Here is a 114,200-nt window from a genome sequence, read left to right as displayed (position 1 = left end):
ATGGGTTTTGCACAAGGGATCTAAAAAATGTTGAGGAAAAGGGAGTCCTTTACCCCAAACACAGTGCATTGGTGCAAAGTGGTTAAGGGATGACTCCTCTGCAACTTCCTGACCCATATGCTCTAGTAACAGCTAAGATTCTTGTGTACTTCCTACACGGATGTTTAGAGTCTAAACTTTAGACCTGTGTACGCATGTTGAAAGAGCTCTACTGGCTCTACTGTCTTGCCCCCACCGTGCCATCATTTATGGCAGTATGTGTCTTTGGCCTGGTCTATATACAGATTTTGCACTGGCATAACTATTTTTGTTAGAGGTGTTATTTTTTACTGATATAGTTATATCAGTACAACCCATAACATTGATGAACCAGTATAGCTAATTCCTCTTCCTGTACAGGAATAATGCCATGTCTACACTACAAACTTTGGTATACACAAGTTATGTTAGTCTGAAGTAAGACGGAATATGATCCTCCCCCAACCCCACTGCCTCCTATTAAACAAAGGTTTCTCCCCCCAACCTGCAAAAATTGTGATGTTTACATTTTTGAGGGCCAAAATGCCAAACATTGGAAGGGACAAACTGCAGAGGGTTGTTTGTTATCAGAAATCTCCCACAAGGAACACAGCAGCAGTATAACAAATACAGAACTGAAACCTACTAATATCACTGAGCTTTATACCTTTATATGTGCTGGTGATTGCTTCCAGCTGTCCTCCTTGCTATTTTAGCATTTTTCCAGTTTGTCTTTTTGTTTTAAAGAATAAAATACTTCATCAGGATTCATTGTTTTTCTCTCTCTAGCCTCCTTCTGAGTTTTCAAACAATAGTGCTGGTTCTTGTATATGACTATATGTCCCAGAGTCTGCTCTGGCTTTTAGTTCATTCCCAGGTATAAATCAAGGGCTGGGTTTTGATCCATTAAGCTTTGATGGTTTCAGCCCTACCAAATTGGATATGCACACTCTCTTCATGTTTTAACACAGCAGCGACATCTGTTGGGACACTTAAATTGACAGTTTCCAGATATATCAGTTAGGGCAGTGGCCCCCAAACTGTGGGGAGCACCCCCATTGGGGGTGCACAGGAACATTCAGAGGTGTGCGGTGGGACCCAGGCCAGCCTCCAGAGGAGTTGGGGAAGGAGCGTTACCCAGCCCCACTCTTCCCTCAGCTCTGCTCCAGCCCCATCTCCAGGTCCCAGTTGCGACTCCACTCTTGGCTCCGGCCCTGCCCCTAACTGTGGCTCTGCCCAAGCCGCGGCCCCGACCATGGCCCTGCTTCCGGCCCCAGCTTCCAACCACGGCTTCAGGAGGGGTGGACAGTGGAAAGGGGGGATGTGAAGTAAAAAGTCTGGGGACCACTGAGTTAGGGCCTGGGCTAGGAGGCAGGGCTTTCTCAGTGGATGGTCTCTAATTGGTCCAACAGAGCCTGGGTTTGCTAAACTTTTACTCAGGGTATCTCTATGCTAAAAAACGCTGCACCATTGTAATGCTTCAGGGTAGACACTACCTATGCAGATGGAAGAGGTTCTCCTGTTGCTATAGGTAATCCACCTCCCCAAGAGGCAGTATCTAGGTTGACAGACGAATTCTTCCATTGACCTATTGCTGTCTATGCCAGGGGTAAAGACAGTATAGCTACGTCTCTCAGAGGAGTGGATTTTTCACACCCCACAAGACGTGGCTATTCCAAAGCAAATTCTTAGCATAGACCAAGCCTCAGGCTTTTTTTGGGTGGAATGTGCCTGGTTGTTTGATGGAGAAGGTCTCCCTATTTGGCGTTTTAAAGATTATTTATGCACTTAGACCCCAATCCAGCAAAACACTTAAGTATGTGCATACCTTTTAGGACATGAAGAGTCCCACTGAGATCAGTTTGACTACTCATGTGTATAATGACATATGTGCCTAAGAGCTTTGCTGGACGAGGCCTTAAAGTCTAGGAAATCTTTTCTTTATTTCTCTCTACTTCCAGATTAGTTTTCCTGTGTCGAAAACGTTGCTGCCTTTTATTTCTTACTCAGAAATGGATCATCTGAGATCTTGGTGTACAGTGTCCTGAGGGGGCATGGAAGAGAAGTGAAGGGGGTTGCTGGAGGCATAGAGAGGAACAGGGTGAGATGGAGTGGTATATCATTGTTAAAACTTTAAACATCAACAATTTCTAGATATAAATAATTTAGCACTTCAGGTTTGCTATGTGGATAAAAGCCTTTCTCCATCAACATGTTCATTCCTTTCGTTGTCCACTTCCCCTCATATATCACCCTATACACCTCCTATAGACTTGCTGAAAGCTGTAGGACGGGAACCCTGATTGATCTATGCCAGATCTTTTGGAACAGGCTCCCACCATTGATATTATGCACCAGCTGAATTTAAATTTCTGGCAAGTGTTAAAAAATGGGATTTTTAAAAAGCTATTAAAAATATTAAGTTTGCAAGTGTGTAGTAATGGAACCTGGTTACCTCTCAAAAGAAGTTACATTTTCTTTACAGTTCTATAACTAAACTTTAAAAAGTCTGAAAATAAACAGTGACGTAAAAACACAACATAAGAATGGCTATACTGGGTCAGACAAAAGGTCCATCTAGCTTAGTATCCTTGTGATGGGTTGGGTCACAGAAACCCCCTTGGGACTGCCACCTGATGTGCTCGGACTACCCCAAGCCCATTTTCCCTAGCAGCTTGGGACTTCAGTACCTTGCCTTGTTTGAGCCAGACACGCTTGCCTGCTGCAAACACAGATCCAAGTCTGAACCACGTCCCCCACAAGCTGCAGGCTTAACTGAAAACAGCTTAAGAAGTGCTCCTGTCTCCAGCACTCAGATACCCAGCTCCCAATGGGGTCCAAACCCCAAATAAATCTGTTTTACCCTGTATAAAGCTGGTAAACTCGTAAATTATTTGCCCTCTATAACACTGAGAGAGAGAGATGCACAGATGCACCCCCCACCACCCGGTATTAATACTTACTCTGGGTTAATTAATAAGTAAAAAGTGATGTTATTAAATACAAAATGTGAGATTTTAGTGGTTCCAAGTAATAACAGACAGAACAAAGTAAATTACCAAACAAAACAAAATAAAACACGCATGTCTAAGCCTAATACAGTAGGAAACTAAATGCAGGTAAATCTCACCCACAGAGATGTTCCAATAAGCTTCTTTGACAGACTAGCCTCCTTCTAGTCTGGGCCCAATCCTTTCCTCTGGTACAGTCCTTGTTCCAGCTCAGGTGGTAGCTAAGGGATTTTTCATGACTACAGCCCCCTTTATTCTGTTCCACCCACTTATATATCTTTTTCACAAGGCGGGAATCCTTTGTCTCTCTCTGGGTTCCCACCCCCTCCTTCTAAATGGAAAAGCACCAGGTTAAAGATGGATTCCTGTTCAGGTGACATGATCACATGTCACTGTAAGACTTCATTACCCACTTGCCAGCACACAGGTATACAGGAAAACTTACAAGTAAACAGAGCCATTTACAACCAATTGTCCTGGTTAATGGGAGCCGTCAAGATTCCAAGCCACCATTAATGGCCAACTCTTTGCATAATTACAATAGGACCTCAGAGTTATATTTCATATTTCTAGTTTCAGATACAAGAATGATACATTTATACAAGTAGGATGAACACACTCAGTAGATTATAAGATTTGTAATGATACCTTACAAGAGACCTTTTGCATGAAGCATATTCCAGTTACATTATAGTCACACTCATTAGCATATTTTCATAACATCATATGGAGTGCACTGTCACAATCCTGTCTTCCAACAGTGGCCAATGCCAGGTGCCCCAGAGGGAATGAACAGAACAGGTAATCATCAAGTGATCCATCCCCTGTTGCCCATTCCCAGCTTCTGGCAAACAGAGGTTAGGGACACCATCCCTGCCCATCCTGACTAATAGCCATTGATGGACCGATCCTCCATTAATTTATCTAATTCTTTTTTGAACCTTGTTATAGTCTTGGCCTTCACAACATCCTCTGGCAAGGAGTTCCACAGGTTGACTGTGTGTTGTGTGAAAAAATACTTCCTTTTTTTTGTTTTAAACCTCATGCCTATTAATTTAATTTGGTGGCCCCTAGTTCTTGTGTTATGAGAAGGAGTAAATAACACTTCCTTATTTACTTTCTCCACACCAGTCATTATTTTATAGACCTCTATCATATCACCCCGTAGTTATCTCTTTTCCAAGATGAAAAGTCCCAGTCTTCTTAATCTCTCCTCATACGGCAGACGTTCCATACTGTGACGTTCCCCTGGTGTTATCTGGACCAGTGATCTACTAGGTCACTCCAATCCTCAACTCTGGGATCCAGCCTTACCCTGCTCCCACTCCTGGGCTGTTCACGGACAGCCTCTGGCATATAATCTGCCCCCAGCTACATGAGTGAGCATTCTTGGCCAGCCACTGCTTGGATTGTGCAACCAAATGACATTAGCCAAATCTCTGGTCCCAGACACAACCCTAGGAACCTCCGTCTTACAGTGTCCGGTTATGCCCACTGGACGCTGCAAGCTTATATGAGTTTCTCAATTTAACAAAGAAATTGATATGTACCAGGCTTGTTATCCCAAGGGAAGACTCTGACAGGCTTCAAACCAAATACACTGCTTCAGGTAGAATAAACAAACAAATTTATTAACTACAAAAGATAGATTTTAACTGATTATAAGTCAAAGCACAACAAGTCAGATTTGGTCAAATGAAATAAAAGCAAAATGTATTCTAAACTGGGAATGTCTATGGCTCAGATTTTGGAGACTGCCAACAGGGCTTATGCCCTTAGAGAGGGAGAGAAGGAAAAAAGGCAAGTGAAGATGATGTTAGCGGTGGTGCAGGCCGGCGGCAGAGGAAAGTCACAGAAAGGTGAAAGGGGCCGGGGAATGAGAGGTCGTGGACATGGGCGCCCCGGTCCCCAGGAAAGGCGTTTGGGTCGCAACCAGTGTGCCATATGCCGGAAGGAGGGACATTGGAAAAATGAGTGCCCTGAAAGGGAAGATACCCCCATGATGGCAGCAGAGGATCAAGATTAGGGGTGTCAGGGGAGACGGACCATCCTGCCCCCGGAACCCCGAGTAAAAATGAGGGTGGGAAATTCAGAAATAGACTTTTTAGTAGACTCTGGAGCAGCACGAACTGCCGTAAATCAACCCCTTCAGCTGCCAGTAGCAGACTCCCTTACAGTGGTTGGTGCCACGGGGAAGGGAACCAGGTGCCCAGTATATGCCCCAGCGGAATGTGCCTTGGGAAACACAACTGTATCTCACAAGCTGGTTTACCTCCCTGACTGTCCAACACCCCTTTTAGGACGGGACCTGCTTTGTCGTTTGGGTGCCACTCTGCATTTCACTCAAGATGATATAACCCTTACCTTACCCCCTGAGAATGCCTGGATAATGGCCCTTGCAGTTGAACCCTCAGCCATGCAAGCCCCAGAGTGGAGCCAGTGGGAGGACCAGGTGTATCCCCTTGCTTGGGCATCAGGGGTCCCCGGAAAGGCAACCCATCACACCCCTGTTAAGGTTCAACTCCTCCCAGGAAAAAGCCCAGTGCGGATCAAACAGTATCCAATTAAAAGGGAAGCCAGAGAGGGACTGCAAAAGACTATAGATCGATTCCTAGAGCATGGGGTACTACGAGAATGCCAATCAGCTTGGAACACCCCCATCCTGCCCGTGCAAAAGCCCGATGGGACGTATCGGCTGGTACAGGACTTGAGGGCAGTCAATGAGCGGGTTAAGACTTTGCACCCCCTTGTTCCAAATCCGTATACACTGTTAGCTTCTATAGGGGGGCAGTATACCCATTTTTCAGTCCTAGATTTAAAGGATGCTTTCTTCACAATTCCGGTTGATACCCAATCTCAGGAGATTTTCTCCTTCGAGTGGGAAGACATAAAAAGGGTTAAGAAGCCGCTCTGCTGGACTGTGTTGGCACAGGGATTTAAAAACTCCCCTACGCTTTTCGGCCAGGCGCTGGCCAAAGACCTGGAGGAGTGGAATACTCCGGATGGGATCCTCCTCCTGCAGTATGTAGACGACTTGTTAATTGCGGCGGTGGGATTAACCCCTTGCCTCCAAGCCACTGTGAGCCTCCTGAACTTTGTTGGGCTCCGAGGATACCGGGTGGCTCGGAACAAGGCTCAAATTGCCCTCTCAGAAGTACAGTACTTAGGGTTTCACATAAGACAGGGGGAACGGCAGCTCTCTAACGAAAGAAAGGAGGCTATTTGCCAAGTTCCTATCCCAAGCAACCGGAAAAGGCTCAGGGCATTCCTGGGCATGGCAGGCTTTTGCAGAATGTGGATCCCAGAGTTTGGACTGTGGGCAAAACCTCTGTATGAATGTGTTAAGGGATCGGATCATGACCCTTTTAACTGGTCCCCAGAAGCGGACAGGGCATTTAAAATCTTAAAGAGGAAGTTAATGGAGGCTCCAGCCCTGGGTTTACCAGATCTCTCTAAGCCGTTCCAACTGTATGTACATGAGAGAAAAGGGGTAGCCCTGGGAATGCTTACTCATCTGTTAGGTGCTTGGAAACGTCCTGTAGCCTACTTTTCCAAACAACTGGATCAAGTTGCCAAGGGGTGGCCAGCATGCTTGCGGGCGGTCGCAGCCACAGCCCTGGTGCTTGGGGAAGCTGAAAAACTGACACTGGGAGGAGCTGTGCACGTGTACACTCCCCACATGGTCCAAACCCTGCTGGACACTAAGGGTGGTCTCTGGCTCACCCAGGCTCGGGTGGCTCGGTACCAGGCAAAATTATTAGAGAACTCTGAAGTTACTTTGCAAACCTGTCCCACCCTTAACCCAGCTACCCTGCTACCAGAAACAGAAAAGCAGGAACATGACTATCTGGATGTCATAGATGCCCAATACTCCAGCCGCCCAGATTTAAAAGATCAACCGCTCTCAAATGCAGACTGTGAGTGGTATACTGATGGGAGCAGTGCTGTCATAGATGGGCAAAGGAGGGCGGGCTATGCTGTTGTGACCCTCTACGATACAGTGGAAGCAGAGAGTTTACCTGCTGGAACATCTGCCCAGCTTGCTGAAGTAGTGGCCTTAACCCATGCACTTGAACTGGCAAAAGACAAACGGGTTAATATTTTTACTGACTCAAAATATGCTTTTGGGGTATTGCATGCTCACGCTGGTCTGTGGAAACAAAGGGGAATGTTAACTGCTCAGGGTTCTCCGGTCAAGCATGGGTCTCAAATTCTCCGGCTTTTAGAAGCAGTACAGCTCCCCTCAGCAGTAGCAGTGATGCATTGCAAAGCTCACCAGAAGGAGGACCAGGATGTACCCAAGGGCAACGCTAGAGCAGACAGGGAAGCCAAGCATGCTGCTACCCTGAAATCACCAACAGAGGAGAATGCCCAAATGCATGCCCTCATTCCATCAGTAGGTGAGCTTGCAGCCCCTAAGTACTCCTCTGAGGACAGAAACCTGGCTGACAGGCTTGGTCTCCAGGAAAAGGAGGGATGGTTTTACTCCACAGAGGGAAAAGTCCTCTTGCCCAAGGGCTTAATCCGACCAGTGCTGCAAAAACTGCATCAAACCACCCACGCAGGCAGAGAGGCTCTTACTCAGCTCATGAGCAAGTATTTTCTAACCTCTGGACTTAGACCCCTAGCATCCCAGGTACAGGCTGAATGCATACTCTGCCAAAAGAATAACCCTCGACCAGGAGTGCCAGTGCTGCCAGCTACCTTGGAACCTACCCCAGGCCTAGGATTGGTGTGGCAAATAGACTTTACTGAGTTTCCTAGAACCCAAGGGTACAGGTATCTCCTCATCATGGTGGATCGATTTAGTGGATGGCCCGAAGCCTTCCCATGTCGTAACAACACTGCCAAAACAGTGGCTCTTAAGTTTGTCAAGGAGATCATTCCCCGCTTTGGGCTCCCCCAGTGGATGGAATCCGACAATGGAACACACTTCACATCTCAAATTGTTCAAAGGATTTCAGATGTCTTGCAAATCTCCTGGAAGCTCCACACACCATGGCGACCACAGGCCAGTGGGGTAGTGGAACGTACTAATCAGACACTTAAGCGACACCTTTCTAAAATTTGCCAGGAAGCCTCCCTTAAGTGGCCTGATGCTTTGCCCCTTGTGTTACTCCGCATTCGTGCTCTCCCCAAGGGCAGGTTAGGGCTTAGTCCCTTCGAGATTATGTTTGGAAGGGCATGGCCTCTGGATGGTACACCGGTTCTGTTAGGGGAGTGGGAGGTAGGCTGCGGGTTTTTGTCTCAGTACATGTGCTCTCTGTCTGCTGTTCTTTCTTCTCTTCACAGGTATACCAAAGATTCACAGCCTCCTCTACTGGATACCCCGGTCCACTCCTTGCAGCCAGGCGATTCTGTACTCGTTCGGACTTGGAAGGACGAGCCTCTCCAAGAGAAGTGGAAGGGACCCCACACCGTCCTGCTTGTTTCTCACACGGCGGCGAAGGTCGAAGGACACAAGAACTGGATTCATCACTCTCGCCTGAAAGCAGTGCCTGCTCCTGAACAGTGGACTGTGCAGCCTGCTAAAGAAGCAGCTTCTAGCGACGATTTGGGACTTAAGCTGCTATTCAAAAGACAATAAGGGTCACTGGGAATGCCCTGTGATCTCTCTGAACAGCCACAGCGCACTTCCCACAGGCACCCTGAACATTGGTTTTATCTATTCACAGAAGGCCGACCTAATTTCTGGTCCTGGTCCTTTTATTTTCTGATTTGTTTGGTGGCTTTCATTCTTATCCATTGGGCATTTGGGTTGCTATAATTACCAATATGGGTTCAGGTTTAGGGTCTCTCACAACCTTCTTTTTTGTCACAGAGGTATTCCTTCTGTTCCCTTCTGTTACACCCACAGCACATGCAGAATGGGGACCTCTCCCTACAGATATGGCTACCAATACATATGAAGCCCTGAAAATTGCTTTTGCCCGTGAGTTTAATCTCTCCAACTGTTGGATATGTGCCCAGATTCCCCATCATTCAGCAGGACTGCCCTGGCGTGCCGTTCCCCAAAACTGGTCTGATATTTGCCAGGAAATATTGGTAACTTCTTATAATATGCGGCAGCCATTTATGTCAGGCAGAGTTGGAGGAAGCCTAAGCCATAATTGTTCTCAGGAGCGCTTTTATAGTTTGACCAACTGCTCCTGGCAACCCTTTGGCAACCTCTTACAAAAACCTACCCCCATCAGACTTCGGGTTGTACCCCAAGGTCTGCTTTGTTTTAGGGAACCTTCTTCACCTAAGGCCCTCTGGTTTGCAGGCAATAGTTCCTGTCACTATTACTTGTCTCCAACAACTAATATTACAATCCCCTTTCTCAACAGCACTGGCCAGGATACTGGGGAAGGGCTCCAATACTGGCCCCCTCATATTGCCACCCAGCGCCAGCAGGGGATTAATGGACTGGTTGCTAATGGACAGGCATTTTTTATATGTGGCCGTAATGCCTACAAGTGGCTCCCACATGGGTGGCATGGAAGTTGCTATAAAGGATTCCTTGGCCCTCCCCTCCGTGTTGTGGCCCACGCTCCCTCAGGTCGCCCCAGGTACTACCGGTCCCTGAGCGCTACCCTTGAACCCATCGGTGAGGGAGACAGGTTTGGAATGATATTCCTCCCTTCCTATGGGGTAGGATGAATGGCCCAACTGTATAAGAGACTTTCTATATTCCTCACTCAGTTTGCCAATGATACCTTGGCCATAGAAAAAGGCATAAGTTCTGAGCTCTACCAACTCCGGTTATTATCTCTGCAAAATCGCCAGGCCCTAGATTATATTTTGGCCTCACGGGGCGGGGTCTGTGCCCTTATTGGGGAAGAATGTTGTACCTATGTCCCAGAATCTTCTCAGGATATTAACAAGCACATCCTGTCAGCTGAACGGGCCTTTAACCTGTGGAAGGCCCAGGAAGCAGAACCTACTATTTTTGATTCCCTCTGGGGTTGGTTACCTAATCTAGGGGGACTAGGGGGAGGTATTGTTCGCCTCCTGCTCACAGGTGTTGTAATCTGTTTTGTTCTCTTTCTTTTGCTCGCTTGCTGTAAAGCACTCATACATAAGCTTTGTACCCCCCATTCCCCAGATGTTCCCTTGTACCCCTTAATTGATGACCCTGATTGTATGGAACTTAATCGCTTTTTGTCTTCAGAGTATGAGAAAACTCTGCCAAAGGTTTGTTGAGTGTTCTCAAAGGAGGGAATTGTTGGTGTCACTGGGCGTAGCTACCAGGTAACTCGGGGGGTGGTGGTGGAAGGCCACGAGTGTCGATGAAGCCCCCCTGCTCTGGGTCTAAGTGAGCCACAATAACTCCATCTTGTGAACTTTAACCAACCTGCATGCTAACAGCCTAAAAGCAGAATCTGTGAGAGTCAGCTTTTTAGCAGACAGCTGCAGTCCCGCTTAAACTAGCAAAAGTAGTGAGGAGGCGGGGGAGGAAAGGGGGAGAAGGCTTCATGTGCCTGAGCTAACAAGGCCAACAGATAAACATGCGGATAAGAACTTTTCTAACAAGCTATAAGGTAATGCCTAATGTAGCTGCAGTTGAAAAGGGAGGGGTAGGGGGGAATGAAACAAAAGGCTTTCACAGACAGCTTGACATATAAAAAGGGGAAATTGCTTGTTTTTGTTGTGCTGGATTTGAGATACTGTGTCTCCTAGTGCCTGCTTTGAGATCTCAAATAAACTTGGTTTTGCTTCTCCACCCTGGTGTGTTAATTAGTGCTACGCACACCGGGCAACGAACCCCTGCTGCCACCTCGGGCCCTTTGGGCCGGCAACAGTTCCATCTGTTCAGGTATCTAGCATACCAAGCACAGTTAACTAGTTTGCCATCCAAGGGGGGAAGTGGTGGCTTCATTTATTTTCATCTTTCATTGTTTTTCCATTCTAAAGTACAACACTTTGGACTGCACAGGGAATTAAAAAAAAACAGCACTATTACTGACAACCAGCAGCTCTCTCATTCTCAGTTGCTGGCTGCCCACTGCTTCTCTAGTTTGGTTTCCATGAAAAATGGAAGTCAAACAGATAAAAATGCAGTGGGGGGAAATGTTTGAAATAGAACTGCAAGTGCCAGTTTCAAGAACCAGTTACGAGATCAGGCTGTAATAGTATAAATGTGAAGAGAATAGTTCCAATTTTTAAATGATTGGCCTCAGCATCCATTCTTACAGGAGGGCACCTGAGGGGAGGAAAACAGCATGAGGATTTCCCAAAATCATTCCAAGAGGAGGCAGGGGTGAATGAACGGCACTTCCATGCCTTTAACACTATGGAACTTGAAGGATCTTCAGGAGGCAAGAACCATCCACAGAGAGACTGGCTACCTCCACAATGGCTCAGGAAGGGCTGGCCTTACCATGACATGAACTGAGGTGGCTGCCTCAAGTGCCAGACTGTGTGTGTGTCAGAGGGGAGATGCCACTAGGACCCAGAGTGTAGAAAATTGTGTCTGCTGCTGGTGCATATGTATTCTCTCTGCTCTAGATGCACAGAGATGGTGGAGTCTGTGCTGGAGGAAAGAGGGCACAAGAGACATAACAGGCAGGCAGGAGAAAAGGTGAGAGGGAATAACAGAAAGCAGCAGGAGCTGCAGGGAGAGAGAGGAGGAAGAGCCTCTTATGTACCTCTCTGGCACCCCCAGGAGCCTGGACTGATTAACATCAGCTTCTCAGGGAGCTTCCTGTTTCCTGCTGCTTTCCTGAACCTACTTGAGGAGAACAAGCAGTCAACTGAAGTAGGAGCCAGTTAGGTTCTTAAGATGCTGATATCTTCCCTCACTCAGGCCCTGCTACCAGCCTGCTTATTTGTCCCCTTCAATTGAGTGTTGAGAGCCACTACAGCTGGTACAGAACAGCAGTCATGAGTGAAAGAAGAAAATGCCCCTCTGGGGCAGCATTCAGAAAAAGAAAGAAAGCAAAGAAGGATTTTCTATCTAAGCAGGAAGGAGCTCTCCTGAGATACATAGACACAAATGTTCACGGTGAGCCTTCCGGCCCCAGTGAGGATGTGAGTGGTGAGCAGATGCCTGATCTTCCAGTTAGTCAGAGTGCAGGTGACCTGGCAGCTACTGCAGCATCCATATCTCCATCTCAAATGGATGTAACCATGCACATTCCTGAAAAAAAGTGTAGATCAGAGAAGAGTGTGTTGGAGGCACAAGAAACAGCTGCTGCTGAGTTTAGTTCCTTAAGTCTAGATGATCCAGGACTGTGGACCCACTTGAGCAATAGCCTGAGGGAATTCCTTGTACTGCATAGGCCACAGCAAGTGAAAAATTTCATATTCCCCAAAGACAATTGTCATGGGATCTCACCCCCACTTTGAGCTTGTGGGTTCAAAGATGGGGACCCGCATGTCTTCTGCCACCATGTCCTATGGGATCTCACCCCCACTTTGAGCTTGTGGGTTCAAAGATGGGGACCCACAGGTATTCTGCCACCACCCTAACCCTTAGGGTGGGGTTCCTTCTCGCTGCCACCACTCAATCAAGAAATGTGGATTGAGACACAGTCCTTCCCCAAAATCCTAGGGGATTCCAAGAGCCCCAAATCCATGGAGTTCTCACACCCAGGAGAAACAAACCATTCCCCCTGCTTCCTCCCCACCCCTCCCTTTTCCTAGGAGAGATACCGGGATCCAACTACAGAGGGATACCTCCCCCTCCCCTTTCCCTGAGAATCCACCCAAGGAAAGACCAACAAGTCCTTAATAGAAAAGAATTTATTAAGAGAACAAAAAGAAAGTACAGAATCTCTATGAGCCCAAGCTGGACACTCATAGGGTATAACCTTATCAATCTCTGGAGAGAATTCCCCCTCCCCCCTTTCTCAGTCAAAGCAAAATCAGCAAACAGGAATAAAGCATTTCCTTTAGCAAACACACAATTGCAAATGTAGAAATCAAATCATAAGACTAATTCGCCTTTCTAATTAATACTCACTATTAATTAGTAGAAACTACTCCAGGAGAACTTGGAGACATGACTGTCCTCTGTTAGATCCAAAAACAGTTCTCACACAGACAAAGGCTTCCCTCCACAGAGATTTGAAAAAATCTTATCTCTGATTGGTCCTCTGGTCAGGTGGTCACCAGGTACTACATGTTAACCCTTTACAGGTAAAACAGACCTTAACCCTTAACTATCTGTTTATGACAACAATGAAAACAGAAGTTTCCATCTGGCGTGAAATACCCAATGGTGACAAAGTGGAGAGGCCATCGCTTATGTACTCAAAAACCCAGAATGCTGCATACTGTTTTTGTTGCAAACTCTTCCAGTCTAATGTTCCAGCCACATTGGGTTCTACAGGAAAAAAGGACTGGAACAATCTGGCGAGAAATCTGGCATGCCAGGAGAAGGCAGCAAATCACCAGAGAGCATTCCATAGGTGGAAAGAGCTTGAGATGAGACTAAGGTTAAAGGCCATCACAGATGATCAGCATCAAGAGAAGATTGCATCAGTCTCTTTACTGGCAAAATGTTCTGAAAAGGCTCATTGCCCTTGTGAGAATGCTTGCTACCCAAAACCTAGCACTGCATGGCACTTCAGATCAGCTGTATGTGTCAAACAATGGAAACTTCCTTAAAACTGTGGAGCTGATGGTTGAGTTTGATGCTGTACTCCTAGAGCATCTGAGAAGAGTCACCACCCAAGAGAAGTTTTTCCAAGGTAGTGGTGTGTGTACAATTCAAAATGAGATCATACAGTTACTGGCAACAAAAGTCAAACAGAAGATTGTGGCAGTTCTGAAGTCAGCAAGATATTACTCTGTTATTCTGGACTGCACACCTGACATCAGCCATACGGAACAAATGACTTTAATGGTGCATTTTGTAACAACAGAACCTAGTGAAAATGTCCCTGCAATGGTGACTGTCAGAGAGCATTTTCTAGAATTTATTGACACTTATGATACTACAGGAGCTGGTATGACAAATGTGCTTCTTAAAAAGCTGGATGATATGGAAATTGCAATAGCTGACATGAGAGGTCAGGGCTACGATAATGGTGCCAACACGAGAGGAAAGAACAAAGGAGTGCAGACACGGATCCGAGAGTTAAACCCTCGAGCTTTTCTTGTCCCATGCAGTTCTCATTCATTGAACTTGGTGGTCAGTAATGCAGCATCAGCTTCTAGTGAGGCTGCTGAATTTTTTAATGTAATTCAAAGCATCTATGTATTTTTCTCTGCATCAACGCATCGATGGCAAATTTTGAATCAACATCTAGAACATCCTCTCTAACACTGAAACCACTGAGTGTCACACGATGGGAAAGTCAAGTGGAGGTGATAAAGCCTATCAAACACCAAATTGGGAAGAAAGATGATGCCATAGTTTCCATTCTGGAGGATAATGCTATGATGGGAACTGTTCGTGGGAGAACAGTGGCAGAGGGAAATGGAATCACCAGAAACATACATAACTTCAGATTTCTGTGTGGCTTAGTGTTGTGGCATGACATACTGTTTGAAATAAATGTTGTAAGTAAGAGACTCCAAGGTGTTGACCTTGATATAGCTGGAGCAATGGAACAACTGGACAAAGCAAAGTCATACCTACAGTCTTACCGGTCAGATGAGGGATTTCAAAGTGTTCTGAAGAGTGCACAGAAGTTGGCAGAGGAACTTCACACTGAAGCTATTTTCCCACCCATTCAAGAATACAAGAGTCACCGAAGAAGAAGACATTTTGATTACAAGGCACGGCATAATCCCATAAGAGATCCCAAACAACAGTTCAAAGTTGAATTCTTTAACCAGGTGCTAGATTGTGCAATACAGTCAGTTGAAGAACGTTTCATGCAGCTCAAGGAACACAGCAGTATATTTGGGATGTTGTATGATATTCCAAAACTCCTCAATATACCTGAAGAAGACCTACACCAGCAATGCAGGGCACTAGAGACAGTGTTGACAAATGATGACATGCACAATATTGATGTGAGTGATTTAGGACAAGTGATGAACTGAAAGCCCTTTCAAGATACATTTCAGCAGGATCAACTCCAAATACTGTTCTGGAATATATGTGCACAAACAAGAAGACCACCCTCTTTCCAAATGCTTTTGTTGCTCTGCGCATACTTCTAACGCTTCTTGTAACAGTTGCCAGTGGAGAACACAGCTTCTCCAAGCTGAAGTTAATAAAACACATCTACACACACAATGACACAGGAGAGGCCAGTCAGCCTTGCAACCATTTAGAGCATGAACTGGCCCAGACTATGGACCTTCAGGAAACAGTTTAAATCTTTGCAACCAAGAAGGCAGGGAAAGCACCACTTTGATTATTCAAACAGATAAAAATGCCAGTGTTTACTATGCAGACAAGAAAAGTTACATTTGCTGTTCAGGCATTTGAAAGTTAAGCATTACTTAACATTTTTGAACAAGGCATTTTAAGTTGTTAGTTCTCCTTTATTGGGGTAGGTAGCAGAGCAGTACCATGAGAGGAGTAGAACTGGAAGAAGGCAGAATTGAGACCTTTCAAAGTTTTGGCCCAAGCGAGGGGGCATAGGGGCGTCATTTGAGCTCCCCGCCTCAGGTGCCAAAATGTTGTGGGCCAGCCCTGGGCTCAGGGTTGCCCCTCCCCTGATTTGCAGCCAGCACAGCTCCATCCAATGGAGCCATACCATCAGCTCCTTCTCTGGCCCCAGCTATCTGAAGGCCCACTTAAAGGATGATTCCGCTGTGTCGAGAGGTTCAACAGAAGAGGTAACAGAGCTTAGTAGAAGAGCCTGGAGCTGTATGACCTCTCCCTAGTAAATGGTGCTGAACTGTTGAGGAGATAATGCGGACCCTCCCAATGCCTAGCCTAAACCTGCCCACTTCCCATTTCTCCTCTATGCAAATCTTAACTCATGGAGAGCCTTTTGCAGGGTCCCAGAAAAAGGCTGGTGGTGCTGCGGAGACAGCAGGGGAGAACCACACACAGAAGGCCCCCTTCATGAGTATATTTTGGAGGCACAATCTGGCCCATCGTATCCTTTGGAAGGATCTTTTTTAAAGGGACCAAGTGTCTTTACATATAATAATCCCTTTAAAAATTAATTTTGTATATGTAACATTTTCCATAATACACATTGTTCATTCTGTGATTATGAAGGGCCATTACAGGATCACAATCACACACATTTTTAGTAGTAGTAGTAAACATTTATAATATGAGAGGGCCCAAAGTCTTAGCCCCCTCCATTGTGCTAGGGGCTGTACAAACACTGAAAAAAAGATTAATATGTAAATATAGCAACACACAGCAGGAAAACACCTTCCCTCCATTTTCACTGAAAAAATAACTTCACAAATAATATTTATTGTATTTATTTAACAATAGTTAAAACTCTATTTTAATTAAAGCAATAAAAAAAACTTTCAAGATAAGCATTTATACTAGGACTTCTCCTGTCTTTAGCCTTGAACCTTGTGTTTCAGCACATACCTGAGGTGTACAGATAGCCAGTGTAACAGCAAACCTTGTCATCCTTGATACTTACTCGGATACCAGTCCTGTGCCACTGAAATCAGTATGAATTTCCAATGGAGTGCTTAATTACTAGAATGCACGGAAATGGAATGATTAGTTAAAATGTGCCTGAGCGTTTTTTTAAATTTAATATACGAAAACATAATATATTAATCTTAAAACAACTTAAAAACAATTCTTCATCCGGTGGCCACATACATATTAATACCACCTTCTAATACGGCAAGAGGAATCCTTATTTTTTAAATTTATATTTGCAAACAGAGATCTACAAGACATATGTAATTTAGGCACAAACTCGGCAAAGAAGCTTCAGCACTAATGACAGCTCCTGGACATGATTATTATTAATAATTATTTATTATTAAGCTGCTGGGAGAAGGGGTGCTGGCCATGCCGGAGGTAGGCACAAAATAAGACGAGACCATCCTTCAGCTCACCCCCGGACCTCACAGAAACCAGTTGAATGTTATCTTGCTTGTTTACTCCACACCAGTTGCTTGCAGGAGAGCAGGATTTGGGCCCGGGGTATTTAACATGGCTTTTCCGGTCTCATTAATCACTAGATGGTAGAAGGCGTGAGATCGAAAGCCGTGACCGCTCCCTCGGGAGATCCAGGGCTGATGCGGCTAGGATTTTAGCAGTGCACTGATTATATACCCGCGCTGCCTACTTAACCAAACTGCACCCGAGGGCTAAATTAACCGACCTAAATAATTCAGATATCCCACACAGATTGAAAGGTGAGAGCCCCTGCATTGGTCTGGAAATATGCAATTTAATGCAGATAGCCACAGAACACCTTAGTCAATTTCAAATCCCGCCTCCCCGCTTTCACTTGCTCTGCTTGAAAACCAGCCTGTGAGAAAAACCCTTGTCTGTGTGACATTGTTGCTTGCACGGTAAGGACCCCTCTGACACCTAAACAGGTGCTGCTGCTGTGCCTCCAGATGCCATGTCCCAGAACCTTGTGTTTCAGGAGGGAAGGTAGCTGCAGGCTCCCGGTGATCCAAGAGAGAAATCGCTGGGCAGCCGCTGTTGCGGCTGCTGCAGCATCTGGATGGGTGTGCAGCAAAGATTTGCTGATGCCTCTCACGTAGTATTTTGCAGGAAGTTTCCATACTTCTTCAATTCAGTCGGTAGAAGAGGGGTTGGAGGGAAACGGGGCTGAATCATCCGAAAGGGTTTTTTCTTTTTCGTTCGTTTTTTTTTTTTTGAACCCAGTTCGAGAATTTCCAACCGCATCTTCACCAAGTGTTTGGAGAGAAGTCCCCGAGCGATGCGTCCATCCGTCTGAAGAAACACCCACCGATGACCCCTAGAGCCTCCGGAGGGGGTTGCTGGGGATGTGTAGCTTGGGGAGCCTCACTGGGTTTGTGGCCACAAGGGAGAATCCCAGCAGCCATAGGCTCAATCCTGAGGTTTCAACAGCTTGAGAACCTACGCTGTGAGCCACTGCAACTTCTGCAGTTCATCAGCATGGGGAGAGGGGACAAGGAAGAACAGGGTTTGTATTGTTAGGTTTTCATTCGATAAGGATGCTTCTCTATCTAGTTAGAAAACAAGAAGAGGGTGGCTGTGCACATCTTGGCTGGAGAATTGCACTGGTTTTGTCTGTTTAAATTCTGCAGGATATCTTGAGTTTGCTATGCTGTTGTGTTATGATTTCCTAGCTATGCTGTAGATTTGCTTTTAATAATGCATATAATGACTGTATTATGGCCAGGTAAGGGATATTCTCAGAGAAAGCCTTTCTTAGGGTAAGACAAAGCAGATAGTTTTTACAGAAATTAAATGGTTTTTTTTTCAATACTGCTCCTTGAAATTTGCCGTAAATGATTATAGACTGAATTCTATGTTTTTGTAAATACATAAGTGTCCTGGTGCAAAAGGATGCCAAAGAGAAGTGAAAGCTATAGATATAACTGTATATCAACAGTTGCCTTGCAGATACTCCATATTTTATGGTACAATTATACTACATGCTCATAGCCAGTGTACTGCATTATTTTATGTTCACAAGTCCAAGGATGATGACACTGAATCTTTTTTTTTTCTATTCTGTTTCTCACTTATCCAGACATCCCTAGCTCATAAGAATAAAAAGTGCATTACAGAGCACAGGATCTACCAGCAAATGGATACTCTAGGTATTGTGCATTTACTAGGAGTAAAATCTTATCTTTACAATACTTTGTATATTTGAGGGGTGGAGGTGGCTATCCCTTGCTGGCTCAGATTTGCAGGGGAATGCACAGTGGAATGGAATTTACTGCTGCTCCAAAAAGGTGCAGTATGTTCTGTGCTTACGTACTGCAGGCCACACCCGGTCCTACTACACTCTCAGAATGGCTAATTACACCCGTCTGATACCAAACAGTGCTGGGCAGCATGGCACTGGGCTCCCTGCATAAGACTCCCTTGAATGCCAGATTTGGGATCATGACCTGCTGGCTGTATAGGGTGGGAAGAAGAGGCTGTCTTTCCTGCAATGATTTAGGGATGCAATATGCATATTAACTGAAGTGAGGTTGGCTCTGCAGTCACAGAGCTGTTCTTGTCACATTTCCAGACCAGTGTTGTCATCTCAGATGGTCCAGATGGTTTGGACAAACTTCCAAATTCATGGAAACTGGAGAGAACTTTTTGAGGTGTACCCATCACTAATCCTCTCCCTTCATTACCTCCTTCAAATTCCTGCTACAGCAATTGTAATGCCTGAAGTGCCACTCCTCCAGAGTCAGGTTTTTAAAGATTCTTAGAAGCATTAATCTAGAATCCAGGCCATTTGAAGCATCATCAGAATGACAGGGTCACTGCACCACTGCTTCAGCCATGCAGCCTCCAGTACTTCCTGAACGATAACTATCTGAGCACCATGGCAGCAGGAATGACTTTTTATTACTATTAGGTGAAACTTGTGATTTACAGGAGTTACCTGAAACTCATTAAGCACAATTAGTTTTTTAACCTGGGTTGTAATATGTAATGTGAATTCTCAGTCAACCTGGGCTTGATCATCAAGGATCTGAGTCTTCTCAACTCCTGATGACTTCAGTGGGACTTAAGTGTACTCAGCACCTCCCCAGATTGGGCCCTTACACGGTGATCTTTACAACAAAACCTGTTTGTTTTTGAGGGTAAGGCTAATATCCAGCATGCGAGGAAGACTCTTGAGGAAGTCTTGTAATCAGCAACCTTTGGAGGCTGTGGTCAGACTTCTCAGACCCTTTCCCGAGAATGTCTGGAATTACTGTTAACACTTTCTTTTTCTAAAGTCTGGAAATGTGAGGGTGGGTAACTAGGGTTGCACAAAAAGTTCATATTGAAACCCTCAAACCACCCATAATCAGGGTTGGATTCTAATGGAACTTTAAACATCAGCCCAGGTCCACAAACATTTGGCAGATATGGGTAAATGCTGTTACAATAACCTTAGGCACTCCAATTTATCTACCTATTTATCTAGGCTTCTATACGGTGCTCACTACCATCTTTTGACCTCCTTAGCACCATTTATCCAGCAACACCCAGCTGCTTCCCACCCTCTACTTACCTTTGTCATCCATGGGAGTGAGGCATTTGTACCACTCCTGCTTCCTGGTGGCTCCCTTTCTGCTCTTGAAGGGGCATCAGATGGCCTTTTCCACCACAGCAGGCTATTCAGGGATCCTTGCTTCTCCCAATCCAGAGGGATTTTGAGGGGCAGTCAAGTGAAACTACATGGAAGCAAACTGTAGAAACTGTACCAATAGGGATAGGTTTGGTGGCACCTCCCAACAAATGGACCCTGCAAGTTCTAGTTCCTATAATGCATGCCCCTGATCTCTGACCTAGTGGTTACCTACATACTTTGTTGGATTAGAGTCCTCTAGCATTCATGGTCTTTTTGCTCATGATTTCAGACATACTCTAGAGCAGATGCCATTATGTATGCATAACTGCTGGCTGCGGCCCTCAGTCGCCAGTCTGTAAACAGATTTACAATGTAAACATATCCCATTCCCCCAAACAAGTTTAATCTTACCTTTATATGGTACATATTTAGGACAAAATTCTCCACTCCAATCTGTGAGTATGCAAGGCCTGAAATGCAGTGGAAATACTACATCTCTGCTGCTCAGGATGGGGAGAAGGAGAGCTCAGGGCTCAACAGAGAGACACAGTATGGATTGACAGGCCCAAGGCCCCTGCACAAGAAATATACACTATTACTCCATATAGCCAATGGCACCCACAGAGCCGTTCCACCCCACTACCGCAGGTTGGGGCCAAGAATTCTGTTCCTCAGCCCTGTATGCATTTCCTTGTACTCCCTGCCAATTTACTGAGGCTTTGCATGCTGAAGATTTGACCCGTAATTGCCAGTGATGATGAAATGAATAATAAATAAATAAAATAATATCAGTGTGGGCTAATAGCAAGCGTTTAGTAGAGCAAGCATGCAAGGGCCAATAGCAATGGCTGTTTCCTAGTCCATGTGAGAAATCAGCCCAAATATTGGTCTAACCCTATTAATTAAGCCACAGGTTCCAGGGCATAATACTCCTGTTGGTGCTTTAACACAGGGTCTTATGTGTCTCTTCTTCATTCCTGAATTATGTTATCATCCTACCTCATTAAAATAAATGGTATTACTTCCAGGTTTGGTTTGATTTGGTTTGTAAACTCTATCTTATCTTGGAACCTGCTTCTGCACTCGTTTCTCAGGCAAAACTCCCATTGACTCCAATGGGAGAGAATTTTGCTTGAGTAAGACTGCAAGATTGGGAGTTTATGCTCCTCTGGGAGTTGGGGGCACAGACCTCTGCACCCAAACAGAGCCCCACTGATTTCTGTGGGTTTCACATAGGCACAAACGTCCCGCTCCTGCAGACCAAGTGCAGAGCCTGGGCTATAGTTTGTCTCAGCGACTTCTGTGTCTTTTATGGGTGTACTTTATTTTCTGGCACTATGTCTTCTTGCTTTAGTGTACAAATCATTTCCCAGTATAAACCTTTCATTTTTTAATTTCCCAGTGTCCCAGACTCCTGGAAGGGGAACTTTCTTCTTGGCTGGATCCTGTTACATATAACTGATTTGGGCAACAATTTGAGAATTCTGTGATTTTACTCTCCAATCTCTGCAGCTGTTAAACCTCCTGGAAAAACTGGAAACGTGCCTTACATGAAAACGTGTGAACCAGGTGGTTTCATCTATTTCATTTGTTTTCTTCATATAGATATCAATTATTGTGATTCAATTGCTGTTGGTATTATTTTTGGTTACTATGGGCCATATACTGGCACCTTGTCTCTCACTCAGTAGCATCACATGCCTCAAGTTGTACCATTTGGTTCAATGGCACAACTCACAGAACAAGACATTACTCAACAGGAGTAAAGATCTCATGACTCTGATGGACAAGCCTCTAAGTAAGAGGAATGAATTTTGCTAATGAACAACGTGCAGAGGTTTGGACTGGGAGTCAGAGAGAGGAAAGAGAGGGTGGTGGGGAGCTGCTTAAACCAACATTTTCCAAACCTTAAAACAGGCGCAGGTTGTAGGGCCAAATCCAATGGGTATAAACCAGTGTAACTCCAATGAAGTCAATAGTTCTACGCTGACTCACATCAGCTAAAGATCTGGCCCACAGTTTTTAACTGCATCCTTCCTTCCTTCCTTCCGTTTTATCCTTACTCCTTATTATGGACTAAGTTAAATGGAAGCTGCAAAAGAAAAAAATAGGTTTGGTTTCTGCCCTTTTCTCTTCTCCCCTATCTGTTTTTGGCTGTTTTTTAATTTTGGTTCTTTATGATCTATATAAAGAAAAATGGAGGTTATCAGGAGGGAAAGAGAGGATCCAAACAAAAATCTTTTTACTGGCTGCTGTTTGTTTTTCAGCTAGAAGATTTCTGGAATGACGTTGAAATTTGTAATGGGAGCTTCCTTGAAGGAAGGGTGGGTTGAACACAAGGAATGTTTTCCCCAAGTGTTTTAGTTAAATAGGTGTTAACAACAGCCAACAAAAACAAACAATTAGCCTAAAAATGATTTTTCCCCCTTGGTACTTGGTATGTTATAATCCTACCAGTTCTCTAGTTGTCTATAGAGTCGTCAGGGTAGGCCGAATATCCGTTTCTAACAGGAAACCAAGCAGACAAAAATTATGAAGAAAAGAAAAACCTCTTTGGCCTTCTTTATCATTATAAAGAAGCCAATAAAAAGTGGTGGAGGGGGAGTCCAATTTCTTTCCCCTTTGCAGATCACCTATCATGCTCTAACACCTTGAGGTCTGCTGAGTTGTGGTGGTGGTGATGAGGCCGGTGTGGCACCTGAGTGGAAGTGGCTGGAACATAATGCCCATCTAAGGGCTAGTCTACACTTACCTGCCGGGTCGACGCGGTGAGTTCGACTTCTCGGAGTTCGAACTATCGCGTCTAATCTAGACGCGATAGTTCGAACTCCCCGCGCTCTCCGGTCGACTCCGGTACTCCACCACTGCAAACGGCGGTGGCGGAGTCGACCTTGGAGCCGCGGACTTCGATCCCGCGGCGTCTGGACGGGTAAGTAGTTCGAACTAGGGTACTTCGAGTTCAGCTACGCTATTCACGTAGCTGAACTTGCGTACCCTAGTTCGACCCCCGCCCTTAGTGTAGACCTGCCCTAAGGCTCAGGCAGGCGTATTGCTCCCAAGAGCACAGGAGAAAGCATGTTCAGAAATGTCACTTGGACACCTCTAAAAATTGTGGAATGTGTGCTCAGTCCAGCAGCAGTCTCAAGGCATCAGCTGGGGTGTATGGGTGGGGCCTTGGCCATGTTCCCTAGCCCACTTGGCCACACCCTCTTTGCAGCCTCTACTGCCACTACATGGGCTAGTGAGCCCCTCCTCACTCCTCCCACCCACACTAAGGCCTGGTCTACACTGGGGGGAGGGAGGTCGTTGTAAGATACGCAACTTCAGCTATGGGAATAGCATAGCTGAAGTCGATGTATCTTTTTTTGACTTACCTCCCGTCCTCATGGCGCGGGATTGACGGCCGCAGGTCCCCCGTCGACTCCGCTTCCGCCTCTTGCCCTGGTGGAGTTCCAGAGTTGACGGGAGCACTTTTGGGGATCGATTTATCGCGTCTAGCCCAACAATATATAAAAATGACGTTTTCATTCTGTACGTTTGGTTTATTGCAGTTAGAGTTCTAGGCCAAAATACATGGGCCCAATCCATCAGTCTGACTCAGGTGAAATGCTCATTGAAGTCAATGGGTGTTTCACCAGATTAAGGACTCAGATATTGATAGTGCAAGCTCTCCAGCATAACTTTCCCATTTAACTCTGCACATGGAGGCCTTCCCAACTCTGACCTGATGAAGATTGGCAGGATTTTGCCCAATCTGATAAAATGCCATTTAAAGCAGCCAGTACTTTTCTATTTTGGGTGGGAGGGACAAGCAAGTAAATGATCGGTTTTTCATTGTCAGGATTAGCAACTCCAACTAGCTTTTGTTCAAGGACTACCAATTTCTAATGACAGTGTTGCCAGGCTGATTTGAGTGTACAAAAATGTACTTTCACTATTAATGCCCATGCAGTTTTTGTTTTCAAATTTTTTTTTATGCTGATAATAGCTCAGAGGTCTATGTTACATTTGGCCATAACCAAACGGACTCCACTTTTGTGTACAGACAAAGAAGGAATATGAGTGAAAATCCCGAAGACTCACCAGTATGTGACGCCCAATGATGAGCAGTAGCTACTGCAGCAATGCTTCAGCCAGCATGAGTGTCAATGAAGTGTCCGCCTTCTCACTGACCTTGGAGCAAAAAACTGGCTTTGCCTTCGTAGGGATTCTGTGCGTTTTCTTGGGACTACTCATTATTAGATGCTTCAAAATCTTACTGGACCCCTATAGTAGCATGCCATCTTCCACTTGGGAAGATGAAGTCGAGGGTCTTGATAAAGGAACGTTTGAATATGCTCTTGCATGAAAACTCAAAAGAGTATCCTGCCTTACTTTTGATGTTGATTTCATTTTGAAAACCTAGTGCTGATACATTTGTACTATATACCTATGTTTTGAAGATATGATGGTGGCATCCATTTTGTTAAATAAATATTCGTTGCAGACTCATAAAAGCATTTAATGCTGTTTTTATTTTGGGAATTCACCTTTTGTGGAGCTGTGGGTAAGAAACAGCTAATGTCAAAGAAAGACTTTAGGGAGATGATTCACTAAACATTCAGTGAGGAAGAGGGGCAGAGAAATCTCTTGAGAATCAGACCTCTCACCTGTCTCTTCATAGGCAGAATTCATGCCACAACATCACATCAGTGAAAAAGAGGAAAGGGTGTGAAATATTTTTGGATAGTAAACATAATAGTAACTCCCAACTCATCCAACATGATTTCTTTAAGTCCAGAAACTGACCTTGGAAATCTCATATGCAAAAACTAATCAGCCCAATGTACTGGACCAGCTTAGTTTGCAAGATTAAACAGCACAACAGGATCACAGCACAAGGGGAGAAGCCTGCAAGTACTCATGTGTCTGCATGTGGAAACTCTTGTTTTCAGTTACTAAGAGAACAGAAAAACCAATGTAAGAGCTAATGGTTATTGCAGTCACTAATGAAAGTCCCACCCTTAAACACCTGGAGGTGCTGTCACATTGGCTAAATCCATGTGAGAGGAGCATGGTGCTGCTGCTACTATATCCAGTGTTTCCACAGTCTTTTCAGAACAATGTGTAGGGCTGTTTCTTGCTCCCAGTCTGAGAAAACTGTTTACACTTGCTGAAACAAAGCTTCCCTTCTCCTGCTCTAATCAAATTCTTAGCTGGCCAAGCAAGAGTTATTGGGATGGGGGTGGGGGGTAAATGTAATTAAAGATGAGTTGGTTGCTATACGTAAGATATATAGTACACTCAGCATTGCAAGACACATGCCAGCTCAAAAATCCAACCAGAGCCTCTAATTCCATCCCCGCAGCCTCAGACCGCTGAAAATTGGTTAGTGGCTCGCATGAGAAAGCAGTCATTCTGAGCCTGATAAAGAGAGATTCACAGAGATGAGGGGAGGGGAAGAGAAAAAAGCAAATATTAGTTAAGGACCCATTCTTCCCGTCTAGTTGAGCTGTGCTCAGAGCAGGACCTAAAGGGGTGTATAGCTGTCTTTGCAGCACCTTTGTGCTCCCCTGGGGACTGGTTCAGCTCTTGGCAGAAGTTGGAACGGCCTTTGCTGCTCTAACTTGTGTTGGATGGTAACAGCTCGCAATGGCCATAATACCAGCTGGGGATTGCCAGAGTACAGAGGCAATCTGCAAGTCTCTCTATATCAGTGGATCAAAAGAGGATGGAACCTAGACCTGTTTATGCCAGCTGTGCACCATCCAGTGATTCCCCCCATGCTAGAAAAGCCCCAACAGGCAGGGCAGGACAGTTTTTCAGTCTCTTTGCACTACCAGAGTGGTGCAAAAGGGCAAATCAGGGGCCAGGATCTGGCCCTACCATTGGATTGGATTTGGAGTGTCATTCTGAGGAATTCTGTGGCAGAGGGTCCTAGTAAGACAGAAGAGGTAACACAGAGAAAAAAACAGAAGCTGAATAGTAACACCTCAAGGTCACCTCTTAGCACAAACAGCTGCTGTGTGAGAGTGTCAGAACTTGACAGTAATTCAATTCCACTTTTGAGAAACTTGGAATCAGACTTTTGTTTAGGCACTGTCACTCTCACTATACAGCGATGTGTGCTAAGAGATGCAAAGACAAGAAGATGAGTTGTAGTGATTGTTTGTTTTACAGTAATTCAGCAAAATCCATATTGTGCCACATGCTATATCTGCTAGATAAGTGGCAGTGAAGGGAACTTGGCTAAGCAAAATGCCATTCACGAGGAAAGACACTCAATTATATGGGAAAAGCCATGAACATCATGCCTGAGGCTAATAGCAAGAAAGAGAACAGTACTGGTGGTACTGACTCTTTTTGGTGGTCTTCTCCATCCACTTCTCCAAAGTGTACAATGTAAAAAGCTGTGACCTGGAACATGTAGCATTTAAATGGCTTGGGTTCCAGTGTGAGAAACCTTTGAGGCCACATAGCTTGAATATACTCTATTTATTTTTGTTTTAATTCAAATATAAATCAAGTATCTACCGTGCAAAATTATCCAGTGCAGAGATTTAGCACACTGTACACATGCTCATAATTATCCTTTTCATCTTGGTAACAAGAAATAATGTACTAGTTCATTTTTACTCTGGTCCATGAACTGTACTTAGTTCTTTGACTTTACAATATTTTGTTATAGCCATATACAAATTCCATTTTGATTACAGAGCAACATTAGTTGTTTCTTCCTCAAAAGGAAAGACTCAAGCCTACAAGAAGGAGTGCACAAGCTGGAACTTTTCAAAAGGTTTTCCTCAAAAATACAGGGCAAGATTTTTAACAGAGATAGACTCAAAAAAGTTCACACACAGCCTGATTTTCCTCTCATGTATTCTTATCCCCAATTTACTGATGGGGAAACCAAGGCACGGAAACAGGTAGGTAAAATGACCTCATCAAGGTCACAAGGAGAGTCAGTGGTCTCATCCATGCTGGGGATCTAAATGAATTCAAGATTATGCATAAACATGCTTCCAGCTAAACCAGTTTTAAACAGTGTTGATAGGGGATGTTGATGGGGCTAACCAGTGTTCTAAAATGTGTTATAGCCGAAGCAAGGAGCTGAGCAAAGCCATGATTTTAAACATAGTGCCAGCAAAGTGTGACCCCATCAAACTTTGGTTTTTTAAACACAATTCCCAATTTCTTTTCAAAGACCTGTCCAAAGCTAGGCTTAGAGCACCTGACACCCCGACCTATACTCTGACCGCTAGGCTATGCTTTCTTCAAGCAATGCAATAATTGGAGACATACCAATCTCCTAGAGCTGGAAGGGACCTTGAAAGGTCATTGAGTCCAGCCCCCTGCCTTCACTAGCAGGGCCAATTTTTGCCCCAAATGGCCCCCTTAAGGATTGAACTCACAACCCTGGGTTTAACAGGCCAATGCTCAAACCACTGAGCTATCCCTCCCATGAAGCTTTATATTAACTCCCTGAATAGTGCCACTGTCCAAGTCTCAGCTGTGGTGATAGGCACATCACTCACACAGGCTGAAGTTCACCCCGTCTGGAGGCTCAAGCTCAAGCACTATGCCCAATAGGCATGAGTTTCAATCCCAAGAGGAGAGTTTACTGATAATGATGTAGCTGGCAGATCCTACAAACACACCATTGCAAAGTCAGAGTAGTCTGTGAACAAATAAACACGCTCCTTTCAAATGATACAACTACTTGGCCTGATGCTGCTACATGCACTGTCGAGATGGACGGACTTGTGGTTAAGTCACTGGATGAGGCTTCAGGAGATTCAATTCCCAGCTGTGCCACATTCCCAATGAGACCCTGGGCAAGTCACTAACTCTCTGTGTGCTTCTATTCCCATCTTTAAAATAGAGATCATAATACTGCTTTTCTCTCACTCGGTGTCTATACAGACTCCAGTCCTGCAAAGGTGTCACCGATATTTAACTTTATGCACATGAGCAGTCCCAATCAAGCCAATGGTGTCACTCATGTGCTCAAAGCTAAACACATTTAAACTGTGAGTAGGCCCTCTAGGAACTACCATAATACAAAAAAATAAATAATCACAGTAATAATGAGTAGTATCTTATTCCATGAGTCTTTCCCATTGACTTTAATGGGACTACTTGCTGGACTCACTGTTCAACTTCCAAATGCGATCTGCTAAAATCAGATTTCCAGTCGTGGAGTTTTAGAAATTTCAATGTAAATTCAGCCACCTCTTACTGTACCTCTTCCCCAATCCCTAAGGTATCAAAGAAAAAAAATCTAAAATGAAATGATCCACGATCTTAAAGAAAATAAACAGGAAGGACATATGTACATGCAAGTGCACATAAGCAGATCCATAGTTATGGGACAGTAACTGATACAGCTGCCTAGAAGCCTGTAGCTATATTTTATAAATTCTAAAGAAAAACAAACCAACCTATTTTTCTCCTATGACACACAGGCACAGTTTTATTCCTTCCTTCCAAGAATTAACAGGTTCATTTACTAGTTGATATTTAACAAGCTAGAATGTCCCTCTAAATCAGTCATTTAGGAGAGTTTTAGAGCATGTGTCAAAGACGGGTTGGGTGAGTCACTTGATATTTTACACAGAAGAAAGAATTAGCCAATGAGGTAAAATCCATGCTGCATAAGTGAGAAGGACAGTCTATATACAGAAGTAAATAAGAGGCTGATTGCCCTTCACTACAGCACGGGACCGAGAGGTAAGTTAAACTATCGTGAACAGAGTAAGCTTGTTAACTTATGCATAATACAATAATACTACTAATAATACATTTAATGGCAAATAACAGCATCTAACAGACCTCTGGAAATCTACTGCAAAAAATAAATCATTATTTGCAAAGGCAGCAGAAAGGTAAGAGACTTTTATTTTCCTGGTGGCAGAAACACTTACCTTAGAAGTAAACTTGGAAGGTGAAATTATGGGTCTACTGAAGCCAATGGCAAAATTCCCATTGACTTCAAAGGGCCAGGATTTCACCCAGAGTCTACAAGCACAGAGTTAGGACCAAATCTGGTTTTTACTGAAGTCAGCAGCAACACTGTTAGTGACTTTAGTAGGATCAGGATTTGGCCCTTATGTAAGAAAATATTTCATTTCTGTGCACACTTTTTATAAGATTTTTATGCTAAGGGGAAAAGCATACAATCTATGCTCAGAGATTACCAATCAATAACATAACAAATGTAATATGGCTCAGAGGTGACCAAGAAAAAATAATACCAAACAAAGAAGCTGAAAGAAGGAACTTCTTCTTTCTGGTGGAGTGCACAAAACATTAAGCAGAAAAGAAGAGCTTGCTTTGAAAAACCAATATCGAGAGGGTTATAAAGAAATTTTGTTGTGATGAGAGTTTACAGCAGGATATTCTATATACAGAGACAGAGAGTAGATGGGAGTCACGGAATCTGCATCTGATTTGCATTCAAGTGCTATAGCTAAGTCTCATAATGAGGTTTCAGTATATTTGGTTAAGGGGCTCTTCAAGTTATAATTCCCCTGTGTGATTATTCGATATTTTATATAGGTAGGCATATATAGATCTATCAATAGATATGGTTAATTTGTCTTTCAATTCCCAGTTCATTCTTCTAATGGGTTTATTTATTTACCCGACGTTCAGTTGGTATAACCCTTTTATAATATTGCATATTTTTTCTCCAAAATTTCCTGCTATCAGATATATTTTCAAAAGGGCCCAAGACCCAGCATGAGCTCAACAGGGACAGGCTTGGACTTTTACTGAATTGTTCTACACAGGGTTGTAAAATCACATTTCTTTCGGTACTGAAAGTAGTTATCAATATATGAATTATTTCAAGCCTCATATTGATCTGGCACAGGATTTAGTACAGCTCACAAATAATTTGTAATACATGCCATTTCAGAGTCAGCTAACCTGACAGCTTGTTCTCCTTGGACCCAATCCTGAAAGCTTAACCATTTGCCTTATATATATACCCTTTTTTCCTTTTTTGGAGGGCGGGGGCCCTTCTGCATCCCTCACACATTTAGTCCTAACCATCTGCCACTATTTATTTCAAATGGTCTTAAATGGGTATTTGGGGACACAAGGAATGCAAGATCAGGTCTGTAAAATTATTCTTTGAATCTTGTATTGCCTAAAACTATTGCTAATATATATTTCAATAATAAATAACTGTCATTTTGCTATAGTTATTTGGGCACATTCATTTATTGCATTCATTACAATTTAGTAAAAACATGTTTTTATATACTATAGTTTTCTAACATTTATTCCTTTATGTGACATTACTCCTAGATACATCTAAAATGTATAGTTTTCAGTGCTTCAGTCACCTACTCATAAATCATCTCACATTTTGGAATTACTGAAAATTGTAAAGACTTTGTTTTATTTTTAATAGTCTAATATATTACAGTTAACTTAAAAAAACATTGGATTTTTTGAAGAGTCATGACAATTTACTTCTGCACTATGGGTGAAATCAACCAATGTGCAGTGATAGATACCATGTGCATGATCTCTGGTGAATTCCATCCTTCTTGGCTAGATGTTGCATTCCTTTCATCTACAATGAACCATTGGGCTGTACATTAGTCAAAGAAGTAATATGTTTAGTCCCTGAAAAGATAATATACTCAGGAAAGTTACTTTTAAGTATAGTGTTAGCCTATTTAGGGCCTGATTGCAGCCCACTGAGATAAATAGCAAGACTCCTATTGATTACATTGACTCAGACTTTGGATCAGGCCCTGTTTGTAAAAAGTTATAAGGTTGCTGTCTCACAGGGTTTTTAAGAAATCATGGAAGAGTTACATTACTGTGTAAGTTAATTAAATATAGAAAAGTTTTACTTATGCTTTTGATGACAGAGTCATGCAGGACAACCTTAAGAAGAATACTTACAAGTGAACACTTCAAGAAAGTCTCCATTCAACGTTGCTAGATTAAGAACCAAGATCTTTCAGATGCAACAGCATTATTGTCTTATTGCAGATAAAGCAACACAACCTCCGACTACAGAAGAATAGAAAGATTGGTGACCTAAGCACATAACATCACTGAAAATGTCAATGAATAATTCTCCAAATGTATTCTTGGAACCAAGTCCAAATAGATTTCAAGTTAATGTAATTAACGAAAGCCATGACAATAATGCAACACCCCAAGAGGATGCCGATCCTCCACATTATGAAGAAACATCATTTACTGAAGAAGCACATGGCAGACACAGGATCAGTCACAGGCCTGGAAATAGAGCATTATATGAAAATTTTCTTCAAAATGGGGATACTGTTAAATCAGATGGAAATTTACATCTCTATGATACTCATAGTAACACATACTACCTAAAAACCTTTGGCCATAACACATTGGATGCAGTTCCTAACATTGATTATTATCGAAACACTGGCAGCATCAGTGGAGTCAAAATGAACAGACCAAGCTTGTTAGAAATTCATGAACAACTGGCAAAGGTAAGTTGAAAGGAATGATACAAACATTTTCCTTTACATTTCCAGGCTAATTTTGTTTATTAATATATCCAGCCCCTTATCTTGTGAACCCTGTGCAAGAGAAAAAACTATAACTAAATACTTCCCTTATTTAGATGTGTACCTGCAGGATGTTCTCTGTTCTGTATTCTGCTAGGAGCAAAGATCTTTGTTAAACAGGTTTGTATCTGGTTGAAAATAATGAATGTACTCAATCAGTAGAAAAATATGCCTATTTCTTGTCTACAGCTATAAAACCACAGGATTTATTTTATGTTTGACTTGCAGTTAAATGTATAGAAGTAGCAATTTAAGCCATAATTTAACCTAAATCAAATATGAAAGTGTCTCTTCTAACCTTTAATCTAATACCTGATCATAACTAGAGTTCTACTGATTAGTTTGTTGTGTTCATTCAATAATCCGGTAATAACTGTTGTATTAAAGTTTTATAATTGTATAATAAATACCATTATCAGCTAGTCAGAAATACAAAGCTTTACCCAATTGTGCTATGAACAAAAGCTACCAAATTGTAAGAAAAGGTGACAATGAAAATTAAGATGAGTTTCAAACACATAAAAGAATGTGTGTTGGTTCTGAAAGTATTTGCTTTCAAGAGGTTTATGTTAACAGACAATTCTTGGGGACAAATTCATCCCTAGGGCACTGATATCAATGGCTTCACACTAGGGATGACTTTGGCCCTCATTATTTATTGTAACAATGATTTTTGGGAGGGTCTGAGAGGCACCACTTGAGTGATCGTCTATCAACCATTTATTCAGAAATCATTTGGCTAAATCCTTTTTTACTGCCCAGGGCAAAAGAGTTGTTTAGAATTCACTCATATACTATGGTGATGTGACCATGGAAGTATAGAGGCAAGACAGACTTACAGAAAACTAGTTAGAACCACAGAGAACAGCTGCTCTTGACAAATGAGATACCTAAACCGCTTTAAATGATCTTCTAGCGTTGGGGTTATTTCCCCTCTCCTTTCTAGGGGGATTGTGGCCTTAGTTTTGATTAACTGAATGAATAGGAGAGTTTACCACTGACCCACAAGATTGATGGGTCTAATGAACAGAACTTCCCCTCCAGCAGTCACTCGATGCATGCTCCATTTTATCTGCAGAGCCACCTCTGGTAAATTGATCATTAATTAACAAGAAACAGGCTCTTTGTCATCATAATCTTCATTTCTGTTGCCCTCTGCACCTACTTTTCCCACAACGATTCACCAGAAATGCATTGTCTAGGTCTGATTCCCCTGCACTCTCAAAATTCCCCTTAAATATATTTGAAAAATTTATAACAGCAAGTCTCAGACTGAATCACACTGTAATGGTCAAGACCAACCTTCTGAATAGCAGGGTTTCACAAACGTCTGTGCTACTTCATGTGCACCAGTGTAATTCATTTCTATTAAAAAAAAACCCTTAATGAAATGTTGGGGGCCTGATTCTGCGATGCTTGCTCCGTAATCACACACATATAAAGTGAGCGAAGAATAGGTGTAAAACACAACTGCACGGAGAGTTTTGGGTGGACAAAGACTACTAGATCAAGCCCTCTATATAGTTTTTCTTTGCAACAGTTAAACAAAGTAATTGAAAACCTACTGGAAGAAATTATTAGGGATGGTTCAACTGATTTGGATAAAATGAGAATCCCTTTTACCCCCAAACCATGGTGACAAGTTCTCTATAAAAAGCATTGCTGAGATGTAACCTTCACCCCTTTTTTAGAGTGGAAATCAAACCATTTTTTCCCCCTGAGATTCTAAACTGTTCAGATGTATCTTAGGGAAGAGGTGGGAGAAGGGGATTCATGTCTAGCTTCCAGCTGGGACTAGATGTGCCAAAATACAGTAAGAAAAAAACCAGTTCCTTTTCTATTTCTGGCCAAATGTGGAAGCAGAAGTCTCCAGAGAAAGCCTGCTCTCATTACATTTACAACTCAGTTTTGCATATTTGTGAGGTCTGAATAATTTGGATAAGCATTAGACTTTTGGATGCTGATTCAAATGCAGTTCAAACTTCAAACCTCTTGAGGTTCACCCATCCTAGGCAGGATCAATCAGAAGTACTGAAATCAAGCCTAAAGTTAACCATTTGGAAAATCAGGGCCTGACTCCACCCCCCGTCTCCCACATTGGGACTCCCATTTACAATAAGGCCCCTGCCTGAGCTGTGTAAAGTGGCCTTAATGTAAATGAGAATCAGGTCCCTTGTGTGGTCACTTACAGCTACGCAACATGAATGCCAAGTGGGTATAAAACACTATCCCTGGTGTAAGTGAGTGGAGAATTCCAATTTAGTAGCTCCACTCACTTTGCAGATGTACAAGTGAAAACTCCAAAGGACAAGGCAATGAGGAATCTGGCCCTCCATGTTCAGATAAGCTTCTTGTATTATATAAATGAATGACACTGATGCATGTGCAGTAGCACAATGAAAACCTGGTGTCCAGGGATTTAAGTCTTGACCTTTATAACCTAATTCAGTCTGAGGTTTGCTACTGGACAGCTTTTCAGTTTGGGTATCTGTTTTTGTTTACAGAATGTAGCTGAACTTTAGCTGTTTCATTTTTTGTCCTTTGCGGGTTTTTTTAGTGAACGAAGGTCAAAGCAAGAATTGTCTGGCTCATTTCAGAAGCTTCATAACATTACTTTTTTAACATAAGGTTTTGCAGGTCATGACTATTCTAGCTGTTGACACACAGCACTAGCAGTCAGGATTTTTGGGCTGTAATCCTGGCTCTTCCACTGATTCATTGTATGATGTAGGCAAGCCACAAGTTCCCTGGGTCTTAATTACCCCATCCATAAAATGGGGATATTAATATTTAACTGGACCTGAAGCAAGTGCTGTGAGGTCTAAGTTATCAATGTTTGTAAAGTGTTTTGAGATCTTAACCTGAAACACTGGAGAACACAGGATAAGAACATAGAGAAGGCAATTTTGGTATTTAGAAAATAAATAAATTAGATGTAATTGCACGATAGGTCAGGATAGCAAGCACTATGCAAGCACAGTAATTTTAATTGTCACACTGTTTTTAGTGGACATGGGAGATTATGGAATTGTTATAGTAACTGATTATTAGTGAAATAATCACATTTCATTCCCTTTATGTGGAACAACTCCATGTAAGCTCTAGACCAGTGGTGGACAGCCTGCGGCCCGTACACATCCCATCAGGATAATTCGCTGGTGGGCCACAAGAAAGTGTTTACATTGACCGTTCGCAGGCATGGCCTCCCACAGCTTCCAGTGGCCGCGGTTCACCATTCCCGGCCAATGGGAGCTGCGGGAAGCGGTGCGGGCCTCAGGGACCTGCTGGCCACTGCTTCCTGCAGCTTCCATTGGCCAGAAACGGCAAACCGCAGCCACTGGGAGCTGCGAGAGGCCGTGGCTGTGGACAGTCAACGTAAACACTGTCTCATGGCCCGCCAGTGGATTACCCTGATGGGCCGCAGGTTACCCACCACTGCTTTAGACTACAGTTGACACTAGCAGAATGATTATGAAAAGTAGTTCCTGTGCAGAGGAACTTAGGCCAAGAATTGCAAAAATTACTAGTGATTGGGGGCAGGGGAGTCTCAGTTTTGCAGTGTCTATCTTGAGACCTCTTAAAGGTGTGTGATTTTCAGAGGGTGGAATTTTCAGAGCACTTACTGAATAGCAGCCAACTTAATGGGGTCTCACTTTGGGCTCCCCAAAACTGGGGCAATCCAAAATCACTAGTCACTTTTGAAAATTAGAAATTAGTGCTGGAGAAGACCTATCAGGATATCAAGCTTCTCCCTCTGCCAGGGCTAGATTGTTCCCTGGGGTACATTGGTTAGTGCTTTGTGTTAGCATATGCACCAACTGCTTCTATGATGGAAATAACTCAACCATTCCCCATGCAGTTTGTGAAAACAAGCAAGGGCTTGATTTCAGTGGGACTTTTTCAGTTAGCATTATAATGACTCTAAATTACACAATGGGCCTGCTCTAACTCCCAGTTAAATCAATCGGAGTTTTGCTATTGACTTTGGTTCTGCCCTCTGCCCCCTAAACATGTTGCTGTTACACTGTGTGAGAGGGAAGTAGGACTTAAAGAGCTTGCACAAGGTATGCCCATCCATCCTTGCAAGCAGTGGAGCCCAGCCCTGTGGTAGCTCCCTGTAAACCACCGTGTAGCAGGAACTTGTTATGTGAGTCAACCTGTTGCTTAAAAACACCTAATGGGGGTTTTGAAGGATGAAGCAGCAGCCATGGCAAACTAGTTTCCATGGGTGATCATCCACAGGTGGGAGGAAGAATTCTGCATTATGCACAGCCTGGTGTTGCTCCTGCTAGACACGGCTGTAGTAGGCTCATCAACCTCTATATGTGACCTAGCCTACACTAGAGGGGAACAGAGCATCACACTGAGTGGTGTGGGTTCCACTAGCAGTCCTAGCTGTGCATGTGACGGTTTGAGGAAGGGTGGTGGCCTTTAAATACAGGTTTATGGGCTTGTGATTCGTATGACCATTTATGCAAACTCCACACAATGTACCATATAAAGCCCCGTAATCCTGCACCATTGCTAGTGTTTGATGCAGTGTATACCATACCTGGCTGGTGCATTAAATACTATCCCCGTCTTTTCTCAGTGCAGTTCACATGGAGGTAGGCACATCTCACTACGAGAAAACTAGATTCAAACAACAAAACCAGACAAAGTTGTCAAACATAACTAGCCTGTCTGAGCCCATTGGTGGTAGCTAGAAGCGATATATTTTGTGACTCCAACTGTCTGAGTCCCACATAAGCCTTTCCATTGTGCTTTGATGCTAGTTTAACATCAGAAGATAAAACATTCATCTTTAATACATTTTTTTAAATGTATAGTTTTTCTGATGCCAGAATTTAAGCAGACTGAAAAGAACATCTGAGCTCCAGCTCCTTCACTACTGAAGTCAAACGTGTGTAATCTTTTAACAAGATGTGTCATTTTTAGCTCGTATTAAGCTCCAAAATGCCAATTATAGCTAAAGATATATTTTGTAAGAACTATTTCACAGCTGGTAGTGGGTGAGAATTGCTTGGGTCTAACAGTTATCCCACCATAAAAAATAATTTAACCTTCCTTCATCTCCTTGGCTGTTCTCCACACTTATTATGTAGATTGGATGAGCTCATCGTTACTAGCCACACAAGATACTAAAGCTGAAACGTTCTGAAATGAAGAAAGGAAACTGTTTAAAACAGCAATAACTTTTGATTTGGGTGACTTCTTGAAATGTTCTGTCACCTTTACTCCTTATCCTTAATGCATGAATTGCCCAGGTAAAGCCATTTGGTAAATAAATAATCATTCCCTAAAGCACTCCAATTTAAAATGCAACATGGAAGGTTTAGGACCATAATTTACGGTAATGGAATGTGAAAGCACAAATTAATTTGAAGTATGTAAGAAACAGCTAGTTTCAAGTGGCAATGACTGAACCTTTTATTTTTTGTCTTTGATGACTTGATCCCATGAATGTGCAATCAACAAAAATTCATGTGACAATATTATGGCTGCTAATCCTCCTGGCCTCTACTTAATAATTGACTGTATTTTGAGTGAATGTAGCCGCTATCATCTTGGGTGAGATTTTCGAAGGCACAATGAGATTTGTGCTCCTAAATCACATGGGTTATTGTGAAAATCCCACCCACAGATGCACTTAAAGAGATAAATTCTCTCCAAAGAAGTTCAGCATTGTTCTTCTTCATCAGATAAGATGGTAGGTAGCACTAGTAGGAGAATTTAGACCATCAGGTCTGATATGTAGGTGTGTATGCAGCAAAGCTATCTACTGTTTGTGTATCTGAGGGCAGAACTAAGCCCTCAGATTTTCTACACAACGAGCATACTTAATTCACATTGACTTGCTGTTATGGGTGCTCAGCACCTTTGAAAATAAGGTGCCATAGCTCTCAAGCTGGACTCTTAAAAACTGAAGTGGCCAAAATTAGAGGCCACTTTTGGAAATTTTGGCTTTGCTCAATATCACACTCTGAGTGAATGGCAGATCCAGAAATAGAATTGAGTTCTCCTATGTCCCAGACAGGTAGCCTATCCCCTGGAATACATTGCCTTTCATAAGAAGAGATGCTTCTGCTTTATGGTACACTTAATGTTGTATGACGGTCATTGTAAGTATATGTTCCTGATTTTGTAAGATGTGTGATAATGTGTTGCTGTTACTGTTATAATGATTGTAATGAATTATGTTCCTGTGGTGTTATCACATTAAAGCAGGTTCTTCACAGCTTTAATTACACATACAGTAAAATCTTATACATTATATATTTTTACATTAATACATATATGTGTACACTACAGGTCAAGTCCTGTTTGGGCATGCACATGCCAGCTGACAATATGCAACATAACTAGGCAAGTATTGGCGGGCACCTACCCAATAGAGTGGCAGCACAAAGCCCCATTCTCTGTCACCTCTCCCTACTTTTCTCCTTCCTAGCAAGGGACCATGATTTCTTCACCCCGATGGCCTTAAGAACATAAGAACGGCCCTATTGGGGCAGACCAAAGGTCCATCTAGCCCAGTATCCTGTCTTCTGACAGTGGCCAATGCCAGGTGCCCCAGAGGAAATGAACAGAACAGGTAATCATCAAGTGATCCATCCCCTGTTGCCCATTCCCAGGTTCTGGCAAACAGAGGCTAGGGACACCTGACTAATAGCCATTGATGGACCTATCCTCCATGAATTTATCTTTTTTGAATCCCGTTATAATCTTGGCCTTCACAATATCCTCTGGCAAGGAGTTCCACAGGTTGACTGTGCATTGTGTGAAAACATACTTCCTTTTGTTTGTTTTAAACCTCATGCCTATTAATTTAATTTGGTGGCCCCTAGTTCTTGTGTTCTGAGAAAGAGTAAATAACACTTTATCTCCTCATACAGCAGCCGTTTCAAACCCCTAACCATTTTTGTTGCCCTTTTCTGAACCTTTTCCAAGGCCAATATATCTTTTTTGAGATGGGGCAACCACATCTGCATGCAGTATTCAAGATGTGCGTGTATCATGGATTTATATAGAGCAATATGATATTTTCTGTCTTATTATCTATCCCTTTCTTAATGATTCCCAACATTCTGTTCACTTTTTTGACTGCCGCTGCACATTGAGTGGATGTTTTCAGAGAACTATCCACAATGACTCCAAGATCTCTGTCTTGAGTGGTAACAGCTAATTTAGACCCCATCATTTTATATGTATACTTGGGATTATGTTTTCCAATGTGCATTAATTTGCATTTATCAACATTGAATTTCATCTGCCATTTTGTTGCCCAGTCACCCAGTTTTGAAAGATCCTTTTGTAGCTCTTCGCAGTCTGCCTGGGACTTAACTATCTTGAGTAGTTTTGTGCCATCTGTAAATTTTGCCACCTCACTGTTCACCCCTTTTTCCAGCTCATTTATGAATACATTGAATAGGACTGGGCCAAGTACAGACCCCTAGAGGACACCACTATTTACCTCTCTCCATTCTGAAAACTGACCATTTATTCCTACCTTTTGTTTCCTATCTTTTAACCAATTACCAATCCACGAGAGGACCTTCCCTCTTATCCCAGGACTGCTTACTTTGCTTAAGAGCCTTTGGTGAAGGACCTTGTCAAAGGCTTTCTGAAAATCTAAATACACTATATCCACTGGATTTCCTTTGTCCACATGCTTGTTGACCCCCTCAAAGAATTCTAGTGGATTGGTGAGGCATGATTTCCCTTCACAAAAACCATGTTGACTATTCCCCAACAAATTATGTTCATATATGTGTCTGACAATTTTGTTCTTTAGTGTCAACCAGTTTTCCCAGTACTGAAGTCAGGCTTACCAGCCTGTAACTGCTGGGGTCACCTCTGGTGCCCTTGTTAAAAATTGGCGTCACATTAGCTATCCTCCAGTCATTTGGTACAGAAGCTGATTTACAGCCGACAGTTAGTAGTCCTGCAATTTCACATTTGAGTTCCTTCAGAACTCTTGGGTTAATACCATCTGGTCCTTGTGACTTATTACTGTTTAGTTTATCAATTTGTTCCAAAACCTCCTCTAATGACACCTCAATCTGGGATAGTGCCTCAGATTTATCAGCTAAAAAAAATGGCTCAGGTTTGGGAATCTCCTTCACATCCTCAACCGTGAAGACCAATGCAAAGAACTAATTTGGTTTGTCCCCAATGACTTTATCACCCTTGAGTGCTCCTTTAGCATCTTGATCATCCAGTGGCCTCACTGGTTGTTTAGAAGGCTTCCAGCTTCTGCTGTACTTAAAAAAATATTGCTATTACTTTTTGAGTCTTTGGCTAGCTATTCTTCAAAAAAAATTTTGGCCTTCTTAATTATATTTTTACACTTCATTTGCCAGAGTTTATGCTCCTTTTTATTTTCCGCATTAGGATTTAACTTCCACTTTTTAAAAGATGCTTTTTTGCCTCTCACTGCTTTTTTTACTTTGTTGTTTAGCCACTGTGGCTTTTTTTTGGTTCTCTCCCTATATTTTTTAATTTGGGGTATACATTTAAGTTGAGCCTCTATTATGGTGTCTTTAAAAAGTTTCCATGCAGCTTGCAGGGATTTTATTTTTGGCACTGTACCTTTTAATTTCTGTTTAACTAACCACATTTTTGTGTAGTTCCCCTTTCAGAAATTAAGTGCTACAGTGTTGGGCCGTGGTGGTGTTTTCCCTGCCACAGGGATGTTAAATTTAATTATATTATGCTCAAGCGGTCCAGCTATATTCACCTCTTGGCCCTGATCCTGTGCTCCACTTAGGACTAAATAAAGAATTGCCTCTCCTCTTGTGGGTTCCAGGACTAGCTGCTCCAAGAAACAGTAATTTAAGGTGTCAAGAAACTTTATCTCAGCATCCCTTCCTGAGGTGATATGTACCCAGTCAATATGGGGATAGTTGAAACACCCCATTATTATTATTGAGTTTTTTATTTTAATAGCCTCTCTAATCTCCCTGAGCATTTCAGAGTCACTAACACTATCCTGGTCAGGTGATCGGTAATATATCCCTACTGCTATATTCTTATTATTCAAGCATGGAATTATTATCCATAGGGATTCTATGGTACAGTTTGGTTCATTTAAGATTTTTACTTCATTTGATTCTACGTGTTCTTTCACATATAGTGCCACTCCCCCACCAGCATGACCTGTTCTGTCCTTCTGATATATTTTCTGCCATGGTATTACTGTGTCCCATTGATTATCCTCATTCCACCAAGTTTCTGTGATGCTTATTCTATCAATATCCTCATTTAATAAAAGGCACTCTAGTTTGCCCATCTTATTATTTAGACTTCTAGCATTGGTATACAAGCACTTTAAAAACTTGTCACTTTCTAGCTGTCTGCCAGTACATGATGTAATTGAATGGGACTTTTTTTCTTTTCACTGTTTCTCATCATATCCTACCTGTATTTTATCATCTTCCATCCTCTCCTCCTTATTAAGACATAGAAGGATGTAGAAGAAATAAATGGAGATTCCCTATCACCTACATGCACACAACTTGACACATTAATTGGGAACCCAGCTATGGCTATGCGCTAGTATGTTACCCCTCTCCCTCCACCCTTTGCATAGTTACCCTCTCTGGAAATGTCCTCACACCCCACCAAATCCTGGAAAGCACTGAGTTCCCTGAACTACCAGCTTCCTCCATCACCCTGACCCTCTCACTCACCCCAATGGGATATGTATCTTTCTTCACACAGGGCCTAGCCTGCACCTGGATGTTGTCTGCCCTTATGCTGATTCTCCCAGAAACTTCATATGATGAAACGCAGAACCAGAAGGGAGCAATGAAGCATAATTTAGAGGTCAGGGACATGGTCTCTGTGTTAGTCCACAGGTACTCCCTGACCCACCAATGGCTGTAAGGTGCAATCCTCTGAAACAACTTATTCCTATCCAAACTGCAAGCTGCAGTCCTGGAGCTGAACTTTCTCAAAAGCTGAGGCAGGACACTGGGATTTTTGATTGTCCCATTAGAGGGACAGAGACAGATCTAAGTCTGTATCCGGATCTGAACTTTCCCAAAACTTTGGGATGTTGGTTCAGCCATTCCTCTGTGTGTAGGGAGAAGGCTTTTCAAAGCCAGGATGTGAGCACAGACAAACTCTGCATTTGGCATGTGGTTATGGCACCAGCATGCCAGTACTTGACCCTGTATGCTTATATTTCTATTAGAGCTAGTTTAACAGTAGAACAGATTATTCATTTAGTGTATTATTTGATGCATTTTTGCTGCTGTTCATCAAATAACATTCTCACTAAAGAGAACTTAAGCTACAGAGTTGGTCCAATTCTGCAAAGGACTGTATTACCGATATCTGATGAAAAATGGTGCAATTCATAAAATAATGTATTTGCCAAGTAGTAGTCAGCAAATTCTAGTTTATTTAGCCAGCACTACTACTTATGTTATATATTTTATTTTTATTATTAATAACAATAATTTACATTGCAGTAGCATTTAGAGGACCAGGTCAGGACCTCAGTGTGCTATACAAACATATAAGTATGGTATATATGCTGTATACTGTTAACGCTTACCCATACACACACATAGACAGTATTTAAGTCCAGACTATGATACACTTACTCATTCTGATTATACCTTGAGTAGTTCAGCTACTATTTAGTGTAAGAGCATAACATTCTCTTCCAAAAAAAAGAAATGCAAAATACACTTTTATTTTCGATCCCTATTTTTCATGTGTTCCTTATGTAGCTAGTTGTCATCCTCTTGTTATATTGTTTATCAACTGTACAGAATATATTTGTTTTTTGTGTGATCTTTTAGAACATAGCAGTGAACCCCGGTTCAATCGAGAGAGTTACTAATGGAGAGGGCTCTCCAGGAGAGGAAACAACAGCCAACAAGGAAGAAGAAAGCAAAGGGGGATTTGTGAAGTTTGGATGGGTGAAAGGTGTGCTGGTGAGAGAAACCTAAACCTTCCTACCAGAAAATTATCTGTATCTTACAAAAATTAATATATTAGCAATTATTAATTCCCTTAAAAAAGGGAGGATTGTTTGCTGCTTTTAAAAAGCCTACTCGTTTTCTGCAATGCACCTTATTAAGTTTCATAATACTGTTTGTAATTTTATAGTGATGCAAGATCGTTTGTTTAAAACTTAGGTGAGATGCATGTTGAATATCTGGGGTGTGATGCTTTTCATTCGACTGTCCTGGATTGTAGGTCAAGCTGGAATTGGTATGTATTTTTTCATTATAATTTTCAACAGCATAAAGAATAAAGGGTAGAAACTACACATGATCACAATTAATATTTAATCTGAAATGTGAGTTTGCATGTTACACTAACTTCCAAGTGTTTGCTAGGGTGTAAGAGCTACTGGAATTTTCCAGACTCCTAGCCAAATTACTCCTTAGAGGGATGTGCTGTCAACTATATACACAAACATATAACCACCCCCATCTTTGGTGAAATTTGTATTTAGAACCAGTTACAGCTCTCGACTTCATGACTGAAGCCAATTTATAATGTATAGTCATGCACAGTTGACCTTTCTACTTCACACTTTTCGAATCCATGAACCCAAACTGTCATTCACACACTATTTTTAACTACAACACAGAACCAGATACTAGTGGCACCAGGAAATATCTTATTAAAACTCAACGAAGCTTTTCAGATAAATTAACAAAGTACATTTGGTGGTGCAGGACCTTTTCTTTTTCATTATGTCTGCATCCTAGCCAACTCCCACTGAATTTAATGTAATGACTCACCAACCTCAGTGGGGCTTGGACCCTGAGGGCTCAGTCATGCATGGTAACGAGTGCTCTAACTCCCACTGAAGTCAATGGGAGATGAGTGTGCTCACCACCTCACAGAGTCTTCAGCATCTTGCAGTATCAGGCTTTTATTCAGGAATGTAAAATCATAGCATCACAGAGTTTAAGGCATCATCAGATGATTTAGTCTGATCTCCTGTACATCGCAGGCCACCAACACCACTCAGCAACAGCACACTAAACCCAACAACTGAACAACCAAAATGAGACCAAAGTATTACAGCTCACGGGAGACTAGACTATTATGTGCACAGACAAGAGAATAGCAGGGACCCAGGTGCACCAGTGCCTGAGACCCCTGCAGTGTCAGGAAAATGATTGAGATATACCCAGCTAATCCTGGCAAGTGACCTGCACCCACATGCTGCAGAGGAAGGCAAATTCCTTCCCAACTCCACATATAGCAACCGTTAGACCCTGAGCATGTGAACAAGAACCAGCCAGCCAAGTGCCTGAGAGAGAGAAGGCTTGATGCCACCTCAGAGACCAGGCCCACACCATCCTATGTCTCATCTCCAGCCCTGGCCATCCCTGATGCTTCAGAGGAAGGAGGTAAAAAAAGCCCTCCCAGAATACATTGGCGTTGGAGAAGAAATCCTTTCCTGACCCCTGCTGGCAGCCAGCTGGCACCCCGAAGAAAGACCCTTCAGAACATAAGATATAAACCAGAAGTGAGCCCCAGGGCTGTTGAGCCCTGCCCCCCACCATCATAAGCAGTCCTGTCATACAACTGCACTCACATTTGTCCAACTCTCTCAAACTCATTAAGTTGTTTACCCCCCAGAGCTCCTATTGGGCGGCTGTACCAGAACACCATCCCCTTCCTCTAATTTGCAGCCTGCGCTGGCTCATGGCCAATTTATAGTCATATGTTCTTGTGCCTTTTTAGCTTAAACAACTCGTCACCCTCCCCGGTATTTACTTCCTAATGTATTTATAGAGAACAATCGTAATCTCTCAGCCTTCTCTTTGCTAGGTTAAACAAGCCAAGCACTTCCAGTCTCCTCTCAGACGACAGGCCCTCCATTCCCCTGATTGTCCTAGTAGCTCTTCTCTGTTCCTGTTCCAATTTAAATTAATCTTTCTTGAACATGAGTGACCCGATGTGGAATATTACCAGTGCCTTGTACAATGGCATTAATACTTCTCTAGCTCTATTGGAAATGCTTCTCCTAATACACCCTAGGATCGCATTTGCCTTTTTCATAGCCACATCACACTGGTGGCTCATAGTCATCCTGTGATGAACCCACACAGCCAAGTCTCTCTCCTCCTCTGTCACTTTCAGTTTCTGATGCAGACCATGCACAGATTTACTTGATATAAGTAAACTCTTCAGGACAGGTCTCTCTTTTTGTTCCATGTTTGTACAGTGCTTAGAACAATGGGGCCTTGATCGAGGCCCGTAGGCACTAATAGAATACAAATAATGACAGCAATAAGCCGTAGTCTCCATAACATCAATAGCAGGTATTTTCAATTGTTGTTCTACTGGTTTTCTCTCAATATAAATTGGTATTAAAGAGGAACTTGAACCAAAACTTTGGATCTGGGATCTGACCATGCCTGATCTCTGGGGTGATTCAGAATCCAAACGTGGATGGATCTCTGGGCTGAAACAAAACCTCAGCTCCACGCACCCCCTCAAGACTTTTCAAGGGCTTAAATCTCATCTCAGGCAAAACTCCCATTGGCATCACGGAAGTTTTGCTTGAGTGAGGATTTCTAGATTGAGCCCTGAATTTGCAATTAGGAAACCTCTGTGTAACAGGTCTTCTGAAAAAAGAAAAAATAACATAAACTTACTCTGATGTAAGGTTGAAAAGGCAAGAAAGTTCCTGAAAGAAAATGGAAGGACTGTGCATATTTTTACAATGTTCCATATTTGGCTCCAGTAATGTGCCTGGCCCTGACAAAAGGGTGCTTGCTGATTTTATGATGCATACCAAATGAGGGTTTGCAGCCACAGGGTACACATAAACGTATGCCTTGCCATGAAAACTCTGCATCTTAACATTGCCAAGACTTTGCTCCAGGGTTTCATGCAAAATTAGTTTTTTAAGGGCAGTTTAGTAACTTATTGAGATCATCAAGAAGCATTACTTTGTTTTGAGGTGTGAGAATAGCCATAGGCAAGAGTAATTTATTTTAATGCAATTTACTTAACATCCGTATGTCTGGGTTTCAATATAAACTTTAATCAGATCTTATCATTACTCTGCACAACAGCAGTTACAATGGCCCTGGTTTCACATTTAATTTTACAGTTGTAATTCACTAATAATCAAACCCTCCCTTCTTGCTGTTTATTGGTTTGTTGTTGTTTTATTTAAATTACATCTTGTACCTAAAGCAAGGCAGTTTCATTTTTAAAATGGGACACTGAATTCTGTTTGAATAATCTCCCAATGCATTTTCTGAAATCCTATAAGCAGTGAGCATTATGTCCCAAGACAAGTTATTTAAGGGGTGTAGAGATGAAGCTCATCACCACCATGGCTCGGGGATTTCACTGGCCACTGCTGCTAACATGGAAGTTAAATGAGTCAGTGAAGCTACCATCTGGGCCCCATTTATATCCCAATCATTAGAAGGGAGTAGAGAGCAAACCCTTTTCTTGCTAAGTTGTCTTGGGTACAAGCTGTTAAAGAGGAAAAAACAGGTTGAGGCAAAGTTCTCTAATCATAAGAATTTATCATCTATGAAAAGAGTAGTAAAATCTGCTACTGAGAGGGTTACATTTCCAAAACCATCCTGTTATTTTGCACTTGCCATTTTGCAGCTCCCCCAAACCTTGTAGTTAGGCAGAGATGTGAAGAGGGGCAAGTTTAGGCCATTAGAAAATTTTGCCCCAGATGTTACCATATAATAATGAAATGAATAATATTCGTAGTATTTTGTTTTGCCTAGCTCATTTATCTCTTGCACTGTGCCTGTTGAATGTTTCCTTTTTTTCTGGATTGGTAACAAATTCTGTCCAAACAGACACATCAATTGTCTAATGAGCAGAATATATAGCCCTATTTAGCACATTTGTTTTGATAAAGTATGTTATCAAAATGTAATTGAAAAGCTCTGGAAGGTACTTTATACAAATTACAGGGAAAATGTTCAATCTATTTTGAGAGTGACGTGTCTGAATTATTCAATTTAATGAATTAACAGTTTATTAAAAAGTCAGATCGTGGCCTGCCATTCACCAGGGTGAAAAACACCCATTGGATTCAGTTGGATTTTTGTGTGCAGATTGTGATAGGATATGTCCCAAGGAACTGACTTTGTATACAGAAGTGTATACCAAATAGGTACATCCTTGGTTAAAATTAAAGCTCACAAGTCAATAGTATAAGTGTGATTTATCATTTAAAATATCTGACTTCATGCTATATATCACTTATATCTCGGGCACGATGTTGCTCTGCCTTAAAGTGCTGTGATAACATGCCTATCATTTTAGAAACAAAGAACATTTGTTTGGGGATTAGATACCTATAATAATCCAATATGAAATGAAGTCAGCTATCTGCTCTGAAATGAAGCCAGCAGGTAGAACTAGGGCAGATAAGTCCATACATTGTAGTACCTCTAACGGTTTGCTAGTTACAGTATCCATGTTTCAGTTCTGACAAACCATGGCCAATATTTACTGCTACAGGCTAAGTTTAGCCTTCCAGTTTAAAGTGAAAATGCACATACCTAATGGGAGCAATAGAGTTACTGAGGCAGGAAATGCTGAAGTAGGGAAGCGTGAAGAAGTTCAGATACAATTAAGATTTCACACAGAGAAATTAGATGAAAACAGAAATACACTTGCTGGAAGGTTGCAACTTAATATTACCTTATTTCTTAAAATTCTGAATGATAGCACACAAGAACCCAAGACAGAGAGAAAATAGGCTGCTCCCTAAGGCAGCAAGGCACAGCTCACTCCACACAGCTTTAAGTTGGCTCCTTCCAGCCTGGCTGTCGGCTACTCTCAGATAATCCAGATCACATGGCTTCCTTCAGAGCCTCCAAGCAGGAGCAGGGAATCTCTGACACTTAAAGTGAAAGTTTGTAATTTTTAATCAGTTTCCAATACGCCACAGGAAGTAAAAGCAACAAAATAAGAGAAAAGCTGTTATAATATTTCTTGCCTGACTAGAAGCAGGAAAGTAGTTTGGAAGGAAAACCTCAGAAGAAGCCCTATTCTCATGAGCTTTCTAGTCCAGTTTTGCAGAGTTAAGAGAACTGCATTGTATGGATTAGGTCCAGTAAAACACGCAAACTATCTGAACTGTAAAGAACCTCGGAACCTTTCAAGGTTCACCTTTTACTAAAATAAACCTCCAGGTATTTGATTAGTTACATGTAATTCCACAGTATGTTGAATTTTAGTTAAACAAATGGATCTCAAAGTTACCTTTTCTGGTCCTCTTGTTAAAATGAAGATTCTCTCAGAGCCACATCCCCTCTTAATCCCAACCCAACTCTTCCCAAAGGCTTCAGCCCCAGACAGGGGGGCCTGTAACCTGAGCCCCGCTGCCCGGGGCTGAAGTCCTTGGGCTCTGGCCTCGGGAGATGGGGCTCAGGCTTCAGCCCCGAGCCCCAGCAAGTCTAAGCCAGCCAGCCTTGGTGACCCCATTAAAACGGGGCTGTGACCCACTCTGGGGTCCTGACCCACAGTTTGAGAACAGCTGATCAAGGCTAAATGTATAGCAGACACATGACAAAGGTGCATATTTGTGTACTATTGTTATGACCAATCAGTTGGTGATAGGCGCAGTATGAGAACCAAAGCAGAATAAAATGGAAACCAAATTATAACTTTTTTTTTGTTTTTCCCTATACAAGAACTTGTTCAAGAGCCATGTTTTAACCACATGACTGAAATATGGTTCTCTAAAATGCTTATAGCTTGTTTATTCCAACCATCTACACAAGAAAAAAAGACATTATAACATTGCTTGGTTGCTTAATTTTTGTAGTATCAAGGGGGTGGGTCAAAGAAAGACATGAGGCACCCATGCAGAGAATTGCTTTTTTATTAATATTTTTATTAGTTTCAAGAAAGTCTCTGGAAATTATAAGAGAGTCCATGACTGGGCTACTTCTGTCAGAAAACATCACTGCTTGAAGACTGATGGATGCTTTGCTATTGTGATAGAAGTAGCTACATGGATTTGCTGGAATTGCTCCACAGACCACTATCATTTCAGTTCAGAGCTCCGATTCTAGTTTGAAAGTTTAATTTAAAGACAGAATGATTTAGAGGAATATGGATCACAAATAAAATATTTTATCTTTTCATTACTGACAGGTCTTGGAGTTGTCATAATTCTTCTTGCCACCACAGTAACCTCAATTACTGGGTTGTCAACTTCTGCAATAGCAACTAATGGGTTTGTCCGTGGAGGTAAAATCTTTAGGGTTTCTTATGTTCTCAAGACTCAAAAAGGTTTAATTATATTCTTATGAGAGAAACCAGAGGTCGTATTCCCTAAAATACCACCACCTCTAAGGATAAACCAAACTGGACACCTAGAACCCAGATGAATCAGCAGGTAATACATTTAGCCAACACTATCCACAATTTTAGAATGTTTGAATTGTCATTTTAATAAATCCCAGTTTCACTTCAGTTTGTAAAGTACATTTCAGATGTTCCTGTCTGAGACTGGAGGAGGAATGGATTCCACTTTGTCCTGGAGCTCTTTGGTTCTTACTCTTTTAATAGATCGTTCTTATTCAGAGCATTTCAGGTTGCATTTCCTTGGAGAGAGTGAATATTATGAGTCTCATTCCTTTAGCTTAAAGGCTGATGCAGATTGATGGATACATTAACTTTTATCACTTCCTGTACATTTCCTTATAAAATATTTTTACATTTCAGGTGCTTCTTGGAACATAAGTGATTACTCTTGGTGCAATTCCAAAGTCTAGTACATTTCAGGTACTTCACGAAACTTGTATCTAAAAGTTTAGTGCATTTCAGGTCTTGAAGGTTCACCAGGTATTTTCCCCACAGTGGATGATGGTGATTTCTACTACAGGATTCAAGTGCTGAGCAGGTATTTAGGTTGAATATATTCTTTTTGGGATTTTTCAGGTCTTGGAATCGTGGTTATTATGCTGAGTGTGGTAGTAACAACATTAACAGGTATCTCAATGTCTGCCATTTGCACTAATGGAGTAGTAAGAGGAGGTACGTAAATATAACTATATGGAAAATATGGAAATCTGCAGGGATGATTTAGAATAAAATGGAGAGATTGTAATGGTGTTAGCCCAGTATGGTAAAGCAAAGAGAAATCAAAATATAAAAGTTTTGGGTGATCTCTTTTACTGAGCTAAATCCAAATAACAACATGTCTCTTCAGGAGAGCTGATTTTAAACATTCTGACATTAAACATTATGGTTCATTATGATAGAAGGAACTATTTAATTGATTGACTAAGGTTCCACCTATGTAGAAATGCAAAAACTTTAAAGACTTTATGGCTTAACTCTGTGGACTATTTAAGGACTGTATTGTGCATGTTTTTATCTTGGCGAATGAATTTTTACACTGACAACAGAAGGACCCAGGTAAGGAAAAATCCTTTCAGCGGTGTTGTTTTCTTTCTAGCATCTGTGTTTTAATTATATACCATTAGTGGCTGGTTTGCATACCAAATAATACATGCTAAAAAGATATTAATGATTCCAATAGCTAATCATTTTCAATATTTAATATTTGAAATACTACAGTAAGTTCCGAAAGCTGAATTTTTGCAAACACTTTTCTGGGCCCATCCACATGCAAATTTTCTCCTTCTATTAATAGGGCAAATCCTCAAGCAAAAAACAAAACTCCCAGTGGTATTACTCACATGAATAAGGTAAGATCTGTCAATAGCTGAATTATGTTAAAGCAACAGTCTCTTCTGTTGGCAGGTGGTGCTTACTATCTTATCTCAAGAAGTTTAGGACCTGAATTTGGAGGATCAATTGGACTAATCTTTGCCTTTGCCAATGCTGTAGCAGTAGCCATGTATGTAGTTGGATTTGCTGAAACTGTTGTAGAGCTTCTAAAGGTAAATATGAAAGTATATTTGTTGCATGTGGTTAAACCACGGAATTCTGTCAACTTTTCTAACTGCTTCAGTCTTTGGCTCTGATTTAGATCTCTCTAAATGGACCACGAATCCTACTTAATAAGATTTTCCATCACTTCTAACTTATATCAGAAGCATTTTATACAGTGCTACAAGAGCTCCAAAATTACTAGAGGGAATAGGTTCCTAATTAGTCAACCAGTAATCTCAACTACTAAGGCCCAACTAGCACAGGAAATCATTAACCTCTGAAACTGTTTAAGCTAATTTACTCATTCCATTCTATTTTACCTGGTTGTCTGATCTATCCATCTGATCATATAAACTGTGTTCTTACCCTTTCCAGAGCAGTGGTGCATTGATGGTGGATGAATCCAATGACATCAGAATAATAGGCTCCATTACTGTAGTTGTTCTTTTAGGCATTTCTGTGGCTGGTATGGAATGGGAAGCAAAGGTAAGCTTTAAAAATTATGTATAAATAAGTATTATTACACTGCAGAATATATGACAGGGGAAGGGATAGCTCAGTGGTTTGAGTATTGGCCTGTTAAACCCAGGGTTGTGAGTTCAATCCTTGAGGGGGCCAATTAGGGATCTGGGGCAAAATCAATACTTGGTCCTGCTAATGAAGGCAGGGGGCTGGACTCCATGACCTTTCAGGGTCCTTTCCCACTCTATGAGATAGATATATCTCAAATTATAAAATGATATAAGCATAAAACAAGGACTTGGGGGTAGAGATCTACATATGACAGGTGGGAATTTCAAAAGTACTCAATAGCTTCCCAGCTCCCTTTGAAGTCAATGGGAGTTAGTTATTGATGTCAGTGGAAGCAGAGTTAGGCTACAGGCTCCCTCTTTTCCTCACACTGAAATTTGTGGGTGAAGAGGAATTTTGTGTTCTGCAGTCAGTTTAATTTTATTTGTTTTTGTAATTTATGGCAGGATCATCTATAGCCTTAGGTAGATGCCCCTTCTATTTTTTTTATAGCTCTATAGAAATAATAATAATAAAAATAATACACAGTCTAGCCATGCTGCTCTGTGTAGAATTGTGGCCCCAAAGTGGGTTGTTATATTGCTATCCATTCGTTATCCTCTAAGGATGCATGCCTTCCTGTCTACTGTTCAAATGTTAAAAATCTTAGTCACGTTTATTAATAGGAAAACACCCATAAAATAAAGGAAATGTTACAGCAAAAAGACTCGAATGTACCTGTCAAAATCAGATCCAGAATAGCAACCTTATCTTTATGTTCTGCTGTGAGGGGAATTTAGAACTACTTGTAAGAGTGGTCAGTTAGACATATAATACCCATGATGTAACAACAGCCTGAAACTAAACAAACAATATAAAATGTTTTAATCTAAATATTTATCCATCAGCTGTTTCATTTTTCCTTTTCTTGTAAAGGAAGCAAACTACAATATAAAGCGGTAGTCATAAATTTTTATATTTCATATTGATTCCTTGTTACAAAATATTCATTATTGTCATAGAGCTTAAGGCAGTTTGTCTATTTAGTCATCTTGATTATTGAATCATCTGCCCAAGCAGTGGTTGAGTGTGTTCTAATATTGCAGAAATTTGAAATACATCATAAGTAATACATAAATGCCACTACCTACATAATTACCACCATATTCAAAACAAAAAAGAGTCCACTAGTAAAATGCCTTTGTCTCTGTTAACAGGCTCAAGTAATTCTTCTAGTCATTCTTCTTATTGCCATTGCAAATTTCTTCATTGGGACAGTCATTCCGACCAGCAATGAAAAGAAGGCCAGAGGCTTTTTTAATTACCAAGGCAAGTGTTGCTATGACCAAATAATATAAAATAAATGAATATTTTTGGCCCAGTCCTGCAGCCTTTAGTTCTGCAAAATTCCCATTGATAAATGCTACAAGATCAGGCTCTTTTATCCAAATATAAATGAGCATGTAAACTAAGGGAACCCAGGTTTTTTTTTTTAAATATATTTTTGGGTGACTGGATTAAGTCCATTTTTATTTTTGAACCTATGAATGCCTCTGAAGCTGACACACTGGCAGTAGCGGTTTGAGCCATTTATATGTGGGCACACGGTTTTGTCTATTTTAATCTGGACCTGGAACACGCCTGTTATTTCAATACTGAGCTGTAGTTCTGTGATCTGGAGAAATGTGGACTGTAGCGAACTAGAGGGAGATGATCAAATTCACCTCACTTATGAGCTAAAACAGATTGGAACCCAGTCTTCCAGAAGTGAAGGGCTAGTTCATTTACCTACTTCATCATGTCACTTCAGAACCAAGTCTTGGTGGTAGGCTTAATTTTCATTTGTATTTGCAGCGTCAATATTTGCAGAAAATTTTGGACCAGATTTCAGAGGTGAAGGATTTTTCTCGGTCTTTGCCATTTTTTTCCCAGCAGCTACTGGCATTCTCGCAGGGGCCAATATCTCAGGAGATCTAGAGGTATGGATTTTATTTACTTCATAATAGTGGTTAGGCGATGGAAGGGCAAGGATGAATAAGATACAAAATTATTAATCAACACTATATTCAGTTTCAACACACAAATAATTCCATGAGGCAAAATTTTCATTTTAAAATGTGTTTTATTATCTAAGCACATCAGTTCCCGTTTTCCTTTTAATGTAATACAGCTATGTATTAAAAATTACTTAATTTAAATTAGGTGTTTCAATAACCCAAAATAACATAACATTAACAGATCCATTATGGAAATTAGCTGTATAATTCCATTACAATTGCTTCGCTAATTCCCCTTATATCATACTGAAAAGTATACCATAAAACTCAAGTTTTACACCCATAAAAACAAGGAAATGGAAAGCTCATGTGCAAAAAAAGAGCTTTTTGGTAAAACCAATAGGAGAGCAGACCCTTAAGTGTTTCCTCTTTACCCTTGCAACCAATATAAATTATTTTAGGTCACTAATTTTTCAGTCACTAAATTTTCAATTAAATGTTTCCAATATTTAAACAAACTGGTAAATTAAGGATTTGGTTTTAGCTTTAACTATGAGGGCCATCTAGTTTTTATGGCTTTATATTAGCTATTTAGTGATACCTAATATTATAGCGGATTGAATCGTACTTGCGAAATACAAAAAATTGGGGCTTTTCTGGCTTTGTGAAGTACTTGATGAAACAGTCACAATACTTGTGAAGCTATTCAGTACTCAGTAATATTCAAAGAATATCACAAACAAACCAACGGCCGTCTGTGGAGTATTTGAGACGCATTGGTGGTTTGGACTTAGAATTTGAGTTATAAAATGGTCTCCCAAATATTCTAGTGGGTGGAACACCCATAAATTAAATGTTAAATAAAGTTCTTGAGCCTTATCATGCAGTCTGGTTTTGCGGATGTATGCCTGTTAAAGTGCTCAACTCCAGTCAAATTGATTTGATACGCAAGTATTTGAAAAACATCCACAAACTGCTCCAGTTCAATCTAAGGGCCAGTTGTGTTATCCTTACTCACACTGAGCAGTGTCATAAACTCATCATCTTTAAGGCCTGAAGAGACCATCAAGATCATCTTGTCTGTCCTCCGGCACATTGGAGGCCATGGAAGCTCACCTGCCCACTCCTCCAATAGGCCCATACCCTCTGACTGAATTACTGATGGCCTCAAATCTTGAGCTAAAGATTTCAAGTTATAGAGAATCCACCATTTACTCTAGTTTAAACCAACAAATGACCTGTGCCCCATGCTTCAGAGGAAGGCGAACCTCCCCTCCCCGCTAGGATCTCTGCTCCAAAAGCTTGGGTTGCCTTTGTTTTACTAGGGCTGCTTTTGAAGCCAGGTGCTACTCAATAGGAGTAAGCATGATAGCATCCAGCCAATAGCATTTGTAATGGATTTCTTTTTTTTCATGATTTTTAGAAATGATTTTTCATGATTTTTCAAGCATTCTGTTGAGACTGAACCAGGCTCTTCTCATTCCAGCTGAGAGAATCCCCATTATTTCATCAAACCTAGCGTCCACAAGAAAAGCAGCTGCTTTGATTTAGGCCTTTGCCTAGCAGGCCACTGATGTGAAAGGAATCACACATATCTCAGTAGAGCTTCCACTGCAGCATCTCTTCCTTCCCAGACAACGTGGAGTTCTCTCCACAGATCTCAGGAACCACTCAAGAACTAGGACAGGGTGGGGAGTGAATGGATTGGTGGGACACATAACATTCCCACTACACATCAGCCCTACAGAGCTGTATTGCCTGCTGTATGGATGTTTCCACAGCCCCCATCCACAATGAGAATCCCCCACTGTCCATGCTTAGATGCATCAAGAGCGATCTAATGAAATTAATCAGCCTAAAGAGAAACCTGAAACACAACATAAGCTGTAGTTTAAAATTTAGAAGTAGACAAACTAAACTGCCTCTAAAGTTTGTAGCAAACCATTATAAGGCCATGTCTCTGAAACAGGCAGTCATTCATTCATTCATGAAGGGCCTGATCCAAAATTCATTGATGTCCATGAGTGTCTGCTTTGACTTCAAGGGCTTTAGCTCAGACTCTGAAAGGGTGATGGCATATTGAGAAAATGTCCTTCTAGTTAGTGTTTTAAGATTGCAGCATAAGATCCTACCTATACAATGGCTACTTGACACATGAACACTGGGATGGCATGTGTTAAAAGCCATAATGACTGAAGGTTAAGGATTCATATGCAACTGAAGTGATTTGTTCGGGGATTTTTAGCCCAGTGAAACTTTACTACATTAATTCTTGTTTGATAATGTTAAGAGTTAACATAATTAAGTCATTCATCCACATTACACACAATGACTTGCTAAATTTCATTTGGAAAAACAAATCTTTTAAGTAAATAAAAAAAAATCCTCACTAAACCAATTTAAAAAGAAAATTAACAACAAATTGCTTTCTAGGCTGAACACGTATATACCAAGTTATTGCCTGCAAGAATTTTTTATGGTATTAAAATCTCCTAAAAATCATAATTAATAATGGAATGTCTTAGAGCCCTTTATCCACAGAAGCATGAACAGTGCTGATATAGTCTTCAGTTACAGTTTATAAAAGAAATGCTGACCCAACCCACTTGCCTCTCCCTGCAATAACTTTTTTCCCAGCAGACTTTTCCTGAATAATCTAATGTAAAAGTAAAAGCAACCTGAAAGGTAGGAGCTCACTTTGGACATAACTCGGGATTATGAGTTTCCAACAGTAATAGTAGTGTCTTTCTTTCAAAATGACTGTTTGCCCTAATCTTACTGGCTAATTGAATTGTACAATGAGATGGGTAGTTTGAGTGAGTGCTTAAAGCAGGACATTAAGGGCCACTGCTGTGCTGGTGCAAAGGGGACTTAAAGTTACACTAAATGTACAGCATGGGAGTTTCACAGTGTGGCACTGCCCTAAATGGAGTTCTGGATCTGCAGTGCCTCCTTTGCAGCACTCAGGGGACAGGGATGGTGCCACTCCACCCTGACTCCACCCGCATGCTGGAGAGTGAGTTCCTTGTACAGATCTAACTGGTAACAATTTCTCCCTCCCCAAAATATTTTCATATCACAAAGTGGCAGCACCAAAACTTGCTAACTTGTAAATAATCACAGTACAAACTCTTAATTTACAAATATATAAAGGACTCACAGCAATTTTTGCAATTACAATTTTTAAGGACCCACAAGCTGCTATACCCAAAGGAACAATGTTGGCCATTCTGATTACAACTGTTGCCTACATAGGAGTTGCAATATGTGTAGGTAAGTAGTGAACATCTGTTTTGTGTCACAATTAATATAGTTAAGTAGGTTTAGAGCTCTATACACATATGAATGGTCAACCTCATCATTACTTTTGATCTGGAGGATTTGCTATGTAGTAAGACAGCTGTTTTGGCTTTATAGAATTTAAAAAACAAAACAAACCATTCAACAAAAGCAAAAATCTCCATGTGGCATCTGGGTGGAATTTGAGCAAATGTGTGCTTACATATGGGTAGAGAGATTCTTTTTATATTATAAAGAAACTCCATAATGCCAAATGATTCAGCAACAAAGACCATCCATGTACAGTACAGAAGAACAAACTGGTTTGGTAGTAAAGGGTAGGAGAAGTATCACAAATCAATCTGCTCACGATTTTGCTCCTCTGTCACATGAAAGGTCTCCAAGTGGCCTCCAGCTGCTCTCCTGCTGGCATTACTGCACACACAAGTGACAGAGTTACATGCAAACTCTGAATCTTCACATCTCAAGACAGGAAAAATCAATTAATTCCCTAAAGGAGAAATGTTAGGCCACAAGGTGCCCTGTGACACCGGAGTTTGGAAATGACAGTTCAACAAAACAGACACAGGACAGAACACAGGCTTGTACTGCAGGCGTCATCTGTGTAAGACAAACATTCAATGATATTCTCATTACAAAGGGTTCAATTAATCTTTGATCAAGAAATAAAAGGTTTCTTTCCACTTTAACAGTGCTGCAAGAAACAATTTAGGAAGTGGCACTCTTCCCCTTTGACTATGTGCCCTTGGTGGGAAACTTCCTTTCAAAGGAGAGAGAAGAGAAAAGTCTTCCAACATTTTGGGTGTTGGTACTTCATGCAAAAGTAGATGTGCTGTACCTCTTGCCCTAGCCATATTCAAACTCTGTAACTGCATTCTGTGTACCTGCATTCCCCCTGCAATTTCAGTTTCAGAATTCAGAAAGTGAATTCAGCTTCAAACCTGTGTAATGTGGCTCTGTTCTGTTAAGCAGCTGCTGCACTTCAACCCCAGAGGGGGCTACATTTCAGTGGTGGATGTGGTCATTTCTGTTCGGTTTGTAGATCGGCTTCTACATATAGAATGGTATTTGGGGATCCTTAAACCATTTTTGTTTGGACATGTTTGAAAAAACTATATAAAGTTACACATTAGCAGCTAAAGCTGTTGAGATCAGAACTCCGTAAGTTCACTTCATGTGTTTCTTCCTTCTTCTGGGGGGAACAAACAAAAAGAGAGTGAACATAAATATCATTAGTAACAAAGAGACTTTGGACCAAATTCTCAGCCCAGGTAAATCAGTACAACGCTATTGACTTCAATGGAGCTACAATGTTTTAAACAGCAGCCGATGATTTGGACCTATGAAGCCAGTGGGAACCTTGGTTAGACAAGAAATGTATGCTCAGACCCTAAACTGTTTGGCAACATGATTGTCTTTGAATATTGGTAGTTTTAGAAGGGCCATAGATGGGCCTTTTACTTCACTACATCAATTCCGAGTTAATTCAGATAATTTTCTGCTGATTGCCAAAGTACTTAGTGTTCCACTCCCATGAGTAAGGCAGTCCCTCTCTCCCACACTGGCCCAAGTTCACAAGCCAGAGAAGTGAACTTATCCTACTGAAAAGTAATACCCTGTGGGATAAAACTGAAGCACCCATTTGTACACAGTCCATGCAGGCTAAGCTCCAAAGTATGGGGGGGGGGGGACATTCTTCTGTTGTCACAAGAAAGGGAAATAATCACATGCTGTTTTTTTCCCCAGCTGCGTGTGTTGTACGTGATGCTACTGGGAACACCAATGACACAGTTGTATCTGGAATGAACTGTAATGGATCCTCTGCCTGTACCCTTGGCTATGACTTTTCCAGCTGTAAAGCCCAAGAATGTCGTTATGGGCTGATGAACAATTTCCAGGTTTTAACGTGTTTTATTTATATAATATGCAAAATCATAAACAATACAAGCACACACACACACAACGATACACACACATATATAAACACACACTTTGTTTACTGACAGTTAAGGCTGCATCAAGACACATGCCCCTAACTGAAAACCTGAAAACCATAGAAATAAGCTACAAAGAGATGAGTCCTGCCTTGCTTGCCACTTTCACATTGCCTACAACACTCAAGAGTTCTTTCCAACACTCCATAAGGCTTTTTAGCTTTACCTCCAAAAGATACTACAAAGCAGTCCATGCCCCTGCATCATGAAACTGACACTCTAGGGAAAAGCCTTAAGTGATCTTAGCTGCTTCTATATCAAGAGATCAGCACACCTGACTGCCACACATTCCATACATTTGAGGAGTTATTTTGCCTTAAAGTTGCTGAGGTCACTGTTAAGGTTTTATGCTGATTGTAATGGGAGTTAGGCACCTAAATACTTTTAAAGATTTGGCTCTTAGTCTTTCTGTGCCTCAGTTTCCAAACTGTAAACTGAGGTAATGTTATTTCCTTACCTCACAGGGGGTTTTGCTGAGGTACTCTGGTAACTGGAACCATATAAATAGTGACAATGGATAGGTGTATCCTATTCATGAGCCTGACAGTTCTTTACTTTTGTTGCTTCTAAAGGTTATGAGCATGGTTTCCGGCTTTGGTCCTCTAATCATTGCAGGAATCTTTTCTGCGACCCTCTCGTCAGCTCTAGCCTCACTTGTCAGTGCACCCAAGGTTTTCCAGGTACAATAAAGAGCACCAATTTCCTTCTACCCTACTTTGCTCCCAAGATATGTAATTTGCTGAACTATATCTTCTTCCCAGCAGTGATATAAAATATTTTAGAAAAGTCTTATTATTCATATAGAAAGAGGCATGGCATATTGATCTGAGCATGGGATTGAGAGGCAAGAGCTGTGAGGTTCCTGCGTTTAAATCCCAGCTCTGCTACAGACTTGCTGTGTGATTTAGACAGGTCACTAATTTGTGCCTCAGTTTCCCCCATTTAGCTACCTCTCGTAGGTCTTGTGAGATTTATCTGGTAAGTGTCTGTAACACACTGAGTGAGTGTTAAGCATCACTGATTTTATTTAGCTACTATACTCTAGGGGGTTGATTATCACCTTATTTCAGTGCTTAGATATCATGACGATAAACATCTTTGAAAGAGGTAGATACAATTATTTCTTACTAGAGCATGTGTCGTTTTGGGTCAGCTTTCCCTAGTATGAAATAACTTTTTCTAATGCAAAAAGTACTATTAAATTCTGATTTATCTCCCAGGCTCTTTGCAAGGATAACATCTACAAAGCACTCCACTTCTTTGCTAAAGGACATGGGAAGAACAACGAACCTCTCAGAGGATATGTTCTGACTTTCGTTATTGCTATGGCATTCATTCTGATTGGTTTGTATATTTGTTCCAATTGCCTGCTATAATTTAGAAACAAATAGCTGAGAATTTAAATTCATTTTCATAAAAATATCTACTATTAAATCCCTCTTCATCTTGGCATTTAATTTAATGTGTTTTTAATTCATTTCATTTTGCAAGAAAGTAAAAAGTGCAACAAGTGCAGAACGCATTTTACGTTGCCACTGGTTATTAATGCATCCTATTCTTAAATAATTAAACAAACACTCATCACAGATACCAACCAATGGTTGAGCTAGTTCTGCCCACACATTACTCTTGACCCACCTAACTGTGGCTCAAGGCAAGAACATTTGTTATTTTGGCCATTGACCTCCTTCTATCAAATCCTCAAAGCAAACACTCAGGGCAAAAGAATCTTAACTGAATCCACTGATGAAATGTTTGCTGTACAAGGAATAGGTGAGACATTAACATCCACTTTAGAGGTGCCAGTATTAAGTTATAGTGAGAAACAAAAGTAATACTGAAATTATATATAAATCAGATATTTTAATATTTAGCTCCAGGCCAGAGAAATCTATAAACTGGTTAAGAAATTGTATGGGGCTTGATTATACTCCCACTGAAAGCAATGGCAAAAATTCTTTTATCCTTAGATGCAGTAGGATCAGGCCCATAATGTGAACAGGAAACATAAGTGAACTATGGCAATTTGTTATTACTGCCATTATGGTGTTATTTTAAAAGGTGCTAAACACCCACAGCTCCAGTTGATTTCAATGGGAGAAGTACATGCTCATCACCTTAGGAAATCTGGCACAGACACTAAGACACTTCATACACTTTCCATTTGGCATTAATTTCAAATCTCTTTTAAGTACTATACAAACCAAACTGATTTTGCAAACCTTCCACACAGAAAATTCCCACTGACTTCTGCACAAGCTCACAGCACTGGTCCTTGGAGTTTCCCGCTATTGCTTTCCAGTATTTATTTGATCATTATGAGCAGCAGTTTGGGATGTCTGGATTTTTTAAAGTTATTTTTTCATAATTCTTCAAATTCAAGCTGTGTGACGTGTTGTTTTAGAATGTCTCTTAAAAAGCAAAGAAAATGAATTCACCATCACCCTTTTGCTTTTAGGAAGTGCATCATCTGCTCAATTACATTTTTTAAAATACTTAAACCAAAATTAAAGGCCAGATTGTGATGCCTTTCCATTGAATAGTCTCTTACATCACAAGTAGCGTCATTAAAGTCAATTATATCATTTGTGGGGTCAGGTAGTACCCAATATGAGTAAGGGTTTCACAGTCTGGCCCTAAATTAGCTCCCTCCCCACCCCCAGAAAGATACCCAGGTTTTGCAGGTGTAACTTGAACTTCTCCAATATGCAAGTATTAGTGCTTTGTGAGGAAACAGCTGTCTAACCCCAGTGCCATCAGAAACACATGCACATGAAATCTAACTTATGCTTCTTTCTTGCAGCTGAACTGAACACCATTGCTCCCATCATCTCCAACTTCTTCCTGGCTTCATATGCACTTATTAACTTCTCCTGCTTTCATGCATCATATGCAAAATCTCCAGGTTAGTTTTAGGGCCCACTATGAACTGAATGTAGGCATCACAGTCTGTGATATCAAAATAGCATAAAAAGGTAACTTAACATTTAGCTGCTGTCCAGCGAAAGTTCCAGCATCTTTAAAATGACTAAGCTACATGATAGAGACAAGTAGGGTGAGGTCATTATCTTTTATTAACGTCTGTTGATGAAAGAGAGAAGCGTTCGAGCTCCACAAAGCTCTTCTTTCCCAGACCTGAAGAGAAATAATAAATAAAAGATAAAATAAAATGTCTCACAAAAGATATTAGCTCACCCACCTTGTCTCTCTCATATCCTGGGACCAACGTGGCTATGACAACACTGCAAACAAATAAAATATACAATGTGCAGCCTGACCATGCTCCCACTGAAGACTGTGACTTATCTCTACAAGTTAAGATTAATGGTTCTCTCTCAAACTGTAATTTGGCTCTGGAAATATATACCTTTATGCTCTCTGCAGCTGCACAGTATGGAAGGGAGCAAAACAATGGGAAACGCTGTGGTGGAATCCAGTGGAGGGTAAAAGCTACTACATGAGATGCTTTCCCGGCTACATAATCACTTCCACCTCCCCCATTGCAAAACTCCATGTGGTCCATCAATCACCGGGGGAAAGTGGGTAGGCCAGGAATGCGGGGAAGGGGAAAAGCCACATCAAGTAGCATGATCTTCTCCTCAATAAATGCTGAAGCTCTGCAGGGCATTTTGTAGTACGTTATTAATAATAGTAAGATTATTATTTGAAATGGCAGCCCCTATAGTGGGTTACATAGAGCAACAATGAACCAACAAAACAGTGGCAGCATAGCTGGTGGGCCTGCCATAGCTAGTAGCAGGGTTGTAGAGAAATTCCAGAGAGTCCCTCCACACGGATGACTGGGATCCATGAGGCCTCTGCTTAATGTTTTGGTCCGAGCTCTGACCTCTGACTAGTCTGTACCACTGGAAGTCCTGGACGGGAGAGGAGAGAGAAGAGAATGAAGGACCTCTCTCCAGTTCTATGCAACGGGAGCATCCAGGTGTATTTGTAGCACCACGGGCAGAGTAATCCTCTTTATTTTCATGAATGAAAGGTTGACAGCCAGAAATAAGGAGAATCATCTGAACGTTGCCCTTTTTGACCAGCAGTAAAGGCAATTTTCCGCTGCTGCAAATCAATTATTCATTTCAAACAGTAGAGCAATACACTCTTTATTTCCAGTGTGAAAGAAGCCACAGTGGCAGCATAAACATACATATCAAGTCCCTTCCCACAAGTCTGCATGTTGCCAGTTGTGCAGAGGGCAGAAAAAATAAGCACTTCTGCTAATTATCTGCCGAGTTGAACAAATGCAGATCTGCTCTGTGCTGCCATAGAGCTCAGTACAAATTACCTCTGTGCTCTTCATGTGTGCATCAGTCATGATTCTGAAACTACTTAACATTTCATATAAAACCATAGCAATTTTTTCCCCTTATTTTCCTTGCTTCCTTTGGCTAATTTCTTTGGCTCCTGTCAATTCACAGTGATAGATGTTCCTAATTGCAAGGCTGCAGGACAGTAAATTTCTTCACAGTGGTGCCTTCTCATTCCATCATTATTATGGTGATCCATGTTAGGGTACTGGGGACCTCTTTATATCTTTAGTGTTTTTCCCTCGCCAAAGAATCTGTTCTGAAGAACACCTGGTAGAGACCCACAAACCGTGGAGGTTCACCCTTTGACTCATCATTTTAATTGCTAGCAAGGGAAGTATTCAATATCACAGCTCAAGAACAGCAGGAATAATACCTTTCTAAAGTCAATTGCAATTTTTTTTCAGTGATCCCAAATGATTTCTAAGTTTAAAAGGCAGGAGCACTTATAATATTGGGATATATTCTCCTCTTGGAGCTTGTGTAACTCCCATTAACATTAATGAGAGTTATATAAATGCATCAAAAAGGAGACAATAACCTATTACCTGCAGTTATAGAAAAATTCATTTTCAGTTCTGAATCAATGATCTGTGATTTGACAAAAGCATGTAAATGCACTGGCTGTTTAAAACCAAACTGAAGAAAGCCATCAAAGAGGTACTGTAGGGAACAATCCTGCAGTAGCCAGGGGGAGGGACTTCAGAGACCCCAATGGTCTGAATATCCAAGAGGTCTCAACACAATCTTCATCCTTTTGCATACAAAACGATATCAAATACTTACAAGCGCCCTTTTACAGCACACTCATTTCCATCTGCAGGCAGTGCAAATATACCTTCCACCTTTTCCATCTCTGATTTTTCTGATTCTAATTTAAATAGGCTGGAGACCCGCGTTCAAGTATTACAACATGTGGGTGTCACTTTTTGGAGCCATGCTGTGCTGTGGTGTCATGTTTGTCATCAACTGGTGGGCAGCTCTCATCACTTATGCCATTGAGCTCTTCCTCTATATTTATGTGACATACAAGAAGCCAGGTGAGACCAGAAAAGTTGTTTATTGTTTTTTGTTCATGATATGCAGTTAATTGTGGTTGTCGTAGTCATTCCTAAGGCTACTGCCTAGGCCCTGTGGTCATTCCTTTTTCAACATAACTTCTGCCATAAGGAGGACTGGAGGCCCCAGGCACTATGGACAGCACACAATTAAAAACAGAGAAATCCCATTCTACAGCTTGCTGAAGGCAAAACCTCATTGTATTGTGGATATTGCAAGCAGCCCAAGGCCTGGTTTATACACAAAGCTCATGTCACCAGTTTAACTTAAGATACAATTTAGAACCAATTCAGTTAAGCAGATGTACATTCGTGTGTGGATGCTCTGAAATCAATTTGAACCTGGCTTATATACAGGTGCAATCTAACTGATATAAATTTAGCATAAACAAGTATTAGAGCAGTGGTCCCCGACCTTTTTCGTCTGGCACCCGCCAGACGAAGGACCATGGCAGCGGTCTAGCATCCGCCGAAATGCTGCCGAAATTCGGCGGCATTTTGGCGGCGACGCCTCTGGATGACGTCGCTTGTCGGCGTCGATGCTCGACTGCCGGCCAGGATGTGGGCGCATTTAGATGCCCCCAGCGGGTGCCATGGCGCCTGCGGGCACCGCCTTGGGGACCCCTGTATTAGAGTATTCACACAGAGGTTTGCATGGGTTTCATTAAACCATTTTTTTAATCTGATTCAAGTTAAACCAATGTAACTTCTCTGTGCAGAAAAGGCCCAAGAGTGGTAGATAATTTGGGATAAGTGAGTATAAAAATATATAACTAAGAAATCACAAGAATACTACTTTAAAATTTCCAAACCATGGCGCCCTAATAAAGGTCCTTTCCCTGTGGCACATTTAATCCAGCCCTTTTGGAAGCAGAAAGGAGATACCCTAATCACAAATTCCAGCTCTTGTTAGGAGGTATAAACTCTGTTACTCATTCCTAGATCAGAAGTCTAATCTTTACTTTCAGGCTGCAGCTGTCATCTGGTCCTCTCAGCCAGCCCCTTCTGCTGCTAGAACCACCTCTGGGGAGAAACTTCTGAGGGAGCTTTTTAAGAAACAGCTCCTCTCTGCCCCCAAACACACACCTCCTTATCAGGCTTTTGCAACCAACAGTCTAGCTCAGCTGGTCTTAGCAGACTCACCTGCGCAAAGGAACCAAGCTGTTCTTTCAGCTTTTTAATCCAGAAATGACTAATCTGCTACACCCCTCTTTGGAGTCTTAAATCAGAATGGTCACTACTTTCAGGGTATTTCTTCACAGCAGAGTTAACTGGGCCACTTACCTTAGTGTCGTCCTTACCCCCCCTTGCTGTCACACACACGACCCTCTCACCAGAGTTTGTGGTGCTTTCAACCTGGGTGTGGGTTACAGCCTGGGTTCCTCTTTCACTCAGATTGGTTACCCACTCACTTTCCAATGAGGATGTAGGCTATATCACCGGAGTGCTGATAGTCCTCCAGTGCCTAGAAGGATGAACAAGTACCAGGAAAGAATCCTAGACCAGCTCAGCTTACTGCAGTACAAAGAACCACAGACTATACCTCCCAGACGTCCTAGTGACACGCAGAGGGAAATGCAGAACCAAAGAGAACAGAGTAACTCACACAGGGCTTTGCTCTGTGGCTGTTCACATCCAGGCAAGACCAAGCAGGTGCTCAGACCTGGATTCCAATTACCAGGGCTAACTCTGCAGTGAAGACATACTCTCACCCCTGAGAAAAAGCAACAAGCTTCCCAGCTCATACATTTGCACATAAAGTCTCTCTCCCTCCCACCAGGCGAGGAGCACTTCTACTAACTACCCATATGAGATGTTACGTTCTTTACTGACAGCTGAGTGATGCTCAGAAAGGTGTGACATTCTTTCCTACCTTGGAAAAGAAAAAGAAAATCAAAAAGGCCATATTCAGAATCCAAAAAGTTGCATATAATGCTGGTTCTACCCTGGCGTAACTGCTGTTGCTTCCCATTTACACAGGCATGACAACAGAATTTAGAAATAATTTACTGTATTTCCAATCTGATTCCTTCAGCCAAACATCAGTATAAGTGAGAAACAAGGATAGTAGCAGCAAAAAGATGTGGCTTTTGGAAAGTAATTACATACAGCTGAATGATCACATTCTGCCAGACCAACAGTCTTGAGTATCTGAGCAAACAGCTGGGAAATTGAGCTAGATTTTTATAGCATGCCCATAACTATGGTACCTGATTTAGACCACTTGCAGGACTGTGTAATCCCTGCACGGTTTGGTTCATGAACTGAGCCCGGGGCATTCAGTTTGCAGGGGTTACAATGAACCGACCCTTAGGTTTGGACTGTGAAGGTAACATTCCATGCCCTCTCCCTCGCCACAAGCCAAGGACTGACCCCCATTTTATTTCAGAAGTTTTGACTTTCTGCTCTGAGAATCAGTCTTAGGTAACATTGATGGGCTGCCTTGCCAGCAGGCCCTTTAGGAGGCACAGTGTACACAGTTTCTGCTCTCTCCAAATCCTGAGGGTCCCCTTGCAACTATGTTTAGGATCTTGGGACTCTACTGTTTCCTTTCTTTTCTTCTACTGGGTGAACAGGTACTTCTTGTCCCCTTGCATCCCTCAAGACCCTATATGAATTAGGAGTTCAGCAGCTGTGCCAAGAAGCCCAAGGAGTGTTGGATGCAGAACTGCCACTTGGATCCTTACTGAAGCCTAGTCCCAGAATGGAGCGGGATTATTGTCATGCCCAGTGCACACCCGTGAAGGGTGAGGGGATCCAAAGGGTTGGCTGTTAGGAGTAGGGAGAAAGGGCAATGGCATGTTATATTGTTATACAGGTATTCCTTTACCATGACAGTATTCTTTGTCTCTCAGACACCGTGCACTATAAAGAGGTTGCAACAGTATGCGTTCAATAGCAAGGCAAACTAGCTTGTGGGTGGCTGGCTGGCATGTCTCAGTAAGTGAGGCACCGTACCTTCAATTTTCTTCTTTGAAAGCATGTGGTTTTTAGCTCATTGGGGCTAGTAATGTGCCTTCCTAACGGCTTCATTTCCTCTGCTGAAATATCACATCAAATAACTGCATTACTCAGAGGTGTCCATTTTATATGTGGGAGAAGGGAAGAGAGTTAATGGAACAGAGAGCAAAACATCTCTTAAGCAGAGGAAGACCGTTCCCTATGCTTTTCACACAAAGAACAAAGCAGGATTTGTTTGTATGTTTGTATTTGCATCACGCCCCCCTACCCCAACATTTATGTGGCTGAGAGCATGATAGAATTTAGTGTGCTATGGCTTATCGAGAAGACGATGCTGACATCTGTTAAACCACTTATTAAAAAAACATGGTTTAATATGCAACGTTTTTCTTTGTCATACACAGAGGTAAATTGGGGCTCATCTGCACAGGCCCTTTACTATGTTAATGCATTGGACAGTGCACTGGAATTAACTGCTGTAGAAGATCATGTGAAAAACTTCAGGTAAGGTTTGCAGGGAAGTAGTGAATAGCTCAGTCTGGAGTTAGATAGATAGATTCCCAGTTAAATGTAACCTTTTATTCCTTCCTCCAGACCCCAGTGCATAGTATTAACAGGAGGACCCATGACAAGACCTGCTCTGTTAGACATCACACATTCGTTCACAAAGAACAATGGTCTCTGCATCTGCTGCCAAGTATATACGGTAGGGTCTATGTATGTGAACCTAAAAATTAAGAGCAAAATTCTCCAGTGTGCACTGCAAAGCTCCATTCTCCACTCATTGGGCACACAATGCTCCCATTGATGCTGGTGGGTAGATGAATTTTGTCATGAGTCTTGACAAGAAGGCTGTCAGCTGATTTGGAGCCTGCTGGCTAATGCCTTATTGAGATGTGTCTCAGAGTTCAGAGTAGACCAACCAAAAATGAGAGAAGGTTTGGAAAAATTAGAGTTTCAAGGAAAGATTTAAAAAATTGGATAAGCCAAGGTTAGAGAAAGTGCGGGGACAAGAAGTCAGCATGATTTTGGGACTAGAGCACAAGAGTCAAAATACCCAAGTTCTAGTCCCAGCTCTGCCACTGATTTGCTGTGCTGACCTCAGTTTCCCCATCTATAATACTATAATAGCAATACTCTTCCAGCTTTTGGGGGAAAGGGATTCTGCTCCAAAATCTTATGAAGAAAGGAGCTACCTAAGTACACCTTTTTGTTATTATATGATAAGTAGCTACAACTATGTGCAGGGAAACGATGCAGTAAAGATTATAGGGATCATTTAATAATGAGCTTATATTGCAGCAGTGAAAAGTGTAGTTTAAATGTTAGGACAAACTTTTTAACTGTAATAAAAACTGAATACTGGAACAAGCTACAAAAGGGGTTATGGAATTACCCTTGTTAGAGCTAGTCAAGTCCAGCTAATGCACCCTTTTCCTAGTGTTACTGTAGTGATTATTAAATCAATGCCACCAAAATGCAGAAGGGTGGACTAGAAGACCTAGATAAGCTCCCTTCCAACCCAAACAAGTCTTTGGGCTTCTCTGCATGGTGCCTTAGTCTGCACTAGAGGGGTGTAAATTCTAGTGCGCGCTAGTGTGTTGTGCAACAATTGGCCCACATGGACCCTGCCACCGCACACCAAGAGTTCCCCAGTGCATGTTAACGTGGTCCCATTTCAAACAGTATTACACCAGGGAACTTACAGTTCATGGCAGCAGGTGCCACATGGGCCAGTGAGCATGCAACATGTAGTGAGCATGAGACTTTACACCTCTCTACAAATGGGAGTTTGCCATTAATGGCCGTGGGTGCAGACTAGACAACTTCATAACATGCCTTCAGCAAGTTTTCTTATTAGGCGTTTTCCTGTATTATTACTGGTTAGGAGATTTCACGTCTGCCTATAAAACACAAGTTGGTTGTGCTAGTGCAGGCATTTTTGTTGTTTTTTCTTCTCTAACAATTTAAGCTAAATTTAGTTTAGTGGGTAATAAAAGTGTGACACAATGAACCACTGTGATTTGTATAACTGTAGAAATAACCTAGTGATAAAAACAGCTATGTGTTGTGAGTAGGAATCCCAGAATGCCTACAAATATTGTAACGGTTGGATTTTACCCAATTAAGCTATCAGATGATCACTGTAAAGACACAATAACAAAGGAGCTTGTGTGTCCAGTTGGGTAAGGTCTAGTTTGCCCTTACTGTCAGAAGATAGACATTTAATGACTGCCTAAGATCAGCTGAGCCTTCCTGTAGGGTTACTTATGCAGTCAAGTCAGGTAGGGAGTTTATTCACTCAGAGATACTTCATCACAATATTGTTCTAAGATGTTACAATTCAGAGTAGTCTTTCCTTCTGTCAGAATCACTATATTTAAGTAGCATTAACAGCCTCCGTCCTCTTGAACAGAATGTGAATTATGTTACCAGCACAGTTCTTTTACAAGCATTGAATCTCCATGGACTCTTTTTGGAAATTTATTTTTCTGACTCCCTCCATTTCCCCATACAGCAGACTAGGTAACTCCTTCAAAATCACAGTGCGATGTATAAAACAAAGTCTTCTTACTAATATTTTATTGTATCCTACAGGGACCGCGCAAGCTGTGTGTTAAAGAGATGAACAGTGGCATGGCAAAAAAGCAGGCCTGGCTTACAAAGAACAAAAGAAAAGCATTTTATGCTGCGGTGGCAGCTGACAGCTTTAGAGATGGAGTCAAAAGTCTCCTTCAAGTAAGCTTTTTATTTACAAAATGCGTACAAGAGTATTACATCAAAGTTTCCCTGTACGTCAAGCATTACTGTTTACTTGTTAAAAGGTCTTGTATATAAGGGATAATATGTTATAAATGTAGAGAGTGTCCTGAGGATACCTCTTTTTGTAGTATAGTCACTCTACCTCATGAACAGATTTGGTTCCAGGCTATGGAACTGAGAAACAAGGCTGGCTGATTCTATCCTAAATGAATGAGGCCCTATTATGAAAATAGAGGTGCCTTTAGGGCACCATACAAATGTCTGTGCCTGCACTTAGTGCACTGCAAATGAGTTCTGCTTGTTGGTGATATGCAGTATGTTAGACATTTGAGAATGTTTTTGTATTTCATATCACAGAAAATATTTTATCATTTTATATATATATATCAATTTTGCAAACACAGTGAAGCCCATCTCGATTAATAAAAACTCACTGCCTGAAACATTTTCATATCACTCCAAACATATTCCAGATTGCTTATAAACAGTCCATTAAAATTAACCTACCTTCACTGAAGATAGCATTGTCAGAGGCTAAACTGGTACCACTTTTAGATTCCCCATTTTCTTCGCTTTCACATGTACGTGTGCAAACATGTACGTCTGGAGGCAAAACATGGGGAAAGAATCTCACTATTCTCATGTGCAAAACACCCTGTGAACCTCACTACAAGAGCATGGCCACCCAAAAGACTTTTTTTAGTTCTTTGGTAACAGCCACCCACTGGTAGCATATTATGGGTTTTATCATGTTTGCTGAATGGACAGCAGAGGTGAGTAAGATGATGTATTAATGTAGCAATGTGTTAATACATCTTTCTGTTTATTAAAGCTCAATGAAGAGACTTTATCCTGAGTTTGTGTACAAAACAGCTTGCCAAGCAGCAGTTCTTTTTTGTTGTTTCTAAGAACTATTATTCCTGATGATCTTTTCTTCTTCCATCTCTTTTAAAATGCCATGATCAAAATCAAATACATGAGTGCAAATAAACACTTCCCTTTCAGCAGTTTGGGAAGGTGGCACAACACCAGTACATTATCCTGGAGAAATCAGTATGAAATTGTTTTGCAGACAAGCTATTCATTTAAATGTGTACAATCTGAATGTGTCAGTACAACTCACAAAAACAATTTCCCATAGCTCCACGTCCCTTTTGTTAGCAATAAAAATATGCAAATACAATACCTCAAGAGCTAATATATTTGTGTATCCTAAGAAAGTATTCCTAACATATTGCATTTTTTAGTCTACACTCATGCTTAATCAAACTAGATTAACTGGAACCATGGGGAAGCTTGAAGCTAGATCTGGTCCCCTCTTAAATTTGGATCCAACTTTTAGCACTCAGACCCATCTCTACCTAAAACCTGCTGTGAACATCTTGTTGGAAGAAGCCTGGTCTGATGTTACATCTTGCCAAATCTCCTATTCTTCCTGCGCATTTCCAAATTATTATTTACATATAAGGTGTACTCAGCTACTTTTGGATCATCTCCTCCGGGGGATGGCGAGAACCCCTAAACTAAAGCAAAGAATTTGTTTTTAACAAAGGACTGCCACTCCTCCTCCCTCTGAGTGCTTAAAGTCCTTAAAGGGACTTCAAGACCTAGTTGATTTACTTTATGTTACAAGCCAGACAGAAGCTTGATGCACACAAACAGTAGCATGAACTGGCTCTTGGTTTTAAGTTACTGAACCATTTTCATGAGAGCATGTCAGAAGAAATGCAAATGAATGCTAAATTAGCAAAACTACATTTCTTTAATCTAAAAACCATTTATGACCGGAATAATGTAGACCTAATCTTTCTACTTTCTGCTTGGGTACAGGCATGAAGGACATTCACAAAATGCAATCAAATCTTAAGAATCTCCAGAACATTACTTCAGTTATCTTTTGCCATTATTTCTCATTTACAGCAACAGCCTGTGTGTATGCACCTTTTCATGCAGTATTTTGATATCACTAGGCCTCAGGTTTGGGTAGGATGAGACCAAATACCTTGGTGCTGGGATTTAAAACAGACTGGCGGGATGCGTCTGCTGTGCAAATTGAAAACTACATGGGTGTTATACAGTAAGTTATGGTTCAGTTTCATCATAATATTTTCTGTGGACTCAAATTATTTTGCATTTCTAAAAAGAAAAGATAATGTAAATATTTCTAGTAAGTAAAATTAAAAGTATGAAAAGGTAGCTGGGCTGGTGCTCTAGCTTTTCACCTCTGGAGATCTGAGCTCATCAATGAAAATATGCTCAACCTAGTTCCTAAAGGATGTATGTTCAGAAGACAAAATCATCCCCACTGTGACACATCAGGCAATGCCTGGCCCATCACTGCCACAGCAGAGGTGGTTTGACAAAGCTGCATAGGAAGCTGCACAGTTCTCAGTTTTGTAGGACTACATTTTCTTCTTTTCTGTGGACTGGTATGGGGGAAAAATTAACCCCAAATACATGCATGATGGATAACAGAGAATAATGGCATTCTCCTTGTAGGCCCAAAGCACTATGGAAGCCCTTTCCCTCAAGAATCATGTGGTTGAAGCACAGCGGCTTTGTGGGTTGGGTTATGGCCAGGGTGTAGCCACTCTGAAGCGTGCTGCTCCCAACACCGTCTGAATTTCCAGCTGCAAATCTGCCCACGAGCGACTGCTGGTTCAGCCAGCAGTAAAACCCACTCCACGTCTTCTGTTGCTCAGCAGGCATGGAATGGGGCACTATCATGGAGGAGCCACTCAAGGGTGGCACAACTCCTAAAGAAGCTGCCAAGCGGGAGTTTAGAGGCAAATGTGAGAGGAAGGTCCATTGCAGGGACAATCTCTCGGTTTCTCACCAACACCAACTCCTCTGTCTTGAGAGGGGGAGGTCACTGGAACCCTGCAAATTCACATTTGCTTAGTTTTGGCCACATTTCACCTCTGGTGGATTTAGCCATTGCAGGGCAGGGTGTGGCCCACATTAACATTTCTCTGAATGTCTTTAAGTTAGGCAGCTCTAAGTGACATCTCTGGGTTAGGCAGTAGTGTAGGTAAGGATAAATGCGGGTAAATGGAGTTTAGGTGAATACTGAGTTTAGTTTGGGTTAGCGTACCCACTTTTTTTTAAACCACACCACCACTGGTGAGGAAGTGCCCATAATCATTTTATTTTTGTTTTCAGCGATGCATTTGATTTTGAGCTTGGCGTGGTTATTGTCAGAATTAGCCAAGGCTTTGATATATCTCAAGTCCTCCAGGTTCAAGGTATGTAGTGATGGAATAATGGAATTGTACTTATCTTGTATTATTAAGGTATGCTTCTTTTTTAAACTATCATTTTCCCACTGGTTTCCAAACATATCAATCTCTGAAGTTCCGCTCAATGACTTGTTAACCTACAGCTTAATGTAAGATATCTGGAAGCTTAGAATCAATAAAATATGTGTAACTGCTGGAGCATCACACCATTTTCTCCATGTTAGTGAAAAAAAATTAAAGGTCCACTGTCAGCTTGAAATCTAGTCATTCCCAAATAAAGAACTAAAAACAGTTTCAGACAACTGTCCAAAGGTTGTCTGACACAGATTACTTCTCGAATCCCCCTGGTCCAAGGGATGAGACTGAGACTCTCAGAATCACAGTCTGGTTCCTGTCCTTCTCCTGGGGCAACACAGCTACCTACTGCCTCTTACTTGTAAGCATGTAGCCCTTGCCAATATCCTTACTGTGGCTGAGCTCCCAGAGAAGTCAATGCAAGTACAGTAACTCCTTGCTTAACGTTGTAGTTATGTTCCTGAAAAATGCGACTTTAAGTGAAATGATGTTAAGCAAATCCAATTTCCCCATAAAAATTATGTAAATGGGGGGGGTTAGGTTCCAGGGAATTTTTTTTCACCAGACAAAAAACTATATTGTATATAAATATTTACACACACAGTATAAGTTTTAAACAAACAATTTAATTCTGTACACAGCAATGATGATTCTGAAGCTTGGTTGAAGTTGTGGAGTCAGAGGGTGGGATATTTCCCAGGGAATGCCTTACTGCTAAATGATGAACTAGCACTCAGCTGAGCCCTCAAGGGTTAACATATTTTTGTTAATGTAGCCTCACACTCTACAAAGCAGCACAAATGGAGGGATGGGAGACAGCATGGCAGACAGAGACAGACACACACATCATGTGTGAGAGAGAGACACACACATTGCCCCTTTAAGTACGCTGACCCCACTCTAAGTACATTATCTTTTTAAGTAAATCAGCAAGTTGAGACAGAAGGTGCTGCCAGCAAGCTCCCTCTGTCCTGAGCCCTGTCGTGTGTGTCTCCCCACCCCTCGCTCTATGGAGATGGGATAAGTGGGGGGCAGGAGCAGGGGGAGGGGGACACCCTGACATTAGCCTCCCTCTCCCCCACTGCACAGCAAGCAGGAGGCTCCCGGGAGCAGCTCCAAGGCAGAGGGCAGGAGCAGCATACAGCAGTGGGGGGAGGGACAGTTGAACTGCCGGCAGTTGATAGCTGCTGGGCAGCTGATGCATAGGGAACTTAGGGGAGCAGGGAGCTGATGGAGGGGGGGGTTTACTGGTCCCCCCCTGGTTCCAAACTCCCACCAGCTAGTTCCAACGGACTGCTCTTTCTGCAAGCCGTGGACAAAGCAGGCGACTGCCAAACAATGTTATAAGGGAGCATTGTGCAACTTTAAACAAGCATGTTCTCTAGTTGATCAGCAACGTAACAACAAAACAACGTTAACCTGGACGACTATAAGTGAGGAGTTACTGTATTGCCCTGAGAAAGGCCTTCAAGGGTGGGCCTTAGAACTGGTCAGAGGTCCTGCACACTGCTTCACAGAACTGGGGTCCCAAGACAACCCCTCCTCAGCATGGACTGAAGTAGTAAAATCAGGCACAACTAGGGGACTGGTGGCTCCAACGTATGTTCCTTCACTGCTCTTGGAGACTCTATAGGGCAGGTCCCCAAATGACATTGCCGGGACTTGTGGGAGTTACCACTCTCTAAATCCTGTCTGTGCTACTGTGTGTCACCGTAGATTTCAGCTGCAAAATCCACACAAAGTTAGTGCAGCTATATGGAGCACCAACTCCCTATTGCAGCTGCAATTCTCCTTTCCAAAGGGGACAGCGCACAGTTCTAGTGGACATGGGGTGGCAGGGTTCTTCTAGTATAGGGGTTTCCTGGATCTGCACAGTTGCCATCACTTTCTCTTTTCATCCTTGGGATGTGGAGGGTTTGTAGGCATCTCACTGCCTCCCAAGGACACTCAGAGAGGAGAATACCAGATGAAACCCCACCAGAACCCCCCCTCAGGATTTCAATAGAATTATTCTCCCACTGAGAGTTAGTCCACTGAAGGAGAAACATCTGTCCAAGCTATAGTGATTAAGCCACGGTTCAGAAAATGAAGTATTTTTCTTTTTCTACTGTACATGAAGTGGAATAAATCTCATACGAAAATAGGTATATGAGTTAATCATAAAACAGACTGACGACTCTTTGCTGCCACCTGCTGGAAGTTTGCCTCTCTCATTTCTCCCTGCAGTATCCTGTTGGTACACATACCAAAATGCAGTCATTATATCTAAGGGAGACGTGGAATAGCAGAATCTTCTATGCAGAAACCACAAAACTAAAGCCTGTCTTCCTTAGTTGGCAAGCTAATTTTGTAATGCCCAACAGCAAGTCACCTTAATCATTAAGGATTAAGAGATTCCAGAACTTCCTTTTAAAAAACTAGAGCAGATGAGCACTCCACTTCCAAACACACTGTTAAATTCTGAATCAGCTTCTGCGGTCTTCCCTGTTGATATCCCTAACACTTCGATTACTTGACTGGAAAAGAGTCAAGAATTGACTCCTATTTTAAACCTCTCTGGGAAAGCACATTTTATAAGACTCCAATGTAATAGTGATGAATGCCAACTCTGAACATTTACTTTAGTTTATCAGGGTGCAAATTGACAAAGAAATATAAATACAACTAGAAATTACAACTGACCCTAAAAAAGCCAACAATGAGAACTCTTTTGAAGCAGATGATACTTACCATACAAACATATTAGGCTAGGAAGTGGGAAAAGAAACAGTGTGTTCTATTACATTCACTACCAGGGCCGGCTCCAGGCACCAGCGCAGGAAGCAGGTGCTTAGAGTGGCCAATGGAAAAGGGCGGCACATCCGGGTCTTCGGCGGCGAGTTCGTCAGTCCCTCTCTTTTTTTTTCTTTGCCACTTGGGGGGGGGCAAAAAAGCTGGAGCTGGCCCTGTTCACTACAGCATTATGTTTAAAAGAATAACTGAATCTTTAGTTTTGAGTAAGTGTATGTCACTGGTTATCATCATGTCCTAATAAACACAGGCATTATGCTATCATACTGGAGTCTAATTTAAAGAAAATTTTAGCAATTCAGAGCACCAATAGAGCTAATAAACTCTAGTGGCCGCAGATGATTTTTTATATATATACACACAGATAATTTACCAGCCAAGGAAGATTACTTTTGTACCATGTCTCACTCCAATGAAAACACCTTTCCTTATTAAAAAAAGCATACTACGGACCAGTGCTTACATGATATTAACTAGTGCCTCATCATAATAAATTCAATAGCAGTGGATGCCACTTTTCCTTGGAGAAAAGCTCATTTTCTCCAAGACAGAAGGGATTTTTTTATATTATTATATATACAGAATAGTTTAGCTGACTCTTCTGTCTCTGCAGCAAGCATTTCAAAATGCATCAACACAAGATAAAGTACTGTAATATTTTCAATATATACAGTGCTCACATATTCAGTGTAAGTACTCAAATATTTATGAGCATCTCAAAATAGTTGGCAGTCTGCTCTTGTGATTACTGAAGGGGACTGAGAATTAGGCAACTGGATCCTGTTCACAATTTAGAGTCTGATCCACAGTCTACTGAAGTTAATGAGAAGACTCCATTCACTTCAGAGGACTGTGCACTGGGACCTTGGTTAGTGACCTCAGTCAGCCCCTCCTATTCTCTGCCTCTGGCACGTAATAGTCTAGTCACCTGTGGGCTGTAATACTTCCGTCTAATTTCGGTTGTTGGGTTTAGTGTGCAGGTGCTGGGTGGTGGTGGTGGTGTGTGATATACAGGAGGTAAAACTAGATGATTGGGTCGTCCCTTCTGGCCTTAAACTCTATAACTCACCTGGGGCAAATCACTACTTCTGTGCCTTGGTTTCCCAATCTGGACAAAATCAGCTTTTATAAAGTGCTTTGATATCCCTGAAAGAAAAAACCCCCAAAGTATTATCTTACTATAAAGTACAGTGATACTGCTATTTCTGATCTGGTAGACTAGCAAACTAAAGATAGAGAGCAATGGAGTAACACTTGATAGCAATGCAATCTCTATGGATGAGTATGGTGCACCCTGAACTAGAGCTTTCACAGATTCATTGAGTTTCCTGCCACCTACTAGGAAAATCATTTCAAAATTTGTCCATATCCCAATATTTTTACAGTGTATACTAATAATCATAACAGATAATTATAACTCTCAATGTTATTGCCCATCAACTGTTTAATTTAAACTGCAAATTATTGTGTTACTAGTTTCCAGTGTTGCTTTCCATTAACAGAGGAATTAGAGAAGTTAGAGCAGGAGAGGATGGCACTAGAAGCTACCATTAAAGACAATAACTTTGAAGAAGAAAGTCATGGTATCCGTGGATTGTTTGGCAAAGCCAGAAAGCTCAATATTACCAAGCATGTAACCAAAAAAGGTAAGCTTGTAAATGACATAAAACACTTTCACTGATACTCAGCTATACCTTCATTCTAGAGAAAAGTTTCTAAGGTACAACGGCGTCCTTTGACTTTAGCTAGCAGAGCTGCCATTTAATTCAGACAACACATTAGGGAAATGTGCCAGTGGAGTAGGAGAATGCTGTGGACTTGGGTTCTGCTACTACATTTCGCCCCCTGAACATAAATATATTAGTTGAGATAATTATGTAATGAGGTATATAGTGATGTCTGCTGGTATAAGATGTTACCTGATATGACAGAACTAATTTCTTCTGTCATTTTTCAGAGGAAATGCATGGCTTTGGTTTTTTACTTTTAATCTAATTGAGAATATTGGGTATGGCTACTAAATGTTTGAACACAGATCAATAAGTTATTTTCTTATATTGGGGTCATTTTTCTGAAATTTTATAAAAATGTTGAACTGTGCACAGAATTCAGGGAACAATTATTTATTATACACAAAAACCACAATGTGTAGATGAAAAATATGTAATAAAAATGGCCATCGTTCTATGTTGTGGGTACACTATCATTCTAAAGGAGTGAACCGATGTATGCATAAACACTGAAAGCAAACATACAACATGTTATGAAACAAATAAAATGGACTGTAAGTAGTATAGTGTGGTAGGATCTAGACTATTGAAATTTATATGGGATGTAAACAAACCATATGAGAAATATAGTAAATCTACAGCAAAAGATTTACTGAATGAAAATTCTCATTTCACAATTGTTAGGGAATGATAATGACCCATCCAAAACCATTTTTGCATTCATAAAAATATTTTTTTGAATTTTCTACTACAGAGACTATGATCTATCTATACACTCAACTCCCAGAGATATCAAGAAATCACAGACTAATAGCAGAAAATGTCATCAATTCTTTACTTGGCAGTGCTCAGTTAATTTTGCATGTTAGAATAGAATTCCCTCTCATAACAAATGCTACAAAATATAATATGCTTCAACTACTCTTTTCTGGTCAGTTCAGAAAGAAAATAGAGCTGGTTGGGAATTTTGCACTGGGAAATCATTTTGACAGAAACTGCCCTTTTAAGAAAATTGAAATTTTCTGCAGGAAGGGATTTCTATTTTCTGGTCAGCTCTGATAGGAAATACATATTGCACGCTTTTGCTCTGCACACTTTTCAAACAGAAATATGAAAATACATTATATTAGTAAATATCTCTGTCTTCCCATTTTGTTTATAAATATATTCTCCCTGGAGTTGTTAGAACTCCCAACATAGATGCCATACTACACAGAAAAGCTGATAATTGTTTTAGAATTATCTTGTCAAAACTCTAGGAACACTCGAAGACTGCACAAAGCATCTTCTGAACCTAATACATCAGAGCAAAACCTATAAAGAAGCCTGTCTGCTCCACTTTAAATATTGCTCTGGCACTGTCTCTTTGAAATCATTGGAAGATAACTGTAATAAAGTCACTGGCTTCAAAGAATGATGGAATGGGAAAAAATATTGTTAGTATATAGACAAAAATGTACATTTTTAGACAGAACCAACATTGCAACAAGAAGCAAATCATATTTTTAAATTAACACAAAGACCTTTCAGGGCATTATATATGTCCCATGCTTACATTTTCCTCCTACCCTTAGGGTTTGTCTACATGGGGAAATTGCCCAGAAGGTCTTTAGGTCTTTGCCCGACCTCAACCTTCTCTGTATCTAGTTAGTTGTCCATGTCTCCCTTTTGCAAGCCCTATAATGTATTATATGGAAGATTCTATATTTTGCAACACTATGTCTATGATATAAAAGGTCTATGATATAAAAGGTAAAAATAATTGTTATTCCTTACATTTTCAAAACAGTTCCTATCTGCCTATGCTTCAATGATAACCTATTCTAAAATGGGTATCTCATCCACAGAAACCTGCTCCCTTTTACAGCTGTTATAATTTGATGCAGTAAGGTCCTAATATCATACAAACTAACACCAGAGCAAATTTGCTCATGCGCTGCAGTTCCAATTGGTACCTATGGAAGTGGTGTGTGCTGACATATTAAGGTTCAGAAGATGATTTATTTGTGCAGTAAGGGTTTTCAGGATTGAGGCCTAAGAACCATGTTACCAAGACAGTCCATGTACCTCCAACAGACATAACTGGAAGCATGCCCCAAAATGACACTAAAGCAAACATCCTGTAAGCATTTACGCACATGCTGACTTTAAGTATGAAAGTCAAAGCAAGCTCATGTGGTGACAATCAAACAGGAGTCATATCACATGTGATCCCCCTCACTGACAGAAAGCACCATACCATGCCTTTGTGAGATACTGAACTGAATGCTTTCACTATGTCAATGAAGATGTCTCCTAATGTTTTGTGGGGGGTTTTTGGCTTTACTTATGTGAATACATTTAAGCACATGCATAAATGTGTGTAGGTTTGGGGCCTGAATCATTTCAATACGTTATCTATATAATAATTAATGGTGAATAAAATACCACTTTATGCCATTATCTAAAATCAATTCATTGCTTTATAACTCCACATTTAAAAACTAGCGTATATTCTTTGTTTAATGTAAAAGATAATATAAACTATTATGAGATTAGACAAAATTTCACTAATCATTTTTGATTCCCTACAAGACACATCATTATTTTGTCCAAAGGATTCCAATTCCCAAAAAGAAACAGGAGGAAGAAAAAATTTACCCAGATGATGGGTTTTTTCCCTCCTTGTTTCCTGAAAACAGATTTATCAGAAAGTTGCTTTGCTTCAGTTCTCAAAAGAAAAGAAGATACACAGTTTTCTTTCTCATTTCAGACAGCAGCATTAACACAATCCAGTCTATGCATGTGGGTGAATTCAATCAGAGGCTGCTAGAAGCCAGCAATCAGTTTAAAAAGAAACAAGGGAAAGGAACAATTGATGTTTGGTGGCTGTTTGATGATGGAGGTAAGAGATTGAAAAGGACACCACAGGGAGAAAGATTTTTGCGTTGCCAAATATAAATGCATACTTGAGGATTTATATAAAATGATAACACTTACATTATGTAGGTTATTTTTTACATGGCTTAAATATTTTCAGATACATGTGTGTATATCACTATGAAGAAAAGGAGGCGGCTTTATTTTTAACACAGGCACCGACTTTCATTTTTCTTGGTGGATGTTCCACCCCTGCTCTGCCCCAAGGCCCCGCCCCCACTTTGCCCCTTCTCCAAAGGCCCCACCCTTGCTCCGTCTCTTCCTGCCCCGCTTTGTCCCTTCCCCCAAGGCCCCACCCTTGCTCCGCCTCTTCCTGCTCCTGCTCCACCCCCTCACCCCAGTGCCTCCTGCCCACACCGAACAGCTATTTTTTCCCATGGGTGCTCCAGCACCAGAGCACTCACAGAGTCAGTGCCTATGATTTTTACCACACAAGATACTTATTTGATCTCCTTGTGATTTAATATGTTTATCCAGGTTTGACACTCCTAATTCCCTATATTCTGACTATGAGGAAAAAGTGGAAGGATTGTAAATTAAGGATCTTCACTGGAGGAAAGATCAACCGGATCGAAGATGAGAAACTAGCGTAAATTTACCTATTTTCCCTACTACTGTTTAAAATGTTTGGATTGCTTATAAATATTATTTGTATATAGTCTCCTCTAGTAGTAACCTTAGCATTTCTGAGCAGGTCCAGCTTGCTTTATTTTGAACAGTAATAAAAGTATATTTCATATAGAGATGTCTAGCACTTGACAAGGGCCTTAGGGGTCATTAATCTTAAATATAAATGACGACTAGCATAGGAAGATCACACCCCACATATTCTCTCCCTAATTGGTCATGTTCCCTCCTTAGAGAATGATACTGTTTAGTCTGTAATGGGAAAATCATTGTGTTTTATAGGGTCAACATGATTTTGACTAGTTAACAAGTGAAACTGCATATGAAGCCTCCTAGATGCACATGCCATAGACCAGTGGTTTTCAAACTTTTTTTCTGGCAATCCACTTGAAGAAAATTGTTGATGCCTGTGACCCAACAGAGCTGAGGATGAGGGGTTTAGGGTATGGGAGGAGGCTCAGGGCTGCAGGGGTGAGGGCTGCAGGGTGGGGCCAGGAATTAGGGGTTCAGAGTGTGGGAGAGAGCTCTGGGCTGGTGCAGGGGGTTGGGGTGTGGGAGGGGGATTAGGGCTCTGGATGCAGGCTCTGGAGTGGGGCTGGGGATGAGGGGTTTGGGGTGCAGGAGGAGGCTTTGGGCTGGGGCAGGGGATTGGGATGTGGGGTTGGGGCGTGGGCTTACCTCCGGCGGCTCCCGGTCAGTGGCGTAGCCGGGGTGCAGAGGCAGGCTTCCCACTTGTCCTGTCACCACGGACCGCACTGCACCCTAGAAGCGGCCAGCAGCAGGTCCAGCTCCTAGGTAGAGGCACGCAAGTGGCTCCGTGCAGCTCTTGCACGCAGGCACCACCCCCCAGCCAGGCCAATGGGAGTGCAAAGCTGGTGCTCAGGGTGGTGGCTGCGCACGGAGCCCCATTTCCCCCCTGCCTAGGAGCTGGACCTGCTGCTGGCCGCTTCCAGGGCACAGCGTGGTGTCAGAACAGGTAGGGACTACTAGTTTTTACTGGTTGGCTGCCAGGGTCCCTGAGTGCTGAGCAAGGCAGTACTGGGTTGTGACCCGAAGTTTGAAAACCACTGCTATCGACAGACAGCCCACAAAAATGTGATTAGCAAGTGCAAACTTTTAAGAGCTGAAAACCAAGTCATTTAGTTTTAAAACTTTCTAGACCTCTGAGCTATAGTCTGCTTTCCATCCATGTGCAAAACAAAGTTGCTAATGTAAGTTCATTATAATCATCATTTATATAACACCATTCTTTCCAAAGCAGCCAATTTGGAACGGAATTCAGTAACTGTTTAACACAACAGAGCATCACTAGGCAACTGGTTAGGACAGGAAGTGAAGAATAACTATCCAATTATCACTACAAGGGGAATTTAAGTAGGCAGGATATAATTGCATGAGTTGGAAATTAGCCATGACAAGGCTGCTCTGTGGTTTGGTTGCATTCTCTTATAAGGACTTGAATAGCTGACATTCCACAAGGGCATGGATGAAGTTCCGTGGAGTGGGACTGTGAAACCTCTCTCCCCATTGTGGCACTGAGCTCTGTAAATCCTGCCAAGCTTCCCACACCTGTGTAAAAAAGGCTACATAAGTATCTATGGAGGGTATTCCAATCACTGAGTTGGTATAAACCATGCAGAATGGCTCTGTAGTTTCTCCGCTGCCTGAAAGGAAGGATTCCTTCCCCCCACGGCCACCATGCAATGTCTGGTCTAGCTACTCAGACTAGCAATTGGCTTCTGGATTTTGACCTTGCACAGAAAACAATCAATTTCATTTAGAGCTGAAGCAAGATGTTTTGGCTTCATTATGGGTATGTCAGAACTTAGTAGCTTTACTAACCAATGGGCAGCCACAGGTATTTTTATTGCCACCACTGTTTCTACAAATGCCAGGACCCAATGCTCAAGCTGATCAGTGCAATCTCTGTGGTCAATAAGGTCCTTACTGACTACCATTTTATCACTGACAAGTCTCCTGACCTAGTCTGTGTGGATGACTGACACTGCAGACTCAACATGAGTTTACCTCGCTCTCTATACCCATACCCAGGTAAGATTAACTTGGAGGGAAATTGGTCATTCTATTCCTTTTGACTTTAAATACGACATCATCATTTGAAACAAAATCCTTGGTGTATGCCCATTTAATCTGTGAATCCAGAGATGCAACTAACCTGGGCATCCTACTCATCTATCAAACACTAAAAGCTTTCCAAAGGAGCTGAAAGAGACATTGCCTGACATGGTGATAAAGTTTAAAAGATTTATCATCTGAGGAGACTTCAGCATCAACACAGACAACACTTTTGATACTATACCACAAACCAAACTCTCCACTTTAGCATTCTCACCGTTAATCTCTGCACCCACCTCCAACTGTCAGCCATACCCTGGACTAGATGTAGACATAAGCTGCAAGAAATGCTCCTCCTCAATCCTGTTCAGATAACGTTTTCCTTCAAGTGAAAATAAAAACTCTCCTCTTAGGCAAGAAGAAATCACCACAATGATCTGCCCTAGGAAACGCTTGGATCCTTCCAAATTCCAAAAATTAATTATAGAAAAGAAAGCAAGGAACCTGGAAAGTGAATCACTGCAACCACTCCCTGACTACTAATGTAGAAGTAGCCAATTTTGGAACTAAATGCAAAACCAGTATCTGACTTGGCTAACCCTCAAACACAGTGCACACAAATAAAACCTGTAAAATAAGCAAGCTATTTCTCCTACAGACTGGAAAGGAAGAATTGGAGATAGATATATACATTGTTTTTCTATTTTTATTTTTTTGGGAAGTGCTCAGATACTGTAGTAGTGGAACCACATGAGTGCACAGATTGATAAAATTCCAAATAATACTTATCAAGCCTGTGGGCCAAATTCTCCTCTCCGATCGGTACAATTGTGCTGTATTTATTCAATGCACATAAATTCCGTTGATAACTCTGATGACACAGGTCTGTACTGTCGACTGGAAGAGAGAATTCTCTCCTATTTTTTTTATATATGACAGATCTTTCGGAATTTAATCTTTTAAAATATTTGATCAAAGAACCAATGTTTCCCCTAAAGTGTAAACATACTTCCCTCTGTCTGCTGCCCCTGCTTTCTATATCTTTATGCAATTCCCACTGATCTTCTGCTAAGTAACTTAGGGCTGGTCTACTCTACAAAATTAGGTCAGCTTAACTACATCGCTCAGGGCTGTGAAAAATTACATGTGAAATAATTAGCAGTAAGGCCAACCTAACCCCAGAATTCTTCCATCAACCCAGCTACTGCCTCTAAGGTTGATTTACTACAGTGACAGAAGAATCCCTTCCATCACTGTAGTAAGTGTCTACCCTTCAGTGCTACAGCGGCACTGTAGCATTTCCAGTATAGCCAGATCCCTAGTTTATAGTTGATCTATAAAATTCTGTAATTGAAAACAGAAACACTAACTAAAGCATTTCAGATAAATTCACTTGTCATATAGTTAAAGTTAAAATACTAGATGATTGCTTTTGATGACTTAACTCATTTACGAGCACTCTTTGATCTGAGGTACTTAAAAATGCAGTGATGAAATGTTCTCCCCTTTGTTTTCAGGATGACTTCGCTTCTAAGCAAATTCAGAATAAAATATGCTGATATTAAGATCATTGGCAACATCAATATGAAACCCAACAAAGAGAGGTAAGAAACATTTCCAAAACCCATTATTTCACTGCAGTTCTTTATCTGGGAGTTGTTTCTTTTATACTGATTATAAAAAATTATCAAAGGATGAACTCAAGAGCACTAAAAAAAAAAGTCTTTTAAAAATCACAATACAAAGGTTGATACTACAAACGGCCCTCCACTTTATGTTGTAATGATAAGACTTTATTTTAATACAAAGACTAATTAGAGACCCACAGTTATGAGCCACTGAATTTAACAGGGATCATTTTATAATTGCTTTTCATATCTGTTTTTGTTTCCATGGCCTTGACTTCATCATGCTATTCATCAGATTTCACTGCAGCTCTTGAAGACTCATCTTCCCCTCTGACTCAGACTTTCAGAGTCCCCTGGGTTTTATCTCGCCCAGGCATTCAGTAGCTTACCATCTTGCAGGCCGAACACACACACTACTCCTTTCCCTAGAGAAGGACATTACCGCTCTCTCCTATCACTCAAATATAATGAAGGCATAACATCTTTTTTTTTAAAAAGCTTATTCTCTAGATAAGTCAAGTGAGGACTGAAGAATGGGTAATATTAAAAAAATTCCATCTCTGAGTGCCTTGGCCAGAGATATTCTGAGACCTATGCCAGCATTAAACATTTTGCTGTCCCTGGCAAACTAGAAAACTACCGGCCCTCACAGCCACTTCACATTTTCTAGCCTTCTATTTTGCTGCCTTAGATGACCACCCCTTGGTTGCCTGCAGGGTAGTAGAATCCTGTATTTCAGAACCTGTTGTAGTTAATCCCCATTCAGCAGGTAAACGTGCCTCTTCTCTTCTAAAACAAACCACCACCTCTGGATTTCTGTTGAACCTTCCCCAAAGTGAGTAGACCCTGCAAGTCCTCCTTCAAAGTCAAGCTAAGTCCCAACTTTCCCAAGGTAAATCTCTCCTAAATAGAGCATTTCCTCACCAATACTCAGAGAAGGATATACCTCCCCCCATCAGAATCCAGTACAAAATCTCTCCCTTGTTCTTCAAGGTCCTCTGTGAAATTTCACAGTTTACTCGTACCTCCTTCTGCCCTCCAGCCTATTATCCATGCTTCTCTGATACCATACTTCTTTCTTTCTGTTCCACACACCCATCATCTTGGACTTCAGGTATAACCATGGGGAAATCACTTAATCTCACTGTACCTCCATTTCTCTATTTGTAAAATGGTGATAACAATACTTATCTTGTTTCATTACTGCTTATACAGTCACTGGATGGGAGACACTATAGAAATGCAGAGTATTATACTCTTATGAATATATAAAGTATTTACTATTTGATAACTATATTTCTGAAAAATCAGCAAAGCTATTTAAATTATTCATCCCCTTTCTGATTCCACAGTCAGTATTTTCTTCTTAATTATAACCCAGAATGGTGAAGAGCATTATTCTTTTCTTCTTTCCCATGTTAACTGAGTAATGATCTTCCAAAAGTACATTTGCAAAGGAATCAAACAGAAATACATTTGGCATTCACATGAGCAAATGCATTTGAAAGCTCAGCATTATTTATAACACAGAATAAATGTATATCATGACTGGACACCTGCAATAGTGTCATATTTCTCCCAGAACCTGTGTGCATATCCCCTTGATTTTATTAAGAGATGTGCACATGGATTACAGGCAGGATTAAACTCTGAAATTGCTGCTGAAAATGATAAAATTATCTATATAGCTCAGCCTGCGAGTACAGTAGTGTCAAAATACCTCACAGTTGTTTATTAATTTATTTTTCCAACTCCCCTACAAGATAGGAGGTATTATTAACCCTATTTTACATATGGGAACTGAGGCACAGAGAAACTGAGGTATGTTCAAAGTCACACAGAAAATCTATAGCAGAGTTGGGAACTGAACCCAGATTCCTCAGTCCCACTCCAGAGCCTTAGCCGTAAAACTTCTTTCCACCTGTCATTAGGGTAAACGTACACAGACTAGCTATTAATTGAAGTAAAGCTGCATACTGATCATTCAGGTGACTTCTAACACTACAAAACTCTGAAAAATGTTTATGCGTGTTCAGTGGTGGCATAATGTCCTGCATTCTTTATTAAACGTAGACCTTGTCTACACTAGAACTTACTTTGGTATAACTTAGGTCACTCAGGGCTGTGAATAATCCACACCCCTTAGCAATATAAGTTATACTGACCTAAGCACTGGTGTAGACAGGAGAGTTTCTCCTGTTGACATAGCTACAGCCTCTCGTGGGAGGTGGCATAATTAAGCTGAAGGGAGAGCTCGCTCCTGTCACCTTAAAGCATCTTCACCAGAAGCGCTACAGCAGTGCAGCTGCATTGCAGCAGCTGCGCTGCTATAGTGCTTCTAATGTAGATGCAGCCTTAGTAACTAATACTTTCCAGTTTGGGCTTACGATGAAAACATTTCAGCATCTTAAATAGGCTATGTTACAAGGACACCAATGCTTGCTGTAAATTCATTGTAGAGATAGTGGGCCAAAAGTAGCTCTTAGTTATACCCATATAAACTCATTTTAGTGGGGTTGCACAGATGTATCTGAGGGCACAATTTGGCCCCAAATGTTTAAAGATGTTGCATGTCATTCAGCTGCAATTCTGCAGTCAGTAGGGACCTGCCTTACCGAAATCATCTGTGAAATAATGAGTTAGTACCCTGCTGGGAGGCCTCTTTCATAATTCTTGTTTCAGCTGGAAATTCTTTGAAGAGATGATTGAACCATATCGCCTCCATGAAAGCTGCAAAGATTTAACAACTGCTGAGAAATTAAAAAGAGAGACTCCATGGAAAATTACAGATGCAGAGCTGGAAGCATTCAAGGAGAAGGTAAATCTTTGCCTAACTTTATTATATATTGCTGGCTAGCTAGCTAAAGAAACTAGGGAACAAATCTGAAATATCAACTAAGAATTTTATATATATATTAACTGTGTGTCAGCATTTGATTTTTTAAGAATTGGGGTTTGTATTGTACATATCATAAGAAAAGTTATTTTCCTCCAGATCTTTGTACGAAGAAGACTATCTAGAGTACTCAGTGTGGCTTTAAACGTTTACCTCTGCAGTATACACTCATTCAGGGAAGGCCAAGAGCAGGATTGCTACATGAAGCAAAAGAATGGAGGGTTTTAGCTACGAGGGCAGGCTGAAGAGAGGAGACCTATACATTTAGAGGAGAGGAAAGAACTTATTGAAGTATTTAGAGAAGAACCTAAACTGGAACTTTAGATCTAAACACCCCTAAACTTGGGAAACTTTATTATCCAAATCCAGACTTTGTGGCTTTGGCTCTTAGTTATTAACATAAAACACAAATGATTGAATAAAAACCTATTTGAACCAATAAGCAACATGAAACTGCAGGGCCACTCATAGAAATAAGAACAGCAACAACGAAGTTTAGGTTTACTGCATGGAGTTTTTTTCCCCCTCATAAGAACATAACATAAGAACAGCCGTACCGGGTCAGACCAAAGGTCCATCTAGCCCAGTATCTGTCTACCGACAGTGGCCAATGCCAGGTGCCCCAGAGGGAGTGAACCTAACAGGCAATGATCAAGTGATCTCGCTCCTGCCATCCATCTCCATCCTCTGACCAACAGAGGCTAGGGACACCATTCTTACCCATCCTGGCTAATAGCCATTTATGGACTTAGCCACCATGAATTTATCCAGTTCCCTTTTAAACATTGTTATAGTCCTAGCCTTCACAATCTCCTCAGGTAAGGAGTTCCACAAGTTGACTGTGCGCTGCGTGAAGAAGAACTTCCTTTTATTTGTTTTAAACCATGCTCAGGGGTTAATCAAACGCTGGAATTCTCTGACCACGATTAGAACCAGGATTAAAATTAGAGAGGAAAATAATAGTAGTTATTCAGATACCAGTGGCACTTTAAGGTATCATACATGGGATTAAATGCTTAACTAAATTATGGTGATTCTTATTCATTATACACAGGATTAAATTGAGGGCAAGATTTCAAATTGAGACAGAATATTCCTTAAAAACAGATTGATATGAACCATAGTTTATTTATTTTTCCTTTCTCTAGAGTATTGGACAGGTGTATTAGGATGAGGAGGCTATATCAAACTCCTTGGAGGTGAAATTCACACCTGTACAGAGTCCCAATTTAAAACCTATTAGGCGTTAGGCACCAATTGACATTAGTCTTCCATGTTCTTTTCTTCTCTTTTATGTGTATTGTGTTTTGGAAGCCTTTGGAAACTCAGTCTGACTTTGATATAATCCTGGTTGAACCGCAATATAGCATTCATGAATGCAAGTGGTTATAGTCCATAAAAATACATGAAACAACTATAATATTTTTACTCTTTATATATTACGATCAGTCCTCTAGAAAGTTTTAGTAAAATGAATAACCTCTGCTAGGTTGCAAGCAGGGGCGGCTCTAGCCATTTTGCCGCCCCAAGCACGGTGGTACGCCGCGGGGGGCGCTCTGCCAGTCGCCAGTCCCGCGGCTCCAGTGGACCTCCCGCAGACGTGCCTGCGGATGCTCCACCAAAGCCGCGGGACCAGCGGACCCTCCGCGGGCATGTCTGCGGGAGGTCCACCGGAGCCGCCTGCCAGCGACCGGCAGAGCGCCCCCCGCGGCATGCCGCCCCAAGCACGCGCTTGGCGTGCTGGGGCCTGGAGCCGCCCCTGGTTGCAAGGTGGTTTATTTATTTACATAATTTTTCACACAACGCACAGTCAACCTGTGGAACTCCTTGCCAGAGGATGTTCTGAAGGCCAAGATTATAACAGCATTCAAAAAAGGACTAGATAAGTTCATCAAGGATAGGTCCTGCAATGGCTATTAGCCAGAATGGGCAGGGATGGTGTCCCAAGCCTCTGTTTGCCAGAAGCTGGGAATGGGCAACAAGGAATGGATCTGTTCTGTTCATTCCCTTTGGGGCACTTGGCATTGGCTACTGTCGGAAGACAGGATAGTGGGCTAGATGGATCTTTGGTCTGACTCAATATGGCCGTTTTTATGTTCTTATTTTTATACCCATTGAGATGGCACCTGGGCACCTAACAAATTAAATGTAGTAACAAATTAAACTACAACTACAGACAGGAGTTTCCCCAAACAGTCATAATAAGTAATCTACTGCCATAATCCACAGTCAAAGAAATATACGACAGCCATAATCCATTGTCAAATATTTGACCAAAATAACCCATGGCTTCTCAAGCTCTGGTATGTTACCACTGTGACATACACAGGTACAATCCAGTCTAATGAGCACCTGTGTCTCCCCTGCCCTGCAACCCTGGATGCCTTGCTGAAGAAGTTCCCACCTGGGCTGCTCACAAACAGCCTGCCAGCATGCAAGCCACACCCGAGTGTCTGTGTGCAACTGCAGCCTGTCATCCACACTTGGGTTACTCTGGCTCTCCCCAGCCTTGGTTATACTGCAGAGTGACTCCAACACACCCTCAGTCTTAGATTCCCCCCAGAAATGTATGTCCTGTACTGCCCCGCCACCTCCTGGAGAATACAGTTATATTAAGTCTGTTATTTCTTTAATAGAAATAATATGCACACAACTTGCCACCCCAATGGAGTTTCCCAGACACTTGAATTTAAACACAATAGATTAGATAAAACAATAAAACAAGCTTATTAACTACAGAGATACATTTTAAGTGAATGCAAGTAATGAGGCATAAAAGTCAGAAATGGTTACAAGAGAAATAAAGATAAAACACTACTGGTGCCTAATTTAACAAACTATTTTAAATTCAAAGCAAATTTTCTCACCACATATTTTCAGCAGTTGTACTGACCAAATGTCATAGGTCAGGATCCCTTCTCTCAAGAGACCAGCAAAAACTTCCTCCGTTGCTTCAGGTGCAGTGAATGTGATGGGCAGGGAGAGAGAGAGAGAGAGAGAGGTGTCCCTTGGGGCATTTGTCCCTCCTATTTATAGTTTCAGTCTTCTTGAAAAACATTTCCAGCTGGGTAACAGCAGACGAAAAGTCTAGGTGGAAGGATGTTCCCTGCTTTTTCCTCATCTGATTGAGCTTCTTTTGTTTCTCTTCCTGCTTGATGACTCTGTTTACTGCTTAAATGCAAATTAAGCAGACCACCCTTTCCTTTGTTTAAGAAAGACCTGTTTGCCAACCTCAGTTTGGAACATGTGTTAATAACACCATCCAGTGGAATCTTATAATTTCACATGCAATGTCGCCACACATATTTTATCAGGATGATACTGATCAGCAAATGATGAGTTTTTGAAAGATACCTTAGAAGGCATACTTTATACAAAGATTATTACAATAGTGCATAGGGTGTGAATAAAGGGGTACATTTTGTCTCAAACACACAGAGTAATTTCCACACCCAGGAAACTGTATTGTCTAATGGAATCTAATTTCCCCCCCAGAGTTACCGTCAGGTCCGTTTGAATGAACTCTTACAGGAACACTCTAGGGCTGCTAATCTCGTTGTCCTGTAAGTTGCACAATTTTAACTCAGAAAATGAATAAGTTAACCTGTATATAGGGGTTTTTTGTTGTTGTTGTTGTGTTTTTTTAAGCAACAGAAAGATGTATGTTAATTCACTCAGAGTGAAATTCATTTCTGTCCAGAGGTCCAGCACAAGGGCTATGTATCATTTAAGTCCCTTTTAAGCTTATTTTGAGGACTTTTGTGGAACTTAAGCTGTGCACAAGCCTCATGCTGGTTCTCTGGACGAAGCTGAAGCTCACTCTTAGTTAACAGTTCTTTGCATCTTAAAATGAGGTTCTACTCTGAAAAAGAATTATATGAAAATGGCATCTTCCTACCCAACAAAGTTACTCTCTGCATATTCAGAGTTGTATCTGCTTACTATCGTGGCAAAAATAATTCGCTATCTTTAACATTGCAAAGTCAACTGATATCAGAGAGAGAGAGAGAGAGAGAGAGAATTCTTCTTTTGGTTTATGAATCATAACCAGAATTGTTAGCTAGGTTCAAATTGCAGGACCAATCTGTTTTTCCCCAGGGAAAACCCAGTGAGGACAATGGAATTTACTCCTGAGGGCATTCTGCACCTAAAAATTAAAAATTCCGAGCACAATATTTTAAAATTCTGCAAATTTTATTTGCCAAATAAATATGGAGGCTCCAACATGGCATTGAGCAGCTCAGGCTACTGGCTGCACAGAGGTGGGAGTTCACTGTGCAGCTCCCCCCACCCCGGACATGGACTCAGTGGTGAGGCTGCACCGAACCCTGACACAGAGCAAACACCCCTCCTCCATGCCAGGTGCACCAGTTGTGGGCAGGCAGGCACAGCAAGACAGGATCCAAGTGTGGAGGGGCTTAGTGTGGGGGGATCCAGGTGTGGGTTGAGAGGGCTCTGTGTGGGGCAATCTGAGTGTGAGCAGCTCACTGGGGGATCTGGGTGCACATGGGGCTTCTTATGGGGTTCTGGGTGCAATAGTAATGGGATTCTGCAGAGAGGTCCAGGTAAAGGTGGTTGGGGCTCAGTAGGGGGGGTCTGGATGTGAGAGGGGGATAGAACTTGGCAGGGGGGTCTGGATGTGGGGAGCACGGGGGGTCCAGATGCTGGGGGAATGGGGCTTAGTGGGTGGGGATCCAGGTGTGGCTGATTGGGGCTTAGTGAGGTGGCGATCTGGGTGAGGGTGGCTCGTCAGGGTGGTCCAGGTGCAGGGGGAGTGAGGCTCATCATGAGGAATTCTGAGTGTGGGGTGAAAGGATCAACGGGAGGGTCTGGGTATGAGGGGTTCTGGATGCACGGGGGTTGGGTAGGTGGGGGAGCAGCTCCCTGTACAGGGATCCTTCTCCTGCAGCTGAGGAGTGATGGGTACAGGAGGCAGGAGTGGGGGGAGAGTTTGCAGAGCTTCCTGCAGCTGCGGGAGAAATCTGGGGCTGGGTATGACCCAGCCCCAGATGCTGTGCAGGGGAAGAGGAAGTCCCATCCTCCCCAGCCCAGCCAGGACTAGCAACTGAGCCCCATGCAGGGTAGGGAGCCAGGTCTTCCCCAGTCCCGCCCCCTGCACTACAGTGATTTACCTCTCTACCGCTCTTGTGGCTTCCCCTTGCTTCTCCCCATCAGAAAGTCATATTTCTGCGGGGAAGCAAAGAAATCTGCAGGGGACATAAATTTTGCACGTGTGCACTGGCACAGAATTCCCCCAGAGAAGGAATTGCACAGGTTTTACTCGGGGTATAATTTGGATTGAAGAATCTTTAGGTGAGGATCTAAGAATCAGAAATATGTACTTTTAGGGTCCAGGTTGATGATTGTGCAGGAATGGCAATTAGAAAAAATGCTTACTTGTGAACTCGACAAATAGAATAACCAATACACATGGAACCATGAAGCTATTTTTAAGAGAGCCACTTTTTAGAGCAGAACCACAATTTAAGTGCTTGAATAAGCTTCATATACTGTTTTGTTTTGATAAGCCTCTCTGACTCTGCTACTAACACAATCTCCTAGAAGCAAAAACTGCATTTGCAGTATACAGTATATGGAAAATTACTCTATATTGTACAACCCAGATCTCTCAGGAATAAACTATCATAAAATAATTTAGAGCAGACCTTGACTGATACAAAGCAGATGGAATGTATGACTTATCAGTTTTATATTTTCTCTCCTCTGATTCTTATCAAGCTAGACATATAACTAATTTGTGATTTCTATTACCCCAATCCTGCAAACACTTAACTTTATATGCTTAACTTTACTATCATGAGCAGCCCCATTGATTTCATTGGGATTACTCACATTAGAAAAACTAAATACACATGTAAGTGATTCAGGATCAGGGCCTAAGAGAAACCCCATATATTATAAGATTAACATTTTGAATGTTCATGCTTAGGCTGTGTGATTGTTTTAAGTAGATTGGTTATAGTTTTCTACTCAAGATAGTATTTATTGAAAAGCATATTATCAGGGTTACCCTATATTTATAGCATTAATGTTACTCCTCTTTTTACTTCAACAGGAGCTTGCCAGTGGCAAGAAAAGGAGTAGTGTCTGATCACCTGTATATGGCTTGGTTAGAAATTCTCTCAAAGAACCTGCCTCCAATCTTACTGGTCAGGGGCAACCACAAAAATGTACTAACTTTTTACTCCTAGAAAAATATAAATACCTAGAATACAGTATGTTTGATTTCAACACAGGTATTTTTAAAGACAAAGCCATACTAAAGAGACACTATTGAGTAGTTTAGACCCAGAATTTTACCTACTGATGGAGAATGTCCTCCATATCATAAATATCCTGTTTTTAAAAGAACAACTATGTGCCACATATCTGTCACCAAAAATTTAAAAAGCTACTATTTATATAGAATCTAAAATGCTTTGGGCTTTGTTACTGAAGACCCAATTAACAGGAGGGGCAGAAATTATTTAAACAAACACTACTTTCAGAACTGTGCTGACATCGCTGCTGATAGCTATATGTGAAGGAGAATGACAATAACATCAACCCATATTGACAATCTCTCTAAAGTTTAATTGCATTTGACTAAAAATGATAATTTAATGTAATATAGATATATACCTTAAAATAGTCTGTTTAAGCTGCGTTTCCCAATGATATCATTTCTCAAATTACTGACTATATAAAAATGTACTATGTATCTATCTTAGACACCTACCAAATATATTTGCCAGTTACTCAGAAGACATTATTTGCAAACAGTTTCTAACCAACTAGCTGAGAAACAGGAAAGTTAGATTTATGGAAAATTAGTTTCTAAATTATAATCGCTGATCATGAATTTTCAAACTATTGTATGCAACCAAATTAAATGTATAATTGCAATAATCACATATGGTTATGAAATAGATTTAAAAGTGAAGTTAATGAAATACTAAAGTAACATTCTGTTAAGATTTGTTATGAACACTGTGGTTTTCCCAAATGTATACTCTCATATGATTTAGAGGATCACATTTTATACTGATTTGGCAAATTGCAAAACAACTTATAATAAAATAAACATTACATTTACTCTTTAGTTGAATGTCTTAATTTTCCTGGTCAAAAGAGATTATTCCTTTAATTGCTGGGCTTTCTAAAGAACATCTGTTAAACATTTTAACTTGAAATGAATAATTGAAGTCCACTAAACTATCTGTGTGTCATGTTCTTTCTATAGTATATTCTGGAATATTACAGTACTATATTATCTCATGCATTATCATTAAAAAAGCTATTTTATTTCCATTAGAGAGAAAATATATGTATAATTAATATTTAAACTACAAATTACTAAAAGGTATAGTTAAACAAATGACCCCAAACCCCTTATCACACATCCTTGCACTGTGTCTTTTCATTGTAAAGAAAAGGAGCTACCTGCACCTGCCCTACGCTCACACACTTAGCCTACTCTGCTGACAGAATACCACACTTGTGAAATTTAACAATCGCTTCCCACTTTAAAGCAGTGCATGAGTATGGGCATGTTGAGGCATCACTCAAAAGGCGGCAGAGTTAAGGTTACATGGGCATACACCTTAGCTCTGTAGTTCCTTATTTTCTAAAGTTTGAGTTTTCTGAACTTGACATTCTGAAAGGGCACAAGCTACTGCTGGGCAACCTTAACTCTGCATTAATGAAGGTATTGCCATTTAATTTCCTTGGTTTTTTAAGCAGAAAGGGAAATGTTTGTTGGTAGGAGTTAGTGCTCAATTAGGCATTTGTAATTCTCACCTGGGTTTGCAGCTGATATGCTACTGTGGTTAGGTAATAATCAAAAGACCTAGTTTTTATATAGTGCTTTTCAACATTAGATCTCAAAGAATGTTACAGATGGGAAACTGACGCCTAACAAGTCACCCAAGGTCACCCAGCAGCAGAGCTAAGAATAGTTCCAGGCCAGTGGTCTTTGCCCTTGGCCACATGGCTGCTATGTGATTCTTAAGTGCTGCTCCCGTACATTTTGTTACAGTGGACTGGGGATAATGGTCATACTTTGAAATGTTTGCAATGTGTATCTGCTAACAGGACCAGAGAGAGAAATTTCATCTATGGTCTATGTCTCAGCTTCATAACATGTTGGTTACAGCAACTTTAAGCATGTGAAAAGACTAGTATATCTCACTCCTTCTTTACCCCCTTTCCCCACCATTCCCTGCAACATATAGCCCCCCACTCCCAACATTTTCAGCTCACCTTCCCCTTCCCATTAAGCCATTAGTGAGCACTGTAGCAGCTATTAACATGTAAGATGTTGATCCTTGCTGTTTCCTACCTTCTGCTGCCGTGTACACAACACAGCCAGCAGCTTATTGGAGGGCCACACCACATTACGGCACCCTGAGCTGGACCTCTCACTCCCAATACTCACCCACAGCTGCAACTCCTGCCCCTGCTTCAGCCAGGCTTCCTCACCCATGCCCCAGGTTCACCCAGTTCACCCCTTTTAAACCAGTCCCCTGACCTACACACACTATGGCCAGTCCTGCCCCCTCACCTCCTGGGGTGTTTGTACTTTAACTATTCATTTTCTGGACTGCAGATGTTTAAATCTGCATTACCTTCAGCCTTCGCCCAGATCCCAGCTCACATGGAGAGAGGCTCAGACACCCCACCAGGAGCCAGGTCCCCCAGATTACAGAACACACAATGGGCAGGGAAAAGAGGTGTGTGTGTAAACTCAAAAGCATACCTCTCTCACCAACAGATGTTGGTCTAATGAAAGATATTACCTCACCCTTCTTGTCTCTATAGTAACTTTAATTACAAATGACACTTGAAAAGACAAGTATGCAAGCATTTTACTCGTGGGGGAATTATGAGCCAAAAAATAAAAAATTCTGAGCACAATATTTTAAAAATCTGCAAAATTCTGCACATTTTAGTTGTCAAAATAATATAATCACACCAGTTTCAATTATTTTGGTAATTTATTTCAAAATATCTCTCAGGAGGTATGTCTGTAGCAATACAGACAACAAAAAAAGATTCAGGAAATGTTTTTTGACAAATAGGTTCCTTACTAGGAATATTAATACAGAACTTTGAGTAATAATTCATTAAAACTACAATACAGAAATGTATTTCCTGCACCCCTCAGAAGCACTGCAAGGGCTTGGGGGAGTCAGGGGTAATGGAGGAGCTGAGGGAGAGGGAAGTAATTGCTGGGAAGGAGCTTGGGAGTGAACCTGGAAGATTAGTGGGTGTGAGTGGGAGAAGTATAGAACAGTTGATTTTCTGGGGGGGAGGGGGAAGAGGACGAGAGATCATTAGGGAGTCGGGGAACCTTCATGCAGACTCTGGCTGACCTCTAGCCTCTCACATTCAGTCAGGCACATCTGCCCAGTCCCCCCATGTGTCCCTGTACTCCCATTCAGCCACCCTTCCTCCCCCATCCCCATGTATCCCTGCACCCCCACTCAGCCACCCCCTCCGGTCCCCATATCCCTGCACCCCTACTCAGTAACCCCTCTTCCTGTTCCCAAGCGTCCCTGCATCCCCTCCCCCGTGTTCCTGCACCTCCACTCAGCCACACCCTTTCCATGTCCCTGCACCCCCACTCAGCCCATACCAGTCTGTCCCCCACACTAGCCCTTCTGAACCTATGTGACCCATGAGCAGCCCCTTGTGCCCCCTGCCCCCAATCCTGTGCCTCCTCACCTGGCCCCACAAGCAGGGTACTATGAGGAACACAGCTTCTCCAGGGCTGGCTGCCTTCTGTTCTGACACCACAGCAGCCCAGGGTGGGCAAAAGGTGTAACTGCAGCACCTCTCTGGCAGAATGTATTTTCCGCAGGGGGGAAAAAAATCAGTGGGGAACATGAATTCTGCATGTGTGCAGTGGTGTAGAATTCCCCAGGAGTAGCATTTCCTCTTTTCCCTCATGGTATGAAAGGGAGGACTAGAAAATGCCTAATTAGACAAAGATTTAGCTTCACTTCTTGCTATTTATTTTATAATCTGAAAGTCCATTAGCTGGAAATAGTAGGCACACTTCTACAACATTCATTCTCGCTCTTTCTGTATTTACCCCTTTTCCTTATGCTCTTTTCACTTTCACATGATTTTAAGATTTCACATGAATCATAGAGTTTGAAAGGACTGCAAGGTCATCTAGTCTAACTCCCTGCCAAGATGCAGGATTTGTTGTGTCTATTGTCTCTAAATCATTCCAGACAGATGCCAGAAATCATTCCTGACAGATGCCAGCCTTGTTTTGAAAACCTCCACAATCTTCCTAGGTAGTCTGTGCCATTGCCCTACTGTTCTTACAGTCAGGAAGTCTTTCCTGCTATTTGTGTATCTCTTTTTGGTGACTCCTTGGTCAGGGTTTCTCAAACAGATGTCGCTGCTTGTGTAGGGAAAGCCCCTAACGGGCCTGGCCGGTGTGTTTACCTGTGAATTTCAGCCAGGGCACTAGAGATATTGTTTTGATCCCTGTGGAAAGTACCACGGGATCTTTACTGATCCGTGACATTAGTTCTACATCTCACCTGAGACGCTGTACCTCACAGTTGCCCTGTGCAGGGGCAGGAGCTGCCTACGGAACAAGCCGACCCCGCTACCTGCAGCACCCTGAGTTTTCCTGGGCGGCTCCCACCTCCCGCCAGCTCATGAGCGGAGACCACGGCCGAGGTGATGCCTCAGGGGTGGGTACAAAGCGGCCAGCGCGGAAGGCGCGGTCTGGCCCTCAATGGACAGGCAGCGGCCGCAATCACTGCACTGGCCGGTGATTACCGGGGGCGGCTGCGTGCGCCAAACGAGGCCTACAGCCAGGCACGAGACAGCCCGGCCTTCGCGGCTGTTGAGCAGCTAGTTCCTCCCTCCCCCGAGCTGCGGCAGGCGCCATGCTGGGCAAGCGCCTCCTCGGGCAGCTCCTCCGCGGACACAGTAAGGGGAGGGGAGCGAGGGGCTGCGGAGATATTAACCCTGTGCAGCGCGGCCCTGGCGCCGCAGCACGATCCGGAGAGGGGCCGCACGGCATGGGGCGCGGAAGCGAGCTGCAGCCTGGTTTTGCAGGACCAAGGCGGGGGTGGGGGGTTGCAGGGCTCCGATGTTGCCGGGTCGGGGGAGTTGCAGGTTCAAGTGCTGCAGGCTCTGAGGGGCGGGGTAGAGGTTTTGTACGGCGGTGGGGAGAAAATGGCAGGGCTGCGTTGCAGGACTCCCGTGCTGCAGGGCCGGGTGGTGGTTATGGGGGGCGGCGACAGGGTGGTGGTAAGATGGCAGGGCTCCGGTGCTGCAGGCCCGGATGGTGTTTTGGGCGGCGGGGGGGAGATGGCACATTGCACAGCTCCGGGGCTTTACGGGGGCGGGAGGATAGCAGGGCTCCGGTGCTGCAGGCCCGGGTGGGGGGAGGAGATGGCACATTGCACAGCTCCGGGGCTTTACGGGGGCGGGAGGATAGCAGGGCTCCGGTGCTGCAGGCCCGGGTGGGGGGAGGAGATGGCACATTGCACAGCTCCGGGGCTTTACGGGGGCGGGAGGATAGCAGGGCTCCGGTGCTGCAGGCCCGGGTGGTGTTGGGGGGGGGGGGGGAGATGGCACATTGCACAGCTCCGGGGCTTTACGGGGGCGGGAGGATGGCAGGGCTCCGGTGCTGCAGGCCCGGGTGGTGTTTTGGGCGGCGGGGGGGGGGGGAGATGGCACATTGCACAGCTCCGGGGCTTTACGGGGGCGGGAGGATAGCAGGGCTCCGGTGCTGCAGGACGCGCGGCTGACGGGGTGTCCCTGTGGAGCTTCCGGCCTGGCCACAGCCCCTTAGCGAGGCTACAGGGTACCGGAGTAGGGGCGGGGCCCGCCGGCTGAGGGGGTGGGGTCGGGAGAGCCCATTCTGTGCTTGCGGCGGCGGCGGCGGCGGCGGCGGGGGGGGGCTGACTCCGCCTCATGGGCCGGGCCGGGGCGCGGTAACGGTTCGGAGGGCGCGGGCGGGAAACACCGGCGCTTCCCCTTCGCTCAGCTCTGTCTCCCTCACCCGCTCTCCCCATGCCGTGCTCCGGAGCAGACCCCGCCGCCTCCCCCAGCAAGAGACTCAAGGCCTCGGAGCCTGACCTGCGGCTCCGCTTCGCCAAGCTCTCCGAGAACGCGTCCGCCCCGTCCCGGGGCTCGGCCCGCGCCGCTGGCTACGACCTATACAGGTGAGGGGCGGCCCGCCCCGTGTCCTGCCCGAGAGCCCGCCGCCGGGATCAGCCCCCGTAGCTCCCCCCCCCCCCCTCGGCGAGGGCTCAGCAGCCCCGAGGGCGCGCGCGGTGAGCGGAGCGGCCTCTCCTGGGTAGAGGGTGAGTGGCTGCCATGCGCCCTGCGGAGCCCGCCACCATCTCCCGCTTCCCCTGTGGCGGGGCGCTGGGGTCTGCGGCCCACTCCGTTGTAGGGCTCGTGGGCCTAGGCGCGTGGCGCGAGACCCCCGCCGGGTGAGCTAGCCCAGCGCTGTGCTCTGTGCAGACACCAGCCCCTCACATCGCAATACGTGTGTCTGCAGGGGTTTGCACGCGAGAGTGGCCTTACTCTTACCACTTCTGCAGCCCCTCCACGTTGGCCTCGCTCTTTTCCTCTTTCTATTCTTCTCCAGGGCACCCAGCGTGCAGCAACTAGCATCTTCCTCTTTTGCAGTTTGAATCCTTTCATTGGCTTCCTACCGGCTTCTGCTTGCCCTAAGCCTTTGCTCACCATACCATTGCTTTGTCTCCAACATGCTAGCTTTTGTACCTTCTTCCACATTGCTTGCTGCATTTGGAAAGGACTTCCTAATGCACACACAGCCTTCCTTTGCCTCCTCCAAGGCCTTGAACATCAATTCTTTCTCAAGACCCCCATGTTCTAGTGTGTACCAGCAGATGAGGACACTGTAATTACTGTTACCAGACTTTTGCTAGTCCTGCGGTTAGATCAGCACAAACAATTTATTAGACTCTACCAAGTCTGAATATCTGCATCAAATTTTGCAGATTTGTAGGTGGCTCTTACACTAATATTGTGATAGTTCTTACCCCTCAAACCCTGTCTTTACTATGTGTAATTATGGATGCCTCAATTTAGTCATTCTATTACAAAGAAGAACATACCCAAAACATTTTAAGTAATTGTTGACATATGTTTGTTTGCTTTTATTTAGTGCCTATGACTATGTGATTCCTGCTATGGAAAAGGCTATAGTGAAAACTGACATTCAGATCTCCCTCCCTTCTGGATGTTATGGAAGAGTAGGTAAGTTAGCAGACTGTAGAAAAGCTTCATTGAAACAAAAACAACATGCATCTGAAGTGAGGTTTTTTACCCATGAAAGCTTATGCCCAAATAAATGTTAGTCTTTAAGGTGCTACCACTCTCCTTGTTCTTTTTGTGGATACAAACTAACATGGCTACCTCCTGATACTTCATTGAAACAGGTTCACTTGCCACAGTGGCTTGCCTTGAGGCTTCATCTGCATGCAGAAATTGTACCATTTACCCAAGTCTGTTTCTATATTGATTTAGTTAAATGGGTTCCATTCCTTTGCAAGAATGCTCTTAAGCCAGTTTGAGTGGCTGCACAGGAGGGGTGTACCCCTTAAAGTAAAATCTTTGGAGAAGTGAATGTGGTTAAATGGTGTAATTCCTCGTTAGAGACTGCACCTTACTGGACTCCTTTTTAACTACAGCCCATTGACTGTGACTAAATTTAAATTATCTTTAACCCGGTACTCCAATTAGGTAACATGCTGCTTACCTATTACCACATCGTTTGGTGAAAATATTTGAAGATTTGATGGATGACTCATAAAACTATGTAAAATACTTTTGCTAATCAAACAAGTTATACACATTTTTGAGTATAATAGAACCTACCTATATGAAAATTTTTGGGTTTTTCTACTGCATAGTGATGTATAGTAACTGTAGGACAAAGCAGCTGATCTGGTTAAAATATTTTAAATCTTAGTGTCCTCCCCCCCAATATTCTGATCAAAGTACAGTACAACTTAATTAGTACACCCTAGTGCAGGGGTCTCAAGGTCCTGGCCCGCAGGCCATCTGCGACCCGAGAACCTCCCCACTGCAGCCCACGGAGGAAGGAGGCATGCAGATACGCTACCGCAGAGGGGGGCAAACTTTTTGGCCCGAGGGCCACATCAAGGTTGCAAAATGGTATGGAGGGCTGGGTAGGGAAGTCTGTGCCTCCCCAAAGAGCCTGACCCCCACCCCCTATCCTCCCCCTCCCACTTCCTGCCTCCCGTCTGCCTGCCTGCCTGCCCTCAGAGCCCTTAACCCATCCAATCCCCCCCACTCCTTGTCCTGGGACCACCCTGCAGGACCCTGCCCCCTATCCAAACCCTGTCCCTTGACTGCCCTAAACCCTATCCACACCCCTGCCCACTGACAGGCCCCCAGGCCCTCCCATGCCTATCCAACCCTCCATTCCCTGTCCCCTGACTGCCCCCCCGCCCCCAACATCCACCATATCCAACTGCTCCCTGTCCCCTAACTGTCCCCTGGGCCCTGCCCCCCTCCAACCCCCCCACCCCACCCTGCTTCACTCCCTGTTCCCTGACTGCTCTGAATCTTATCCACACTCCTGCCCACTGACAGACCCCCAAGGACTCCCCCGTTCCCTGTCTCCTGACCTGCCCAACCTCCACCCCCTCCAACCACCCCCTGTTCCTTGACTGCCTCCAGGACCTCCTGCTCCTTATCCAACTCCCCACCTCCTTACCATGGTGCTCAGAGAGGCAGGACTGGCTTATTGGAGAGCCTGGGAGGTGGGCGGGCACAAGCCACACAGCCCTGCAGGAGGGGCGGATCAGAGCACTGCCCATGTGGCTGCATGTTGTGGGGGAGGGGCCGTGGACTAGCCTCCCCAGCCGGGAGCTCAGGGGCTGGGCAGGACAGTCCTGTGGGCTTGATGTGGCCCGCAGGCTGTAGTTTGCCCACCTCTGCACTACTGGCAATGTCTGCTGCAGGTGCTGCCCTTGCAGCTCCCACTGGCTGGGGGAGAGGGACAGAGATACCATCACTTGTTGCCGGGCAGAGTCAGCCATGGAGGCAGCATCATTAGTTGCTGAGCAGAGTCAGCCATGGAGGCAGCATCACTTTTTTTTTCACACTGAATATAAACAAGTCAAAATACCTAACAACTATCTGATGCACACCTTGCTGCAATTCTGAAGGTTTCAACTGCTCAGTCACTGAGGCCAAACATCAATAAACTGACAGAACTGAAACATTGCCGGGAATCCGGCAAACACTAAACTTTCTGGCAGGCGAAGAATTGTATAAAGTTGTATGACGGTTTTATTATTTCTAAGAAATTTGAAATAAAAAATACAATATAAACGTTTTCTTTGCTGAACACCATCTTCAGTGACATTATTGGCCTGCTAGGAGGATTTGAGGACTGGCACTGGCCCTAAGGTAAATTGAGTTTGAGACCCCTGCCCTAGTGGAAATAACTCAGATTGCTGTTGGCCGGCTTATGAAAACTTAAATGGTATTTTAGTCAAGTTCCTATTGGAACATGGTCACTTTCAGAACTAAATGAAAAGCTCCCTGACTCCCTGATTCCCCACCAAGTTGTAGACATAGAAAACTTGTATAAACTAATCAAGCCATTTCTTCCACAGGCTGGGAGGAAAAGGATGTATCTGTTTTTTAAATACTTGAGGTGCTTTGATACTATGTTGTAGAAGGTTAAGTACTTCAATAATGATTGTCTTATCACAAAAACAACTTTTACAGTTGGCACTAGTTTCCTCTTGGCAATCTCAAGAAAGGCCAAGGATAAAATGGCTGTAGTCTCAACTATGTTCTTTAGTGGTGGTTCCTCCATGTAAGAATTGAGGTACTTTAGGCTTGTGCTACTACTTCTCATTCTTTGTTATTATTATGTGTACTTAGATTTACAAGTGGTAAAGGGGGAAGCCTATCGTGGGTTCTAAATGTAGTGTATTCAAATATTCAATGAAATAAAAAAGGACCAGCAACCATCCCAAATTAAGAAAATGACAGTGTTTTCATCATTGTTTATTACTAAAATTCTCCAAAAAGGGAGATTTTAAATTGGCTGAAGATGAGACATGTACAATCTTTCTGGAAATAGATAAAGCTAGTAAGGTAACATTTAATCCCCACAGTAAAGCAGCTTGAAGTAAAGCCTTAGCAACAATTAACTTGCATTAGGAACTGTCATTTAAAATCTGTTAATAGGTTTCAGGCTACACCAGAATTGCAGTTTCAAGTGAGCTAGGTATATTGTTGTTTTGTGTAAATAGAGTACATTGCACTATACCTGAATTCTTTGTGGTGATTACTATGGAACAGGTGTTTCAACGGTAATGAAGAAGGGCCAAGGAGTAATATAAATAGCCATAGTCTGAACCACCTTTCTTTTAGTGGTGTTTCAAGATAAAACAATGCGTTTCAGCTACTCTAAATAATCATACACCTAATTTACTTAATCTGCAATCTTACTATAGCCTGTAACTGTTGATATTGTCACTTATTGCAACCATGTAATGACTCTTGCTGTACGTTTTGTAGGATTACATGTAGGTTTTGGAAGATGCAAAGTCAGAGTTTTTGGTGGTGGGACTTACTGATTTTGAGCAACCTATCGTACATAGAATGCATACTAAAAATCATTTTCAGAAGGTTTTTTTAAACTTTGAAAAATGTTTTTCATTTTCCAGCCCCACGTTCTGGATTAGCTGCAAAACACTTCATAGATGTTGGTGGTAAGATGTTTATGTTCCTTTCACAGTCTCTGTAAATCTTTTATTTTATGTCTCAAAGTGAGATTTAGATACTAAAACTATAAAGTGACAACTCAGCTTCATTAATAACATTACTTTTATGGACTTCATTAAAATAAATGGAAACCGTGATTTAAGATTTTCAATCATATACCAGTATCTAAATTCCCGAACTGTTTTGAACTGAATCTTGTTTAAGGTTTTCATTTTCTTACCAGTCTTTCAGATTGATTTGGACTGGTAAAAAGAAAGTTTAGGTCACATTTTTGGGCTACAGTAAAGCCATAATTCTTTTCTAATCTGCATATTGATTTTTTTTCAGATTCAGAAAATAGTAACCAAATGACATTCTCTCTGAAGTAATGCCTATGTAGCTAGTGTTTAATGGGCCAAATGCCTGTCTAACAAACATTCATCAACCAAATGATGATAATTGAACTAAGTACAACATATGTTCCTCTGTATCTCTCAAGTTTAGATAAAGCATTGGGACCAAATTCAACTCTGCCATGAACTCATTTACATTTGGGTTGAATTTAGACCTTTTCATAACCTCTCGCACTTCTGGGGTTTAGTGTAAACGGTAACTAAGTACTAGGGATGATTTTTTTCCCCCTTGTTCTTGTATTTTTCTGTCTTGTTCAGTAAGACTCAAACTTTCTAAAAGGGCTTGCTGTTTTGCACTCTCAGCTAACTACTGACTACCTTTCCTGTTAGATCTGAATCCCCTATTGTTTTTGTTTTCTTGGATTAAAACTAATTGTTTCTTTCATACCTATTTTTTTCTGCCCTGAACTTTAACAAAGCTATAAACATCATCCCAGAATTTTAGACTTAATTATGACTGTCCTTGCTTCTGTTAGTCATCCTTTTATTGCTGTTCTTTGTACTCCCATGTCCTTTTATTATGCATTGGAAATAGTCTTAAACATGTTATTTAGCTGCTACTTAGTAATAATTATAAGAACCAAAATATTGGCTTCAAGAGTAACTTATTTCTACAGCCAGTTTCCTCTGTTTGAGTATTCATCTTTTTCCTTGCCGATTTTTACCCTTACAAAAAGTTTAATATTTAAAGGTTGTTGGCATATAAGTTTAAATGGGTATAAGAAATCATTATTCCTGAGTATTAACAGTATAAGCAAAGGAAAATTTTATATATATTTTCATATCTAGCTCTTCACAATCAGAAAATGGCTAATTAAGATGAAGACTTAGCTTTGACTAGTAAAAGATACTATGGTTTTACATCTTATTAATCAAAACTTGGTGGGAAATAATGAGATAAGGAATCCCAGAGGCAAATTTGAAAGATAAGATTTCTGCTTTGTTATTCTAGGAAAAAATGCTTTGGAAAAAGAATAGTAACTTAAATTTTAGACTCCACTCATTATTCAACCTTTGCATAAATCTAGTAAAATCAGAGTGGTTTTGAATAATAGTGAGGATATGTGATACTTTCCTCTGAATATATATCAGTTGTCATTACAGATACTTGCCAGACAAGCTCCCTTATAGCAGTAGATAGGATATGTAAGATAAGTAGGTTATAAGGAAGCTCCAGCTGGTCCACCTTCCCATCAACCACACTCAATACAAGTCATTATATATGAAGATCCAGATCCTTGGTGCAACTAAGCTGCAGCCAGCACAGGACCCATGGAGGTGGGGAGAGATGGATCTAAGCCATTTGTTTCCCTCCCCTGATCCTGGAGCCAAAGCTGAAACCACTCCCAGTATAACTTAGAACATCTTACAGGCCCTGTAAACCAGCTGAGGATCACTGGAACATATTACAGGCTGGCTCTACCCCTGATATATTCACTATGCCAGCCTAACGTCATAGGATTCCCCAGAAGGAAAATCCCCTATGTTGACCTCAGGACAGCTCTCTGTGTGTGTCTGATGGAACAAGAGGAACAGGGACAAGATGTGACCGAAATATTTTCCTGGAGTATCTGGTATAGTGTATTGTAGAATAAGATCTATGCATCTAAGGTTGTAGAAAAAAAAGAATTGTGATCATGTAATAAGACTATCAGTGCATACACAGGGTAAGAGTTGGGGTAGAGTAACTTTGGTATTTTCTGAATTGAGTGCTTTAACTGTAATCTCATATTTAACTTTTGAGTTCAGCATTCAAAAAAGATGACAGTTCAACATCATAAGTGAAAATCATGACAGTTGATAGGGTGCCTCTTATGAAAAATCAGACCTTGATGTTTTCTTGGATCTCGGTGTCTCGCGTAAGCACACTTAACATAGAGAAATGTTTTATTTCAATACAAATGTATTGTCAGCGGTCCCAGGCTGTAAATAAGGGGCCTGGGGAAAAAACTGAGCATGCAAGATTCTGTTCAGAATCCACATCTGGTAGGCGTGGATGGTTTTCCAACAAGTGACATGCCAGAGTCTTGACAGAGTAAGGGCTTTTGCATGAAGTCAGTATTTCACTGTGCCAGTTCCAATGCATGATTTTTCCAGTAATGACTTAGTAATGACTTTCCACCCCAAGTAGATCATGCAGAAAAGTGTCCTAGCATTCAAGAGAATGTATAGCTGTTGTAACTTGATGTTTTTGAACAATGTAACAGACCTCTTGGGATTCTATTAACCTTAAGCAGAGCAAACTTCTGCCCTGCTATCTCCTGTTAATCCATACCAATTACTTAAATTGAGTGCCTCTTATACAGAACAGAGGATGTTTTAGCTCCCTGCCCAAAGTACCTTTACATTTTGTGATACAGACAATGTAATTTAAACACCAAATGGAGGTCGGTCTCAGTGGTGCACTTTTACGCAATTTAAAAAAAACAAAAACCAACCCACTATTGCAATACTTTTTAAATACTTTCCTTACCAACCCTTTTTCTATTTGGCAAACTCTTACCCTGCTGTGTTTTTAATGGAGCTTGAAAGTAGCATGGCTTTGACAGCATTTTTGCCACTTCATTCTGCACAGCACTAGGTTAGCTGCAGCATATTCCAAAATCATGTTGGTTATCACATCTTAGATTTAGGTTCCAAGGGCAGATCCAGTCTATAGCATGTATGCTTTCAGGGCAGAAGTCATCTTTCTCTATTCCATCCTGAAAAGGAGAACTTTTCACACACACTGCATAGCCTGAGTTTGATTCCTGGCTCTATTAAAAAAAGAGATCCTATCAGGCTACAGAATCTTTATAACCTCTGTCTAGTTCATAATTTTACCCTAAGTGGTGGTGTTAAATCATTAAACTGGTTCTATCTAGTGTAATGATGATTTCAGTGGGGGTTTTTTTAATACTAGGACTGGTTTTGACAGATTTCTCTGACTGAACTCCCCCTCTTAACTTGGCTTTTATCAGATGTAGCCTTTAACTCATGGGGAGGATATTTTTCTCTTCCCCACCCGCAGAAGACGAGAGGGATTCAATAGCAAAGTTAACCTATTTTAATGGTTGGGTCATTACACCAATTGAATCTATTTCCCTATGTTAAGTTCTCCTCACACCTTCTATGGGCCATCTTAATTATCACTTCAAAAAGTTTTTTTTCCTCCTGCTAACAATAGCTCATCTCAGTTGATTAGACTCTGCCTGTTGGTATGCATACTTCCACCTTTTCATGTTCTCTGTATGTATAAATATCTCCTGTCTGTGTGTTCCATTCTATGCATCCGAAGAAGTGAGCTTTAGCTCACGAAAGCTCATGCTAAAATAAATTTGTTAGTCTTTAAGGTGCCACAAGTACTCCTGTTTTTTTTGCGGATACAGACTAACACGGCTGCTACTCTGAAACCTATTTTAAAAAACAAACCAAAAAAAAAAATCAGGAAATTCCCCTCAAGTAGGAGTTTGAAGAGAGCTCTGACTACAGGGAGTAAAACCTCCAAACTCACAAGCCCTGGGGGATTGGTGTGATGGTGTCCCCAGAGAGGGTGGATCTCCTTCCTGTTTCCTCTGTTAGTACATGGAATCATGCTGTCACTGGCTGAGTCCTCCTGTGCTGCTTGAAGGGACCCAGTGGCAGTTAACTCTGCTGCAAGCACTCTACTTCTGTGTAGAAATCACATAAGACTATAAAGACTGTCTTGGAGGGTGGTTGGTTCAATGCTTCACCCTTATCTAACCATCCTGTACAGAAGTTTCTGATTGTCCAAGAGAGGGGAGCAGATGATGCTCATAGGCAGCACTTCTGTGTAACCTGGAAATTCTGGCTGTATAGGTGGATATGATAATCTGTGTCTTGCTGTTAAGACTTAATGAATCAGTAAATGGGGTGGATTATGACTGAAAGAAATGGTGCATAACACCTTTTACGAAAGGCCAGTCTAGTCATCTTCAGAAAGGGTTTCTACTAGTTTACAAAATACCTCACATTCTGTGTAGGTAAACTTGCTGTGACTGAATTTGATGTTTTTGGAACATTACTTCAAGGCAGGATTTAGTCCTTAAAATTTATGCATTCAAGTCCTGTGGACTTCAGCTGGAGTTGCACATGCATACTGGAGTATAGAACTTGGGAACAAGATAGCTGTTTTTAAGTTTGGGTACTAGGGAGCCAGGTGTTGGAGTATCTATTAAACAGACCTGAGCTGTGTTTGTTAAATGTTAACTCAGCAAGAAACAGTATTCGGAGGCTATTTTGTCTGTTACGTGTGCTGTTTGTTTCAGGGAAGTGGTGAAATGGAGATGGCACATCAATGCCAAATCTCCATGGCAACATTTGAGGGGGTACTCAGAAAAAGCAGGAGCCTGTTCTTTAAAGAAAATATTTGGATGGCAACTTTACAGCAAACACTTTCAGCATGTCATAGTGAGTAGTAGGCTGAGATGGGGTTACTGAAGCAGCATTATGAAGCTTTCCTATTTTCAAAGCCCCAGCCAGTAAAAGGTAAAGGAAAGACTTCAGGCCAGATCTTCCTCAACTAGTGTAAATCAGCCTCCAACATGCTAGCTTTTGTACCTTCTTCCACGTTGCTTGCTGCATTTGAAAAGGACTTCCTAATGCACACACAGCCTTCCTTTGCCTCCTCCAAGGCCTTGAACATCAATTCTTTCTCAAGACCCACATGTTCTAGTGTGTACCAGCAGATGAGGTCACTGTAATTACTGTTAGGGGCTTTTTGCTAGTCCTGCAATTAGATCAGCACAAACAATGTATTAGGCTCTGACAAGTCCGAATATCTGTATCAAAATTTGCAGATTTGTTGGTGGCTCTTACACTAACATTGTGATAGTTCTTACCCCTCAAACCCTGTCTTTACCGTGTGTAATTATGGGTGCCTCTATTTTGTCATTCTATCTCAACTGCTCCTCTCAACAAAAATTGGAGTCTGGCACTAAATAAAACAACAATTTATAACAACTCTGAATTTAAAACTTAACCTACGGTAAAGTAACTGTAAAAAGTAAAACGATGACTCTGGCGTTTCACTTTACAAACCGTTAAAGGGGCTTAACTCAATGGGGTTATGCCAGTTTACGTTAGCTGGGGACCTGCCCCTTAACTATTGTGATTTTGTTCCCCCATCCCTGTTAGGATGCTATGGGGAGAGCGGTCTAGCTGATGGTCCCGGTCATCTTATTTAATGTGGTGGCACTGGTTTCCTCCCTACTCATTATTCCTGAGTTTAACTAGTTTATTTTTGAGCACTAAGGCTAATTGATGACCCTCTCAACTTTTCTTTGTAAAGCAAAAGGTGAATGTCACTAAATGTAACTTTATTTTTAGTTTACTGCAGATTCCTAAATAGACAATTAATCTTATTTTCACTTTTTCCCCCCACTTTGACTCAATTTTTGTTAGAGGCTGGTGATATTTATTTTAGAACAAACATTCACAATTAAGACAGGTTTTTTAAAAGCCTCAGTGGTTTTGTCTATAACACCAGACTCTAAGAATAACATGAACTTCACTACAGAGTTAATTAGTCTCCAGTATGCACAATACAGAGGAGTGCCACTTTTTATTACTAGAATAGGCCTGAGGGTCATGTATGCAGAGCTGTATGAATTGTCTGTTTTCCCAGAAAATACCAGTACTGACAGATTTAGAAAGTAAACTAGTAGTAACTAGTCTGCTCTAGTGTGATCTAAACCAGCATTGCAAGCATGGCTTTGGCATTACATGGGAAGGGAATTTATTTAAGTGTATGAGTTAATGCTTTAATTAGCATGTTTGAAATTGCCAGAATTCTTCTACAGATTTCTGACACAAACTTTAACCAAAGAGCAGCACTGAATTTAGATTTTTGTATCTATCTAAGCAGGCTGTCTAAATCTCCATTGTACATAAAACTTTAGAGGATGACTACGCTTTTAAAAATACTAGGACTGTAGTAATCCATCAATACGCAATGTTGAACCATTAGAGTATTTTGTATATTACTTTTGGAAATAAAACTAGCTCTGATTATGTTAAATTAGCAAGTTCCATTCTTAGTCTTTGTAATAAGTAGCAATATCTAGTTCATATGCTGGGACAGGAAAAAAAATTACTTCTAGCTGAACAGAAACACTTTGAGACAATAAATGTCTTAAGTAGTTCAGATGCTTGGTCAGATACTTGGTCAGATAAGGTACTTAGTTGTTGCCGCACCCATTGGCAGTTGATGGGATTTAGGCTCTTAAATCAGTTATGCACTGCTATGCTGAGTGCAGCAACACCTAAATACCTTTAAATAGCTGGGCCTGAATGATTTTTAGTAAGTATTTTGAAGCTTGCTTGTGTGGACTGTATGTGCTTTCAACCCTCCTACCATTCCGAAAATGTTCCACATTAGCTGATGCTCTATTTAAAGAAGAACTTCAGTAAGGCTAAGAATATAAGATAGCCAATCATATTTTTAACTTCATATATGACAGCCAGGCTACATTTTCCATCAATAGTGTCCATTTTAAATCCTGAAGAAATCTGTTGTTCTAGACAACCAATTTGATGCAGTCCCTTTCTCAGCTAAATTTGTTTAATCTTATATATGGGATAGCCAAAAGAAACCATTATATAACTTAACAGTGGTATTAAATGCTTGTTGAAATACGCATGTTACATTTTAGAAATAACACTCTAGAAAAATGTGATAGGGTCTTTTTAGTTCGTAATCATTGCAAATTAGACTTGCATTTGGATATTCCAGTATTTTAAACATTATCTAAAAATTGTATCTATTCTCTTTAGAGAATGGGTGGATACATTTCAGCACATTAAGTGTATCTACTAATCTAACTAACTTAGTATTTCATGAATATTTTTCTTCCTTGATATTAACATCTCTCCAGCAATTGTAGATACAGTTCTGAATTACTCCCTTTATTACAGCTGGAGTCATTGATGAAGATTACAGAGGAAATGTTGGTGTTGTACTTTTTAATTTCGGCAAGGAAGATTTTGAAGGTAAGTGTTAGATAGGGGGATAAACCTGTATTTGAAGTTGCAATCAGCCACCTAAATTTGATATTTGCATATTCCCTAAGGAAAAAAATAATCCTTAACTGTTCACCCAAGGTTAAGAATATGTCTCCCTCTTTGACCTGTAAACATGGAAAAATCAACTAAGTCCTTATCCATGCCTTGCAACAGGCAACCATGAAGTCTTCTGCTCCCAGTATAACAGGTGGCACGGAAAGACTTGTAGCTCCAGGACTGAACTAGTAGCTCTGCCCAGTGGCAATTTTTTCATCTGGCAAATTTCCCTATGGTTCACCAGGAGAGGAGTCCCAGTCTGATGGACCCAACTGGGACAATAGTTGGGAATGATGAAGACCTCCCTGGAGCCTGGGGGATTAGTGTGTGGGGGAAAGGGATGGCTTACCATCAGCTATGCTACCTTCCCCTTCCCCAATGCTTTACTATTCTACTTCCCCTGTGCTCGTAGATGTAATCAGAATATATTTTGATTCTGGGGACAGTTATCTATCTAGAGAAATTCAAAGAAAGGTGAGGAAACCAGGGTTGCATTTCAAAAAGGGAGCACTTAATGCAAAGTCTGCAAAAATAATAAATATTTTTCTGAAAAACTTGTGTCTGAAGTTATTAAACTAAACTTAGTGATTAGTGGGAAGTTGAGTGAGTTTTAGTCTTGGTTAAAGTGCAGATTTCTGAGCATAATCTGAACTCAAATTGCTACAGATGCCTACATAATTTAAATTTCGAATTTAATGCTAATGCTATAATGTTTTATGGGAGTCTTAAATATGGAGATTGAAGTTGTATTGGGTTTGTTTTAAAAAATAACCTATTAACTTCTCTTAAGTTAAAAAAGGGGACAGAATTGCCCAGCTGATCTGTGAACGCATCTTCTATCCTGAGCTGGAGGAAGTTCAAGTAAGTTACTGGAATGAAACACTTTCATTAGTCTGAGTATATGGAAGAGCTGTATTTAATCTCTCAAAATTCAGAGAACAATTGGGCTTTTCAAAAAGTTATTCACTTCCGTTGCTGCCTATAACAACATGTAAATTATCATTGTTTGAATTAAAAAGGAAAAATGTCTGCAGTTTAACACTTAATTCTATGTCTTTACAAGCCTGTTAGGGAGGTCGGGGATGTGAAGAGTTGAAAAATCAGTGATTTTTATATTTAAGAATTACAAATAAGCTTTGGGTTTTTACTAGAAATCTGGAATCATTTCATTTGTAGGCATGTCTGTTTACAGTTCTATAATTTATGACAACCACTGCAATTTGCCCATGTCAATGCAAGAGAAGGAATGGTCTGATAATCCCACCCTGAAACAACCAATTTAAAGAAATAAACTGAAGAGATTGATGCAATTTACAGTTTTAAAGTATTGAAAACATGGCAGACTAACATCTTTATTTTGGACCTGTAAGATATTGTAAAAATATATTTAAAGTGTTCAGTTGACTACTGAACTTTAATTTTAGTTTAAAAAACTGAAGCTTATTTATGCATGTGCAGTAAAGATCTCTCTAAAAGAAAATGTACTGATTTTTCTGTGGGGAAGATGAAGAGTATGCAAGAAACAAATGAGTATATTACAAGCATAAGTTTTTAAAAAGCTAACCTTATTAATTTCTTTCAGGTTCTGGATGACACTGAACGTGGTACAGGTGGCTTCGGTTCCACTGGCCAGAATTGAAGAGAGATGTTAGATGTAATAAATTCTTACTGTATTTGGATTTTATTAAATTAAAGGTTCTTTTTTTAAACAGTCTTTCAAGAATTGTTTCAAAAGGGAAGTTGGGATTTTAGGATCTGTGAAAGTAAGGAGACTTGTAACTCAAGCATTATATAAGCGTCTACAAATCTCTGCCCTTTTGTCCACTTCCAAACTGATAGCAAGTGATGTTGAACAGCATACTAGCTTGCAGTACAGAGAAATCTGCACAAGAGATTTGACAAAGTATTTTTTGTCAACTCCTAGGATCCTGAGCCAGCGTTTCTATGGAGATGGAAGTTTAATGGTACTAATTACATTGTCACCTTTGTGCAAGCTAGATTTTTCTGACATCTTCAGATAAGTAGTCTTTTGCAAGAGAAAAGTGTGTGACACTGTCTTGCCGCAGATTAAAGAAAAACACGACTCTCTTCTTTTGGAAACTAAGAATTTATCTTATGCCCAGATGCTGCCTGGTGTAAAGACTGCTTAATACAAAACTTGTCAATGACTCAGTACTTCTGCAGTCCTGTCAGTCTGTCTTTCTGGTAAAAATGTGACCTTCTCAAACTATGAGACATTGAAAAGATGCTTAAACACTCAAGTCTTTCATGTAAATAAGCCTGTGAGACTTCAGTATAATGTTCAAAAGACAGTTACGTTGGAGAAATATGATCCTCAAATGTTGTAAAGATGACAAACTGTCATTCAACATCCAACAAACAAGGTTTGTTTAGTTGCAGTTTGATCTGTAAATACAATCCTTCACCTATAGGTGGCTTCAGTACATGCAAAGAACAGAATTGCCATGCCAACAAAAACAGTTCATACAGGGTGAAGTGTGAATAAATACTTCA

The 114,200-nt window shown here is 41.8% G+C and overlaps 3 protein-coding genes across 8 annotated transcripts; all 3 read left to right on the top strand.

Moving 5' to 3' along the window:
- Positions 1 to 17,178: 17,178 nt before the first annotated feature.
- CTXN2 (cortexin 2) lies at positions 17,179 to 24,617 on the top strand. Of its 2 annotated transcripts, none has more exons than XM_044980808.1 (4): positions 17,179 to 17,264; positions 18,602 to 18,671; positions 21,540 to 21,706; positions 24,183 to 24,617. In XM_044980808.1, exon 4 carries the CDS (start codon positions 24,237 to 24,239, stop codon positions 24,483 to 24,485), a length of 249 nt encoding a protein of 82 aa, XP_044836743.1. In that variant the 5' UTR covers positions 17,179 to 17,264; positions 18,602 to 18,671; positions 21,540 to 21,706; positions 24,183 to 24,236; the 3' UTR covers positions 24,486 to 24,617. The 2 variants fall into 2 exon arrangements, with proteins under 2 accessions (XP_044836743.1, XP_044836742.1); XM_044980807.1 differs by lacking the exon at positions 17,179 to 17,264 and adding an exon at positions 17,554 to 18,028.
- Positions 24,618 to 28,707: 4,090 nt separating this feature from the next.
- Positions 28,708 to 94,516, top strand: SLC12A1 (solute carrier family 12 member 1). 2 transcript variants are annotated; one of them, XM_044981125.1, is made up of 27 exons: positions 28,708 to 28,846; positions 31,006 to 31,611; positions 42,504 to 42,638; positions 42,843 to 42,918; positions 49,612 to 49,707; positions 50,440 to 50,579; positions 50,947 to 51,057; positions 52,299 to 52,410; positions 52,936 to 53,060; positions 56,267 to 56,351; positions 58,125 to 58,276; positions 58,945 to 59,052; positions 59,593 to 59,716; positions 61,176 to 61,277; positions 63,576 to 63,731; positions 67,115 to 67,214; positions 67,305 to 67,416; positions 69,309 to 69,449; positions 71,444 to 71,550; positions 72,636 to 72,718; positions 77,080 to 77,223; positions 80,060 to 80,191; positions 80,704 to 80,815; positions 84,447 to 84,533; positions 87,240 to 87,375; positions 90,949 to 91,016; positions 93,530 to 94,516. In XM_044981125.1, the coding sequence occupies exons 2-27, from the start codon at positions 31,201 to 31,203 to the stop codon at positions 93,663 to 93,665; spliced, it is 3,291 nt and encodes a 1,096-aa protein (XP_044837060.1). In that variant the 5' UTR covers positions 28,708 to 28,846; positions 31,006 to 31,200; the 3' UTR covers positions 93,666 to 94,516. The 2 variants fall into 2 exon arrangements, with proteins under 2 accessions (XP_044837060.1, XP_044837059.1); XM_044981124.1 differs by lacking the exon at positions 49,612 to 49,707 and adding an exon at positions 48,823 to 48,918.
- A 3,348-nt stretch (positions 94,517 to 97,864) lies between these two features.
- Positions 97,865 to 113,395, top strand: DUT (deoxyuridine triphosphatase). Of its 4 annotated transcripts, none has more exons than XM_044980940.1 (7): positions 97,865 to 98,154; positions 99,521 to 99,653; positions 100,628 to 100,719; positions 104,178 to 104,222; positions 111,543 to 111,617; positions 112,477 to 112,547; positions 113,269 to 113,395. In XM_044980940.1, exons 1-7 carry the CDS (start codon positions 98,133 to 98,135, stop codon positions 113,323 to 113,325), a joined length of 495 nt encoding a protein of 164 aa, XP_044836875.1. In that variant the 5' UTR covers positions 97,865 to 98,132; the 3' UTR covers positions 113,326 to 113,395. The 4 variants fall into 4 exon arrangements, with proteins under 4 accessions (XP_044836875.1, XP_044836873.1, XP_044836872.1 ...); XM_044980938.1 differs by lacking the exon at positions 97,865 to 98,154 and adding an exon at positions 98,189 to 98,409; XM_044980937.1 differs by lacking the exon at positions 97,865 to 98,154 and adding an exon at positions 98,487 to 98,598.
- The last annotated feature ends 805 nt before the right edge of the window (positions 113,396 to 114,200 follow it).

This window comes from Mauremys mutica, chromosome 11, assembly GCF_020497125.1.
Source record: "Mauremys mutica isolate MM-2020 ecotype Southern chromosome 11, ASM2049712v1, whole genome shotgun sequence".
Classification (NCBI taxonomy): Eukaryota; Metazoa; Chordata; order Testudines; family Geoemydidae; genus Mauremys; species Mauremys mutica.
Note: the sequence above shows the minus strand (reverse complement) of the source record. Positions and strands in the feature narration are given on the sequence as shown.

What these genes read in the sequence shown, in the direction of transcription:
- DUT (XM_044980936.1), top strand. Translation starts at nt 98,502, where the DNA reads ATGGGGCGCGGAAGCGAGCTGCAGCCTGGTTTTGCAGGACCAAGGCGG. An exon ending in ACACTTCATAGATGTTGGTG is followed by an intron (nt 104,223 to 111,542) that starts GTAAGATGTTTA and finishes CCTTTATTACAG; the next exon opens with CTGGAGTCATTGATGAAGAT. An exon ending in CGGCAAGGAAGATTTTGAAG is followed by an intron (nt 111,618 to 112,476) that starts GTAAGTGTTAGA and finishes ACTTCTCTTAAG; the next exon opens with TTAAAAAAGGGGACAGAATT.
- SLC12A1 (XM_044981125.1), top strand. Translation starts at nt 31,201, where the DNA reads ATGTCAATGAATAATTCTCCAAATGTATTCTTGGAACCAAGTCCAAAT. An exon ending in TTCATGAACAACTGGCAAAG is followed by an intron (nt 31,612 to 42,503) that starts GTAAGTTGAAAG and finishes GTGATCTTTTAG; the next exon opens with AACATAGCAGTGAACCCCGG. An exon ending in TGTGACATACAAGAAGCCAG is followed by an intron (nt 63,732 to 67,114) that starts GTGAGACCAGAA and finishes TGTCATACACAG; the next exon opens with AGGTAAATTGGGGCTCATCT.
- CTXN2 (XM_044980808.1), top strand. Translation starts at nt 24,237, where the DNA reads ATGATGAGCAGTAGCTACTGCAGCAATGCTTCAGCCAGCATGAGTGTC.